The sequence below is a fragment of the Akebia trifoliata genome, chromosome 12, assembly GCF_017979445.1.
Source record: "Akebia trifoliata isolate Shusen 1 chromosome 12, ASM1797944v1, whole genome shotgun sequence".
Lineage (NCBI taxonomy): Eukaryota > Viridiplantae > Streptophyta > Magnoliopsida > Ranunculales > Lardizabalaceae > Akebia > Akebia trifoliata.
Genome location: NC_141386.1, coordinates 4,970,360 through 5,114,538, shown reverse-complemented (window position 1 = coordinate 5,114,538; position 144,179 = coordinate 4,970,360). Strand labels below are relative to the sequence as shown.

The window sequence follows — 144,179 nt, the reverse complement described above, 5'->3', positions numbered from 1 at the left end:
AACGCCGACGAAGCAATACTGGTGGATTAATTAGATAATTCTTGATCTTATTGAACATTTTTTTAACTATCCCTGTTCCATTTCTTTAATATATCTTTTCTGAGTAGCTTGAAAATCGACTTACAAATAGGTGTGAGTTGAGTAATGAATCGATTGATATATTGTATTCGGCCTAAAAATGTTCTGAAGTCTTTCTTCGATATAGGTACCTTCATTTCGATAGTGTACTTGGTTTTTATTGGATTTATGCCGAATTGAGTCTTAAACAATATTTCCTCAGTCCATAAAACTACTTCTTCAAATTTACCAAGTGGTTTTCTTTTAGATTAGACTTAGCAATTATGTTGTCTACGTAGACTTTTCCATCTTCTTGTGAATCATTTTGTGAAATAAAATTGTCATTGTATGCTGATAGGTTGCCCCGACATTCTTTAATCCGAACAGCATAACTTTGTAGTGGAAAGTGCCACAGGGTGTGATGAATGTGGTTTTCTTTTGCCATTTTATCTAGTTATAACTTGAAAAACCATTCATGAAAGAAAATATGTCATGTCTTGTTGTGTTGTCAACTAAAGTGTCGATGTGCAACAATAGAAAATGGTCCTTAGGATTGGCTCTATTCAAATCTCAATAGTTACACACATACATATTTTTCCATCTTTCTTAGGTATTGGGACGACATTAGCAAGCTAATCAAGGGATGTAGAAACTGCGAGAAGCCCTACTTGGAACTGCTTCATGACTTCGTCCTTAACCTTGAGAGTCCATTTTGATTTTGATCTTCTCAACTTTTATTTTATCGACTTGCTCCTAAGAACAATTGGTAGTTTGTGAATGATGAGATCTCTATCTAAGCCTGACATATCTTTATAGGACCATGTGAATATGTCTTGGTAATTGTGCAATAGTTCGATGATTTTTTTTTTCTGTTGAGGTGTTAATAAGACTTCGATCTTGACGATTTATGAGTCCTTTTTGGTACTGAGATTAATTGAATCTATATCCTTACTGTTTGGTTGAACACCTTTCTCGTGATCTTTTATAAATTCTTTGATTTCCTTACGAGAGTACTTCACTTCGTCTTCTAACTCTTCTTCGATCCTCATGAAATCAAAGTCCAGTTAAAGATCGAAATCATACTCATTTCTTTCAAACTCAATTCTGTCCAAGTCCTTTGTGGAAAATTTTTAATTTTTAATTTTTTGTGTGGAAAATATCTGTTATTTTGATATTTTGAAAGGTTTTTTTATTTTTTATTTTTGAGGAGTTCTTGATTTTTTATGTGGAAGATATTTAATTTTTTGTTGTTTTGCAAGATTTTTGATATTTTTAGACATTTAAACTAAGAAGAACAATCATGTAAATTCATTAGTAACAATAAGGAGCCCTCAAAATAGTCTTTCCTTGAGGACGAGGGATCATTATGATCCTCAGACAAACTAGATTCATCTAATGACATTTTTTTAGGCCTTTGCAGCCTCAAGGTGATAAGGAATTCATCCCAGTTTTTCACGATTCCCCCTCCCCCATGTGGTAAATGAAATGGGAAGGTGGTTCCTTTGATGGTTCAGAAATGACCATCACATTCGGCTAACCGTCATCAAGGCCGGGCAAAATACTTTCGAAATTTGGAAGGGTGACAATTGAATCCCAATCGAAGCTAATGGGGAAAGGTGATGCTTCTTCTTTGCTCATGACAACTTCCGCTTTCATGGCATCTCCCTCTTCTTTTTATAGACTCTCGTTACAATCCCCATTGAATAAGGTATCAACACTATCTACAAAATTGGATTGGGATTCAACAACTGAGTCTTTTTTGACACATCTTGGCTTAAAACTTACAATCCTTGTTTTTCTTGCTATCTTTGGTGGTGGTTGCTCAGATAGGTTGTCAAGTCTGACTTGTGATCTCGGGAAGTTGACGTTGATGAGGGGTACATTATCCAAATTCTAGATATTAGGTTCACGATTTTGTCTTATTGCTAATTGAGTCATTTGTCACCTGTACACTAGAATGAATATCACGTGTAACAAAATGATTTATTAAAAGAAATGTATCACTATGGAGCTGGATGAAGAGGTGTGCCTCAAAATTTTCAAAGAATCTATTTGTAAAAAGGTCATCAGTTAAGAGCTGGCATCAGCGCGGAGCTAGAAATGTTTGAAAATGAGAGGATTTGATAAAATATTCATCAACATGGAGTTGGAAAAGTCTATAAAAAGTTCATCAACACGAAGCTGGAAAGGTTTTTGAAAATTTAATCAACATAGAACTAGAAAAGTTTTGAAAAAATGGTTTTGTAAAACAAGTTTATCAGCGCGGGATTGACATCAACATGGAGTTGGAATTTTTTTTTGTTGAAAAAGAGATGGTTTGTGAAAGATTTATCAATACGGAGTTGGGAAGTTTTTTAAAAAACTTCATCAACATGAAGATGAAAAAGTTTTGTAAAACAATTTAATTAGCACAGAATGGACATCAATATGGAGTTGGAATTTTTTTTCAAAAAGATATAGTTTGTGAAAGATTCATCAGCACAGAACTGAGAAATTTTTGAAAAATTTCATCAACACAAAGTTAAAAAAGTTTTGTAAAACAAGATTCATCAGTGCAGAGTTGGCATCAACACGGAATTGGAAAAGCTAAAATGAACGGTTTTATAAAAGAAATTCATCAGTAAGAAATTGGCATTTTTTTTATTATTTTGTAAAATGTTCGTTAGCATAGAACTGACATTAACACAGAGTTGGCATCAACACGAAGCTGGAAGTAGTGAACCCGATTAGGGTTGATTATGGATGATGAATACAATTAAGGTTGATCGTGGATAGTCGATCCAATTTGGATTGATTATTGAATTGTGGACTTAGATCAGGTTAATTATTGGATTGTGGACCCCCCCCTCCCGATTCAGGTCGATATCCAATTTATTGAACACATAAGCACAAAAAATGGGAAAGATGCACCTTCCCAACTCGAACTTTTAGAAAATATCTACATTCTTGTCCTAAGAAAATCTAACTTGGGGATATCTAATGCATAACTTGACTTTTGTTTATTTAGGCTTAGGGTTTCCATGTCTTCAAATATCGTTGATTTATTAGTGGCTTGAGTATTTGGTTGGTGGCTTGGGTAGAGACTTTCTATCTATTTCTTAGATGATAAAACATCCCAAACTTCAGTTTTGTACCCCTCTTATAGATTTCTGGATAAATCTAGTTAGGACATGAGATATACGTGAATGATATGAGCGCACAGTGTTTATGACTTTAACTTTTAGACTCATTTGATACTTCTACTCAAATAAAATGTTTATGCTTAACAGTTCAACGTTCAATCAAATTATGAGTTTCTATAGAAAATAGTTAGGTATACAAGAAAGCTTATATGTATTTGAAAAGAAAAAAAGTAATAAATTAATGGAGTTGAATGATCAAAATTGACTCCTTTTTATGTACTCAAAACCAAAAGCAATGTTTCAATTTATTCTTCATATTCTGAAATTGTTTTGTAATATAGAGATAATCATCTAAACCAAACCTTTGTAATGTTTGAAGGGTGTGTTTTCATCTTTAATTGGGGTGTGATAAATATTGGGTGTAATAAGTAAAAGATGGGGTGCCAATAGCAACGCTCTTTTAAAGAGTTGAAAATGAGGGTATTTAGGATTTTTTTTTTTTTTGTTAGTCTCAAAAAGGATAACACTATCAATAGGAACATGTGACCCAAAAACTTGAAAATTGAATGGGTGGAGGGGGATCCGTCATTCATTCACTTGATGAGAATAACATTACAAGTATTTATAATTTATATTTCAGATTTTTTGTTTGATCCATCAAATCTCCAATTTATTCGAATCCAAAATTAACAGAAGAGATGGTAAAAATAAATTAATGCCTTCCAAGCCAGGCATTCAAAAACACTACAAATGTCTATTTGATCCTTGATGTGTAAACTCTCTCTCTGACATTTAAATAACTCTAAATTCTTTTGTTCAAACCACAGCAATGATTCTAAAAACTTTATAATCTATTAACCTGAAAAAAAAAAAAAAAAAAAAACATGTACAATGATGTTCAAGCTTCACAGGATAGATGAATTGGAAATGCAGGAAACCTCAGTAAACCACCAGATTCCATGCACTGGGAGGCTGAACAAAACATCTTCCATCTATTCCCAATTGATTGATTTAAGAGTGTGAGTCAGATATTTGAAGATAAACCATCTGGGTGTATCCATTGAATACAGAAGTCTCAAGTCTACTCAAACCAAGTCTTTGAAACAAACCAAACCTACCATCTTCAACGATTGGGGTTGGTGCACGGGCAGGGTCATACCTTGTTTGATGAGTAAGAGAAGGGCCAGCGACCGGTGGGAGTTCCCAATAGACGTCAAGAATCGATTCGACAAACCTGCTGTTCTTAAAATGTTGGGCAAAGGAAATTGGTTTATTGCTGTGGTTGAAATCATCCCGCACATGCCCTCGAACACCCCACCATGCTTCCCCTTCTCCACATAGTTCTTCTATGTCTACTGCTTTTTCCCAGAATTTCTTTCTTTTCTTCCTTATCCTAGCTTCATCACTGTCACTAAAGCAGCTATGTCCACCACCTGACAACCGGAAAAAAAAAAAAAAACACAAAATGCCACTTTAAAAGATGAAGTGGAGCAGCCCATTGCCCAAGCTTTGATATCATGTGCAAACTGATGTCTGACATCACATGTATATCCCTTTTTTTTTTTTTTTGATAAGTATATGTATATCCCTCCTTAATTAGACAATCATGGATTCTTTGTTTCAGACAATCTAAATAACAACTAAAGCTAGGATACATTACTCCAAAGCATTTGAAATTGAATTAGAAGATCATCGAGGAGCATAGTGAGCACGTACATATGGTTTAAACATGTCTATAAAAAAAAATCATATTCTAGAAATATGTTTTAAATCATGGTGGGTTCAAACATCGCGCAAAAATGTGAAATGTTCAACAATCCTGATGATTTGAACAAAAATTATCTGAACAACTCCATTAATATAATTTTGCTAAAAACTAGTGAATAAAAATTCTGCTTTTAAAAATTGAAGGATTCTTCTTTTTTTCGAGACCTTGGGAAGTGAGAGAAATGTTACGAAAACCCCAAATATAGCTTACATTAACTAGACTAGAGAAAGAATGAGATGAGCAGTATTACACTTATAAGTACTATATTATCACGGTTGCATGCAGTGTAGTTAAGGGTGAAAGGCGCACTTAAGGCATAAAGGCCTCCTAGGGCCTGAGGCGCACGCTTGACTAAAGTAAGGTACAATAAAATTAAAAAAATTAAAAAAATTAAAAAAATTAAAAAATTAAATAGTGAAAGTGGATCCTAAATATTTTACAATTATAACATTTATAAATGTGAACTTTTACAAACAAATTAAAGTATTCAACACTTCAAGAAGAAGAATGATCAAATAGTAAAAGAAAAAGAAGAGAGGAATAAGGGAAATAAAATAAGTAAAAGTAGGCCAACAACATGGCTATCAATGGGTGGGTTCTAGTCAAGCTTGGTTGAGCACTATCCAGACCTTAAAAAGGCGGGCTCAACCGTAGACTAGTCCAATACCCTTATCGGGTCAAAGTAAAAGTAAGTCCTAATAGGCTAGGGCTGAGTAAAAATCACCAAATGTAAAATTCAATATTTCTAATGGTAAAAAATTGAACTTTCCAAATAAATGTCATTTTATACCTAAAAAGTATACAATCAAATAAGAAATTAAAGTCTTAATTAAATAAATTAATTCATTTTTAATGAGGTGCACCGGATTAAGGCACCTTCGGTCCACCCAGCCTTGAGGCACACCTAAGGCGCACTAAGGAACTTGCCTTGACTACACTGGTTGTATGACATAATGTAAGCATTTTTTATTTCATATTTTTGTACTAAAATTGAGAACCTGAATTTCTCACTCGTCAATCAATTAATGTTTTAATTTATATTTTAACACTGTTTTTTCCTTTCACTCTGAACCTTTAAACTAGGATCACAATCTTGCCCTTTTTAGTGGCAAAGTTTGGTCATCCAAAGTATTGTTAACTATGAATAAGAGCTTGAATCCTAAGTTTCACACCTTCAAAAGATATCTCTATCACTGGTCTTTGGTGTCAGCATTAAGGTTCTAAACGCCTAAAATTAAAAACTTCAATGAAGGGTAAGGGTACTATTGTCAAATGCGATTAGGTCATTATGCCATTGCATAATTTTTTCTTAATGATCAAAATTCATTTCCTGATAATGCAGGGTATCCCAGTGTTGGACACTCGATTAGAGGGAGCAAACCCCTCTCGCTAGTTTTACCACTGTGACCAAAGGGGTCAAAATTTTAACTTTTAGGCAGAACTTTGTTTCTTTTTTAATTATTTATAAATATCCCTATTATCACTTCCCAATTCCTATAACATTCTAACTTATTTGCATTCTCATTTTAACTCAATTCTACTCTAATTTTAGTACTTGTTTAAGTACGAAGCTTTTAATTTTATTTCTTTTTAATAATCTAGCTACATTTTCTACGTCTTCACTCCTTAAATCATCTGCATCAAAGGTCAAGAAAACAAGAATGAAAATTCAAATGGCAAGATTAAAGTATTTCTACAACATTCAAGAAGCAAGATTTCATGTTTTTTACAATTTCTTTTTTTTTTTTCTTTCCTTCTTTCTTTTTTAATTTGAATTTACATATTCTTACAAACAAATTATACATGCAAATATAATAAATAATAATAATAATAAAAATAAAAAGATAACAAATTTTTACCCTAAAATTATTATAATATTTTCAGTTTTCCTTTTTTTTTCATTTTAATTTATAATATATATAAAAAAAAAAGAACAAAACCAAAATATTTTTGGGTGATATGCGACCAAATATGCTAATGTGTGATTGCATATGCCCACTACATATGCCGATTGCATATAACATTAGTTAAGAGCAGTGAAATTTTAAATGCTAAGCATAAGGCGAGGAGTTTCACTTGCCAAAGCCTTGAGAAATAAAACTCAAGGCATGAGACTCCTGAACTTTGACATTTTGCATAGATAAATTATTAAATTTTAAACAAATAGCAGAATTCCAACAAATGAGAAAAACATGGAAAATTCTATAATAATAATAATAAAAAATAAAAAAAGAAGAAATTTTCTATGACAAATCATAATTTCACATAACAAAGCTATGTTGATAAGATGTGTGGAGTGTTGTTCCCACGTCTTGGGTTCAAACCCACCTTCACTGGCTAACCACTAACCCTTACCTATAAAAATTAAAAATAAAAAAGTTTAATATTCAATTCTGGATTCCAACATCAAAATTAAATTAAATTATTTCTACATCCATATTTTTATAAGTCTAACTTCCCAAGTTTTAGTCTCCAAATAAAAATAAAACACCTAAAGTCTTACGATCATTATATCTAAAAAAAGCATAACACCACTCTAGACTATAGGAAAAAAGCGTAGAAACAAATTTTGTGTAGAGAGAAATAGAAATAGGGAAGAAAAAAAAAATGGAAGAAGAGTAAGAGATCGCTAAAGTTGCAAACTGACTAGGGACACATGGTGATTATGGCCAAAAGAAATGATATAATACAGATAGTTAAGGACCTTTTAACAAATTAAATGTTATCATAATATAAGGCAACTTTATAATTATAAGGATTATTATGTAATGAAACTACACCCACACCCACACCCACACCCACACCCACACCCATCCACACACACGCACACACACACACACACGCACACACACAGAGTCCCAATAAGAAGTACACTTTGGTTAGAAAATGGGTGACAGGCGTGATCCTCCCCTAAGGAGTAATGTTTTTTGTTTTGTAAGTATCAATTTTATTAAGAAAAGCAAAGAATGTACATCAGGTAGTCGAGGTGACCAACCCGGGAAACAAGGAAAAGAAAAAATAAGAAACTACTTGAGCAAGCAGACTCCCACCTAAACATGAACTCCTCAAAATGAACACCTCTGAACTCAAAAAACAATTTACACAACAAAAAAATAATAATAATAACAGCCCGAGAATATTCAATTTAAAATCCTAAAGAGGATTCCACTCCTTGGAACACTCTCTTGTTCCTCTCCAACGAGATCTCCTAGCACAGAGCGAATGGAAGGAATCTCCAAAGAATTCTTTTCCTAGCACGAAAACAGGTTTGATCCCAACTTTGCAATAGCAACAAAACTGAATTTGGCATGACCCAAATGATTTCAAAGAGTGCTAGAAAGTGAAACCAAAGTGCTGAAGAAATAGGGCACTGTAGTAACATATGGTCCACAGACTCCCCACAAGATTTGCAAGAAAAACAAAAGTTTAACATTATTGGAAATATTCTAGTTATTTTAGCTCTAGTTGTTATTTAGATATAGCTTTTATTTATTTCTGATTTGTAAGAGCAGTTTTGTCTTTTGATTATTTTATTATTATAAATTCCTGTCAAGCTTTCAGATTGAGACTTGATAATTACTTTTCCATAATTCTTGGTATCAAAGCTCTAGAGGACCCATTGACTCCTCCTTGGGTTTTCCTCTTCGAATTTTGAGGCCTTGTACTCTCTCTCTCTCTCTCTCTCTCTCTCTCTCTCTCTCTCTCTCTCTCTCTCTCTCTCTCTTACATTAACCTTCCAGATCTTGAAGACCCAATAACCTAGCGAGAGCTTCGTTAGGAGGTCTCCCATTCGGGTGTCTTTTTTCCTGTTTCGGTTCATGATCTTTTAATCACACGTTGCGATAAGGATTGTGCAAGGTATCACATGCTGCGATAGAGTTTCTGCACTATGTTTCTACCCCTTGATAGGGTTTTTTTGCCTGGCAATAGGCTTGTTTAAAGTTACCCCAGCCTGCGATAAGGATTGTTAGGGTTGTCTACCCTTGCTGTACTGCATGGTGATTTGCGACAACAAGAAGGGGTGGAGTTTTGTGCCTGCAATAGTACAAGACAGCAGTTTGGTGATCCACAACAGCAACTAGTGTGCTGTTTGGTGTCTGCAACAGTAGCTGGGAAGATTTTCTGGTTCTATGACAGCAATAAGGGCTGTTTTGGTGGTCTGCGACAGCAATAGGTGCTGTTTTTTGGCTGCCTACAACTGGGCTGGTGGCTGTTTGGTGGTCTGCACAACACCATAGCCCTGCTGGGTGGTCTGTGACCCCAGTTTGGGGGATTGTGACAGCAACAAATTGCTGCTAGGTACGACTCTATTTTGGTGGCCTCTTGGTGGTTGTTTGGTGGTCTGCACAGCACCACAGCCTTGTTTGGTGATCTGCGAATCCAATTTGGGGGCTTCATGGGGGCCTACAACAGTGGTTTGCTTTGTTTTGCTATGTGTTTGTGGACTAGGAGCTATATTGTTTGAGTTGTGTAAAAGTTTGCAACAACAACAACAATGTTGTGTGGGTTATTGATCTTCCTGTTTTTATCCATTTATCGTTGAGAGTTGTAATTGCGACAATCTTAGTCTTGGTTCGTGAGACTCTATTTGGGTAGTAGAGGCAAATTTGGATTACTTTTGGGTACTGTTACTACTCATTGTGGCTGAGGGAGTCGTTTTATTTGTAGTCTTTGTGAAAGGACTGTCCATGAGAAGATCCGATGCTTTCCGCTTTATCCTCATTTGAAGAATTGGACTGCCACTCCTTCTTTGGGGCATTTTGCTCCCCATACTGCCACTATGGATTCCTCACTAATTCCCACCATTGCTTCTCCTGGAACCATTTATTTACAGCAGCTTCAGACACAGATTGCCACTTTTGTTCGTGATTAGATTCGTACTCGCTCATCTTTGATTGTGGCCTAAGGTATATCTTCTGCATTGCATGTCACTCAGTCTGGTCTAGCTCCCCTGACATGAGTTATTAATTCTGGTGCCTCTAATCACATGACTAGTGAGTCTAACCATTTCACTTCATCTATTTTTCTTAATACTCATAGGGAGGCTCGCCTTGCTGATGGGTCCCTTACACCTATTCACAGCAAGGGTACCATCCCCTTATCATCCGGTATTTCTCTTGACTCTGTGCTCCATGTTCCTCACCTATCTCTTAATCTTTTGTTTGTGAATAGTCTTAACAAATGCAATTTTGACCATAACGCTTTTTTAAAAGCAATTCTAGTAGCTACAGCTATCAGTAACCGTAAAAGCAGACAATGTTATCAAAGAGCACCTACTAAGTATTTTAAGGTTTGCCACTGTTAGTAACCCGATTAGTAAATGAGGAAGGTTAGTGGCTCACAAGCAAGTGTCGCTAGTATTCATCTGCTTAAATACGCAACCAAATTACCTTGTGCACTAACTCATAAAATCAAGTATAAAAAAAAAAAACTTTTTCTTTTACTTATTGAAGGTCTTTAATTATATAGCTAGACAACTTTTAAAAGAAAATGCTCATTTTAAAATTTCTAATAACGGAAAAGAGCCCCTTCTTTGAGTTCAAGCGAGCGATGAATTTTATGTATAGTTATTGGAGAATGTGTATCCTACAACAACAAAATTTGTATTATTCATTTGGGATACTTGTGCAACCTAGCTTCCAAAAAGCAGGGGAAATACGTTTTCCAATTATTTTCCACTCTCTCTCTTCCCCCACCATTTCCCTAGATGAAAATGTGTACTTTGTCTTAGGGGTGCAACTTGATTCGATTTGGTTCGGTTTGGAGCCAAATTAGAACTGAACCAACTTAAGTCGGTTTTATTATATGAGAACCGAACTGAATTGCAATAGAGCTGAACCAAACCAACCTTAATTCGGTTTGGTTCAATTCTATGGGTTGCTAGAAGCTTGACATAAATTCAGTTTGGTTCAGTTCTATGAGTTGCCGTAAACCATGAGAGAGAACTTGAATGTGTTGTCGTGCTAAAGTGGCTTGTAGAAATCTGATTTATTGATAATTCTTGGATGAATATTACATGAACCTTGGTAGGATATTTATAGGGATTACATCAATCAAGATAAGGAAACTAGCCTAGCATAACTATTCTAATTTATTAAAACTTCCTAATGTAGAATATCCTAATTGATATTACTACATATATTATTCTCCAACACTACCTTCCTTTTGAGATAGGGTATCTCATGTATCATAATATGATGCATCATGATATTTTGAAGAAAGAGTATGCAATTGGTTCAATTGAATAACTGCTCTTGATCTCACAAAAAAATTAATGATAGAATGCCGCAAACAATTGCTCAAGCTTTAGAGTGGTCACCGCCTGTCTGTGATGTCCATCACTATCGCATCCCGCTCATTTTGAGTCTGTCGGAGCTGGTGGCACACTAAATCAGGTTTGCCGTAATCTCTCCCGAAAGCATACAAATTAATATTGCATGGTTTAAATAAAAAATGTCTCATTGAGGAAATTTTAAATAAAATGATAATTGAGATCGTGAAACTTGAGTTTTTAGACTAGGGAGGTTGGTAAAAACACAAATAAAGGTAGGATTTTTCTTGAAAGAAACAATAATAGTAGTGAAGAAGGGGAAAAAAAAAGAATTTATGTTTGGCGATGGCATCACTGAAGAAACGGTGCACCAAGATCAATGTACTCAGTGAAACTTGAGCTTTGATACCATATAGAAATCTGATTTATTGATAATTCTTGGATGAATATTACATGAACCTTGGTAAGATATTTATAGGGATTACATCAACCAAGATAAGGAAACTAGCCTAACATAAATATTCTAATTTATTAAAACTTCCTAATGTAGAATATCCTAATTGATATTACTACATATACTATTCTCCAACACTACCTTCCTTTTGAGATGAGATACATTGATATGATACAATGTATCTCATGTATCATAACATGATGCATTATGTTCTCTTACATGCTGACTCACTAGAGTTGAAAGGCAGCCACAACAAGTTTTGCAATGCAAAAATATTCTAGGGTTTTCACCTAAACACCAAACAGCCTTGCACAAGGACATATATATATATATATATATATATATATATATATATATATATAGAGAGAGAGAGAGAGAGAGAGAGAGAGAAGAGGTGGGGGAGAGAGAGAAGAGGAGACAAGAGAGAGCGATCTGACTTTGAGTTGTTCTTTTTGTTAAAGTCAGCAAAGAAGTAATATAATAGAATAATGAGTTGAGAGAGAGAGAGAGTGATTTGACCTTTGTATTTAAGTTTATAAAATTACGAGACATGAAAAAGAGAGATTTGACTTTGAATTTCCTTTTTCATTTATGTTTCCAATGAAGTGATATAATATTATATAATTTATATTTATAACATTTGCATATTTTCGATTCTCGGTTTGGTTCGATTTTTTACAATGTCTAAACTGAGAACCGAACTGAATCTATTGATTCCTCAATTTTTTAACTTGGAACTAAACCGATAGTCGGTCCAAACCGAACCAAGACCAGCCCAAAACTCACGGTTTGGTTTTGTTTGGTTCGGTTCTATTTAACAAATCAAAAGTACAATCCCAGTTTAAATGACTCTTCTTACGCTTTCTATGCATACTTCTATTACCTATAGAAATATTTCGTGACTAAAAGCAAATGACTGTATAACCCTCTACATTTAATAACTCGCAATAAACCCTACCTACATTATATTGCATATAAATAGGGAGGATATTTCACTCCTTGCTATTCAGACTATTTAAAAAGTCAAAAAAAAAAAAATAATAATGCATAAAATGTATGATTGGGTAGGTAGATTTGTAGCTAGAAAACAAAAGAAGAAAAGAAAGAGTATCATTCAACCAATCTTAAACCTGTATCCCACTCTAGCAAAAATGATTTTGTGCAATGGACATATCATGGAATACAAGGCATCCATGCATCATATATGACCTAGATTAACAAAAATGTAAAATAGAAGAGTGTGCACCTCTTATGTAAAACTGGTCACATATTTGCCTCAAGGAATAGTGATCACCGGTTCCAGTATCATAGTTATCCTCAAAAACAAGATGCCGGAAGCCAGCTTTTAGTGCTTGTTTCACTCTAATCATTCCAAGGACAAAGAAAGTAACTCACCAATCAGGAAAGACAAGATTGGTGAGAGTGTAGATTATAATCATTACAAGTTCTAACAAGTCAATTATAAATGTGTGTAAGTAATCTTCTAGTAATTTAGACATAGAATGTACCTTTTGAGCTCATTTTGATGGTCATCAAAGAAGATAAGAACCCGATTGAAATCAGAAACCCCATGTTTCTTCATCACATTCCTCCAATCCATGCTTCCGAAATCCACGAAGTCCTTTCCCGCGAAATAAGTGCAATTACCATCTACATAAGCAGGCCCCTTCCTCAAATACTTCTCGGGGTGTCGGGGTGAAAGTGAAACAATGGGAGTCTCTAGCATTGCTTGTCGAAGAACCCATGTGGAGTGACCCTTGAAAGCACCACTTTCGATCATCAAATCTGGTTTGAGCCACCGAGCAATGAACCAAAGTCCAAAACTGTGGTCGAAACCCATCCCATACATGTTGTTTTTTATTGGACGGGTTTCGTAGATAGGCACAAACTCTTCCAAGCCCTTTAGCAAATCCTTCGATGTCCATTCGACCGATTTTCCGTGTTTCGATCTGCCTTTTGCCAAGGAGAAGAATTAAATGAAACGTTCAGCTTAAGAAATCAATGATTTGGCACTCAAATTCACTCATGTATATTAATTAACTCAAATCCATGGTTTTAAAAATCGTATGAGATTCAATGTGAATCATCCTCCACATTGACTCATCAAAGATCTAATGACTCGGCCAATATTTTTAAAATATTATCTGAGTCAACCAAATTTTAAAAATTTTTTGACAAAAATAATTTAAATATTTATTATCTTAGTGAAATATGATAATGAGACAAAAGATCTTCCAATCCACCTCATATTTAATATATAAAAAAATTACAAGTATTTCAATATAAATATTGGTTAATGAATAATTACAAATTGAAGTGCTAACTTAGCTAAGTGTTAAGACTTGTGGAGTGTTGTTCCCACGTCCAAGGTTCAAACCCCCTCGAACCCAACTTCATTTGCTAACTACTAACCTTATACCTATAAAAAAAATTTAATAATAATAATAATTACGAATTGAATTGAAGGGTTTATCTCATCCTAGACCAGAAGACTTGGGTGAATCAACTCGGTGTTGGTGGAGGCATCAAAATTGAAAAATCAATGATACAGCACTCAACTCACTCCTTTGAGATGAGTCAACTCAAACCTATAAGTTTTCTAAGACCATAGTTTCACTCTCGTCCGAGTTTGAGATGACTTGCTAAATGAGTGGGATATTCAATGTGAATCATCTCGCACAATTGACAACCACTATAAATAGTCGATATTTTGAAAATCATGGTCGAATCAGTAGAACTAGGCCGAAGAGTCAATTGTGTTTTTTTGTATTTTTTATAATTTCAAAAATATGAACTTGTGACTAATTGTCTTTTAGTCCACCTTATTTTATATATATATAAATAAAAATAAAAACTTTATAATTATTTGTATATAAAGATATACTGACTGATAAATAAATGTAAACCTACACAGTGACCAAATCACTTAAAAAATATAGAGCTTCTACAAAAACAGCAACTTTTACTCATTAAAATTTCAAAAGGATTGGTGCGCTGTTAGTAAAATTCGGTGTGCCTGTGGAATCTCAACAAAAATGAAAAACTACAAAACCTAGTAAAACTCAAATTAATTGAAACATGATCTATTCAGATCTAATAAAAACCCTAGAATTACAAAATTAAAACTAAAAAATTCAAAGATCAGAGAGAAAAATACTTACACCAGGGCACGCCAAGGGTTCCGAAATCAGAATCAAGACCTTCGATGCCGAAGAAGTTCATATGAGAGTAATACGGTTCGTTCGAAGAGAAGCAAATGAGATTTCGAGAGAACAAGACGATGACGATGATGAGAAGGAACAGAAAGATAAGGATACAAGGCCAAAACCCCCATATTTTGCTGATTTGCTTCGATGCTCTAATGGAGAAAGACACATTCTTTCTGGTTTTCGGTTCTTCGTCTTCGTCTCCTTCTTCGCTAAATTGCGCAGTTCTACTGCGCAGAGAGAGTACTCTCTCAAGCATCTTTGCAACCAAAGTTTATTGGTTCGGTAAAACAGAACTTCTCTTTAAGAACTTGAGGGTATAATGGGAATGATGAAAAATAAGTTACTTGGAAAACTAGGGCATAAAATGGGTCGGATCTAAATGTATCCATATTCTGTTCCCGGATTTTTATATGATGTGGATTTGGATCCAGATTCAAGTCGGATCCTTCCCCAACTAAGACCATATTTGGATCTAACTCAAGTCAGGTCGGATAATTCTAGAATGTTCCGCTTTTTTTTCCTTATTTTATTTTTTTTTTTTTTCAAGTTTATAATTAGAATAGGTTTTTTATTGTATCATTATCCTATTTCATTTTATATGAATCCATGTTGCAAAAAAGAAGTCGAAAATGATATTTTGAAAATTTAAAAAATAAAATTTTCTAAGTAATATACATTCAAATCTGGGTGGATCTTGGGAAAGATTTGTATCCAACTTGAATCTGAGTCTGGTCAAGGGATATTAAATCATATTCAACCCATTTTTTAATTTGGATATTCCAAGGATCCAAACCCACTAAAATTAATTTTCAGATCATTCGGATTTTGGGGTCAAGTTCGACCTATTTTAGATTTTGGCAAATTGGTTAATGAACCAAATTGTCAATCCCATCCGCTACAACCCAACTGAAAACAAGGGTTAGTCTTAATCTTGAGTTCATATAGTTAGGGGTGTCAATGGGTTGGTTTCGATTCAATCTTAAAGGAATTTGTAACTCAAACCATTATAAATTTTTTTTTTATTCTTGTTCTTGCTGTTTTTTATGTCACATTGTGATTAAAATTTTTGGAAAAGAATATTGGAGAGCACCAACTAAAGCAATCATTGCTAGATTGCTTGTCATAAGGGACGAGCGTGGATTTCCTGAGACATTGGGAAGTTTGGATTGCATGCATTGGAGTTGGAAGAACTGTTCAACAGCATGGCATGACACATATTAATTTTCACTAAAATAAATGATCAAACATTCCATTGAGGTAGGATCTCCGACTAACATCTCATATAGTATTGTCGTTGATAATCGTTCATCATTGATAAGTCATTTGACATAATTTTGTCTTCCTTCCTTTGCTTTCTTTCTTCATTTCTTTGTTCTAATTCCAATTTCTCATATTCCATTTCAAATTTTTTTTGCTCATTTGATCTCATTCATTATAGCCAGCATACTAAGATGTGCTTGTCTCTTGGAAGGCTTCAATTGTTTATCATCTTTAGAATAACCAGTATTTCATTCATTTTGACATTTTGGGAGACTACATTCTCTGTGATTTTATTGAACTCATTTTTTTTCTTACCTTTTGCTTTCTCAACCTTTCTTCCCCTTGACTTTTTGTTGGAGTTTCCGTTGATAACATGTTCTGGATCTGTAGGTGAGTTAAAAGAAATTGGGGTAGAAGGGAGAGAGCTGGAGGGACTAGTGCCATCAAACAAATTCCTTGTAATATTTCGATTTTTGGGAACATTCATTGTCATTGCCACCCATTGACTAGTATTCTTAAGTATCTTCCAACAATTTTCAAACTTGAATTATTTCCCTTCAGTCGATTAATACAATTATTTCACCTCGGAGATTTAAAAATATTTCAAATTTAAGAAAATTAAAAATTAATATAAATGTAAATTACTTATTCTGTCTCTTTTCACAAAGTTGATTTGAGTCCTAGTTTCGTGCTAAGCAAGGTACCTACAAAACTTGGACGTCACTTTATTTATCATCGACTAACGATTCATCAATAACACCTCGGTTCTTAAAATTTGAAATCCGAATAAAATTATTATAATGCTAAAAAATTTGTAGTCAAAATGATTCTTTTGATTGACAATTGTTGTAGACAAGATCTTGTGATATCGCTAACCATATGTTGTACAAGACAATGTCTTCTTCAACTGGAAATGACGGACCACGTGCTGCTCAAGCATTTTGCGAGTGAGCCCTTTTTTAGAAGAGAAAAAGTTTAGAAAGAAGATAAATTAGATTAAAAAAAACTCGATGTAAATGTAGAAATAAAATTAAATGAATATGTGCAAATATATGAATGTGTTTTAAATGGTAGAATGTGGCTGGAATAGCAACTCTGTCAACTTGACCCTACATTACAAATCTGATCAGATGGTCACTATGCTTGGAGAGATCAAAGAGGGGCCCCAGGTTTTGCTGACAGTAGTGTATGGGCATAATAAGAAGCAAGAAAGGAAAAAGGGGTTGGCAAGAGCTTGAATGCATTGCAGCCCATGTTGACTTGCCTTGGTTGGTGATGGAAAAGACCTTGTCGATTGTATGCGGAGGACTGGCCTTATGGATTTAAAGTGAGAGGATGTCACCTCCCATGGTGCAACAAATAGGATAACAGAAGGATCTTTTTGAAAATTGATAGGGTGCTTACCAACATCAATTGGGTAAAGGCCTTCAATTGTTCTGAAGCTGAATTTCATCCTTCTGGGATCTCAGATCATAACCCAATGAGGTGTGGCTTGGGTCCTAATAGCCACAACAAGATGAAGCGTTTCAGGTTCTTTAATTTTTGGGACGAAAACAAGAGTTTTCTTGATTTGGTGAGAGCTAGTTGGGGAGTTCCATTGAGAGGGAACCTAATGTATAAAGTTGTTTTAAAGCTTAAAAAAGCCGAAGTCTGTTCTAAAAGCTTGGATCTCCCAAAACTTTGGAGAAGACAAAACCTTCAAACAACTTGAGGAGAATCCAAAGGGCCATTCAAGACCAGCCTTTAACCAGACCTTGGCTTAAAAAGAAAAGAGAGTAGCTAATTTTGACTATGAAGTAGCTAGAAGAGAGGAAACTGCCACTAGATAGCAATCCAAAATTAATTGGTTGAACTTGGGGGAACACTCCTTTTTCCACAAATCCCTTTTGGCTAGAAGAACAAGAAATAAAATCTCTTCCTTAAGAGATAGGGGGAATTGGCTTGAAGAGGAGAAAGATATGGAGGAAGAGCTTCTCGACTTCTATAAGAATCTATTTGGGACCACCTCTTGTCATCAGCATATTGGTTATGAAGTTCAAATGAAGAGATTTGACGAAGATTCTGCTGTCGAGTTAGTTAAGCCTGTGAGTGACGATGAAATCAGTGGAGTCAGTTTTTCATTGGACGAAGACAAAACCCCTGGGTCTGATGGCTATACTGCTTATGTCTTCCAAAAAACCTAGAGCATCATCAGGACTGATGTGGTAGTTGTTGTCCTTTACTACTTCTAGAGAGGAAAACTTGTCAAACAAATGAATGCAACAACGATTACCCTTGTCCTCAAAATTGAAAGACCTGTCTCTCCGGATGAATTCAGATCTATTACATCTTGCAATGTGCTCTATAAGTGTGTGTTGAAGATCTTAGCCAACAGATTCAAAGGCATCCTCAACCTTTATTAAAGGTAGGTCCATTAGAGACAACATTATGTTGTCCCATGATCTGGTAAGGAATTTCCAATGGGATAAGGGAGACCCATAGTGTGTTTCCAAAGTAGACTTCAAAAAAGCTTATGACTCAGTTGCATGGGAAGCGATTATTTTCTACCATGAAAATATGAACTTCACAAAAAACTTCATAGCATGAATCTGGAGTTGCATGTCTTCTCCCATGTACCTTGTCTGCATTAATAAGAGCCTCAAAGGATACTTCCCAGGCAAGAGGGGGATTCGTCAAGGTGAACCCATTTCCCCTACCTATTCGTACTTGTGATGAAGTTGCTCTCGGCCCAGCTGATGGACCTTTCCCAATTAGGCAAGCAGGAGCACATGTCCAAGTACAAAGACCCAAAGATAAACCACCTAATTTTTGTCGACAATCTACTAGTCTTCTTCAAAGGCACCCATAAGTCAGCCAAAACCCTCAAGGATGCTCTTTCTTGGTTTGGCAAGTTCACTGGCCTTGAGATGAACCTTGACAAGAGCAACATATTCTGCTATGGTATTGGAACAGTTGAAAAAGAAAAGATCAGTCAAATTCTGCAACTCAAGGAAGGCTCCCTTCCTATTAAATACCTAGGGGTCCCCCCTCATTTCGTCAAGGCTTAAGTTCGATGATTACTAACCCCTCATCTCTAAGATCACCAACAGAATCAAATCTTGGTAGGTGAGGTTCCTCTCCCTAGTTGGGCATATGGAACTGATCAAGTCTGTCCTTGGTAGCATGCAAGTGTATTGGATGAGTGAGCTAATGCTTTTGAAGAAGGTCTTAAAAGGCATAGAAAGCATCTGTTCTAACTTTTTTTGGTCTTGGGCCGAATATGGTAAACAAAATGCATTGTCTTAGCTAGAACAGGGTAATAAAGGATAAAATGGAAGGAGGGTTGAGATTTCGAGACTTGGAGCTTCAAAATAAAGTAGGCATTACGATACAAATATGGGACATTGCTGCCCACAGGGACAACATTTGGGTTACTTGGGTCTACAATAACCTCATAAAAGGTGATCATTTCTACATTATGCCGATTGCGACAGATGCTTCTTGGATGTGGAGGAAGAACCTCCAAAACAAGGAAACTGTTAATCACTTAGTGTTGCATAGAATAAGGGATGGGGGGATACTTTCATATGACTCGACCCTTGGTCTACAGAAGGAATCTTACTGCACAACCCCCAGATTGAAGCTTCATACGACTCCATGTTGCATACAGAAGCTAAAGTGAGTAGCATTATTAACCAAGACAACTGGATTCTTCCCATGCACTTTGCTGCTAGCGTTGGAGACAGGTGGGGGCAAATCCAACTGTTAGAAATGGATGGCTCAGAGAAAGACAAAGTCATATGGCAACTTGATTCAGAAGTACTTTCACAATGAAGTCTACTTACAAGGACATTACGATATCTAGACCTTTGGTGAGATGACACAACATTGTATGGTTCCCTAACAATATCAAGACACATAGTGCCATGACCTAGCTACTACTCAGCAAAGGTTTCAAAACCCAAGACAGATTGGTGGAAAGATGTATCATCTAAGAATCTTGATGTTGTTTATGTAGGAATGCTTTCGAAAATGAAGACCACATTTTCCTAGGGTGCAACTTCTCATATGAGTTATGGCAAAGAATCCTAAGGAGGTCTAACATCAACCATTCCAACATAAGTTGGAACACTGGAGTTACTTGGCTATGCAACTACCTTGAAGGTAAATCCCTAAGCACCTTGATTAAAAAGCTTGCTCTTAATGTTTTTGTCCACCATATTTGACTTGAGAGATGTTGAAGATTATTTCAGAATAGTTTTAACCCTCATAATCTCCTCGAGGCCTTTATCATTAGAGAAGTTCAGCTCAGAATCAAAACCCAAGATATGGCCTTAGAGGACAATGCTTCAACTAGAGATCTAATGGCCTCCTGACAAATCTTCTTGAGGTTCGAAATAAAAGTGCCCATAAGGTGTACATGAATATAACCCCCAGAAGGCTTTCACGTGCTGAATTTTGATGCCCCCTAAAGGAGATAAAGGGAGGGGAAGGGGAGATTTTGAGAAATAGTAGAGCCAACACCATTAAGGCTTTTGCTAAGAACACTCAAGCCAAAACTATTCTCTTCCATGAACTGCAAGCTATACTTAAAAGGTATGATTATGATAGGCATCCTCTCGGTGCAAGTCAGGGCAGATTGGAATGTGGTTAGATTGCATCAATGAGATTAGTAAAGTTTCGTGGAGGGTGGTAGGCCTCGTCAAAGCCATAAGATTGAAAGTTATCTTCTTCCAAAGAACTATCTTCAGTTTTTGTTATAGAAAATGTAATCAAGTAGCTGTTTTTCTTATTTCTTGGCTAAATTCGATAGGTAGAGTGTTGCTTAAGCCGTTGGACTTGCTAAGTGAACTTAGGAACATCACATGTAAGGATGCAAGAGGTTTTGCCTATGACAGGTTATAATTCCTTTTTTTTTTTGGTTGGGGGTCTGCCTAACCCCCATTTAATCTTTAAAAAAAAATAATTGTTGATTATAACGTTAATTTCCAGCTCTTCAGAAAATTAGATTATTTTTGTCATTTAGCGACGGATGTGATGTTTGAAGAGTGAAGACAAACTCTTCAAATTTGAAGTGTTTGAAACTTAAAGTTATTTTGAATTTAACGTTTAACTATGCATTGGAGACACCACGCTTCCAATTTGACTTTATGGCGTAGTGTTGAAGATTCTCTAACTAAGACTTATGTTATATGTACATAACTATAAAATTTATAAATTATAATTGAAATATAATAAATACTCTCATACAAGAAATATTATATCTAGAATCTTTCTTCACGAACTAAGTAATTGGGGATTATATAATATAATATTTTCATTAACATTAAATAATGCATCGACAAATGATATAATAATTAAGTATATTAGAAATACAATTCATTTGTCATGTGATGGTCAATTTTTTTTGTAAGATGTTGTCATATAATTAATTTAATTGTACAAGATAGATTAAAAATAATTAATCTTCAATAAAATCTTTAATTTATATATGTACATCTACATCACAAGTTCTAGATTTTTGACAACTATACAAATTTATAGTATAAAAAGTAAAAAAATTTAATGAACGTAAAAAATCAATTGAATTCTACATATTTGATATTCGATACTATAATTTCATACCAATTTTTTTAATAAAATATAAATCAATAATATCGAGAAACAATTGAAATTTGGCCAAAATATTTAGAGTTCTTTTGAAAGTTTTTAATAATCTTGCATTAGCTTTTTTTTATTTATTTATTTTATAACGTCATCATTAGTTATGCATAATTTAGTTGATATAATAATAGTTTTTCAACAATATTGAAAAAATTAATCATATAGATTGATTATTGAACCAGTGGAAATTAAATTTAAAAAAATATTGAAAAAATCCTTTTAGAATTTATGGAATAGCTTATATATTAGATCTTAAGTTTAAATTAGATGAATTAGATATTGTGACGCCCCGCCAAACGCTAACACAAATCCCAAGACCACCTCGAGACACTAGATGGCGCCTCGAAATTTCGGCATGATCTCCTTTGTTTATGTTAGTGTTCCACGGAACTCAAACCTGATAAAATAATAAACAAACCAATCCTGTATATAACTTGTGACAAAAACATACAAGGTATGGAAGAGAATGAGTGACAAATGGCGTAAGGTGAGATCAGAGTGGCGCAAAATGGCAAAATATACAGGATTACAAAAATTTATCCTCCCTCTAACATAGCCCTATCACTCGGCCCAAAACACTAAGTACAACTCCTAAGATGAACTAACTCGTAGGAGAAATAATCCCAATGCTCACTGGGTAATGGGCACTGGTCGTCGATTTGACCAACCAGATGCTCCTCGACGGATGGCTCAACACTCGCCTCCCCAAGCACAGGATCTGCAACTAAAAAAATGGAGGGAAAGGGTGAGTAGCAATGATTACCCAGTAGGTCTACAAACAATTCCTACTAATAACCTCACCTAACGTGATCGAATAATCATACTGCATTATTTCAAAATATGCAAGTTTTTCAATCAAAACTACGAATAACTGGTACATATAGCCAGGGATGAGCAACTAAATAGTTTAAAAGTCACGCATATCATCAATCATCCATACTCATTATACATTTTCCATTTATGCAAATACAGTTGGCAACGTTGAAATAGTAGACATGCTTTTCAGTTTATAATTCGAAATATAGCAACAGATACATAATACAAGTGGTGGAGTAATGGAATTTGAGCATTGGGATTCACGACTGGATCACTCACAGCCGGGACATGATGTTACAACATAAATCTGGCTTTTAGTTCCTGATTTTGTGGCCGGTCGCTGCGTTTACCACACTAGTGACCATTTATCCAGCTCAGGCAGGCCGTTTGACGTGACTGTAAGCAATGGGTCTCTTTTCGATGTATTAGAACGTTCGACTACTACTAGATTGTTAGTGATCACTGATCAATCATCTTCGTCTATGCCTATCAGGCGTGCATGTGATTCCCAAATGACACTCCACTCGTATACGACCACCTTTACAATACACGTTCACTGGTAAAGATAAGAAAGGAATGAACCCGGATTCCAGTTGTGACTCCACTCTCATACGTGTCCCATACCACGTATGAGCTTGGTGGTCCCTACCGTACATCCCAGGATGATGCACCCCTCCGGATGATGTGACGTACTATCCCTTCAAGCATTCACAAACCCTTTAACAACTTACAAAATAGCTATGTATATATATAATTTTTCATTTAAAATAAAAAAGAAATTAACAGAACAGGGTTGAGAATGGATATCCAGTTCCTACCATTCAACTGTGGTCACCCGGCCTAAAAATAAATAACAGTACTCAGCGCACGCGCTAACATAATCGTAAATAAACATGCAACCCTTTCATTAATAATCTGGATATCCTTTCACCAACCTACATACAACATACAATGTAAAATGCAGACATCACCCTCGGGTGTGACTCTGACATTTTACCGTTCATCCCCTCTTTCATTCTCTCGACATTCTCACTTCTCGTCTATTCAAGTCAACCATTCATTTCCAATCTTTCAAAGTCATTTTTGGTCTTTCCATTGAAAACCATCAAGGTTTATTCAAAACAAGGTCCCGGCGATGCACGGGACCAAAACTGTTAAAAACAAGGGAAGCTGGTGAAAATTTTGCTAAGTGTCAGAAACTCAATTTTTCAAAGTTCTCGAAATTGAAAACAGATTTTTTGAAATGAAAGTCTCGATCACGAGATTCGTCACCATATAATTTTGGTAATCTAATTCAAAGTAATGCGAAAGTTATTACATTTTGAAAACTTGCCGAAAACGTTGAAATTTACGTTTTGTTCTTGAAATCAAAATTCGGATTTTGATCCTTTGAGATTTGGATCTTGAAACCATTCCCATTGTTCCGAAATGGGGGGTAAAACCATAATTTCATTAAAGAACTTAAAGTAAATGGAAAGTAAAAATTAAAGAGGACATTTAATGAAATGAAGGGTGGGAAATCAAGTATAGGCAATGGGGAGGTCAAGGCAAGAGTCAGAACTCAGTTCTGAAGAGAACTGTTTCTGTCGGTGGATGGTCGGTGGCAGAACCATAGTTCTGTCGATGGGACAGAAAGAATGCCTTCGACAGATGTCGGTGGGACTGAAGCCTCCTGCCGACAGCATAAAATTTCACTCGAGCTTTGGGTTCATCGGTGGCAGAACCCTGATTCTGTCGGTGGGACCGACAGAATGCCTTCGGTAGGTGCCGGTGGCACCGACCCTTCCTGTCGACCGTACTGAATCCTCATTCGAACTTTCGAGTTTTCGATCCCTTTTCCGGATTCTTCTTCCGTTCTTCGAATCATTCAATCCACCCATGAGTTTATGGTTAAAACTTGATAAAACATAATCAAAACATCTACTTTTACCATGAATTTGAAATCAAACAACAACTTTCTACGATTTAAATGCAAACAATAAGTTTTGTTTCAAAACCTAAATGTACATTTCGAAATCTAAAATTACCAATAGGAATCGAAAGTCCCCTACTTGGTTTGTTGACGTCGAACGTGATAAACTCGCACAATGATCAAGGTTGGTGGTGAAAGAGTTGATGTTGAGCTGAGTTTGATGCAAAGAGGACGATGGTTTGCAACTCCTTCGACAATGGCACTCTTTTCCACTTTTACCCTAGAAGTCGAGCCTCTACTAACAAGGTGAAGCTTTGAGTTTGATGATACCTTAACTTACTTGCTGATTTTTTATGGAGGGTGAGGAAACGGACGTGAATGGGTTAACAAAGAAGGTAAGGTTGTAGCTATTGTCATAGCCGACAACTTTGTCTTCTTCGTCAGGGTTCAACGATCTTTCGTTCTCAACGAATCTTGAGGAGAAGATAGGAGAGAACCCTAGGTGGAGAAAGTCTAAGTTTTGGGTGCTTTGGAGAAGAAAAAGAATGACTTAAAAGAAAGTCAGCTTTCTTTTATAACAAGGGCGAGGTCATACTTGTAATGTCTTTATTCTTTCTAGTTTCAACCGTAACTTAACTATTCGGGCTCGAAAAATGATAAACGAGTATACCATTTCGAATAATTTTTCATTGCGGTCCTAATGGTGTGGTGAATCTTCCTGATTCTCCCTCTAACGAAAATTCTCTATTTTGGGTCCCGTTCAACACGAAATTCGAGGATTTGTTAACTTTTTCACCCGAACTCGAATTCAAACTTGCTTACAGGCTAAACTATATATTTCGATCATTTTGAAACTTGGCGAAGTCGGTTTTCAACAAAAATGAATATAGCATAATCCGGGTACTTGACTCTAAGTTTTCTTTTTAGGATATTCTTCGAATAAATACTATCTGATCTCCTCGAGACACGAGTAAAAAACACGGGGTGTTACAGATATATTCTTAGATTTTTTTTTTAGTTATAATAATAATGATTTTTGTTTAAAAATATCAAATAAAATAAAATCTTATTTGAAATCATTTTTTAAACATTATATTATTGAAATTGGTAGTAATATAAGAGAAAGTATAATAACACATTAATGTTATTAAATAATGAAACTCAGTATTAGTAATGTATGGTGGTTATTTCTCCCAACCTTAACTGCTCTTTATTTTTGAAAATCAATAACCACATTAACAACTTAACAACTTTTTGTTAGCATTTATTTAGAAAGACAGTCTTATAAATAGAGATTGTTATTTGTATTTTGAATGGGATTGTATTATGAGAGATTATGATTCAAGAAAGAGATAACTAGCTTTGTGAGAGAGTTTTCAAGACTATTAGGAAAGTTGAGAGCTCAGGTGTTATGGGGTACAGGGTATGAGAGCTTGAGTGCTTGTGTGAGAATTTAAACTCTGAGTGTGCTAGTTCTGCTCAACTGTGAGGAGTGTGTAATCTCAGATTGTTGATGCGTAATGAAGGCTTATGGTGGTGTTCAAAACGGGATGTAAGACACATTGTCTGAACCAGTATAAAATTCCTGTGTTGATATTTTACTTTACTGCTTTTACATTTTATTATTTTTTTGTTTTTAGTTCCTATCTTTTTTCATGTTCTTTGTTATGTTATTTGATTTTTAGTTGAATCTTGTTGTTGAAATTTACAACAATATGCTTAAGGGTAAACGATACCTGTTAGTAAGACTAAATAGTTCATTTGAATTTGATCGTTATTTAGAGCAAATGACCATGGATGGAGTTGGAGATTTTAATATTTTACTCTAATGGGAAATAAAAATCAAGATTTCTTTTACTTTCTACTATAGCCTGTGATATATTAATGATTTTAGTGTTTTCTATAACTTTTGAATTAGTTTTTAGTAGAAGTAAGTGTGTATTGGATTACTATCGAAATCGATTGACACAATAAATGATGAAATATTGCATCTACTTGTGAGATTTGTAATGAATAGAGGCTAAGACACAAGATTTAATCATTAAAGATGAAATGAATTAAATTGAAATAAGTTGATTATTAATGTAATTTTTTATTTTAATGATTTTGAACTTTATAGAAATAATAAGAAGTTTATAAGTCAGAAAAAATATCAAAAAGATTTATAAACATTGTTTGAGTAATTAAAATATTTTTTCAAAATAAAATGTATAAAAATAAATTTATGAGGTGTTGTTTAATAGTTCGCACGATAAAATATGTAATAAATATTTCTGTTATTCAAATGTCATTAGACCAAAATAAGAGTGAGTTAATTTGTAATACATCAACTTATTAAAAAAAATTAGAATATCAGATTAAGTCTAGCTTTGATTAAACGACACTACTAGATCAATTATTTATTTTTATAATTCTAGTCGTCTATTAATATTAGCATATGAAACATTCTACTATAAATCTAGAATAATTTTGAGAAATATTTAAAAAAATATAATGAAATAAAGAACTAATCCAATTAGTTTCATGTCATTTTGATGAAAGATAAGTATTTTGTAAATGTTTAACGTAGAGTATCTGATAAATACAACATTTGAAATATATATTATTGTATAAATGACAATTAAGGTTGATATACACATACCAATAATGTTTATATTTTTCAAATCACATTAAATCTATACAATAAATATGAAATAAAAATTGAACATTCTATTAAAATTCCTTAACACAAATCGTAAAGATATAATTAAATAAAAGATAATTCATTAGACTTCTATAATCTTCAATTCATTCAACTCTAACAATCTATTGCATTAAACACAAGTATTTATAAAAATATGAAGATTGACTAATAAGCTAGTAAGATATCTTCAAAAATACTAGTCTAACTATCCAAATGGCATGATATACATAACAAAACAAAAATCATAGATATGTTTAAGCAATTAATAATTTTTCAATAATCATAACAATAACATATAGTCTTGGTCAAATTCTTATTCAATTCGATGTGCAAACAATCCCGTCCCCACATAAAGGACTTTCCTCAATGGATGATTTTACACCAAAGACCCATTATCTTTCTTGCATATTCCGGGTTCATCTTAATCGTTTGTTTCTTAATTTTAATCATGACATATAATTGATTATATTATTTCGTTCAACATTTGATCATGTAATTCATATTATATACATATAACACATCATTATTTCCATTCATATATGTTTAACATACTTTTTAAAAGTTTAAAAAAAAATCCTACTTATGTTTGTTAGATGATCAAATTGCCTAAATAATTTCTTGAATTTCGATTTTTTTCTATAGAAAATTTCTATTGTAATGGTTAGTGAGACAAAAATGAAAAGGAAAATAATAGGTGAAAATATAAATGTTTATACTATGAAAAAAATGAATAGTCCTTGAAAAATTCTTTAGAGAGGATGACAAGTATGGAGAATTTACTCAATATTATCAAGATGATGTTTATGCTTCCTTAAATAGATTTTTTGATCAAAAACACAGGGGCCATAAGTCCCCATTAGTTATTTATTTTAATAATTTAGCTCAATCACTATTTTGACCACTAATAATTATTAACTATTTTAAATAATATTTTCTTTAGCTGTTACTATCAATAATATTAATTATAATATAATAAAGTTTATTATTTATTTATTTTAAAAAATAAATATATCTCAATTACGATATAATTCATTAACTAAATACCACTAAGAATATCACATTATTGTTCTCCAACAAATTATCATTTATTTATATAATTTAAATAATGGAGAAATCCATTAATTAATATTATAATCTTCTCAAATAATTTTTCTTAAGCCCATTAGAACAACTTAATAAATTCCATGGATTTAGCCCCTATGATAAATAAATAAAAAAATTCAAAAATGACTTTAGTCTAAAAAAAAGAATCCAAAAATTGAATTATTTAACTTAAGCCACAGAGACAATCTCATTAGGCCCATACTAAAATATATTAAATCATGGGTTTATCCAAAAATCAAAGAAGAAAAATTTGGGTTTTTACATATTATGTAATTAACATATTTTATTATGAATTATTTAATCATATAAAGATATTTTTTTATTTCTTTTAGTTAAAAGCCTGAAACAAACTCAAGTTCAAATTCAGTCTCAGGCCCCAAACCCAAGCTTGAATTCGAGCCCAAACTCGAAACCTAAAATTCAATGGATATTTGAATGGGCTTGGGCTTGAGATTATGTTTTTAGCTTGACGCAACACTATTTAAGCCTGAAACTACCTAACCCGAAAAAGTCAGTTTCGAAACGAATCGGCCCAATTTACACCCATACTCAAACCCTAGAAGAAAGAAAATCCTTTAGTTTTTATAGTCTTAGAGATCTTTAGAAAATTTTAAAAAAATATATAACATAATTTCTTTTTTAATAACCCTAAAAAAGAAATAGAATACAAGACAATTACAGGACCAAATCAACATTTTATCAATGCTTGAATTTCATCATTATCTAGAAAGCAAACATGATCAATTCTAGAAAGATGTTGATAAATAAAGAAACATTGAGCACATGAGTTTCATTATTAAGTCTAGTTTCTTTCTTGATTTATAAATTAATATAGTGATTAATCAACTAGGCCTAATGGAATTACAAGTAATCTAATATTTAAAACCTTACATTCATAAATAATATAATTGAATAAAAGAATTTAATTCATTTAGTAGATCACAAATCTTTGGGATAATATTTCAATGAAGTGATGATGTTTGTAATCTTATTATCTCAATATTTGATGTTGTCAAGGAATCTCTAGAGAATCTTTTCCTAATATAGCATATATATATGTTAACATATGTTTGGTAGGAGTTTGAGACATCTCCTTGGATGTTGTGTAGTGTATGAAAATACAGATGTCCCTATGCATGTTATGTGTGTGGCATGACTTTTTTTTAACAATAATCATTATCAATATTGCACTTATATCCCAAAATTTAGGGGTTTTTTAAAGAGATTTTGTGTAAAAATGAAATAGTAAAGGCAACCAAAATTACTTACGAAAACACACAAGGATTTATGTGGTTTGGCAGTATACTTACGTCCACGTCCACAGATTAATACCAATATTCTTCACTAATAAATCAAATAAGAATAGAATAAGAAAAAACACTCAAGGTTTGAATCCAAAAAACCCTTGTACACCCCTACAGTTTTATCCAAATTCTTGAAGAAGAAAATCCCTTGTAATTTTTAGAGCTTTAAAGATTTTTATTTATAAACAAGGAGTTACTAAATTCATCAATCTCTCATACAGGTCTTGGAAATACCACACATAAACATTTTACGTACCAGATGATACAACTCACCACATTTTTTTCCTTTATTAGGATCATGGAACCATGTATGATTTTTATAACTCTACCTCCAACTGAATACCTACAACCCATGGAGTCCAACTTGTCAAGTGATATTAGATTCTTTCGTATCATTAAGACAAAGACCATATCACCCAAAATACATACCACTCCATCAAACATTTTGATCTTTATCGTTGATCTCGTAATATCACAAATAGATCCATCATCAAAGGAAATCACACATGTCTTCCTTTCCTAGAACATATCAAAATATTCCATTTTAAAGCGTATATGAACATAACAACCTAAGTCTAATATCCATTCATCATAAGAAAATGTGTGCATACCTTTCAAGACTGTTAAAACATCTCTGTAGTCATCATCACTTTCAATTAATCATAATTGTGTTATTAGAAATATTCCCAATTTTTTTAATTTATTTTTCACATGAGTCCCTTTTAATGTGATCATATTTGTTTAATAAGAACGATGCTTTGACATCTTTCAGCTTCATAATATCTTTTTTCGTATAGAAGCATAATTACCAAATTATCATAAGAATCTGAAAGTATGGTAAGAAACATAAGGGCTTTATATTTTTCCTCCAACTTAATATCAATTTTGTGCAACTGATCCAAGATTTAATTTAACGCAGTCATGTGCTTCAAGAGATTCACACGCTTTGTCATCTTCAAGACATACAATTATCTTTTTAGAAATGATTTGTTAGTCAAAATCTTACTCATGTAGAGATTTTTCAACTTCTCCCATAGTCTTGGTGCTAATTTATCCACCATAACATTAAATCAAACATTATCTACAAGTCAAAGTCGAATAATGTTAACTGTTCTCGTCATGATGTCTTCCTAATCTGCATATGTCATATTTTTTAGTTTATTAGACTTTACTTTCAACATCCTAACTAGGCATTGTTGAACCATGATGTCCTTTACACTTCTTTACTGTAGATTGAAATTGTCATTCTCATTGAATCTCTTGACATCAAACTTATCATTGTCATCTGTATAAACTTTTTGGCTTTGATACCAATTTGTAAAATATGAAATAGTAAAGACAATCAAAATCACGCATGAAACCACATAAGGATTTAGTGGTTCGATAGTGTGCCTACGTCCATAGATCAAAACCAATCTTATTCATTAAGAAATTAAAGGAGAACATTACAAGAAAAAATACATAAGATTTTAATCCCAAATTCAATCCCAAAAAACCCTTGTATATATATTTCCCTTTTTCTCTAAATCCTAAAAGAATAAATCCTTTGTAGTTTTTAGAGCCATAAGGATCTCTATTTATAAACATGGAGTTAATAAAATGCATTAATCTCCATAAATATAAAAAAACATTTAGGAAAATATTTCATAATTCATTTTTAATAGTGTTAGATATCAATCCATATATATATATAAGAAACAATACACACATTTAAGACCACGTTTTTTTCTAATTTTTATCTTTACATGAAACTAAACAATTGTAACATCTTCAACTATCACGAATGAAAGTTGCAATACAAAAAATTGATCATTCTGACCTGATAAATAAAAGTTTGTGGATCCAACTATTACTATTAATGAAACTTGGAAAACAAAAAATTGATCATTAAAATATATTTAACAAAAGGTTGTTTCTCAAGTTGTTACTAGTAATGAAACTTGCAAAACAAAAAACTGATCACCGATCATTGTCAAAAAAACTTGTAGATCAAACTATTACTGTTCAACAGAGGTTTGTGGATCGTTGCCATTGGAAGCCTACAAACAATATTATTTTAACTATCAGTACAAGAAAATATAATTAAAATTTTTTTGTTTAAGAAGGCGAAATAACAAATTATTACCTGTGTACCCCGAAGTACTTCAGCCATATTTATAGTACGGCCAAGTTGCTGACTCATAAATGATATCAGTGTTTCAAATTGCATTAACATGTTTGTCTGAAATTCATTCATCTCTCAACGTGTTGCAGCGACTTCTCAGCATGCCTCATTAGCACGACGATTTGTCTCAACGGCCTGTGAGATACACTCTTGACGGGTCGGTTGGGGTCCAACAAACATTGAAGGTCTCACTCCCAACCCCATCTGCCTGACACGACCATGACCATCTTCTCCCATGACTTGAGAGAAGATGTCGTTCCTACCTGTGTTACTTTGGGAACTATCTGACAATTGGGACTCATTCTCTTTTTGTCTCATCTCATCCTAAAATAAATTAAATACAATCAATATGTACATGATTTAAAAAAAAAAGACATAAAAAAATTATTGTAACTTAAAAATATTTTTATAAGATAGATAATTTTGATACATAAATTTTTCCAATAGAATAGGTTGGAAATATATACTTACAATAACTTTCATTGTCTCTGTATCTATAAAGGTCTGGTCCTTTTTTGTGTGGATTACTATGAACATTTGCATCCGGGATGGCTCTACCCCAATATTCTTTTTTGTCTATTAACAAGTAAAGCATAATAAGTCAATAAATATTTTTGCAATCTTGTAATAAATAGGCTCAATGCGTATTTGATTTTACCTCATCGAATTGTCTTGCGAAGTTCTTTGTGCCAGATGTGTGGTGCATTTTTTGATTCTTACAATTGGCTTTGTTTTTCATTTCACGCATCTACAAAGTAAACCATAAAAAATTAGATAATATTCAAATCTTATCAATATTTAATTAAATGAATTTATATGTAACTATGGTTGTTACTCATACCTTACAAACTTTGCTTTTATAAAATTGAACAAGCCAATCCCACTCCACTTGATCCATAAAAGGTGGGAGGTTCTTTTTTGCCTCATCTGGAGCACCCACAAAGTCTAAATAGTATTTTGTTTTCAAAAGGGATTTGCGGTCTTTTCATTTTTTATTGAAGGATTCAAGAACCCAACTCTTCAAGTCGGCAACGGTATCAAAAACCCCCTACATCACATTTAAAAAAGCATATGAGTAAAGTTTATGGATAAATATAAACAGTCGATGTAGTTTAATCGATTTATTTTTCAGATTACCTGAATAATTTGCCAAATGTTCTCTTTAGCTTCAATTGGCACTCGCCTCCAATCTGAATACATAAAAGATATGAACCGTGACTTCTGTATCGCGGTACCTAAGAATTGTCCAAGTAATTTGGTCCCATTGCCAATAGGCTGCTTGTAGTTATTTTTTCGAACACGTGTTTTTAAATCCTGTGGGCCAATGTTCCAAAGTGATTCAAGACGTGTATTGCCTCGTACACGTTTTTTATACGTCTTGGTAGACCTTGTAGAAAATCATGAACAAAAAATTGATTATCTTACATATACATACATGAATGTAAAATCTTAAAAATAATTACTCCATCTTACTAAATGTTGAATCAGATGCCTGATCAGAAGGGACAGTCATGTAGATCTGTGTGGGCCCCAAATTTATCGTCTCATCCTCATGTTGGGGAGGTTGTGAATCATGACGATGCATCCTATAATAAAGATCAAGAAAATGATTAGTTATTTTAAAAACTTATAAGAAATGTTATTAAGTTAATGATAATGGTTAATTCAAAAATTTACCAATGAATTTTTTGAATTATCTATGTCAAATGATATATTGAACTTGGAATTGCATCATTGTACATGAATAATTTCAAACAGCATCACTGGACTCCAACTCATCCCCATCAATACTATTAAAATCTGACTCGTCAATGTTATCCTCCCTAATTTCATCTGTGGCAGTTAAAGGTGTTGTGATAATTAGAGGAGCATTGATCGTTATTCCTGGCATATCTGACCTATCACATGTTATGTTATCATCAGAGGTGATCAAAGTCATCATACTTTGATCATTGCAAGGCAAGCTTTGCAAGTAATCATTGATATCCTCTACTGTACCATTTCCTCCCATTTCAAACAAGTCTCTTGGTTTTGATTGTATAGCAGTATACCAGTTTGAATCCATGAAGTCCTTGACGTAGAATACTTGTGTGGCTTGAGATGCTAGTAAAAATGGTTCATCGTAAACATTTGCTCCAGTATTGGATAAGTATGTGAAATTCACGAGCATAAGTCCCAAGTCATCTTTTTTTATTCCTCTTCTAACATCAACCCACTCACACTTAAACAATACAACACGCTTCCATCCATAATAATTGAGCTCTATGATATCGGTCAATACACCATAATAGGTAATGTCTTCTTGAATTGGGCTTCTATCACTAAGACTTACGAAACTTGATTTATTAGCAACTACGATAACTCCACTGTTTTGAGTTTTTCTCTTACTTTCACTACCTTTCATGCGAAATCTGAACCCATTAATGATGTACGTATTGAATCTTTTTGCAACACGATCAGGACCCTTTGCTAATTTTTTAACTTCATCTGAAAGTGCAAAATTCTCCGAATGGGAGGACTTGTTAAAAAGTCAATCATCAAATTATTTGGCATGAAGCCTATCAATTTCAAAACGATTGACCTGACGATGCTTCTGCTTAAGTTCATTCTTGTGTTTTCTGTATATGTTTGAGTTCAAGAGATATGATTAATTATGGATATATTACATTCAACATGCATGGTAAAACTTAAAATAAATATGCATTCTTATTAGAAGTATGGGACAAATGTCTCAAAGTTGAAGAGCATGTATCGATTTGCTTGCCTCCATGATATTTCATTGAGAGTAAATACTTGTTCTTTCCCCAACGGTCGACCTGAGATAGTGTTACCAAAGTCATCATTTCTTATTGGTGGATTAAACCTTGTCTCCACACTATCAAAGTACCTCAAACAAAATGTTAAGCATTCTTCTGTGAGGTACCCTTCTGGTCGACTTCGATTACACACATATGATTTAAGTGTGAGAATGTACCTATGACCATGCATTGAGATAATTTGACTATGAGATTGAATAGTGTGGTGTGACACGCGTTCACCAACAAATGTTGTAGGAGAACCCATATTTTTATTTGACCTGCGGAATTTATTGATGAGAAACGGAAATGGATAGAGTCCATTTCTACTCGGGTCGTGCATCAAAAATTTTCCTGTTGCCTGATCCTTCACATTGAAAAAGTTGGGGTGAAGTTCAACAAAAGTATGAGTATCAGCAGTAAATTTCTGAATAGATAACAAATTTTGAGAAATTTGGGGAACGTGCAAAACATCATGTAATTGAAAAGAAGAAGTTGAGTTGTCCCAACATGATTAATAGGAATGCCTTTACCATTGCCCACACGGATTTGTTCCTGGCCGTGATACTCATTAGCACGAACATTCAGGTTCACAAAATCAGTTGTGAGGTGATGAGTGGCACTAGAATCAACAAACCAGTTTTCATCAACAGGAGGTTGAGGCATTGCAAGAAGAGCCTGCATGTTGGAATCACTGGAATACGAGTTATCAAATCGATGATAACAAGTTAAGGCTATGTGGCCAAGCTTACCACATACTTGGCAGGTAGGACGAGAGCCATTGTTGGAGGAGCCACGACTTCGACTACGACCACGATTGGTTCGTTGGCCAGAAGAGGTAGAAGTGTGGTTAGTTTGAGAGGGATTAGAGAACCTCCCACCATGATTTCCATGAGAAAAAGTGTCACCACGATTGGCAAAATGTGCCCCAGCAAGAGATAAATCCACCTTGGGTTGTGTTTGAGCCATACGAAGTTCATGGGAAAGGAGATGCCCATAGAGAGCTTCAATAGAGAGAAGTTCGACTCTCATTTGAACAGTGCTGACAAAAAACTCAAATTCGGAGCCAAGACCAATGAGAAGGAAGGAGACTTGTTCCTCTTCAGTGAGAGGTTTATCAATGGCAGCTAGTGTGGCAGTAAGGCCAGTAAACTTGTGAAAATAATCAGTTATAGAAGAATCTCCCTTCTTCGAAGTGGAAAGTTGATAGTGAATGCTTATAACATGAGCCCGTGAATAAGTGGTGAACATTCGTTCGGGAGTGAGCCAAACTTCTCGAGATGTTGTTCATTTGACAACATAAGCTAGAACATTTTCAAATAAAGAGGAGATCAAGGTGCTAAGGATCATCTGATCCTAAATAAGCCATGTATGAAACTCGGGATTGGGTTGAAGCTTGAAAATTCCATCGGTGGTGACAGTGATTGTTTGAGGAGGGGCTAGCCAGGAAGCATCGAGGAAACCAAAAAGGTGTTGGCCACGGAGGTAAGGAACAATCTGAACTTTCCAAAGCAAGTAGTTGTCATGAGTTAATTTGATGGTGACCATGTGATGAACAACAAGAAGATGAGTAGGGGTAGGCAGCAAGGAAAGAGTAGAGGAAGGGGTGAAAGTGGTCATTGTAGTTAAGGTGTTTGATAGAATGTAGGTAGGAAAATACTGTGAAAAAAAAAAGACGTTAGTCTTGTAAGGCTCTTGATACCATGTTTAGACTTGAGAATATAGAGAGTATATTGTATGTTCTGCCTTACTAATTGGTTAAGGTTGATGTCTTTATTTATATTGATGTACAAAGAAGATATATACAAGAGATTAAAGTGGATGTTTATCATAACAACCACAGCGGAGATAAAGGTTTATCATAACAACCACAACATGATAAGATCCCTACTTTATATGGAGATGATCTCTATCTATATACTCTATGCCGTGATCTTCATTATCTGCAGAGTTTGAATTTAATTGAGTATTATCCTTAACAAAAACAAATACAAGAAAAATAAAGAGAGTACAGAAATGAATACAACCACAATACAAGATATATGTGATTAACCCACAATGAGGTTACATCCACGGACAAACAAGCAAGTAAAACTCTACTACTCAAGGAAGAAATTACAAGTATAGAGGTTTATACTTGCTTCTAACTCTCTGGTGAAACCCACCATATCTCTATACCCAACTCTAGTAAGAACCAAAAAAAAAAAAAAAAAATTGATCTCACTCCCGTAATCACAAACCTGCAACAATAATGTGTAGATCACTCTTAAGTACCAAGTTTCTAAATTTTACAAGAGAAGAAAAATACATGTATAGAGACTTAATTAGGCCTGTCAACGGATATGTATCCGATTGGATACTACTATATCCGAATTTGAATCCGAAAAAAAATAATACTATCCGAATTCGAATTCGAATCCGAAAAATATATCGGATATTCGATTCGAAAAAAATCCTGCAAAATACCATCGTCTTCGATCTGTCGGACTTCGCACAGTCGAAACCCCCGAAAAGTCACTCCGACTGGTTCGGAGAGAGAGAGAGTGTGTGTGTGTATGAGTGAATATGTACCTGTAATCTCGTCTACCGGAGAAGATGTGTCGGAGTTCGCACAGTCGAAACTCCAAACCCTCAGATTTCCTCCTAAAAAATCACGATTGGTTCGAATCAGATCGGGGAGAGAGAGCGAGAGAGAGAGAGAGATAGAGAGAGGTACCTGATGCTCGCCGGTCGGAGAAGAGAGTGTTGCGAAGTTCGATCGAAATTCATCGCTCCGAATCCGTCACTGGTTTGTCTCGTATTCTTTGGTTAGAGAAGATAAAGTTCAAAAAATAACATTTCGTTGTATAACACGAATACGCATCACCATATATACATATGTAAAACTTTTGTTGTAAAACATAAATACATGATATATATATTATATTGGAGCGGATATTATCGAATCGGATATCGCGATATCCGAATTCGTATCCGAAACGCATTCAAATTTTCAAATGACATCCGAATCCGAAATCCGAAAATTTCGGATAATATCCGATTTTTCGATTTCGGATTTCGGCTATCCATTGACACCCCTAGACTCAATGCTTTCTTACACTTTCAACAAAAGAGAAAATCTCTCTAGAAAAACCCCTTTTATGGACAAGAACGATCATATAGGAACCCCTTTAATTTCTCATAAACTAATGAAAGGATCATACCCAAAATATCCCATATAAGTGAAAAAATCTATGGTTCAAAAAACAAAAGAATATGGTGATTTTATATCACCAAACCCAACACAAAACGTTAATGGTCATGTTTTTGTTAAAAAAATTCAAAACAATAACAAATTCGATGATTTTAAAGGTATTATTTCGCAGGTTTAAAGTGACTAATTCCAATTAGTGACTTTAAACCTGTGAAATAAGCACTTTAAAAAACCTTTGAATTTGTTATCGTCCACATTTTTGTAATTAAAATGAACATTGAATCGAAATCGTAAATTCGTCAAAAGTTGATCACTTTTTTGTAAATATCCCTTCTTTCTTAAGGTAGGTCCAAAAGACTTGACTTGGTAAGAGTGGGAGTGTGACTAAGTTAGGCTAGCTTAACTCGTAAACTAATATAAGCATGGGGAGAACTATAAACAATGATCATAAAAATAAAAGAAAAGCAATGTTACATCATCACTCCTTTGGATTTCATTGTAGTCCAAGAAAACAGTTCATATTTTATTAAATAAACAAAAGGAAGCCCATAGATAACTAGATATATATGCTTCAATTCCCAATGATAGAAAATTGCAATTTCTTGAGCCCTTCCCTGACATGGAATGATAAGCTTTGAACTGTTGTGAAAGCAATGTTAAGTGGAAGCCATAACACGCAAGCTATTGCATCACCATTTTTTCCAATGGTGATTGCCCCTACACTTTTTGGTAAATATTTGTGATAGCCCAGCCTGTCCTTTAAAACTGATGACATACTCCCTTTGACCTTGGTCTTCTTTAAGAGAGAAATGGAAAATGATCTAAATGTCTTTTCTTCAATATGTAGCCAAAATCTTGATTTTTCTTATCAAAACCAGACATTGGTCTCTTGCATAATTCTTTTTTTTTTTTTTTAAACCTTCAACCTAAACCTCAAGAACAAGATATGGTTTTTGAGAAAAAAGAACATGTTCATTTTGAATAGAAAACTCAAGGATTTTCTATAAGGGTTTAAATGATATTGAAAACAATGGATTGAAGATTAACTCTAATAAATTAAATATATTGTAAGTTAGGACTCCTCTACCGTATCTGATTACCTTTCCTATTTTAGTTATTATTAGTTTTCCTGATTCTTACAATTTCCTAATTTTAGGTCGTTTCTATTAGTAAAGTCGTTTCCCATTTAGAATTGTTTCCTATTAGGAGTTTATTTCCTTTTAAGGGATTTGTTTCCCATTAGGATTGTTTCTTTAATATGATATAAAGGAGCATAACGTGAAAAAAGCTTATTTTTGATGGCCCAAGACTTCAAATTTTTCATTGTCAATTTTTGTTTTTTTTTTCTTTTTTAACGGACTGAAATCATCAAATTAAGGGAGGATGAGAGAAATTTGATGGCTCTAAATCGTCTAATTGGGGAACATAAAAAATTTCATCGGCCATGGACCATCAAAATTCAATTTCTAAAATTTGTGGGCTTTGGCCCGTTGAATTTTCTTGTCAAAATTTTCAGTTTTCACATAGTGATAGTTAGTTCTACAAAGCTTAAGCAATAATAACAAAGTTATTTTTATCTTTTCAGAAATTATTCTTCTTCTCAATCTCTCATTATCTTCTCATTTTTCTTCTTCTTGATCTAAGAATCCTAACAATGAACCATAGATCAGGTTGAAGAGCTTGAAGATGATATGTTTTTGGGAGAGAACACAAAGTTTCTTTGACAAGAAGTTGAAGAGTAAGGCATTGAGATCATTTTCCATTAGCTTATAATTGAAGACCAAGGTTAAGGGTTATATCATCAGTTTGAAAACATAGGGATGTATCTCATCGATCAAATATTCACCATATGTCGAGGGTATGTCTCAAGCACTTTTATAAAACAAAAAAAAATATTATTATCGAATTCATTAACTACACATAGGAATCTTCTTCAATCCGTATTTTAGCAAAACCAAATCTCCATGCCAACAAGAAATCCTCTTGAAGATTTAGATCATTCTCTCTCTCTCTCTCTCATTTACACACATGCAAGACTTACTATTAATATTTACTTGATACTTCGAAATGGAATCTCTTTGATCATAAGTTTCAAGAATGATTTTAGAAAAGTAAATTTCTATTGGTTGTTGGATGAGATTACACAGGTACTAATAAAATTTATATAAAAAAATCAAAATTTAGAAAGATAACACATAAAACAAACATAACCTAATTTTCATTCTCTCCTTGGATATAAAATATTATCCTAATTTTAACCTTCATAAGATGATATGTTGTACCATTATGTCTCCTTACAGTGCATCCTCCTCCTCAGCATCATCGTCATTGAAGCCTTATCCGACTAAATGATTTATGCTCCTTCAATTCATTAGCTCATTTCTCTAGATCCACGTTGTTTGCTATTATATATGGGCATCCTCTTTGAGGGTAAGGAAAGGCAATAAAATTGGAGGAATATTATTGAAAAAGGGTAGTAGATGAGAAAGATAATAATGTTGGAGGGGCATTCTTGGAAAAGGAGGTAGAAGAGGAAGAGAACAAAGTTGGAAGGCTATTAATTCTTGAAAAGGAATATAAGAGGAAACAAAATAAAGTCAAGAGTTTTCCTCGAGATTCGTAGGAATATTAAATCCCAACCCATCTTTATGTTGGGGATAAATGAGTGGGGACCTATAGTTGTGTTTTATTATATAGATATATGTGTGTGTGTGTGTTCGCTTCCTATATTAATATTCATAAGAGAGACGGATGGAAACCTGATCTCATTGAACATCAATTTCTAGGATGATGGTTTTCATATTTTATGAGCTTTTAAGGGTTTAACGCTGCTCTTTGTAATTTATATATCTTTACCTGTTTTGTCATCTAATCTTTCCAATTGGTTTGAATTTTGATTCAAAATATAATATAAAATGATCATGTGCTACACACTAGTTATATAAAAATGAAAATTTACCTAAGAATAACCGGATTTGTCAATCAACACCATAGCAAATCATATCTAAGGTAGATCATGAGGGCATTGGGGATGTTGGTTCCGTGAGTAGGAGGAGACAAAGGCACAAATCCATTAATATGGCCTCTTTGATTAGGGTTTATTAAATTCTAGCTCCATATCCTAAGGAACAAAGGTTGAACTCAGTAGCATCTGCACATGTTCTTTGTAGTTTCCAAGGTACAACCTGCCAGTTGTATCAACACCCATAACCCTAATAATAGAATCCATTTGGAATTCTTTTTTTTTTTTTTCTTGTTATACTATTTTTTTTCCACACTCACATTGGCTTTGCTAAGGTTAGGTCAGAAATCAAATCAATTGGTTTATTTTAACCATCTGATCTAAGAATTTGATCAGATGGTAAATATTTTAGAAAATGATCATCAAAACTGTAAGTATTATGGTGTATGGGTAAATTAACAGAACTGAACATAGTCATTAATGGTATGGTTTTGGAGGATTTGGGCAGAAACCATCAAACACCATTTATTATATGGAACAGACCTTATGGAAAACTAGAACCATTACATAGAAATATGCTTGAACAATTATATAACTGGTGTCTGCCAAGCCATGGAGTGGTACAAAGCAAACCTGTTATGTTTAGGATGCATACCTATCATGTGCAACAGAATAATCCAATAAGAGTCATGCCACATTGTCATCAGTCACCGGAGATTAGAGAGGTCAAATTAACCGTCCACATTAGTGCTCCTAGAACAATCACAATGTACGATGTTTTCATGCCTTAAGACCCCTAAGATACTTAGATGGAGACCCAAAGAATGCCTTAGTAAACTTAAAGAAAAGATTGGAGAAAAGGAGGAACAAAGATTATTTTTATCTTTTTTATGGAAAATGCATTACTGTCCACGTTGGACATTGGGTTCAACACTGAGTTGACCTGACAGTGCATAGATAAATCTATGGTTATTTGTGCATGGGCAAGTTAACTCAGTGTTAGACCCAGTGTCCAATGCAGGTAATGTAGCACAACTATTTTTTTAGTTCTAAATCTTCAACCTTTTTTTATAGAGGTTGAATTGATTGTTGCGCATTCCCAATGCAACAACTCTTGATATCTCAAGGAATCATAACTTTCAATTAAATGGGTCTTAATCAATGTGTACTATACGTATGGAACCCACATGGACAACCCTATTAAATCAACAAATCCAATTTGCAATATGGTTGATTTTAGTTTTGTAGAAACAACTAAAAATTCCTCCTCAAAGACATTTAAATCTCCCCTGAAACATTAGCTTCTCCAATGCAATAGTCGTAAACAATGAAGTGTCTACTTGATTTTGATCATCACGTACTGCCATATTAAGTTGACATGTACTTTTATTTTTATACCTTTGGATTATGATTATATTACTAGTTGCACTTATAACTTACTCACATGCATGCATGAATTATATGTATAAGAGCGTTGGGAGATGAAAAGGGGGAATTGGAGTAAGAGGGTCGCAGCATGATGCTTGTTATGTGGATTTGGTTGAAAAGGAAGCCTATCAATGCAGCAGTGAGCAAGTTCGTAAGATTTCTTGTCAAATACTTCATCCAGAAATTGCACAAATTCCATTAGTGATGAAGTTAGTGTTTGGTGTGTCTATAGGTGCCAAAAACTATTGTTGAATCCTAATAAGTGGAATATATGTATTTTTTCAATTATTTATTTATTTATTTTTGTAATGCTTTTCTAATTCAACTATGATACAATAACTCAGAAAGTCAACAACGTGGCATGTGCAAGAACCGTGGATTTTTCTCCTCGGGATACACAATTGCACATCCCCATAAACATGTGCAGTTGTGTATCCCAAGGGAAAAATCTATGATTTTTGCACATGCCATGTGAGTGAGTTTTTGAGTTATTCTATCAAATTGAGTTAGAAAATCGACACTCTTTTTTTTCTGGCTTTGGTGAGCCGCATGTACCAACCACCCTAGCAGGTGTTCACTAGTTAAATATAACCACTTTTATGTAGAGGAGCATATAGATATTTGAAAGTGTGACGTGGGGAGCAAACCAATCGCCCTTACCATCTCAACTAACCCCTAGTAAGTGGAGTATGGAGGTACTCATGGAAGAATGTATTGATCTGGTCTTCAACAATAAAGCAATAGATGGCTTAGGCCATTCACAAGAACTTGATTTTTCCCACACAAACACACACACATATGGGAAAATACTCACGTCCAAGATCTCATGGGAACGTTGCATCCTTTACAACTTCTATTTTTTTAATTTTTTTTAAAGTGTCTTTGAAATACATTTATTATTTTATTTTTTTTAATGCAAAAAAGTATCAAGTGTTTTACTCATTATAAAATGATATTTTTGTAAAAATATTTATTGCATTTATTGTAATGGCCTTTTTTTATTTATAAAAAAAAAGTGTTTTTGTCCGAGAACCAAAATACCTTTACTTTTTTTTTTTTTCTACATAAAATAATAAAAATTAAGTGCATTTTGATTAAATCAAAGTTGTGAATAATGCTAACATCCCCATGAACCATTAACCAGATTACCGAAACTAAGTAAATCAAGCGATGAAGTATCTCCTACTTGAGGAAGAACCGAAAACCCATATTCAAACCACACAAACCAAAGGACCAAGCTACATAATTACAAATAGAATTGTTCTAAATTGACTTCTTTCTACACTGTAGATTTTTTCCTTGAGATACAAGGGAAGAATCTATGGTTTGCTGCACACTAATTCAGTTTAGCATTTCCCTTGCAAATAATATATATTATCTACGAAAGTGGCATGATTTTTTATTTTTGCTAGGACGTCTAGGACTATGAGACCTAGATGTATATTCATGGAGTTTGCTGCACATAAAATAAACAAAAGGCATAGGGATTGAAAGATATATATTTAGAAACTGAAACAAGTGATTGAAATGGACTTTTCACATTAATTGCAAGACCATAATTACTTCTCCAAGAGATGCCATTAGGATCTAATCTTTTTAAGAATCTTAGAAGATTCTTCTTGGATCTCATTGTGTTTTTTAACTCCAAAAGCTGAGGCACGTAAGAGTCTCGCACACCTTATGGTGGTTGTGGTGCAAGTCCCTGTGAATGTAGTATTGCAAGTATATGTAATTTTATATAGACAGATATCGAAGTTGATTTGATTCTTAGTTGGATAGATCTCTCACCACATGATATGGGTGTTTAGTAGCTTTGTTTATTAGGTTTATAAAAAGGATTAGAAATCATAGCGTTTTTTAAGGGATTGCTTTGCAAATCGTGTGGAGTAATGCACGAATTGCTTGCATGCATGTGGACAACAGTAGATATTCTCTACATCTTTCTCCACTTGTTCGTCTTAATTTTATATCAATTCTCTTTCCCGTTTTTTATCTCCTTCAATCATTCTTTAAATGTTTCACAGGTTTCATGAGGTACATCAAATCAAACCAAACAAACAAAATCTTTAATTCTTTTTCTTTTCCCTCTTTTTTTAAATTTTATTTCTTTATTTTATGTTTTTCTCTACTTTAATTAGATTGGGCCTGGGTCATCATCCTCAAAACCTTAACACAAAGATTAATCATTTTCCTCTATTCCATTCTATCCAAAGTCACATCTCTTGTTATTGAAAGAGTGCTCAGGTTGGGACAACGTAAGCCCATAGTACTTCAATCAAAATTTGGGATCAAACTTGTATATATCTATGAGACGAGTAACTTTTGTAATCTTTGTGGTTCCTATCCAAAGCCACATCTCTTGTTATCCAAAGAGTGTTCAGGTTGGGACACCGTAAGCCCATCATACCTCAATCAAAATTTGGGCTCAAACTGAGTCAATAACTAGTATATATCTATGACATTGAGTGACTTTTGAAATCTTTGGGGGTTCACCTCTTGTTTGTTTGCATTTTTTTTAGTATCTCAATGAATTGCTTGATTAGCTAAAAAAGTACAAATCGTGATAAACTGACTAATAAAAAACATACTCAACTGACATGCCATGTGCATAGAACCATAGATTTTTTTTTCCTTAAAATACACAAGAAAAAATCTATGGTTTTGTGCACATTCCCCATTAATTGAGTATCTTTTTTTAGTCAGTTTATAATTATTCAAAAAGTATATATATGGATCTCGGTCCTATATGGGTTAGAACTTTTAGAATGGACATAGGAGATCATCCTCACAAAAAATCAGCCCAATTTGAAACTTCTAACCCCATAAAAAGTGGTTTAGAATTGTGGACCGTCGATGTTTTACTATTAATTTGTAAACTACTTTTGATGGGGTTAGAAGTTTCACATAGGGCTGATTTTTTGTGAGGATGATCTTCCCACCATAGAGGTCATCTTAAAAAAACAAAAATCACCTCAATCCGAACCTTTAAGTCATATAAGACAATTTTTTTCTCTCAACATTGTCTCCCTAATATTGTTTTCCGAACGCTACAAAATATATACATATAGAGGGGGGCGTTCAAGGACCATATCCAAAACCAAACATAGTGCTAAACAGTTTTCAATATATGGGTTAGAAATTTCAAAATTTATTGATTTTTTGTGAGAATGATCTTTACCACTAAAAATCAGTCCATTCTAAAACTTCTAATCCTAGTTTACAAGTTGACAAATTGTGGACTGTCCTATTTTTGTAAACCACTTTTGATGGGGTTAGAAGTTTCAGAGTAGGTTAATTTTTAGTGAGAATCATCACCTCACCATAGAGATCATCCTCACAAAAAAAAAAAAAAAAAAAAAATCAGCCCAATTCGAAATTTCTAACCCATATTTTGAAATATGTTTGTCACAATGTTTGGTTTTGTATATGGCCCTTGAATCTGACCTTATATATGTTTTATAAGTTTTGGAATGGGCTAGAGATCATCCTCACCAAAAATTAGCTCATTCCGAAACTTCTAACCCTACTTTACAACTTGAAGAATTGTGGGATCTCCAATTTTTGTAAACCACTTTTGATGGTATTAGGAGTTTCAGAATAGGATGATTTTTTGTAAGAATAATCTCCTCACCATAGAAATCACCCTAGACAAATATCAGCTCATTTTGAAACTTATAACTCATATATTAACAAATGTTTGGCACAATGTTTGCTTTTGTATATTGCCCTTGAACGTGGAGTCAGATTATCATGATTCTCTCTCTCTCTCTCTCTCTCTCTCTCTCTCTCTCTCTCTCTCTCTCTTTATATATATAGGGAGCGGTTTAGCGGTTCTAAAGTTTGCCAAACATTTTTCAAAACATGGGTTAGAAGTTTTGGAATGGGTTGATTTTTTATGAGGATGATCTCTGTGGTTAAGAGATTATTCTCTCCAAAAATCAGCTCATTTTGAAATTTATAACCCTAGTTTACAAATTGAAAAATCGCGGACCGTCCAATTTTTGTAACTCACTTTTGATGGGGTTAGAAGTTTTGGAATAGGTTGATTTTTGGTGAGGACGATCTCCTCATCATAGAGATCATCCTTACAAAAAAATTTAGCCCATTCCAAAACTTCTAACCCATGTTTTGAAAAATGTTTGGCATGATGTTTGGCAAACTTTAGGGCCGCTGAACTGCTCCCATATATATATATATATATATATATATAGGTCTAGGTTCAGCAACCAACGTTAGAGAGCTAACACATTTGTCCTATATAGCTTAAAAGTTTTGGATTGAATTAATTTTTTGTGAGGATGATCTCTACAGTGAAAAGATCATCCTCACAAAAAACAGTCCAATCTGAAACTTCTAACCCAATAAAAAATGGTTTAGAAATTATGGACCATTGATTTTTTTTTTTTCGAAAATTTGTAAATCACTTTTGATGGACTTAGAAGTTTTAGATTGGGCTATTTTTTGTGAGGATGATCTCCTCACCATAGATAGCATCCTAAAAAAAAATTAGCTCAATCCAAAACTTTTAAATTATATAGGACAACGTTGACTACCAAACGCCACCATATATATAGGGTCATGTTCGACACCCTATGTTTTGCCATATGTGTTTTGTCCTACATGGTAAAAGTTTTGGAATGGGTCGATTTTTGGTGATGACGATCTCCTTACCATAGATATCATTATCACCAAAAATCAGTCCATTCCAAAACTTCTAAGCCCATCAAAAGTGGTTTACAAAAAAAATGGAAGGTCCACGATTATTCAACTTGTAAACATGGGGCTAAAAGTTTAAGAATGGGTTGATTTTTTGTGAGAATGATATATATATAGGGTCCCGTTCAGCAACAAACATTTTGACAAACATTTTGGCAAAACATTTTTCAAAACATGGGTTAGAGGTTTTCGAATGGGCTGATTTTTGGTGAGGATGATCTCTACGGTGAGGAGATCATCCTCACCAAAAATCAGCCCATTCCAAACCCTCTAACCCATGTTTTGAAAAATGTTTTGTCAAAATGTTTGTTGCTGAACATTTCCCATATATATATATATGGGTCGGGTTCAAGAGTCAAATTCTTAGCCAAAGTTTTGTCTTATATGGGCTGAAAGTTTTAGAATGAACTGATTTTTTATGAGAATGATCTACTCACCATTCTGAAACTTCTAACCCATCAAAACTAATTTATAAACCAACAGTGACGATCCACGATTCTTCAACTTATAAATTGGGGTTAGAAGTTTTAGAATTGGCTGATTTTTTGTGAGGAAAAGAGCATTCCGAAACTTTTATTCCACATAAGGCAAAACACTTTGTCTAGGACTTTGGCAACCGAACACTGCCCTAGAGAGAGAAAGAGTGACCGCATGTCCATGTGATACCCAAAACTATGATTAGGTGTCAGGTGGTTGTAGAGCACAAATTTTAAGAATTTTGAAAGTTTATTTCACTGTTAAATTAATGTATTTTAAATTTGAGAGTTCAATGACCATTCATTTTCGAAGCCTTTTGATTAGGTAAAAAATAATATTTTTATATATTTTAATGTTGTTTTAAGTCTAATCTAAACCATGAATCCCAAAGGTTGAGCAGTCATTAGAGCCAATATGGTAGTCTGTATAACCTTCTCGTTGGAAACCAATAGCTCACAAGAGAGCCTAGTGGTCTTGTTCATGCCCACTAGGAAGCACAATAATGTACATTTGGAAATTTTGATGGGCTACCTTCTCATCAAGCTGTATGAATTCTGTTAAAAATTATCACCATCTTCAAGATCAACTCGCTCTGGTATAAATTGCCAAGCTATGGATTGAGGAATATGTATTGTTTTTCTAACTTGTAATTGACCCAACATTTTTGAAAAATCATGACCTTTCGATTTCATGATCATGCTTTCTTCGAAAATTAAATTAAAATAATAAATATCCACATAATTGAATTTGAATGGTCACAATATGTTTCTATATTGAATCTTTATATTATGAGTTTTGTAAAAATATAAAAAATAATCCTAACCTTCATGACTTATGAGATAATGATAGGGTGCATTAATATATTACCTACAATAATACATCTTAAAGATCAAGGTATGATATATTTATATATACCTTCCTACAGTAGATCTTATCTCTAAAAATAATTGTTGAACCATTATGAAGTATTATTGTTATTGTTTTCAAATATATCAAATTATAAATTAAGTTATCAATTTTATACATTCACATATTATGAAAAATAGTGACAAAAAACACTATATTTTATGGTCGGAAGCCCATTCTTGTTTGACGTCAGCTCATAACACACACACACACAGCCTTTATTTAGATCATTTAAATGGCCATTTAGGTTTTATATATTAAGAGAATTAGATATCATTTTAAACATTGTAAACAATTGAAAGGGTCAATCTGCTACAATGCATTTAATGATAGTTTGACAATATAAAAATCCAATTGACAATAACATTTTTATTTTATTTTATTTTATTGACCTTCCTTTGAAAATCCGTGATACTCTACTTGGAGTAGGGCTTAAATGGGTCAGGTTTGGGCCGGATCTGAGTATTTCCATATCGAGCTCCGAATTTTCATTTAGATTCTAATGGACCAAATTACTTGATTTGGGTTGGATCATTTTGGGCCATTCAACATTTTTTTGCTATTTTTCTTTTTTTACACTATGTGAAAATAGGGGTAAATTCAAGGTGACTCTTTTAAACATTACTACATGAAGAAAGAAAAAAAAAAATAGGGCTAAGTTCCACAGACCTTAACACCGAATTTGCCTCTTTTTCATGTAGTGTAATTGCTATACTATTCTATTTACTATTGTAATTCTTTTATTTTATAAGAATTCATGTTATATTAGAGTAGTAGTAGAATTTTTTTCTTTCTTTTGAAAAGCATAAAAATATAATTTTCAAAGTAATATATCATTTGAATTTAGGTGGATATAGGGATGAATCCGTATCTAACTCGGATTAAGGAACATCAACTCATATTCCACCAATTTTTTATTCAGGATCTACCCTAAGAGTCCAAACTTGCTAAATTCAAATTTTGGTCACTCAAAGTTTGGATAAAATTTGACCCATTTTATGCCCTGATTTGAAGTCATGATTTTAAAACTAGTCCAAGACCAAGATAATTACTTAGGCAATTTATCCTAATTTCAGAGGCTATCGGGCAAGATAGTCACTGTGAATCCTCCATCACATCGACTCATCTGATATTTTGAAAATATTGGCCGACTGCATGAAAATTCAGCCAAATAAACTAGTTTAGGGTTTTTGATGTAAATCAATTAATATTTTTTAGTGATTTAAATATTCCAAGACTGAAATAATCACTCGGGAGAGTTATCATGGTTTTAGAGGCTATCAGGCGAGGTTCTCAATGTGAATCTTGCATCACATCGGATATTTCAAAAATATTGGCCGAATGCATGAAAATTCAGCTGAATAAGCTAGTTTAGGTTTTTGATGTAAAAGAATTAATATTTTTTAGTGATTTTAAAATATTCATTATCAATAAAAAAAAAGATTTTGTAACTTAATTAGCTTCTGCTATAATCTACCCTATAATAAGCAAACATTATGTTTATTTAAATATAAATACTGATAAATAATTTTAAATCGATTCAAACTCTTTAACTCATCTTAGATGGATGAATTGGAAAAGTAGACTTGGCATTGGTGTTTGGAGTCCCACACCAAAGAATATTTGAGCCTAAACAAAGAAAACTCAAATATTAATAGAACATATTTCTGTCTTACCTAATTGATCAGAGGGATCTCGTTTTAGATTTAATCTATTTAATATATTCTAAACTATATTTTTAATCATAATTATTGGTCTGGCCATGTGTTAGTAACTAGGGCCAAAGGTGCAATATCAAAATACATTGGGCCTTAAAGCCAATTAAGCTACCAACCATAATATATATAAAAATAAGTTCAAAAGCTAACCATTTTCAATCCCTTTAGGGCTACTGTTGCTTTCTTTTGGCTTCTCTTCCTTTTGTAACTTATTATATTTTGATTGTTGGTGTCACTTGTCCTATAAGAAATGGTACCTATGGCTTTTCACCCTCTAAACGCCCGCATATGATAGGACTCAAATCATACCTGAAACAGCTCAATTTGATTTGGTGCATGGCAACCATAATATCTTGAAAGAAATCCACTATTAATTATTAAAGATCTCTTAATAGTATTTTCTTTAATTGAAATTTAGATTTGAAATTTTTATTGAAATTTAAAATCTTCAAAAAGTTTACAATTTTAATGGTAGTTATTTAAAAACTATGGAAATATATATATATATATATATATATATATATATATATATATATATATATATTGGTAAGAGGCATTATGATGGACAATAATTTCAAAACAAAATTACATTGGAAATATTTTAACCCTTATTAAAACTACTCAATCTTTCTTTTACTCAAAAATTTAATATCCCTAATAAAAATTTGCTATGAATATATAAACCGTACAATGAAAAATTAAAATTTTCTTTAGATAAATAATTAAAAAAAATTAAATAAAAATGTCACCGCAAAAAATTGGTTCAGGGGCCGATATCTCCTGCAACACCCTAGCCAATCGACATAGAGTTGGACTCGTGATGCACAATCCTTTCTGCCAATATAATACTACGCTCCAATAAAATACATGGGACAAATGTAAGAATCTCCCTAATTAGAGTGCCTAGTATTGTCGTTTGCCTTCAAATACATTTGTGTTATTCTGTTTAATATGGATTAATCTTTTAATTTCTTTGTCGTGCACCATGTATAACCCCGATGCATGCCATGTGTACACAAAGTCTTGGGAGAATTTTAGGTATGAAAATATTTCAGAATTTATTTAGATTGATATAATTTTAAATTTCAAAATTTAAGTTTCTTGACCCTATAATCAACTATGTGTTATACATTGTGGTCTACCGTTATAAATGCTTTCATGTAATTTACTATTCAATATAAGTTATAAAGATTTGAAAAATAGGAAAATCTAAGATATATGTCTAATAGGGAAGCGGATCCTCTATAACCCAGAAATAATGTAGCTATTCTTCTACAAAAATAACAACATAATTAATCCTCCTTCTACTTGTGGTGATTTGGAAAAAAAAAAAAAAAAACACTTTTTTATTCTAATCAAGTGTTTGAAATTTGACGATCGATGAAATCTTAAATTTAAACGGTTAGATGTAATTGCCTTGATGATGTGATGCATTTTCAATCGTTGAAAATCGTTACGAGGAGCTACAGGAGAAATGCGCTACAGAGGATCTGCTCCCGTCTAATAGGCACTAAGAACCACCACCATTAAGTGGATCCCATTACTTGGCTGATAAACATGGGTCCTATTTCCCTGCATGTGTGCCACGTGTATTTTCAGCAAAAGGTAGACCAACTTATGGTCCAACCTAGTGGTACCTTAATTATTCTATACTTAGGCAGGTCACAGGTGACTCTTTAATTTGTTTTCTTTGAAAAATCGATAATTAATTCATTTTTTTAATACATAAAATCAAATGACAATCGCTTTCAATTGTGGTCATTAACTCCCAAGTCACACAAAGAGAAATAAAAAAGAAGAAAAAAATAATATATAATTTATAGAACTTCTCAAAGTGAAGAAAAAAATGAGGGAGAGAGAGAGAAGTAAGAGAGAGAAAATCTAACTATATATCACTGAATCTACAGAATCTGATACAGCTATGCAATAATTACTTTAAACAAACAGCTTAAAAGGGGTATTGGATTGGAGATCTTCATTCACACTTTTGCAATAATTTTGTAGAAGTTGGTTTTGGTGCAAATTTGATTAGAGAGAAGAAGGGATGGGTAGCAATTATTTTGGAGAACCAAACATGGGAGATGGAAGATCTGGATCTTCGAAGAAGGGAAAGAAGAGCAATTCAGACAAGCCCAAACAACCTCAAAGAGGCCTAGGAGTAGCTCAGTTAGAGAAGATCAGATTACATAACCAAATGAATAGTAGCTATCTTCCTTCCCTTCACACACCTTACCACACTAATCTCAATCAGGTCTCTCTCTCTCTTCATGGTGTGAGCATTATGATAATTATTTGAGATTTATTGGGTTTACAGTAATTTTCATGGTTGTTTGTTATGGTTACAATATATGCAGGAGGATATGAGAGTGGAAACAACATATTCATCAGTTCCATCATCACCATCATTTGGTTTTCACCCCAACATCATGGTATGTATCTCTTGGTTTACTTAGAAAGAAATCAACAAAAGGGTTTTGACATGAAACCTCATAGTTCCTTTTTTAAGTGAATTATACTTATATGATATGCTTCAAGATATGTCTCAAAATTTATTGGTGACATTATTTTGTTGTTATATATGTGCTATATGAAATCCTCATCACCTCATGTTCATTATCACCACTATGACCACCATCTATAAGTTCAATTAAGAAGAAGAAAATACTAGGAGTTTGGATGAAATTTTCTATAATGGTTTGTACAAATTTGTATTTAGGTCAGAAACTAGCTAATACAACTACATGGTGACATCAGATGGGCCATCGTATGTCAGGCTTGATTTGGGGTGTGCCGGGGGGGGGGGGGGGGGGGGGGATTTAGAAATCAACAAAAGGGTTTTTTACATGAAATCTTATAATTACTTTGTTTTTCCTACATGAATCATGATGATATGATTTGCTTCATGTGTCTCAAATTTTTGGGTATAGTTTTTGTACTTATATGACATGGTTACCATGTTCATCATCATAACCAGAACCATCTATAAGTTTCCTAAATGAAAGAGAGATTGGAAGTTTGAAAGAACTTTACTATAACTATTTTATACAAATTTGTATTTAGGTCACCAACTAATACTATACTCTACATGTAATCAGATGGGTATGGGAGAGATGGAAGCCACAGGAATCAGATATGGTGACTCCCAATCTAGTACTACTGCTAGGTACTTATATTTGATAGTATTAATTTTTCAGCATCTTCAAAGCTTATATATATCTTTTATTATAGAAAGAAACTGATCTATCCATGGTATTTCATTATAATCAGATGGAGTCACAACAATGGGATCATAGAGACCCAATACTCGACACAGCCGACCGTGACTAGACAGCTCTTGAGCTCAAACATGGAGGTTTGTTTCAAGAATTTTTCGCATTTCATTAGAGTTCTTTAATCAAGACTAATACTAGTAACTGTTTGATATAATTTTATTCACTCATGATAATGAATTTTATTTTTTTTCCATATTTCATATTATAGAAATCCGTGCAAAAGAAGAGAGGGAAAGAACTGTGGGATTCAATGGGATCGAGCAGTCAGAACTCCGATTCAAGTGAAACACAAGAATTAGACTTAGATCTCAAGCTGTCTCTTTAGTCTGAGATATTGTGCAATTGGGAACAATGGGTTTAAATTTTTATTTATAGTAGAGAGTTCAACATAAATAGTTGGACTTACAAATTGGGCAAATTGTTAGATTGGGTTAGTTTTCATGTGGAATGATTCATCTTCTGTAATGAAAGATAGATTGATTTTCTGCATAATATACATGAAACTCTTATTGTTACATTTTATGAACTGTGGAAGAAATGAAAATTGCCACAAAGAAGTTCTAGTCTTCTTCTTCTCGAGCTTTTTAATTAGGGTGAATTACCATTTCATGAGCTGAAAATGAGTTATTTACTATTCTGGCTAATTGTTCATTTTAATTACCAAAACCTTAATGATCATGTTTTCGTTAAAAAACAAAAAAAATTAGAATGGTAATGAATTCGGCAGTTTTAAAGTGACTATTTCCTTCCAGATTCGTTATCGTTCACGTTTTGGTAATTAAAATGAACAATGAGCCAAAATCGTCAATTCGTCAAAAGTTGATTACTTTTTCGTAAATATCCCTTTTAATTATGTTAATTATAAGGTTTAACAGGAATCATCAAGCTAGCATAGTAGCTCCCCTCATTAAGGTTTCTATTCAGGCTTACTTTTTATATATTCTTGAGTTCATATTTTCACTCTACTTGTTTCCAAGTAATGTACCTACTCACTTTCAAATCCTCAATAGTATTAGATTTACTAAAGAGGAAAAAAAAGGAACAATAGCTAGAACAAAATGAGCATTACCTTGACACGTGACATGGGCGTAGTTGTCTATGTGCCATGGCCATGAGTACTAGGTGTTAATGTGCCAAGAAGTATTCGGCATGGTATCGTCCAAACTTCCATTACAGCAGTACAATTGTACAAATATTGATTTGTAGTAATTGACACACGACATGGAGGTGTCAATTTGTCATGGACATGGGTGCTTGGTGTCAATGTGCCTATAGGTATTCAGCATGGTAATTAATCATCAAAATTTCCAATGCCGCATACAATCATACAAATATTGATTTTAAGTACAACAAATCATACAGATGATACTCTAGTAATTTATGATATATGGAGGAAGCTTTGAGGTGGACGGCTACTCAAGTTACTAGGATATATGATTTAATGTCAATTCATTTTAGAAAAAATTTAGGAAAAATGGAATTCTATCATATGTATGTAAAATTGCGTCGATTCTTTTTTACTAAATAGTAAAAAAGAATCTAACTGGTTAATTGGGGAATTTTTTGAGAATTAAGAGTCGTCACCTAATTTAGGTTTAGAAATAAAAAATAACTCCAAAATAGATCCGGATCGATCCATGGGTAAGAGAAATGGCTAAGGGGTCATATTACGGATTTCGAAAGGTATTAGGCATCGAACCCGTCCGATCGAGATAATCGGTCTCTACTACGATCCAAAACTATCATATGGTCAACGAAGCAAAGACTACAGTCAAACTAGGGTCCAATCATTATCAATTTATGTTGAATTTTCTAAATAGATCTTACGGCTAAATTTTTTTCAAACATTAGATGATTCCTTGAATTTCATATAAAAAGAAAAAAAAATGAAAAAACCATAATCATATCACATTTTAAAGTTCACAGCTAAAGAAAAAAAAAAGTTTGAATCCCGAACTACCGAATTGGTGAAACATGAATCAAATAAAAATATTGTCAAATCGGTAGAATATTTAAACACTCTAAGTCAAGAAAATTACTAAGTCAAGAATATATAAATATACTTTCCAAATTGAAAATCATTAATATTAGTAAAATTATCAAATCAATAAAAGTCTGATTTTATATGAATTTTTCAAATTGAAAAATATTGATTTTGGCAAAATTTCTGAATTAGAAAATTATGAATGAAATTTCAAATTAGAAAGTTTTGAATATAAAATTTTCGAATTAGAAATTTATGGATATGAACTTTCAAATTAGAAACTTATGAATATGAAATTTCCAAATTAGAAAATTATAAACATGAAGTTTCCAAATTAGAAATATACTAATATAAACATTCTAAATTAAAAATTATGATTATGAACTTCCAAATAAAGAAATTATGAATATGAAATTTTCAAATTAAAAATTATGAATATGAACTTTCCAAATTAGAAATTATGAATATGAATTTTTTGCATTAGAAAATTATAAATATAAACTTTCAAAATTAGAAATTATGAATATGAAATTTCCAAATTAGAAGGTTGTGATTATGAATTTATAAAATTAAAAATTTATGAATATAAACTTCAAATTAAAAATTATGAATATGAACTTTCAATTTTAAAAATTATGAATAGGAAATTTTCAAATTAGAAATTTACGATTAAAACTTTCAAATTAAAAAAATACGAATATGAATTTTCCAAATTAGAAGATTATGAATATGAATTTTTAAAATTAGAAATTATGAATATGAAATTTCAAAATTATAAATTTATGAATATGAAAATTTCAAATTAAAAGGTTATGAATATGAACTTTTCAAATTAGAAATTTATGAATATAAACTTTTTAAAATTAGAAGTTTATAAATATACATTACAAAATTGATGAAAATCAATATCATACAAAAATTATCAAATCTGAAAATTATGAATATTCATAAATCACAAAATTGATGAAAATCAATATCATATAAAAATTATCAAATCTAAAAATTATGAACATTCATAAATCATAAAATTGATGAAAACATCAACATCATATAAAAATTACCAAATCTGAAAATTAGAAACATTTATGAATTACAAAATTGGTAAAAAATCAATATTACGTAAAAATTATCAAATCTAGAAACTATGAACGTTCATAAATCACAAAAATTGATGAAAGTCAATATCATATAAAAATTATCAAATCTGAAAATTATAAACATCACGAATTTGATGAAAATCAATATCATGTAAAATTCTCAAATCATTATTAAATTGAAAGATTTTGACATCTCACAAAATTAACAAATCAGAAAAAATATGAATACATATAAATTTTCTAGATTTAAAAATATTTTATAATAAGAATAAAATAATAAAATATAAAAGAAAAAAGAATTTCAATTTAAGAAAGCATAAGGGGAAGGAAGGGAAGAAGAATTAAAAGTATAAAAAAAATTTAAAAATAATAAACTAGACTTACCTCTAAAATTAAAAAACATGGTCTGTAGGATTCCTTCAAGCTCAATCCAAGATAATTGCAAAAGGCATGATAGGAGAAGATAAAGAATGCGAGTCATTGGAACTTCTTCCTCTTCTTCTTTTTTTTCTTCCCCTTCAATATTACTATTATTTTTGTTATTCTATTTTTTCTTTTTCTTTTTTTATTTTTCTCTTTTGAAAGAACAAGAAAGAAAGATGTAAAGGAAGAGAAAGTATAAAGGAGAGTGTGAGAGAGAGAAGAGGAGAGAGATTTTTTTTCTAATTTTTTGATTTCCTTTTTTTCTCATTTTTTTATTATTGCACTTTTTTTTATCACGTTTCTTTATTATTTTAAGATTTTTCTTTTTTTTGTTTCACATTTTTTTTTATTATTTCATGCTTCTTATTATCTTTTTCTAAAGATTTTTTTTGCTATTAACAAATTGATAACAATCTCACGTTTGTCGTAATTCGATAGTCTTTTGTTTTAATTTTAATTCGATTGGTCGATTGAAATTTAATTTTAATTCAATTGGTCTATTTAATTTAATTTTAATTTTGATAGGTTGATTGAACTTTTATTTTGATTCAATTGGTCGATTTAATTTTGATTTTGATTCGATTGGTTGATTGAATTTTAATTTTAATTGGTTGATTTAATTTTAATTTTGAATTTGATTGGTTAAGTAAATTTTAATTTTGAATTTGATCAACTGATTAAATTTGAATTTAATTAGTTGATTGAATTTTAATTTTAAATTTGATTAGTTGATTTAGGTCATTTTTGTGATTTCTCATAAATTATATTATTTTTTACTTTCATCGATTTGGGTTCTATTAGACTTGAAATCATATCCCAAAGACAATAAAAGTACTTTCGAAATTTTTTGAAGGTACAAGATTCATGAAAGTATTTTCGTTATTTTGTTAATTTTTGCAAATTTATGAATTTTGGCATGAGATTTATTTTAGTCCCAAAATAATTATTTCCAAGTCTCGAGGTCACATTTTTTTAGTGTCCTGATGTCTCTAGATTATCGAAATGTATAGCGAACTTAAGCGTACGTACTTGCTAAATCGGGTGTAAGGTGTAACGATCCTAAACGTGCGTAATTTTTTATATCGAGTCATGACAAGTGAAAGAAATGAAATGACTAGAAATAGGAAAATTTGAAAAAGGCACTCTCTAACTTTTGAGTTCTTTATGCTTATTATTAGGAATTCACCACAATTGAGTGACTAATTGTCGAATTAGGCATATACAAAAATGGATTGTCTACAGATGCCCATATTTGACAAAGGGTGGAAGCAAACTAGATAGTAAATTTACTTTGATTGATAATGTGACATCTGAATGTCAAAATCAATAACATATCATTTTACTGTCTAATTCGACAATTTGTCGAAGCGTCCAAATCCTTGAGAATAAGCTCTCCTTAGACTAAAAAATGTCAAACTCTTAAATTTTGAAAATTTCTCATTGACTTATGCAAAAGTGCACGTATGTGCAATGGTGTGATGCTTATGAAATACTTTATCGAATCATTAAAAATAAACTCTCATCGATTAAAAAAGTGTCAAGTCTTAGAGATTTTCTCTCATTGACAATAATGATTCTAATTGAAGTATACATACGCAATGAAACTAATCATACTATGTGAAATTATGGTAAGGTTGAACCATGAGGTAATTAGAGTCATAGCATTATCGGAATTAGGTAATGTAAGAAACTCATTAAATCATATTTGAAATTCTTTTTTAGAATTCGAGCTTATATGAACCATATTTCTTGGGCAGGGATTTGAAGAAACTTATTAAAATCATACTTAAACTCATATTCTATAATTTACAAAGTTGGAGTCTCGTTTCTTAGACTCGAATTTACTAGAACCACGCTTCTCAGGCTGAGGTTTGTAAGAACTTATTAAAATCCTATTCGAACTTATATTCTATGGTTCAAAAGGTTGGAGTCTCATTTCTCGAACTCGAATTTACTAAAGTCATGTTTCTTAGGCTGGGATTTTGTAAGAACTTGTTAAAATCCTACTAGAACTCATATTTCATGGTTCGAAAAATTGATGTTTCGTTTCTCGAACTCGAACTTACTAAAACCATACTTCTCGGGCTGGGATTTTGTAGTGATTTATTAAAATCCTACTTAAACTCGTATTCTATTATTCGAAAAGTCGAAGTCTCATTTTTACTATTCAAACTTATTGAAGTCACATTTCTTGGGCTGAGATTTTGCATTAACTTATTAAAATCCTACTTTAACTCATATTCTATGGTTCATAAAGTTGGAATCTCGTTTCACAAACTTGAACTTGTTAGAGCCACACTTCTTGGGCTTGGTTTTGCAAGAACTTATTAAAATTATATTTTAACTCACATTTAATGATTAACAAAGTTGGAGTCTCGTTTTTCATACTCGAACTTATTACAACCGCTTTTCTCAGACTTGAATTTGTAAGAACTTATTAAAATCCTACTTTAACTCACATTTTATGGTTCATAAAGTTGGAGTTTCATTTCTCGAATTCAAACTTACTAGAGCCACGCTTCTTAGACTAAGGTTAGTTAGAGCCTCGGTATTGTTGAGCACAAAAGTTAAGAGATTAGGTCTTTATTGGCTTATCATGCATCTGGATTCATAATTATCATTGGACTTTACCAAATTTTTAGAGTTTTGAGTAAGATTTTTCTTTTTGATCATATGATTAAAAATAAAATTTTTGAATCATAGTGAATCTCAAAAATATGCATAATTTTAGGTTGACTTCTAACCAAAATTTGACTATGAAATTGATGGAATGAATTGTACTTGAAAAAAAAAATGAAAAACTATGAAGTCTGATAAATAATAGAAAGAAGAATCAACATTTTTTCTATTTTCAGGACTCTTAAGATATCATACATGATATAAGCAATTGGTCATTTTTTTTAATTTCTTTTGAGAAATGCTTGAGCTGGACTTAAAATCTTGATAATTATTGGAATAAAATATTTCTTTTCAAAATGATCGATAGTTCTACATTTTACTTTAGAAAACACTGGAACAAATAAACATACTCTTAAAGATCCAACATGTTTAAGATGGCTTATAAGTTTCGTCGACTTCAACAATATCTCCGTTGGATGTAAGCTCTTAACTGAAAAATGAATGTTGTGATTTGAATAACTTTTGTTAAAACTTTCTTTTGAATTTTTCTTTTCCGTGGGATCTTTTCATTTTCTTATTTGGTGTCCTAATTTTTGCGTAGGTTGCATTTTCAAGTTTTCAATATAATGGGCTTCGTTTTTTTATAGGGATGCATTGACTTTTGCCTAGGTCATCTTTTCAGGTTTTCAACCTAACATGTTCTTTTTTTTTATTTGTGCTTATGCCCTAACTTCTGCCTAAGTCGCATTTTCAAATTTTCAACTTAGCAGACTTCTCTTTCTTTTGAGAATCTCGAATATTCAACTCGACAAATTTTTGGTTCCCTACACTTTAATCGAGTTAATTAACATTCAAGAAAACTTAATAGTTGGACTTTGAACATGGTTTAGAAAGAAAAGGTATATGGCTCAACTTTCCAAAATGCCCCTAGTCCGATATTTTCTTTTTCCTGTCAATTCTTTTGATTTTTTTTCTAATGCCCTTAGTTTTGCATTATTTTTTTTTGAACCTTTCAATAAGAGATTTTCTTTTGGATGATACTTTTCTTAAGAGAATATATATAGTTTTTTTTTTTTGCGTGACCGAGCTTAAAGTAACTTCTCAAGTTGTTTACGTAACTCAAATATTTCTTTTATCTTTTGGGATTAGGTCAAAATGTAGTTTATAAATACTACCCTACCAAGGTTCATTGGCATAACTCAGAAAAAAAAAAAGTTATTGATTTTTTAAAGGTTGGGAGGGGCTAAAAAATGTTTATCTTTTTCTTAGTAAGATAAAAAAATTATTCAATCAAAGAAGACCTCTTTAGGTGAAATGCTACTTAATTTGGTCAAGGTTTTGAAGACTTGATGTCTTAATTGCTCTGTCGAGTAAAGTCTTCTTTTGAGAATGAATGACCTTCAATCGTCTTTTGTGAAATTAAGTATAATTGAGTTCTTTGTATTTGACTGTTCAACTTTTCCAAAATTTCAAGAAAATCTTTTATTCTTTTATGAATGAAAACTCTCCTTTTTCGAGTAAAAAATATAGTGGATCCTTTTTGTAGGTCTTAACACCTTTGTCGATGGTTTCAACTACATCATATTTGATCAATAATCTTTGATTTTGAAATTTACCATTGACTTTTATGTCTTGATCTATTTTGTTGTAATCTATTTTGATGAAAGGCAACATGGTGCTTATAACTGACATATTCTCATAAGACCATGTGAGAATACTACTGAATTTCTTGAGTGAATTTATCATTTTTTCATATTTCCCTAAGGATAATGTAGTACCAATTTATACTTCTTGAGTATCCTCTTTAATTTCAATATTTATCAAGTTTGATTAGTAAATTCTAAATTATTCTTCATATTAGATATTATGCTTAAATCATTATTAAGCGCACAATAATAAAAAAAAAACTTATTTATTTTATTAGAAGTAAAAAAATATAAACTAACAAATTTGACTAAAGCTCAAAAATTAAAAATGCCCAACATAATCGAAATGATTAACTGAATTCAAAGGCTGACTAAACTTCATTGAAACTAAAAAGAAACTCAGGGGCACTTAACTACAAAGCGAGGAGGTCGGACAAAATCCTAAAGTTATGCCACTTTGGGTATCTTCAAAATGGATGACTTGAGCTCGTCTACTTTCATTGTCTCTTCATGTTTTGATTCAAGCATGTCTGATGCTAAATAACTCATTGCTTCAATAATCTTTTTATTTTGCAATTCTATTACTATCTTAGGGTAGGTATATTTATTCTAGTATAGTGAGGATAAACTGTTAGGATCAATCGAGTAAATGAATGAAATTTGGTCAACTGATTTGAGTTTGAATATGGATATTAGGTTCAAAGTAAGAGGAGGTTGATTTTGAAATGTAGGAAAATGATTAGTTTTAACATTGGGTGTAGTAAGAACGGATATGGTGACTTTTTCTTGCTCAATAAGGTCTTAAATAGCATAGTACAGAGTAATACACTTATCAAGAACATGACCAAACATCTGATAGAATTCACAAAATTGCCCATTATCCAAGTTTTGAGGGAGAAGATTAGGCAAAGACTTAGGTTGCAATGGTGTCTGCAATCACATTTTCATCTATTTTTTAAAGGAGATACTAAGGAATATTCCAAGATTTGAGAATTGTCTCTTAAGCTTGATTTGTGAGGATTGGATGGCTTGAGGAGGTAGTGCGAAATAAGTATTGACCACTTATAAGGAATTCACAAAATTGCCCATTATCCAAGTTTTGAGGGAGAAGATTAGACAAAGACTTAGGTTGCAATAGTGTCTGCAATCACATTTTCATCTATTTTTTAAAGGTGATACTAAAGAATATTCCAAGATTTGATAATTATCTCTTAGACTTGATTTGTGAGGATTGAATGGCTTGAGGAGGTAATGCGAAAGAAGTATTGGCCACTTATAAGGAATTGGCACTAGATTTGAAATTTTTGTATTTTGACTTAGATGAGTTACCAAAGAGTAGGTATCCTCAACTTGATTTACAACCTCAATAAAAGATTGAAAAGTGGGAAGGTACTGAGGCATCAAGTATTTGGCATAATTTGGAAGAAGATTCTTAAAAATGATTTTAACTTGTTCCTTTTCTTGAGGTCGATCCCACAATTAAACGACTTTAGCTCTCCATCAAACAATGAACTTAGTGAAGGTTTCCCCTGACTTCTATTTAATTATTTTTAAATTTCTTCTTATGAATTCAATATCCATGTTGAATAAATCATAACCAATAAACTCATTCATCAATAAATGCCATGTTATTACATGAAATGAGTCCGGTCACATGAGCCAATGTAAGGCAAGTCATATGAGAGTTCTTTAAAAAAGTTGAGCCATATGTTCTTTACTCAGTCCTTGAGATTGCATAATATTAACATATACTTTCAAATAAGTCCTAAGGTATCCAATCCCGTCAAACTTATCCATGTCTAACATTGTGAATTTTCTCGCAGACGGATAATATCATTGCCCTTAATCCAAAGGCAAAATCAGCTGGGTCCTTGATATTCTTCAAGGTAGTTTCAACCTGAGTTATTGATAGATTAAGATAAGGTCAAAGAGTAATTAATCATTTTCTTGTTCTTCGACAAGATCAAACATAGCTTGAGGTTTTATAGTTTAATCTTTTTTATTTTCATTTTTGAGGCTCTCAATTTGTGTTTGAACAAAAGTAATAATCTGTACTTGAAAGGATTTCAAAATTTGACAGAGTACTGTTTCATCCATGGTAATTATTTCTTCTTGTGGTAAGGGTTGACTATTTGGACTTGACGATGGTACTCTAGCAAGACAACTCTTTTGACAGACCCAAGGTGGCACAGACGATGGTTTAGAACATGTAGGAGCAATTATTACCCGATCGAAGTAAACCAAGATTAACCATTGATTTTGAAAGCTTGACTCTTAATCACATATTAAAATTTTGATATAAATTAGCCCAAGTTCAATAGGAAACATCGAATTAGTCACAAATCTACCCCTAATTGGGGTTGAACCTTTGGTCAGACAAATTAGTTTGACCATATGGTCAAATCTTCTTAGTGCGAATTAAGTCAAATCTTTAAACCTAAAATCAATTGGTCCAACTAGTTTAGTATTGGCCGATTAGATCCATTTTTCAATTGGGCCAACTGGTTTAATTGGTACACAATGATCAGTATTTTTTATCACTTGTATTACAAGATTCATTTGAACAGTCTGGATCGGTCTGCTCACTTACCTATCGGTTGGATTAAAGAATTGTAACCCGAAAGCATTCATGATCGATTCGAGTCATAGCCTAATAGAACCGCACTTAAGTTCAAGTTTATAAACTCACTATATGATTAAGGTTAGATTAAGACAAAGCTTAGGTTACTTCAACATAAATATCAATATACCTTACAGTTTCACTTGGTTAAGCAGTACGTGGTGTTTTTAGTTTGATGTACCTGAGGTATTATATTGAAATTGTAGCATTCACATGCGTCTCTCGTGTCCCAAAGGACCAAGTTAGCTAGATCTGACTACAGTGTTTATAGGGAATGTCGTGATGCAAACATGGATATGCATGCTCGTGAGTGTGTGCAAAGGGACAGGGTGCGGTCGAAGCAATTTCGTGAATCAACAAACCATACAAGCTATATACATTCATCAACCAATTACAAGAAATAATCAATCAATCACATCCAAACACATATCAATGAGAGAAATAACAAAAACTAGCATAATATAATAATAGTCTCTTTGAGTCAATTGGGTTTACTCGAGTGAAAGTCATCCTATGGATAGTCTTGTATCAGCTCAAGTTTGACCCTAAAATCTCAAGTGGAGTTGTCACTAAAATCACCTTGACCCTTTTTCACCAAATAGTGAAAAAAAATCTGACTGGTTAATTGGGAAATTTTCTAAGAAATAGGAGTCGTCACTTAGTTTAGATCTAGGAACCAAAAATAACTCTAAAATGGATCTAAATTAGTCCACGAGTAAGATAAATGGGTAAGGGGTCGGATTACAGGTTTCGAAAGGTGTTAGGCACTGAACTCGTCCGATCAAGATGATCAGTCTCTATTACAATCCAAAACTATCACATGGTCAAGCTAAGATCTAATCATTATCAATTTATGCCAAATTTGCTAAATAGATCCTACGACTAAATATTTTCAAGCATTACATGATTCCTTGAATTTCGCATATAATGAAAAAATCCTAACCATATCATGTTCTAAAGTTCAGATGTAAAGAAAAACACTTGAATCTCGAATTACCAAATTGGTGAAATATCAAATAAAAATATTGCCAAATAGGTAGAATATTTAAACACTCCGAGTCAATAAAATTGCTAAGTCAAGAATATATAAATATATTTTCCAAATTGAAAATCATTGATATTAACAAAATTATCAAATCAATAAAAATATGATTTTATATAAATCTTCCAAATTGAAAAACAATGATTTTGACAAATTCCTAAATTAGAAAATTATAAATGAAATTTCAAAATAGAAAGTTATGAATATAAATTTTCCAAATTAAAATTTTATGAATATGAACTTCCAAATTAGAAAATTACGAATATGAATTTTCCAAATTCAGAAATTATGAATATGAATTTTCAAATAAAGAAATTATGAATATAGAATTTTCAAATTAAAAGTTTTGAATATGAACTTTCCAAATTAGAAATTATGAATATAGATTTTCGAATTAGAAACTTACGAATATGAACTTTCAAAATTAGAAATTATGAATATGGAATTTCCAAATTTGAAGGTTATGAATATGAATGTGTAAAATTAAAATTTTATGAAATATAAACTTTCCAAATTAAAAATGATGAATATGAAATTTCAAAATTACAATTTATTAATATAAAATTTTCAAATTAGAAATTTACAAATATAAACTTCCAAATTAAAAAAATATGAATATAGAGTTTTAAAATTAGAATGTTATAAATATGAACTTTCCAAATTAAGATTTTATTAATATAAACTTTACAAAATTAGAAGTTTATAAATATAAATCATAAAATTGATGAAAATCAATATCATACAAAAATTATTAAATCTGAAAATTATGAACATTCATAAATCACAAAATTAATAATAATAAAAAAATCAATATCATATAAAAATCTGAAAATCTGAAAATTATAAATATTCATAAATCACAAAATTGATGAAATCAACATCATATAAAAATTACCAAATCTGAAAATTAGGAACATTCATGAATTACAAAATTAATGAAAATAAACATCATGTAAAAATTATCAAATCTAAAAACTATGAATATTCATAAATCACAAAGTTGATGAAAATCAATATCATATAAAAATTATCAAATCTGAAAACTATAAACATGTATGAATCACGAATTTGGTGAAAATCAATGTCATGTAAAATTCTCAAATCTAAAAAATATAAACACGTATAAATCACAAATTTGGTGAAAATCAATGTCATGTAAACTTTCCAAGTCTGAAAATAAGAACATATGTAAAATTTCTTGATTGAAAATTTTAACATCATGTAAAATTACCAAATCAAAAAAAAAATAGTAAAAAAATATAAAATTCTTTAATTGAAAGATTTTGATATCCCATAAAATTAACAAATCAAAAAAAAAATATGAACACGTGTAAAATTTCTAGATTTGAAATTTTTTTATAATAAGAACAAAACAATAAATAAAATAAAAATAAAAATAATCTCAATTTGAGAAAGTATAGTGGGAATGAAGGGAAAAAAATTAAAAGTACAAAAAAATAAAAATAAAAACCTAGACTTACCTCTAGAATATAAAAAACGTGGTTGTATAAAATTCATTTAGGCACGATCCAAGATAACTACAAGAGACACGATGGGAGAGGATGAAGAATGCGAGTCCTTAGAACTTCTTCTTCTTCTTTTTCTTCTCCTTCTATATTAATATTAATTTTGTTATTCTATTTTTCCTTCTTTTTTTTTTCCTTTGTTTTTATTTTCTTTGAAGGAAAAAGAAAGAAAGATCTAAAAGAAGAGAAAGTATAGAGGAGAGGGAGAAAGAGAAGAAAAAAGATTGTAGAGGAGAGAGGGTATTTTTTATAGATTTTTCTTTCTAATTTTTTTTTTTTTTTTTTTGTTTCACATTTTTTATTATTGCACATTGTTTTTCTTTTTTTTAATCACATTTTTTTTTATTATATTTAAAAAAATTTCTTTCCTTTTTTTTTGTTTCATATTTTTTTATTATTGCACATTCCTTATTTTATTTTTTTCACATTTTTTTATTATTTATTTTTATTAACAAGTAGGTAATGATCCCACATTTGTCGCAACTTGATAGTCCTTTGTTTTAATTTTAATTCGATTGATCGATTAAATTTGATTTTAATTTGATTGGTCGATTTAATTTTAATTTTGATTGGTTGACTGAACTTTTATTTTGGTTCGATTGGTCAATTTAATTTTGATTTTGATTTAATTGATCGATTGAATTTTAATTTTAATTTTGATTACTTAATTTAATTTTAATTTTGAATTTGATTGGTTAAGTAAATTTTAATTTTTGTTTGATTGGTTGATTGAATTTTTATTTTGAATTTGATTGGTTGATTAAATTTTAATTTGAATTTAATTAGTTGATTGAAGTTTAATTTTGAATTTGATTGGCTGTTTTAATTTTAATTTTAATTTTGAATTTGATTGGTTGATTTAGGTCAATTTTGTGATTTCTCATAAAAAAAATTTATATTCGTTGATTTGGGCTCTATTAGACTCTAAATCATATCCTAAAGGCAATGAAGGTATTTTCGAGACTTTCCGGAGGTACAAGATTCATGAGGGGTATGTTCATCATTTTGTTAGTTTTTACAAATTTTATTAATTTTGACTTGAGATTTCTTTCAATCCCAACGTAATTATTTCTAAGTCTCAAGGTCACATTTTCTTAAAGTCGTGATGTCTCTAGATTATCGAAATGTGTAGCGAACCTAAACATACGTACTTGCTAAATCGGATGTAAGGTATAGCGATCTTATACGTGCGTAATATCTATGTCGAATCTTAACGAGTAAAAGAGATTAAATGACTAGAAGTGGGAAAATTTGGGAAATGTATTATTTGGATTTCTAGTTCTTTACGCTCATTATTAAGAATCCACCACAACCAGATGACAAATTGTCGAATTAAACATATGCAAAAATGGGTTGTCTACAATATAGAAATTACTTTGTGTTATTCTTGGTATTACCATCATGATAAAGCTTGAAAATTGAAAGTCCCAAAGTAGCATTTAATAAGAAAAAAGAAAGTGGCATTCATGAGTGGGAGGTTTAAAGTTTTCTCAATAGAATCGGGATCGAGAAATGTGTCCTAGTTGGTATTTAAAATACAATGGGCTCCTAAACAAGCCATGCACTCACCACTATGCATTTTAAATTCAACCAAAACTTGACACTTAGGTACCATATGTTGTTATATGAATGGGACATCGTTCTGGATAGCAACGCTTCTCAATAGGGATAATGGCATAATACCCTCCTAATCATTCTAGTATATCTAGAAGTGGTAAATTATTCTTTTAAAATTGGTTAAATTTGTAAAAATGATTATGTGAAAACTATTGATGTAAAAATAGTTCTTCAAAAATAGTATCAAGCAAGTGATTGCAACTCTAGTCACCAAATTCTCCGACTTATTGAAAAAGTCACGATTAATCGTGACTTTTTTCCTTTACCCATCTCTTTAATCACGACTTTTTTTTTATTATAAATCATGACTTTTATGAAAATTACAATTAAATCATGAATCTTATGATTAAATCGAGAACTTTGCAATTAAATTGAAAGATACAAATTTAATTACTAGAACTCGTAAGAGAATATGACCTTGATGAAGATAATTGTGATCATTTTATTGATATTAGATAATGATCAAGATTCAAATGAGGATGACATTGAATATTTTTATATTTTGAATAATATAAACCTTGAATATGTTGTGAATTTGTGGTTAGTTGTTTTGGATATAAGGATGATATCCATATGGAGATTTGGTGATTTATTATTGTGGTTTAATATGAAGTTTGTTGATCATATAATATAAGACCACCTAGTATGAACAATTACATAGGCTTAAGCTTAGCTTGATTTCTTTTCGAATTTTTTGAAATTAATTTTTCCTTATCGACTTATTCCTTAATCCCAACTTAGTAATTATGATTGCAAGGACAATGATACACTACAGGAACAAGGAGTTATAGCAACAACTTTTAGTGACAGTCAAATTTTGACCGTCGTTACACAGTCATTTAGTTGTGAAATGGAATCTCCTAACTCTGACTCACTCTCTATGTCTCTTGTCTCAAACTCGAAAACAGTCTCTCTCTTTCTCTCTCTCTCATCTTAAACTCGAAAACAAGTTCTCTCTCTCTCTCTCTCTCTCTCTCTCATCTCAAGCTTGAAAATGAAGTCTCTATGTCTCTCTCATCTCATACTCGAACTTAAGATCTCATTTGAAACAGATCATCAAATTAAGGTCTATTTCTATCGATCTCTTTATCTCTCTTGATCTCTCAAACGTGTGAGGGTTCAATCTAAACAGATCCGATCTGATCTCGGCCTCCCGAAAGTTTGAAAAATAGATTTCTTTTGATAGAAAAGGTATGTTTTCTTGTATATTTTGTTGATTTTTCTCTCCAATCGATCCCTATACCCTAGATTTTTCTATTATAAGGTATGAACTCTCGGTCTCACTTAGTGATTTTTTTATTTATTTCTTTTGATCGGTGAAGTTGAGCTCTCGATTTTTCTCACTGTATAATCATAATTTCTATAATGTTGATTCAAATTTTGGTTCAATTTCAAACTAAAGTTCTAATTTCTATAATTTTAATTCAATTTTTGGTTCAGTTTCAAATCAAAACCCTAATTTCTTCTTTTTATAGCTAACTAATATTCAATTGTACAATATCGCAATCGAACCCTAAACCCTAGATTTCATTTTCTAGGTTTTTAATATTGATAGGAGATCAACTCAGTTGAGCTTCAACACCGAAAGATAGGTTTTCAAAGATTTTATTGGTTGTACTTCAGCTCTGAACTCAATCACTTTTTGGACGAAATCAGATTTTAGGTGAGTTTATGGTTCATTTTTTTTTTTTTTTTGTTTACCTTCCGAAAATGCAATATGCCATTGTTTTTTATTTTATTTTTTTATGGTAAATTTATTTACTTGAATTTGATAGTTCATTGTCATTTCTCAAAATAGTAGATTCACCTTTCTAGCTTGTAGACCAATTTAAAGCATTAGATAGTTCTAATATATGTTATTTTTTATGCTTGTAATTTCAACTCTGTTATTAAAACATGTACAATTGGGCACCCATTTATATCCTTATCTAAAATAACAAATTATTCTAAAAAGGATTAAAGGAGAAATAAAGGAGTTTTAACATGTATGTATAATTGTAATTCTCCATATATATATATATTTTTTTTGTATCATATGAACCTACAACAACAGAAAGGCTACTAAACCTTATTTCCTTAAAGAGCTTGAATTCTAAACAATTGAATTCATACATTTTTGAAGCTCACCCTTCTATGTATTCTTAAACAATTTTAGCAATAGAACTCACTTGATGTATGACTCCTATATCCTCAGGACTTTTTCAAACTTTGGCTACTAGCTTCTCAGGGAATCGACACCATCCCATGTACTTTGAAGACCCGAAATAATATCTTCCATCTATATCATCTTCAATAATAATTCTTGAAATTGTTGCTTTGTTATGATCACTTTTATCCTTTTAAGACCACCCACACGATCATCATCGAACGTTTTAGTAGAATCAACATAACCCGGGCAACTAACAAGATAATACATATGGCCAATCTTCAACTCATAATTTGGTGGGAGATGATGTAACACCCCAGATTTTCAACTCATATCTCGAGGAAAGTAAATGGTGAGATTTAGAGGGAAATATCGAATGAAAGACTTAGTAAAATACTCGAATATTGCTATGATTGATTTTGAGGAAAATCGACTTCGCCATTAGATTCAAAAGGATCGAAATATATACATTAGCTTGTAAGCAAGTTTGAATTCGAGTTCGAAGGAAAAAATTATAAAATCCTCGAATTTCGCGTTAAGTGGGACCCAAAATAGAAAATTTTCGTTAGAGGGAGAATTAAGAAAATTCGACTACACCATTAGAACCACAACGAAAAATTATTTGAAATGGTATATTCGTTTGTCAATTTTCGAGCCCGAATAGTTAAGTTATGATCGAAACTAGAAATGATGGAAAAATTACAAGTATACCCTCAGCCCTTTTATAAAAGAAAACTCACTTTCTTTTATTTCATTTCACTTCTTCATTCTTCTCCAAAGAACTCAACTCAGCCATTTTCTAGACCTAGGGTTTCAACCCATTCTCACCATGTTCTAGAGCGAACGAGTCCGAGTTGAACCTCGACGAAGAAGGCAAAGTCGTCGGCGTTGTCGAGCTCTACGTCCTCACCCCATCCAACCTCCATTTCCTCTTCTTTTCTCTTGGTCTCCCACAAGAATCAGCAAGTGGGTTTTTATATAATCACTTGGAACCTCATCCAAATCATAGGAGAGTCGTTGTTGGTCATTAGGAAGCGGGAAGAACACCTTCAAAGAGGGTTTCACAACCAACCACTTCGTTGGCACCCGAGTTCAACCACTTTCGGAACTTCGAGCCGCCTAACATTGATCCTTAGTGTTGATTCATCACCATTGGCGTCCACAAACAAGTAAGGGACTTCCAATTCTTATTGGTAGCTTTAGATTTCCGAAATGTGCATTTAGGGTTTTGAAACAAAACTTATTGTTTGCATTTAAATCGTAGAAATTGGTGGTTGATTTCAAATTCATGGTAGAAGTAGGTGTTTTGTTTATGCTTTATAGAATTTTGATAACAAAATCGTGGGTGGGTCGAATGGTTCGAAGAATGGAAGAAGAAATCGAAAAAGGGATCGAAAAATCCAAAAATTGCGAGTGAGGTTCAGGCTGTAGGTGGGAAGGGTCGGTGCCACCGGCACCCACCGAAGGCATTCTGTCGGTCCCACCGACAGAATGTTGCTTCTGCCACCGATGAAATTAAGAAGCCGCCGAAAACTTTGTTCTGTCGGCAGGACCGTCGGTCCCACCGACACCTGTCGATGTGTATTCTGTTGGTTCCACCGACAGCATATTGATTCTGCCACCGACAGACACAGTTTTGACCAGAACAGTGTTCTGACTCTTGGCTTGACCTCCTCAATCCTTATACATTATTTCTCACCCTTTATTTCATTAAAAACATTTAAGTAAATGTCCTCTTTAATTTTTACTTTCCATTTAAGATCCAAATCTCAAAGGATCAAAATCCGAATTTTGGTTTCAAGAACAAAACATAATTTTCGACATTTTCGGCAAGTTTTCAAAATGAAATAACTTTCGCGTTCCTTTGAATTAGATTACAAAAACTATATGGTGTCGAATCTCATGATCAAGACTTTCATTTCGAAAAACCCGTTTTTAATTTTGAGAACTTTGAAAAATTGAGTTTCTGACACTTAGCCAAATTTTCACCAGCTTTCTCTATTTTTAACAGCTTTGGTCCCGAGCATCGCTGGGACCTTGTTTTCGAATAAACTTCGGTGGTTTTCAATGGAAAGACCAAAAGAATGACTTTGAAAGATTGAAAATGAATGGTTGATTTGAAAGGATGAAAAGTGAGAATGTCGAGAGAATGGGAAAAGGGTATGAACGGTAAAATGTCAGAATCACACCCGAGGGGTGATGTCTACATTTTACATTGTATGTTGTGTGTAGGTTGGTGAAAGGATATCCAGGTTATTAATGAAAGGGTTGCATGTTTATTTCCGATTATGTTAGCGCGTGCGCTGAGTACTGTTGTTTATTTTAGGTCGGGTGGCCACGGTTGCATGGTAGGAACTGGATATCCGTTCTCAACCTTGTTCTATTAATTTCTCTTTTGTTTTAAATGAAAAATCATATATGTACGTAGCTATTTTGTGAGCTGTTAAAGGGTTTGTGAATGCCTGAAGGGATAGTGTGTCACATCATCCGGAGGGGTATACTATCCTAGGATGTACGGTAGGGACCACCAAACTCATACGTGGTATGGGACGCGTATGAGAGTGGAGTCACAACTGGAATCCAGGTCCATTCCTTTCTTATCTTTACCAGTGAACATGTATTGTAAAGGTGGTCGTATACGAGTGGAGTGTCATTTGGGAATCACATGCACGCCTGATAGGCATAGACGAAGATGATTAGTCAGTGATCACTAACAATCTAGTAGTAGTCGAACGTTCTGACACATCGAAAAGAGACCCATTGCTTACGGTCACGTCAAACGGCCAGCCTGAGCTGGATAAATGGTCCCGCAAGCGTGGTAGACACGACCAACCACAAAATCAGGAACTACGATGTTATTGGGGAATATCATGTCCTGACTGGGAGCGATCCAGTCGTGAATCCCAACTCTTTAATTCCAATACTCCACCATTTGTATTATGTATATGTCGTTATATTTCGAATTACAAACTGAGAAACATGTCTATTATTTTAATGTTGCCAACGGTATTTGCATAAAATGGAAAAATGTATAATGAGTATGGATGATTGATGTTATGTGAAATTTTTAGAACTATTTAGTTGCTCATCCCTGGCTATATGTACCAGTTGATCGTATTTTATCTTGTAAAACCTTGCATGTATTAAAATGTTCAGTATGCTTTATTCGATCATGCTTAGGAAGGGTTATTAGTAGGAATTGGCTGTGGACTTACTGGGTAACCATTGTTACTCACCCTTTCCTTCCTATTTTTTTTTAGTTTCAGCACTTGCAGCTACCGAGACAGGCGTCGAGTCAGTAATTGAGGAGTATCTGGTCGGTCAGATCGACGATCAGAGTTTATTGCCTGGTGAGCACTAGGGCTACATCCGTTAGTGTTGTCAGTTTCATCCAGGATGTATGTAGTTTTTGGATTGAGAGTTTAGACCTATGTTAGAGTGAGAGTGTTTTGGTAAACCTGTATATTGATAAATCTTCCGCACTCTGATCTACTTACATGTTAGATGTATTTAGTCTTCCGCTGTTCATTTCCTGTATTTACATCTTTATATACAGGTTCTGTTATAGATTGGTTTATCAGGTTTGAGTTCCGTGAAACGCTAACATAAACAGAGGAGACCATGCCGAAATTTCAAGGTGCCACCTAGTACCTTGAGGTTTGGCATTGGGATTTGTGTTAGCGTTTGGCGGGGCGCCACAGATGATGTTATGAATATTCTTGTGAAATACATACGACGAAACCGATAAAATTTACCAAAAGATCCTTCACGAGGATCGACGTTCTATATTCGAGGATCTTACCATTGCTTTTCGATATAAGTTAGATCTTTTCGTGCTCCATCGATTTGAATGGATAATTTCTATTGGGTCTACGAAGTGGTATGCAATTTCCCATGGTTCTAAGGAGGTATAACATGGTAAACAAGAAATCCATTAAGTAACTTAGAGGGATAATGTCTTTGATAATAGAAGGAATTGTTTGATTTTCACATGTAAGCATGCCGCCATGATGAATTACTACATGAGAGTAGGGGGCTTGATCCCATTTTCAGGCTTGCTTTATGGGAGTCCCACGCATTCCTTTAAAATGTTTGGGTTGGGTTTGAAAAATGTGTCCATCTTGTTAAATAAATGATATTGAGTCAACAAAAAGCTCAATAAAATTGTTTGAATACCCACCCATTAAAAATATATTTAACACATTATTAAAATATTTATAAAAATTTAACAAGTTTTTGTTCTCGGATCAAATATTTTGTCAATAGTTGACTAGTTGTTTCCTTAGTTTTCGTTATCTGTGATCATGTGTTTTTGGTTTAAAGGTGACATTGTCGTGAAGTGGATATGCTGATAGATAAAAGTTGGATTCAGCTGCCTAGAGATACCCCTGAGTATGAAGCATGAATTAATAAGTTCTTAGATTTTTCAGTTTCTCGTTTAAGGTTCGATGATGCGATCTAATGTTCTTGCGTCAGATGTCTCAACATGTTGGTAAAGAATAGAGAAATCGTACATGGTGACTTATTATTGTATGGGATAGATAAGAGATATATACATTGGACATGTCATGATGAGACATTCTAAAATCAATATAGAATTGATGAGTTCGAAGAGAGTGATGAAATGTAAGGAATATTACAAGATGCATTTAAAATCCCAAACTCTGATTGTGAAGAGATTACTAAGTTGAATGATGACAGTCTAGATGAGCCAAATGCGGATGCAAATAAGTTTTCTGAAATGTTGAAAGTTGTCGAAATTGAGTTATATCTAGGTTGCACTAAATTTTCAAAATTATCTTTCATTGTAAAGTTGTTTCATCTAAAATGTCTTAATGGATGGAATAATAAATCATTCGATATGTTACTCAAATTGTTAAAAGATGTATTTTCTATTGGTGAAAAGTTGTCAAAGAATTATTACGAATCGAAAAAGATCCTATAAAAACTTAGCTTACATTACAGGAAGATACATTAGTGTCCGAATTACTGCATGCTATATTGGAAAGAGCATGAGAAAGCAAATGAATACGTAGTATGTGATGAGTCTAGATGGAGATCAATTGGATGTCAGTCAACTGAGGAACCTTCCTTTTCGTCTACAAAATACAAGAAAATAGCTGCAAAGATTTTGCATCATTTTTCATTAAAATCGAGGCTTAAGTGGTTGTTTATATCTTCAAAAACAGTTGAGAACATGAGATGGTATTACGATAGTCGTATAAAAGACGACGTGTTGAAGCATCCAGCTGATTCTATAGCATGGGAAGCTTTAAACAAAGAATATCCGTCATTTGGTTTTGAACCTCGGAATGTTAGACTTGGATTGGCAAGCGATGACTTTACGCATTTCAGTTACATGAGTACTCCTAGCACATAGCCTGTTGTTTTAATTCCGTATAACTTGCCTCTATGGATATGTATAAAACCAACTTCTTTTATGTTGTCGTTACTCATTCCAGATCTTAAGGCTCTTGAAAACGACATTGATGTGTACTTGCAATCATTGATACACAAATTGAATGAATTGTGGACAGATGGAGTTGAGACATACGATGCTTCAAGAAAACAAAATTTTAAAATGCATGCAACCATTTTATGAACTATCAACAACTTTCCTGCTTATACAAATTTATCAGGATGGAGTACTAAAAGAAAACTTTTTTGTCCCTCTTGCCACAAAGACACTTGTTTAGTCAGATTGTAGAAAGGAAACAAAAAATTTTACTTGAGACATCGTCAATTCTTACCACTTGATCATAGACTCTGACAAAATAAAAAAATCATTTAATGGAAAAAAAGAGTTGGAACTTACACCAAAATTGTTGAGTGGATAGAATGAACTTGATCAATTATGAGAATACAAGCAAATTATTTTTAGTAAGGCAAATAAAGATAAAACTGGGAAGAAGAGAAAAAAGGATGATTGTAAATTACCAAAAAATTGGAAGAAAAAAACATATTTTTCAATTTACTGTATTGGAAAGATCTTTTATTGCGTCACAACTTGGATGTTATACACATCGGAAAAAAAAATGGTGGGCGCATGAAAGAGCTCTCTATGAGTGTATGGATCCCTAGATCTCTCAATGTATGCAATGAATGGTAATAAACTAGAAGATTTATATGATTCAGTTAGACCTACGTCCACGGATGGGAAAAGAGAAAGTTTTAATATATTTGAGAGTGATTGCAGCCATGACTTATAACCCCAAGTTGAGTATTTGATGAACACTACCAACTAGAATCAACATGCTCTTTTATTCATTAAAGATCCACCTACCAGTAAGTTTAATTTTCGACAAGAAAAGGACCACAATGAGAGAATAGATCCATCCTCAGCGTTATTTCAATGGTGAAGGAAAAAACTCCAGACATTAATGATGAACTTGTGGTTTCAATGTTGGGTTTAATTACTATGAAAGTTGCAAGAATAGATTGAGGGAGTTGATCATAGAGAAAAATTGAAAGAGTCATGCTGGTGTAACCTCAAGATTAGGCCTCATCATGTTGGTGTGTACAATGTTAGGTCCAATCTTGAGATCACTTCAGCATTATTCAAATTGAAATCTAGACATTTTTCTTTTGAGCCATGCAGATTGACTTCAATTCACACTTTGCTGACGTGCAGGTGCACAAAGTATGAATTAAGGTCACTTCAGCATTATTCTTTTCTTTATCTTTGTGAAAATAGATTTTTTTTAATCTTTAAAGAGAAATTCTATTGGCACACCAACTTTTACTTACAACACAACCATCGACTGTGATTGTCTATAGAATTTTTTTTTTTTAATGGGAACAAAAAATCTATAGACATCCTCATAGATTGGTCATTGGTGAGGTTATAACTTATAAGTATAAGTTGGTGTGTTAATGGAAGCTCTCTTTTTTTTTAACTAATTATTATTATTATTTTGTATTGAATATGCATATGAATGCCAAATGCCCTAAAAAGCGATCATAATCAAGTCAGAAATGTAAAAATCGCAGTAAATCCAATGTCACTCCAGCATTAGTGTATAATCAATTATGAGGCCCATAAATTTGATTGTTTGACTTTATAATATATGATTATCAAGTGGCCTTCCGAGGATGAAATAATTAAGCATTTACTTACGTTGCAAAGTAAAATTTCCGTTTTAACTTGTATCAATCTCAAAATTCCATTAATAACCTCTTTATTCTTCTTCTTCTTTTTTTATGGGGTAAGCTGGACTTGAACCCAAGACCTCAAAGTTGTTTTGCAATGTGCAAACCAGCTGATCTATGCATCTAAGCCACCATTAATGCCCTCTTACAAACTTCATGAAATGCAAAGAATTTTCCATTGATGTGAAATGGCTTCATAAGTCCCTTCATCACATCAAAGCCACGTCCCAAGGATACAGGATCGTTCCTCCTTCCCACATGTTCTAGAACCATGTATTTTGTTATTGAAAATGTGTTTCCTCCTTGTTTATCTCAAGAGTCATATTTTCTGACGCCCCCTCTGACACACGCCCCCATACGCTCCTTGACATGGCATGGGCCATAATCATAGATCTTTTTCCCCAAGATACACAACTTCACATCCCCATAAATATGTTTGTCCCAAGAAAAAAAGATCTATGGTTCTAGCACATGCCATGTCAGAGTGGGGCATCAAAAAATCATTATTCTTTTCTCAATCCATCTTATTTTGTATCTTCTTCTCGTCCTTTTAGAACCTTTTAACAATATATTATGTTTTTCAAAATTATTGAATAAGGAAGAGAGAGAGAGAGAGAGAGAGAGATTGTTTCTATGGAAGCTACTATGTAGCAAATCTTACTCCAAAATCCCAATTATCATCTTGGGATTTGAGGACTTAAATATTGTAACATAAGAGAGGATGACTTAAGCTACCATTGGTGAGTTTACATTGGCTAAAAAACATATCATATACATCATATATCTAACTAAAATACTAATATGAATCATTGATACATTACAAAGCCAATTTTTATGGAACCCAAATAATTGATCCAAACCTATAGTTATTCCATTTGAATGGGTTGAGTTTTTGGTTTGATCCATCCATTGAAAGCTGTTGAAACTTTCAAATATATCAACCATAGTTTTTAAGGAGCTTTTCTATTTTCAAATCTGATCTAAACCATGAGTACAAGAGGACTAAGTTATTATTTTTCTTCATGAGAGAGGTTCTATGAATTGTAGAACAAGAGCCACGCTCCCATAACTTTGATGTTATATATCTATAACTCTTTAGAAACTGAGTAGGACTGTTAAATTGGCCTATTAACCCATTAATCTAGTCCGGCCTGCCCATTAATCTAGTCCGATGCCTAGTTACTTCGAAAGGAAAGCCCGAAAATCAACCTGAGTTCAATCCAAGGGCGAGCTTTGGTTTAACCGATTTAGAACCGATGGGGTTTAGGACTGATCTAAGGTACAGCTCGACTCTTTAAGGTAGGGTTAGGGGCTCCAACCCGCCCCATTGATAATCCTAAAACAAGGATTTATGGGCAATTTTAAACTAGCAAATTAAAAAAAAAAAAGGTGATTTAGACATATCCCCCAAGTTTTGGTGAATATTATTAGTGATATCCCTGTGTTTTGAAACTGTCGTCATACCTCCCTTGACCTCAGTGTTCTTAATAGAATTATATAAAAATACCCAAATGCCCTAATCTTCAATCTTTAACAAAAAAAACAAAAACAAAAAAGAAAAAAACATTTTTTTCCTTCAAAACTAGTCATCTTCGTTCTCTATGAATAAAATTTTTAAAAGTTAAGGACCTGTGTGGATTGACTTTTCTAAGTACTTCTGACTTTTGCAGGGAGTCAGAAGTACTTTAAAGGTGTTTGGATAAATAACTCTTGGAAAGAACTACTTTACTGTGGAGTCATTTTAGTGCTTTTTCACGAAGTACCAATGGTGCTACTTCTCTAAACTACTCTTGGGCGGAGTCACAAAACATTGTCAAAATGACGGGATTGGGATAAGTATGCCCTTCATAAATTTGGAAAATTACAAACTTACTCTCAAAAAAATAATTGGAATAATATTATATTACTATCCATTGATATGGTGGTAACCATTTGGTGTAATATTTGGGACAAGTATACCCCTCATAAATTTTGAAAATTACAAGCATACCCTCAAAAATGTAATTGCAGTAATACTATATTACTATCCATTGACGTGGTGGTAGCTTTTTGGTGCAGCATTTAGGACAAATATACCCCTCATAAATTTTGAAAATTACCCTAAAAAATGTAATTAAATAATATTTATTATTATCCATTGATGTAGTGGTAACCTTTTAGTGTAGCATTTAAATTTGGATTTCTAGCTCCCCCAATTGCGCACTCAATGATTTATCCATGAACATTCCAACCATGGTTGAAATTTTCTTATTGTAAGATTGATGTGAATAATTACACACAAATTTACTATATATTGATGTGGTGAAAGCTTCATATTTTTAGTGATTGTATATATTTGCTCACAATATCTTCTATTTGTTTATAATTGTTAGATGTTTATATTAGTTTTTATTGATAAAAATAATAACTTTTATTTCTTTTGAAGAATAATTTGTTGAGTTATAATGTTAAAAATAGTAACTGATACTTATAAGGGTATTTTGATCATTTTAATAGAATCCAAAATATTTTCCAAACACAAAACTCTATCAAAAGTACTTCTGATAGTACTTTTCAGAACCTGCATCCAAACACACAATAGTTATCCACCTACTCCAAAAAGTACTTTAAAAAGTACTTACGAAAGTACTTATGTTCTAAGTACTTCTGGCTCCTGTATCCACACAGGCCCATTCTTACTACTTCAAGTCTTCCACGATTTTCTTCAAAAGGGTCAAGGCAATGTAGACAATGATGGACTGAAGATAAGGTTAGAGCTTGAGGCAATGTAGAAAATGATGAACTGAAGATAAGGTTAGAGCTATAAATAGGACTTACAGGAAAATAGAAAAAGATGGGATATTGGGCAAAAAAAATTAGGTTTTTTGTTTGTTTTGTGCAAAGGGTTAATGTTAAGTTGGAAATGATGAATTAAAGATAGGTTAAGTAATTTTTTTTTTTTTTTTTTAACAAAAAAAACAAATATACCATAAGGGTTGAAGACAAGGGCATTTCGATCTTTTTAAATCGGTCTATTAAGAAGACTGAGGTCAAGGGAGGCATGTGGTCTACCATTCACCGAGACGTTGGGGTTTGTCAAAATCAAATCACGCAAAACTAGGGGTGCAACTTGGTCCGGTTCAAACTGAGAACCGAACCGATAACTTTGAGGTAGTTTGGTTCAATTTGAAACAAGTTGTCGTTCAATTCCGGATTACAAAAATAGAGAACTGATCAATTTGATTCGATTCTCGAATCAAATTTGTATAGAACCGAACCAAATCGAGAATAGAACCCCTATGCACTAAATAAATATATATGTATATACTAATTATTATGAATTATTTTAAGAATTAGTACATAGGTTAATGATTTTTTATGAATAAACTAATGATTTTTTAAGCATAGATTCGTTATTAATTATATGAAATTTTATGTTTATTTTTTCATTACAAAAATATTACTTATAATTTATAAAATAATTGCAATCCATGGAACAAAACACCGACTTTAATTCAATTTGAATTGGTTTGATTCTAGTGGAATTTGATTCGGCTCTAGTTCTTATTTAGTGAAATTGACCTATGTCGATTCAATTCCAATTTGACCTCAAACCGAATCCAACCAAGTTGCACCCATACCTAAAACTCATGATTTAGAGTGTTTAGGTTTAAAATAATGATTTTCTTATTGAAAAGTCTTCGTTATACTTGGCAGACATGGCACGGATAGGGATACAGAATCATAGATCTATTTCCTCGGGATACACAACTATAAATCCTCCTCATAAAAGATATGAAGTGGTGTCTCCCTATCTGATATTTGATGGCTGAAACCTTTATAGTTAGAATATCGGCACTCGTTTAGGTTTATTGAAGTGTTCATTTTTTAATGAACACGTGGCAGTTAATTATAGATTAACAGTTTAACATCTTCATTGGAAAACAGCAAATCCCTACACCGAAACTATCTACACAGCTGAACTGCTGAAGGCGTTAACACGTTTTGATGGAAAAACCTCTCAAACAGCTCAGCTCAGCTCAGCTGGCCCTTTCTTCACGCATCGTTTCTCGCACGATTTTCTCCTACTACCACCGCGTGCCAGCTTGGGTACACCACTATTCTTTTTCAACATTGCCACCACCATTCCCAAAAACTACAGAAATACCCTCCTTCAAGATTTTCTTCCTCTTGAAACAGTACTGTTGTATACAAGGTTCATCTGCTCATCAATCTTGATATCAAGACCGTTGGATTTGCCATAGTTCCAACTTCATTGATTGAACAATCATAGCCACCCAACACATGGACTTTTTCCCACCATCTTTCCCCTAAGGTTTAGCTTCATTTTATCAAATATAAACATCATAGCCCTACATCATCATATTTCATTGAAATCAAATCTCTGAATACATGTAAGATGTATTTGCGTCCAACTATAATTCTCCATATAAAATGACCAAACTACCCTTGAAAGGACGAATACTGACCTTGTCCGGCACAACAACTATACTTTTCATGCCAGTGCAAGAAGGTTTCATTAGAACGTATCTGAGAATGTCAAACACATGAAGTCAAATATTAATAAAATCATTAAAACAAGTCTACCTTATTAGTTCTAGAGCAAAATAATTATTTTTTTAAAAGGTATATTTTATGGTTAGAAAACTATATAAAGGTCATTCCACAACTATTCAAAGCATTCCAACTTCAATTCCTTGTGAGTCTCTTGGGTTGGGATGGGGAAATTGCAAGTATTGTTCTTAGCTCTAACTCTCTCTCTAATTTCATTTGATCAAAATGTGGTCGATGCTAAGTTTTCCAAAAGCGTGTACTTCACTTGGGGTGCACATCATTCATCGATTCTAGGGAATGGCGATGATCTTCAACTTGTGTTGGATAGAACTTCAGGTATAATGTCTACTTCTTGTGCTTTATCCAAAGTTTTATCCCAATGAGTTGGGGTCAGATGAAGGAATCTTGTTCCTTCATTCCACTCTATCCAAAGCTAAATCTTTTGTTATTCTAACTATTATGATGTAAACACTTGATCGAAATCTCACTTGTCAGATTCTATAAATAGAAGAACCGATCACAATTCTTCTTTCTGTGAATCGACAATGATATATCTGATTGTGCATAATATCATGAAAACGAATACAAATATATTTGACTACTACTTAATGTTGGCAATAGGTCTGAAAAATTATCTAAAAGGATGAAACTTCGAAATCATGGCATACATCTTTGGAACAGAATCCATTTTGAGAAATTTGAACAGTCTTCTAGCAAGTTTATTTCTGATTTTGTATCAAAACCATCTCTGAAAATTGGGTACCTAGAGTTTTGGTTTTAAGATCTCTAATGTTATGTTGATCATCTTCAACTTGTTGCTTCATTTATGTTAAAGAAAGAGTATTTCTCTAACCATCTTATCTCACCAACCCAATGTTTACCCTTATTACTGTTTTCAGGATCTGGAATTCAGTCAAAGAGAGGATTTCTCTTTGGAAGCATTGAAATGCTAATCAAATTAGTACCCGGGAATTCTGCTGGGACTGTCACTGCCTATTATGTAAGTATCAATTTAGACATAGGTGTCACAAGTTCATGATCTCCATACCATCACCTTAGCGTTACTGATTTAACATCTCTCCCCATACCCAGATCCTTCAAAGTCCCTCAAGAACATTTGTTGATGAGAGTACAATGCCATACCTGAATGTTTTATATAAAAGAAATTCAAAAGAACTAAGACGCATAAGCATGTCCATGAATGTTGAGTGTATATTTTCCTCTACTATCGGGTGTGTCATACCTCAGTTATATTCATAGTTCTCCCCCTCTCCAACAGATCAGCCTTTTGTAGTAGTTAGTTGGTTAACATGGTATCAGAGCGCTAGGTTTGCATAGGTCACAGGTTCGATTCTTTCCACCCTTATAGGGGAGGTGTAGTGTAGTGTATATTTTTCTCCACTCTCAGGTGTGTCATAGTCATACCTTAATTAAGCCTCGTGAACCTCTTATATTCATAGTTCTCCCCCTCTCCAACAGATAGGTCTTTTGGAGTAGTTGGTTGGCTGACAATGAACCCAGAGATTTGTGGGTTGGGAAGTCCAATTCCTAAGAGTAATACTAAACAATTGGCTAAAAAACCATTTTCAATTTTCTGCAGCTATCATCAACAGGTAGCAAGCACGACGAGATAGACTTTGAGTTCTTGGGGAACGTATCAGGACAACCTTATATCATCCACACAAATATCTATACTTCGGGAAATGGAAGCAGAGAGCAGCAATTCTACCCATGGTTTGACCCAACCGCAGATTTCCATAACTATACCATACATTGGAACCCGAGCGAGATTGTGTAAGTTCACTTCTAATGCTATTCTCTCACCTTTTTTTACACCTTCAACGTCATCGTTACTATAACCATGTTTTGCTATTGTTTTAGGTGGTTCATTGATGGGTTAGCAATCCGTGTTTTCCGTAACTACGAGAGCGTTGGGATTCCTTTCCCCAACAAACAAGGGATGAGGGTTTATTCAAGTTTATGGAATGCTGATAACTGGGCAACAAGAGGTGGACTTGAAAAGATAGATTGGAACAATTCACCCTTCACAGCTAGATTCCAAAAGTTTAGGGCAAGAGCTTGCAAGTGGGATGGGCCCATCAGCATAAGTCAATGTGCCTCTAATAACCCCGCTAATTGGTGGACATCACCCATTTATAGTAAGCTAAGCTATGCTCAGATAGGTCAGATGAATTGGGTCAGAGACAATTTCATGATCTACGATTACTGCAAAGATACTAGAAGGTTCAATGGACAAATGCCCCTCGAGTGTTATAAACAACAATATTAATAGGACGGAACAATGTCGGTGTGGTCGTTCAAAAGATGAATAAGCCCATAGAGGCCTCATTGTTTTTTTATTCTTTCAGTTTGCTACTAAGAAATAAATTCTTAATTTCTTTTTGTGTGTGTTTCGAGAATTTAGCTATCATTCTCGGATTTAATGTCTTAGACCAAATAAGATTTGTATCTTGCATTGTAATCTCTCCACAGAAGGAGGATTGAATAGACAGTATTTTAAGAAAATGATGACATGTTAAGATATACTGATAGCTTTGCATCATGGAATAAATTTCTCAATTTCTATTCAGTGTGGGCAAAGGTTTCATGATTTGAACAGAGCTGAATTTAGAATAAATGAAAATCAAATTTTTTAGATAAGAATAACATGTTGACAACCTACAAGAATTCAAAAAACCACACTACATAGTCTACAATCATAAAAGAATGCCTAGATAATAGAAAAGTTGCTGAAAATCACACCACACATTATCCTAGTTATAACCATGTAAGAGTAGGCCCACATAAATACCTTCTTGTTAGTGAGCTTCAGGAGACATTGTCAAACCCCCATTCAAGTGGAGGACATTCTTAATATAAATCTGACACATAGTTACTGTAGGTGCATAATTACACCTGCTGATGTGGACCAACAAGAAACCTCTGCGTTGTTGCGACTGCATGTATAAGTTTAATCAAGACAAACACATGTTGCACTATCCATATCAAAGAATTAACTCGGTTGGCAAGTAGTTTAATCCGAGATCTCTAGGTGTCAACTCTTCTTAGTCTTAAAAAGACTCGGCCAGGGTGTCGGCTAGAAGGGAGCACTCGATTGAATACGGCCAAGTGAACGATTTTGCGAAGAAAGAATTATGGTAACATCTAGGAGGACCCATGTGAATCACAACAGAAAATCTCCTAAGATCTTCAGGATTCCAAGTACTGAACAATATGACAGAGAAGGAAATCAAGTTAGAAAGAGTCTTGAATTAATATGGAAGGGAAAAAAGGATAATATTAGAAGATTCCTTAAAGGACACAAAAATTAAGGTAAGATTTGCAAGATCTTCACAGGGAAGGCTGCCAAAGGAAGAAAAACACTATCTATCTATAAATAGGGAGATCAACACACGGGTAAAAGACTTTTCACTCATTCTCGACCTAAACCCTTTTTGATTCTTTGATAACTTATCTTGATCTGGGAACACTTCCTAGATTTGGGACTTTCTGTAGGAAATAGGAGGAAAATCTTCATCGAGATTCGAGGGGTTGAAGTGATCTTGTTTACCTACAGTTAGCAATTCGATGCACGGAAAAAAATCGTCACAAGATTAATTCGAGTACAATTCGGAATTTAAAGATTCAGCAAAAAGACAAAAGACAGGAAAATACAATACGGGAATGGTTCAAGTATAATTCAAGTTCAACACTCTAAAAAACTTTTACAAATTCTCTCTCTCTCTCTCTCTCTCTCTCTCTCTCTCTCTCTCTCTCTCTCTCTCTATATATATATATATATATATATATATATATATATGAGTTAGAAGTTTCAGAATGGGCTGATTTTTTGTGAGGATAGTCTCTATGGTGAGGAGATCATTCTCACTAAAAATCAGCTCATGCTGAAACCTCTAGCCCCAGCAAAAGTGGTTTACAAATTAACAGTCCATGATTCTTCAACTTGTAAACCACTTTTGATGGGGTTAAAAGTTTCAGAAGGGCTGATATTTTGTGAGGATGATCTCTATGGTAAGGAGATCATCCTCACAAAAAATCAACCCACCATTCCAAAACTAATAACCCATATAGGACAAAACATTGGCTATCAATGTTGGTTTTGTTCGTTGGCTGTTGAACCTGACCCCAGCCCATTCCAAAACTTCTAATCCATATAGACGTTCTCCTTCAAAATGTTCTATTTGATTCGGGACATTTCGAGGCAACAAATCGATTTGGGCATTTAGGGACTTATGAAGGGAGACATTTAGCATGAGTTCATCCTCTTGTTCTTACCATGAAGATAATGGATCAAGGATCCAATCTCAACATAATGAAGTGATTAGATCAAGTTTTAGATCTAGAACTTCTATCCATTATAACTTGGAGAGCAAGAAAATAGGAAAGACAAGAAGAAATTACTAAAAAACCTAAGGAAATAGAAAACTTGGAGAACAAGAAACAAGAACAAATGCAAGTAAATCAGAAATTTCATTAGGAAAATTGAAAATAAAAAAGAAAGGTTTACATTTTTGAAGCTTCGTCAACCGGAGGTCTCTCTCATTGTGAAAGAGAACTCCTCTCTCTAGTTCATCTTCTTCTTCCCCAAGCTTTCTTCTCTCTTTTCTATTTTTTAGGAATAAAGCCCTCTAGCAAAACTAAAGCTCTCTCTTCCTTTCTCTCTCTTTTGAAAAAAACCAAAAAAATCATCTCTAAAATCTTACAAGACTCCCCTATTTATAGAATTATAGAGGAGTCTGTTACAAAAAACTACATGCAAATACAAAACTACTCCTGTATGAAGTTCTATCAAGATAGCGAATGATCATTCGCTATTTGTAAGCACATGTCTTTTGATCATCTTTTTCTTTTGATTCTTGTTGATAATCCTTTATTCTCCAATTCCCTTGTACTGGTCTTGCTTGTACTCTACTTCCTGGCCAATTTTGTCTCCATTTCAGAACTCGTCCGAGACTGAGACGTATCGCCTCAGTTAACTCAGTATCAGGCATAAACGAGACAGACGGACAATCTCTTTTTAGTTGGCAGAATCTCGTGAGACAAACGAGACATCTTGGACTAGATATAGAAAATCTCGTCCTAGATAATCAAGACCTGTGAGTTTTACCAGTTTTCATGATTGAAACCCTATCATTTTCACCCACAAATCAAGTTTTGCTCCTTTTCTCAATCAAGTGAATCAGATAATAAAGGGTTTGGGTTCAAATGAGGTGAAAAACTTCATCTTCTTCATTAGATTTTTAAATGGTTAAAAATCATTATCTCAATGTTGAAACGAGACGACTCAAACGAGACAAGACGTATCATTCGAGTAAACTCAGTATCAGGCATGGACGAGACGAGACGAGACGCGAAACCGAGTTTTGAAACCATGTTTCAAACATCAAATAGGGTGAGATCATGGCACCATACAACAATAGAACAAAACATTGGCAATTTTTTGTACGGCAACACCTATTTATATTAAATTCAACCAATAAGTATTTGGGGCCCACATACATAACATCCATACCATAAAAGCTCATCACAAGTAAGTAAATCCCTATGGGTTGTCGCACAACACACATAGAATAGCCCTAGAGTTGTTCTATACGACCAAAATTCTAACACTCCCCCTCAAGTTGGAGCATACATATCAAAGATGCTTAGCTTGGCTCAAAAAAAAGAAAAAGGTACATGAGATAAGGGCTTAGTGAGAAAATCAGTCAACTTGTCACTTTACTTCACATAGGATGTGACAATCTGTTTACGCATGACTAAATCTTGAACAAAGTGACAATCAACTTTGATATGCTTGGTGTGCTCGTGAAAGATAGGGTTGCTGGCAATAAAAACGGCAGCCTGATTATCACAAAACATCTGCATAAGTAATGAAGCATCAATACCCATGTCGCGAAGAAGAAAATAAACCCATAACATCTCAAAAGCAATATGGGCCATTGCACGATATTCAGCTTCAACACTAAAGCGAGACAAAATGTTTTATTTCTTACTACACCAAGTAACAAGATTTTCACCAACAAATGTGCAATAACCAAAGGTAAATTAGCAATCAAAACGACTCCCAGCCCAATTAGCACCAGAGTATCCAGAAATAGTTAAGGAAGATGAAGGGCAGTACAAGAGACTCTTTCCAAGAGTACCCTTCAGATAGCATAGAATACGACAGATAGCTTCCCAATAAGGTTGTCAAGGGGCATACATAAACTAACTAACCACTCCCACAACATAAGCAATGTTAGGACGAGTAACTGTGAGATCTATGAGCTTACCAACCACCAGTGCCTCCCAGTGTCCTCAAAAACTTCCCCATGTTTAGCATCAAGCTTGACAAAAGAATCCATCGGAGAATCAACTGGACAAGATCCCCCAGTGCCCATCTTAGATAATAAGTCCAACACATACTTGCGTTGGCATAAAGTGAGTCCATCCTTGGAACGTGTCACCTCAATCTCAAGGAAATAACGCGAAGAAGGCCCAAGTCTTTTGTATGAAACTAAGTACCCAAATAAACCTTCAACTGGGCAAGACCAATAGAATCACTACCAGTAATAATAATGCCATCCACATACACAATAAGAACAATAATACTTGAGGGGGAATGACGAGTAAATACAGAATGATCAGAGGTCGAACGCTAAAACGTATAACGAAACACCACAAAGTTAAATTTGTTAAACCAAGCACGTGGAGACTGTTTCAATCCATACAACGCCTTCTTCAACCTACGCACAAGATGTTCTTGCCCCTCAACTACATAACCTGGGTGTTGATCCATATACACTTCCTCTTGTAAATATCCATGAAGAAATGCATTTTTTATGTATAGTTGGTAAAGTGGCCAGTTAGAACTTACTGCGACAAATAACATAATTCGAACAAAGTTAAGGCGAGCAATAGGTGAAAAAGTTCCACAATAATCCACATCATAAGTGTAAGTATACCCTTTAGCCACCAATCGAGCCTTAAGGCGATCAATTGAGCCATCAGATTGATGTTTTACCGTGTACAGCCAACAATGGTTTTTCCAGAAGAAAGAGTGGTGAGGTCCCAAGTCTAATTCTGACAAAAGGCATGCATCTCGTCATCTATAGCATGTTTCCATCTAGAAGAAGTCAGAGCCTGACGATAAGTATTAAGAACAAAAACTATAGACAATGAAAATGCAAAGGAGTGAAAAGTAGAGGAAAGGCAATGAAAAGATACAAAATTAGAAATAAGATGATTAGTACAGGAATGAATACCTTTCCGCAAAGCAATAGATAATGTGGAGGATGAGGGTGCTATGAGAAGAGTTGGAAGGTCCTTAGAAGAGGCAAGAGGTGGAAGGTCCTCAAGAGAGTCAGGTGATGGTTCGGCTGCGGTTGGACCGTAGGATACAACTGGGCGATTCTTAGAGAGCTAATAAGCCTGCAAACGAGGAGGAGAAGATACTGGAAGAGGAATAGTAGGCAAAACTAACCCCCCTGATGAGAATGAACCAGATCAAAATCAAATTGACGGCCCAAAGTGGAGAAAAAATGGGTCAACTCAAAAAAGGAGACATCAACGCTAATATAATACAGACGCCCTATAAGATCATAACAACGATAACCCTTTTGAGTCCTAGAATAACCCAAGAAGACACACTTAACAGAACGAGGAGATAACTTATTACGGCCAATCCCAAGAATGTGGACGAAGGACACACACCCAAAGACATGCAAAACTAAAGGAAATGGCTTGGTCATAGGATAAAACAAAGAGAAAGGTGTTTGGTTACCCAAAACAAGCGAAGGAACTCAATTAATGAGGTAACAAGCAGTAAGAACATCATCGGCCCAATAAGGTTTAGGAATGGGCATGTTAAACAATAATGTGCGAGTCAAATCTAAAATATAACGAAGTTTACGTTCGGCGATGCCATTCTATTGAAAGGTATGTGGACAAGTAGTCTGATGGATAATACAATAGTCTCTATAGAAATCAGACATACAGTTTTGGGTATACTCAAGAGCATTGTCAGAACGAAAAATTTTAACACGGCATTCAAACTGAACAAATATCTCATTATAAAAAACTAAGAAAATTTGGATAATTCAAAACGATCTTTCATTAAAAAAAGCCAAGTCATTTTAGAATAATCATCCATAAAAATGACTAAATAAGAAAAATCAAAAGTACTTTTTATTCTTGCAGGACCCCAAATGTCTGTATGGACTACATCAAAAGGACTCAATTGACGACTCTGTAGAATAGGAGGAAAACTACAACGGTGATGCTTGCCTAACTGACAAGTCTCACATGCTAATACTGAAATAGAACTCCATGTGGGAACAACTTGACGCAACTTTTGCAATGACGGATAACCCAAGCGATAATGCCACTATAGAGGAGAGACGACAGCACTCAAAGCAAGAATTTGCTCATCACAGTCCAGAAAATACAGCCCATTCAATTCATACCCCAAACTAATCACCTTCTTCGTTCTGAGGTCCTGAAAAACACAAGATCTAGGAAAAAATGTTACAAAACAATTTAGTGATTTTGTTAGTTTACTTATAGATAAAAAATTAAAAAGAAATTCAGGAACAAATAAGCCAGAAAGTGTTATGGAATTGGTAGGGTGAAGATCACTAGTGCCATAGACAATGCGAGAAGAACCATCAACTAAAACAATACGAGATCTAGATGAGTGAAAATTAGAAAAAATGGAAGAGATACCAAACATGTGAGCTCTAGCACCAGAGTCAATAATACAAGAAGAGGAAGGGAATCAAATAACTTCACAAGTAGAATTACCTGTATTGACCATAGTGTTTGTGGGAGCAAATGAATGTGAGTAGACCTGACAACTTCTGAAGGATCTGACTAAGTTGAGCAATAAGATTATCATGAGACTCAGAATTAGTAATTAGGGCTCTAAAAGTAAATGGTTGAGTGACAAATGTGAATGACGTATCAGCAGATGCATTGTAAGTATAGTCAAAACGTCCCCATTTGTCCCAACAATAATCTTCAATATGCCCTGTCTTACCACAATAGTTGCATTTCCAATTTGAGTTATTAGTACCACAACCAGAAATAATACCACCACCACGACGCCCAGGGGTTCCATCACGACCACTACGATTACCACTATAACCGCCACCGTGAGTACCGTCGTGTCCACTACGAGGAGTCCCACGAGTACCATTACTAGTGATTAAGGCAAATGACTCCTTAAAATGAGCTGAGTACGTAAGGGAGGCTCTCTAAAGGCAAGAATATGCATTCATTGCAGTAGGAAGCTGTTCACCAGCCAAAATCTGATCCTTGAATACACTATACTCTGAGTTAAGACTAGACGGCAATAATGCAACTTGAAACTCTTCCCATTGGCGTTCGCTGAACTTCCAAATCAGTGCTCAGAGGTTGATAGAATAGTAGTTCTTCTCATATACTTTTCAGATTGTTGTAATGTTCATTCAGGGGTTTATCACCCTATTTGGTAGTGAACATACATTCAAACAAATCAAACACCCTAGTCACATTATTCTCTTGAGAGTACTACAAGAGAGCTCCAGATCTTCTTTACAAATGGTCCCTTGCTTAACCAAAGCGAGGTCATAACCAATGAATTCTCACTTCATCAATCTTCATAGGTCTTTGAATCCTCAGGAGGAGGATCTTCAACAAGTTATTTTCCTTACTTTTTTGCTCATAGGAACACCTTTATAGCATGAGACCAAGAATGGCAGTTATTTTCATTCAATCTTACCGAAATAATTTTCTTAGTTGAATCCTCACTTGAAGAGCTACATTCATCCATTAGAACAACCGCTACATTCATCCATTAGAACAACCACAAAGAGGAGTTAACACACAACGAGGGAGGCAACAATCGTTGTAAAGGACACCCCACACCGCAATTAATCCTTCTAAAACATCTTTAAAAAGCACCACGCAACCTCAAAACTCAGTCACAACCAACCACAAACAAACAACTAAACCCTAGATACACATCTTGGGTTTATCTTGCAACACCACAATGAATCAAAATTCCTTTTACCACAAAACTGCAGATATAAGAGTTCAACTGCAGAAATAAGGGTTTAAAACCCAAAAAAAAAAAGGAAGAGAAGAAAACAAAGGTTTGCTCAGATACCAAGTGAGAAACCAAGAAACCTAGAGCAAGTACTAAAGGAGGAGAAAGAGAGGAGAAGAAGATTAGAGAGAGAGAGAGAGCCAAAAACACAGCAGCTTCTGTGTTGTACAGCAGCACTCCTCTTTATATTAAATTCAACCAATAAAGTATGTAGGGCCTATATACATAACATAAGGTGGGCCCTATAACCTAAAAAACCCACCATAAGTAAGTAAATCCCTATGGGTTGTCACACAACACACACAGAACAGCCCTAGGGCTGTTCTATACAAACAAAATTCTAACAATGATAATGATAATAATATATGAGGCTGAAATAAGTAGGTTGACTAGTCAACGATGCTAGGTGCCATGTGGTGGCCTATCGAAGGCACAAAAAGTTGACTATTCAAAAGGGGAACAGACGCCACTTGGTGCCTAATCATTGGAGCAACGACGAATGAAGGAATGAAGACATGACACAAGAAGGTGGCGGGCAAGTAGGAATTCCACCTACGTCACGATCAAGATTGTTATAAAAGTAATCTTAGGCGATGTCAAACTAAAATGTTCCCAAATCCAAACCTAGAGAAAGCTTGCGTGAAGTAAAGAGTGAACCAAAAAGTTGTCGCATGACTTCTTTAAGTCATTCTCTAGAGTGTCGAGATATCGGTACAGATTGCCACAAAAAATGATGCCTAAAGGGAAATGCAAACTTGCCGCAAGTTTGATGGCCAGTGGAAAAAAGAAAGGGTTGTACTTTCTCATCCGGTTCATACTCTATTACATGGCAAGATAGCCAATATACTGTGAATGCTTCCAATTTGTAAGGAAACTTGTATCCTTCGACCTTGATGAATTGACCACCAGCCCTCTAACCCCAGAAGTGCCTCACCCATCCCACAAAGTTAGCCCCTTTTCGAATGAATTGACTTAGTACGAGGATTGAAAGAGGGGTCAAGGTTAATCTTCGAAGCAGACTGCGCTTCTGTAAGAAAATCCTTGATGGAGCTCTTGAGGATTGAGAACGAGGTTCCGCCTTCCCTATCTCCCCAGTAATAGGAAGTCCCATCAACAAAAAAACATCCTCAAGGGTAATGATCAACTCACCCCAGGCAAAAATGAAGGTGTGAGTATCACTGCACCAGCGACTAGTAATTCCTTCAAAGCTGACAACATCCTTCGCTATCTTCAGCCTTGTGGAGATGCACATGTGTCGTATATCCCTGTAGCCTTTAGCTTGTTAACTGCGGACTCATCTAGCATCATCTCTCTAACCCATTCAACCCAGGCATCAGAGGGAGAAGCATGACTTTCAAACTTGATATCTGTCACGCCCCAAAAACTCAACCCGAATCCCCATGATTCCCAAGTTGAATCCCGAGGCATGATATAAAACCATATTATGATAATCAATACACAAACGTAAACGACAAATAATATAACTATATGTCATACCTAATCATTGCTAAACAGAACAGATACGTATCCTCAAACATCATAACACTTGACATATATACATAAAACAGTAATGACATAATATGGTGTTCATAATTACATAACAAAAACGATAGCTAAAGACTTAAACCTGACTCTAGTTTAAGACTCATTACTAGTAATACCCATGCTCCACTCCTGGAAGCTTGGACTGATCATCTATAAGGCCCTGACACTGAGCCTCCTCGGAAGGATCACCTAAACCAGCTGCGCCTGAAATTTGTGATGTCGTAGGGGTGAGTAACAGGAAAGTTACCCAATAGGGGAATCTTACAATTCTAAATAACAGCATCCTATATGCAGTTTAAACATTCTAAGAATTCATAAATCATGCATATTTGATATTCAACACATAGTTGAAAATAATTGAACACCGATATCATAAAATTTAGTAGGAAATTGAAACACTTAAAAATCTGAAGAAACAATTGTTCATAATATAACATCAAATAATAGAGTACTATAATAGAGAGTTGAGGGTCACGACTGATGTGAACATCTCAGTCAAAATACGATTATTCCAATACTTCATCAGTGTGGAACCCCACCGTTAGTTCCTGATTCTATGGCCAGCTTCTGCCACAATTTGGGTAACTGTTTTTCGGCTCAGGTTGGCCGTTGACTAAGGCCTTAAGAAACGGGTCAAATCAAGTAGGTCATTCTTTTTTGACTACTCTAGACTATTAATGATCATTAACTAGCCATCTTCATCTATGCCAATCTGGCGTGCATGTGATCCTCGATATTCTCTATCAATCATACAACTATCTACATCTTGTTCTCTATTAAAGATAGAAAAGAAATTCCCGAATTCCTGTTGTGATGTTGTGTTCTTATGCATCCCATAATACATAAGAACTCAAACAACGCAACTGTTATCCTAGAATAACACATCATTCCGGAAATGTCACAACATGTTATTCATTATAGGTTTTCACAATCTCTTTAATAAATCACTAAAATACTACATATAAGTATTTATTTTCTTTTCAAAACGTAATGAAAGTAAAACATACACGTGTTTTAAATACCCAGTCCACTCTTAAATGTACAGTCTCATCTCTCTTTTCTTTTTCTTTCTTTCGTGTCTTATACGACCCTTAGTCGAAGCATTTCACTCATTCGTGTCTTACACAGTCTATGACTGAAGCATCACTTCATCTTTTCTCTCTTTTTCGTGTCTTATACGGCATACGCCGAAGCATCTCACTAACTGGGTATTTTAAAAACACAACAATCAATTGAGAACTCGTTCTCATATTTATTTTAATAAATTACTTTTCTACCCAACTTTTTAATTAGAAACATTTCTTGGAAATCCATTACTAAAATGATTAAAGTAAACTGTCCACCAGTTTAACTTATTCAAAAATCATGTATGTTTATAAAAAATGTGAACAAAATATACGTATTGTGTGTAAAAACAGCAACTTATATAGTTGCTGTATTTTCTTTTTGACAAGTACAAATACGTATAAAATACGTATAAAGTACTTATAAAATACGTATAAAACAACAAATATTTTGAGCATTCAATTAAAGTATATATAGTAAAATATTATATAAAAACAGCAACTTTCATAGTTGCTGTATTTTATATTTAACACGTATAAATACGTATAACGTACGTATAAAACACGTATAACGTACGTATAAAGCAACCATTTTTTTTTAATCCTATCTAGCATACATGTTGTCAATTTTATACAAAAATAGCAACTTTCATAGTTGCTGTATTTTGTTTTTGGCATATATAATTACGTATAAAACATGTATAAATCAATTACAAACATGTTATAATTCTTTTTAAACAAAATAACAAATACTAGCATGCTTTAAAATCATAAAAACAATAATATAAATATGTATAAAGAATATGCATGTTGTTAAAAATTTACAAAACAATTTTAACTTTAAAATTACTAAATCAAAATTGTTTTAAAAACAAAACAAATTCAATTTTTACAACTATAAAATCAACAATATATATATATATATATATATATATATTTTAAATTACTAAAACTATTATAAATAGTTGTAAGGGCCTACCTTTTTCTTTATTTCTCATTATTTTCCTTTCCTTCTTTTATTTCTCTTCCTTCTTTTCTTTCTCTTCCTTCTTTCTTCTTACTTTTCTCTTCTTTCTTTATGTAAAAATGAAACAATCAAACAAAAATTCAGCTAATATCTTATTTGATATTTTCAAAAAAAAATATCTAGATATTACAAAAATTCTAATTCTTTTAGAATTTCTTAAAAAGATCTTAGTCAATTTGACTTAGTCAAAGTTGTTTGACTAGTCAACAATAATTGACTTGACTTGAGTCAACAATGGTTGACTTGGTCATTTTTTTTTTTTTTTTTTTTTTTTTTTAAACATTACAATCACAACACCCTTTTCCAAGGGAAACCTGAAGTTACCATTAGGATCCACATACTCGTCGCCCTCCCCCTTGGGCCATAAGAAAGTCCATCATAATCCTGGGGAGCCAAAAGGTAGTCGATGTCAATAGTTTCATGAATGAAGTTGTCTTCAATCTAAGGTAGATCCTACGATATTTTCGAAAACGCTTTCATAGTGGCAATCTTACTTTGGCGCTATCGGTGGTTGTCCTTTAATAGTCATAAGGTTTTCCCTCTTCCCGCCACCACAAAGTCTTACAAAGGGTCAAAAAGATCCTAGAGGGGAGAAGCGAAGAGTCATTGGAAGTTTTGAACAGAGCAATAGTTGAGGTAGACCTCTCCCCTTCTTTTATATATGGAGGCACCAAGAACAAAGGCAATAAATAGCCCTCAATAAATCGTCTGCAACTCATGATGTGCACGAGAACCAAGGACTGTCGTTGTAATTGGACATGATGACATCATAAAAACTTTTGGCAACTGGAAATAACGGGCATAGACAAAGTTGGGAAATCAAGGTTATCGAGACAATAATTAACCGTCTCTTTGACAAAACACATTAATGACCCTACGTTGGTGTCCGCCAACAACCTCAGACTTTAGAGGACACTAATGCACATACTGATGATGTCACCTCAAACATGTATGGCGGACTAAATGTATGAGGCTGAAATAAGGTTGTCTTGTCAACAATGACTAGGCGCCATGTGGTGGCCTATCTAAGGCACCGAAAGTTGACTATTCAAAAGGGGAACAGACACCACTTGACGTATGGCGACATGACACAAGAAGGTGGTGGACACGTAGGAATTCCACCTACGCCCTGATAGGCTAAGAACGGCAAGATTGAGGTTGCTATAAAAGTAATCCTAAGTTGTTAGGGATAAGAAAAATGGGGCATCTGGCATGTACGAATGCAACAAAAGGTGTTTAAGAAGACCCAATGAGCTAATGACACGTGGATATAGATTGAGGCGACTAACAAGAATTCGTTAAGGCCAATAGAGTGATGCCAGCTGCAGCTGCATTGCTTGCTAAATGGCGCTGATGTGGATCGAAATTCACCTCTCTATTCCATTGCCAACTGGCAATGGATAATTGGCAGAACGACTTTATAAATAGGGAAGAATCAGGAAGTTAAAGGGATCCTAATCCATTTCCTTAGAGTCACCACAACAAATAATAATAAGTGTTTTAGTGACCTTCTAGTTATTGGACTCTCTCCTTCGCTATCAACCTATTTGATACTGATTCCGTAATGTTTAAAAAAAAAATGTTGACTAAGTCAACTAAGGTTGACTCAAGTCAAGTCAATTATTGTTGACTAGTCAAACAACTTTGACTAAGTCAAATTGACTAAGATCTTTTTAAGAAATTCTAAAAGAATTAGAATTTTTGTAATATCTAGATATTTTTTTTGAAAATATCAAATAAGATATTAGCTGAATTTTTGTTTGATTGTTTCATTTTTACACAAAGAAAGAAGAGAAAAGTAAGAAAAAAGAAGGAAGAGAAAGAAAAGAAGGAAAGGAAAAGAAAGAGAAATAAAGAAAAAGGTAGGCCCTTACAACTATTTATAATAGTTTTAGTAATTTAAAATATATATATATATATTGCTGATTTTATAATTGTAAAAAATATAATTTGTTTTGTTTTTAAAACAATTCTGATTTAGTAATTTTAAAACTAAAATTATTTTGTAAATTTTTAACAATATGCATATACTTTATACATACTTATATTATTGTTTTTTTATGAATTTAAAACATGCTAGTAGTTGTTGGTTTGTTTAAAAAGAATTATTACATGCTTGTAGATTGATTTATACACGTTTTATACGTAATTATATATGCTAAAAACAAAATACAGCAACTATGAAAGTTGTTGTTTTTGTATAAAATTGACAACATGTATGTTAGATAGAAGAATAAAAATAAATTGTTGCTTTATACGTACGTTATACGTATTTTATACGTACGTTATACGTGTTTTATACGTGTTTATACGTGTTAAATATAAAATACAGCAACTATGAAAGTTGCTGTTTTTATATAATATTTTACTATATATACTTTAATTGAATGCTCAAAATATTTGTTACTTTATATGTATTTTATAAGTACTTTATACGTATTTTGTACTTGTCAAAAAGAAAAATACAGTAACTATATGAGTTGCTGTTTTTACACACAATACGTATATTTTGTTCACATTTTTTATAAACATACATGATTTTTGAATAAGTTAAACTGGTGGACAGTTTACTTTAATCATTTTAGTAATGGATTTCCAAGAAATGTTTCTAATTAAAAAGTTGGGTAGAAAAGTAATTTATTAAAATAAATATGAGAACGAGTTCTCAATTGAATGTCGTGCTTTTAAAATACCCAGTTAGTGAGATGCTTCAGCGTATGCCGTATAACACACGAAAAGGAGAAAATAGATGAAGTGATGCTTCAGTAATAGACTGTGTAAGACAAGAATGAGTGAAATGCTTCGACTAAGAGTCGTGTAAGACACGAAAGAAAGAAAAAGAAAAGAGAGATGAGACTGTACATTTAAGAGTGGACTGGGTATTTAAAACACGTGTATGCTTTACTTTCATTGCGTTTTGAAAAGAAAATAAATACTTATATGTAGTATTTTAGTGATTTATTAAAGAGATTGTGAAAACCTATAAAGAATAACATGTTGTGACATTTCCGGAATGATGTATTATTCTAGGATAACAGTTGCGTTGTTTGAGTTCTTATGTATTATGGGATGCATAAGAACACAACATCACAACAGGAATCCAGGAATTTCTTTTCTATCTTTAATAAATGACAAGATGTAGATAGTTGTATGATTGATAGAGAATATCAAGGATCACAAGCACGCCAGATTGGCATAGATGAAGATGGCTAGTTAATGATCATTAATAGTCTAGAGTAGTCAAGAAATAATAACCTACTTGATTTGGCCCGTTTCTTAAGGTCTTGGTCAACGGCCAACCTGAGCCGGAAAACAATTACCCAAATTATGGCAGAGGCTGGCCATAGAATCAGGAACTAACGGTAGGGTTCCACATTGGTGAAGTATTGGAATAATCGTATTTTGACTAAGATGTTCACATCAGTCGTGACCCTCAACTCTCTATTATAGTACTCTATTATTTGATATTATATTAGGAACAATTATTTCTTCAAATTTTTAAGTGTTTCAATTTCCTACTAAGTTTTATGACATCGGTGTTCAATTATTTTCAATTGTGTTGAATATCAAATATGCATGATTTATAAATTTTTAGAATGTTTAATCTGCATATAGGATGCTGTTATTTAGAATTGTAAGATTCCCCTATTGGGTAACTCCCCTGTTACTCACCTCTACGACATCACAAATTTCAGGCACACCTGGTTTAGGTGATCCTTCCGAGGAGGCTAAGTGACAGGGCCTTATAGATGATCAGTCCAAGCTTCCAGGAGTGGAGCATGGGTATTACTAGTAATAAATCTTAAACTAGAGTTAGGTTTAAGTCTTTAGTTGTTGTTTTTGTTATGTAATTATGAAAACCATATTATGTCATTACTGTTTTATGTATATATGTCAAGTGTTCTGATGTTTGAGGATACGTATCTGTTCTGTTAAGCAATGATCAGGTATGACATATAGTTATATTATTTGCCGTTTACGTTTATGAATTGATTATCATGATATGGGTTTTATATCATGCCTCGGGATTCAACTTGGGAATCATGGGGATTTGGGTTGAGTTTTTGGGGCGTGACAGATTCATTTGAAAGGTATCACTAGGGTGGTTTTGATGAACAAATGAATTATGGGAAGAGGGTCTAAATTAAAACTCATCTGTAAAATTACAAAATGTGAAATGTTTTACTAAATTCAATTCAACATCAAAGGACCAAAACAAATATAACTAAGAACAGAACAAATCAAATAAACAACAACAAACATGAATATTCAATCAAAATGAGAAATGAGTCCATCAGATTTCTCAGTTTACCTGACTTAAAAGACCAAAAAATCAAATTTCTACAACCTAAAAATAAAAAATCAGAAGTAGAACTAAGGATTCTTGATGAGATATGGCTCTAATTAAAATTTTCAATCGAGGAGCAATTATATAATTAAGAATGCAACAAATCAGATAAATAACAACAAACTTGAATATTTAATAGAAATAAGAAATGGATCTATCAGATTTCCCAGTTTAACTAACAAGAAAGACCAAACAAAATCAAACATCTACAAAACAAGATACAATTATTAGGGGGGGGGGGGGGGGGGGGGGGGAGGAATCAAAATTAGAACTAAGGATTGGTGATAACATATGGGTCCAATCAAAACATCAATTAAACATTGAAAAAGAAAAACAATCAAATAAACACCAATTTCTAATCACATAATACAGACCCAGACACCAAGAACAATAAGAAATGTACCCAACAAAGCGAACCCAACACGAGTTTCTTCGCCAAGGGCCATCGCAGACACTGCAGTGGCCGCAAATGTGGTTGCGTTGGTCACAGGAACTGCTACAGATATGGGGCTTTCGCTTAAAATAGCGAAGAAAGCAGCAGAGGCCGATAAATTTAACAAGAAAGGAACTGAATATTGCCAAATTAAGAGGAGATTTAGCCAATTTTTCAAATACCCAATTAGACGTTGATGAATTTGAGAATGTTGTTGAGGTTTTCTTGCAAAAGATTGGAGCTTTTTGTCCCAAAGCAGTGCACCCCGGCGCATTATAGCGTTTGTTACGCCCCATACGAGGCCGATTGCGATCATCTTCTGTACATCGCTCATATCTGTTTTTTTTTCTTCTTTCAGTCTTCAGTTTTCTCACAGTTTTGTTAAAAAGAGTGTCGTTTTTATTAGGTAATCAAGTTATACCCCCATACATTGCTGATACAAACAATGCGTTTTTTTTTCCCTTAGCTCACCTTGTGGTGCACATGATTTGGATTGGCTCGGATCTGTGATAAAATAGAAATCAAATCAAACATTATCAGTTCTACAAATTTGGAACTAAACCAATCCAATTATCCTATAGAATCGAATCAACCTAAACCTACCTTGATTCGGATTGGTTCTCGATTCTCGATTCTCATACTTACTATTATTCAATAATAAAATTAAAATAATTAAAACTTAAAACTAAGTAAAATAAATATTAAATAAAATATCACGTATAACACATTAAAAATAAAGGGATTTGAGATTTTGAGTATTGTTTGAATGTTTTTAACCTTTTGTCTTTTAAGATTATACTTTATTTTTAAATAAATAAATAAAATATATATATATATATATATATATATATATATTCGATTTTTGGATTGGTTCAATTCTATTACACCCCTACTCCAAAATTGAATCAAATCAATCGATATCTTTTTGTACAATCTGTACCCGAAGGAAAGCATGCTTAATCCAAATCAATCCAATCCAAAAGACTTCGGATTAGTTCGGTTCTCAAATTTATCCGATCCAATGTGCTCCCCTACCTTGTATTTGTTTGTAGTACAGGTGTGCAACGTGCTCCGATTCAAACCGAGAACTAAACCAATCCAAAGTTTTTGGATTGGTTTAGTTCTGTTTGGATTAAGGTTTGATTCTCAGTTCAAGGCTTTATAGAATCTAACCAAAACTAGAACCGGACCCTCATGTAATAAATAAATATTATTGATTGATTATGAATTATTTTAGGAGTTAGTGACATGAATTAATGATTTTTATTATAGATAAATTAATGACTTATTTTATGGATAGGTTAATGATTTAGTATATCAAATTTTATGTTTATTATATATTTGATTTTTTTTTACAATTAAAATTTTGTATCTTCCAAGCAAATTTATAAAATATTGGCAACTAATAGAATCAAACCGACTTAATTCGGTTTGGTTCTATTAGCTTTTCAATTTGGTTATGGTTCTTATTTAGTAAAATCAACCTATGCCGGTTGGGTTCCAATTTGGTCTCAACCCAAATCAAATTTCACTCCTAGTTTGTAGGGAGGTAAACCTAATATAACTAATTTTACAGGGGTGTCACAAAATTACACTTTTTTTATTATTATTTATCAGCAAGAGGATGATACATTGACAAGGCCAAATTTGATGGATCGGGAAGTAGGTCTTCAAATGGATTCGGTCGATGTGGGACCAATTTGATAATGATCAAATTTAATTCTGAACACTCCCTAATTTTCTTATGTTTGGGAATGTTTTTCCTCAAGTTTGTTACATTTTCGGTCAATCGTTTGAGGATGAGTAACATTTTTATTGCCCAGCCCTCTTTTTGATCAGTGATTTTCGATCATCATGTTATGTAAAATGTCTTGCATTATGTTGCGTTACATAGAGCTATGGGGGTGCATGGGGAACGCCCCCACTAACCCGAATTTTTTAAAAGGTACGAAAAGGGCAAATCGTATACTTTTTTCTTAAAGATTTTTTATTTTTTAAGAGTTTCTATTTTGGAGAGTTTTACATGTTTTGGTAACCCTCAATTATATAAATAGAGATCTCTAAGACTGTAAAACTTAAGAGAAAAATAGTTATTGTTCTTATTTTATTGTGGACTTAAGCACATTGTCGAACACGTAAATCCTTGTGTTTTGTACGATTATATTATCTTTGTTATTTCATTTTTTCAAACATCCAAACGACTGAAGGTGTGGGGGAATAATATTTGGCTTTCACTCAAATCTTGACTTGTCACTTAGAATAATCCACCAAGATCCAAAGTTTATAAGGTCGAACAAGTTGTTTCTAAAACAGATTTCGAGAAAAGAGTCATAAAGACCCTAAATATATAACAAAGGAATCAAGCAAAGAGTAATTTAATAATTATCACATGAAGAAGCTAAAATGAGAACAAAAAAATAAAAAACCTAACCTCGAAAATCAAGGGTTTCAAGAAATAAACAAAAACAAAGAGAGAGAAACACTCACATACAACACTCTAAAAATATAGGGTGATTTAGACATGATTCTCTATGTTTTTGTTGAATATTAGAGATACCCCGCTATATTTTGAAAGTGATGACATGCATCCCTTGACCTCAGTCTTCTACATAGACTTAGAGATCAATAGAGCACCCCTAGGAATATCCTTCCATCTCATCCATCCATTTGATGGAAAGCCTCAAACATCGATTGAGTGCGACAGTTTCCTTGTAAAAACCTATGATGTGCTCCAAAAAAACTTCCATGATGCCATGTGGAACATTCTTTGGGCCCATGTGGTTTTAAATCTCGTCCGATAAGTTTTGACTTGGCTATCCATCACGTTGGTGGTCACAACACTGATACGTTTCGGCTTCAGATGGGATTTAAAACCACGGTGAGTATAGCATTATATCAAAACATAAAAATAAAAATCTGTAATGGGTCGACCCTCATCGAAATCTTTCCTATTTAATTAATCTTAAACCAGGAAAAAGAAAAAAAAACTAACTCAATAATATGAGACTTCCAAATGGTTGACAAGAAATACATAAATCTCATTCTCAATGCAAATATTTTTTGGGAATTTTTGTTTTTATATACAGTATTCAACCATCCCAGATCATAAACATAATCACCAAGCTCCAACAGTAACATGTCAATCAATCTCAGTTTTTTTTTTTTTTTTTTTTTTTTTTTTTACTTTCCCTGTGGTCAGTAAAATTACATGCAAAATGCTCCATGGAAGCACACCACATTGCCAACCCAAGATAAACAGTCAAATTAGTCGCTTGAGCACACAGCACCAGATGTTTCAATTTCCTCGCCACCCATTTCTTTCCATACTCATCTTTCATCTATGATGAAGACAACACGTGTTCATCGATACTGAATATGAGAGCAGAAAAACTCTTAGCCCACAACTCAGCCTAACAAAGTTTCTTTCTGGGTCCAACAAGAAAGGTATTAGTTGTAAATGTTAAGATAATGAAACTTATTTTGCCTTCAATGGATGATGAATCACTTCTGGAAGGCGAAGATTGGTCTGTCAAATCCAGTAACGCTACCTGGTAAGCTGTCGGCTATGTTCTCTACCGTCCTGAAACCAATCTGCAAGCATTTTTAATATCAGATGCCTAAATCAACCTAAGAAAAAGAATATATATATATATATATAAGGTAAGCTTTTTCATTTTGGGTATTTTCGAATGTCAACCTTCAACCGAACAAATAGTCTACCTTGTCCAGAAGTATATCCTGAAAAAGGCATGGATGGATCAAAATATTTTGGTAATTTAACGTCGCAGTCTGCAAATAGTCAGAAACAGTGAGTTCAACCTCTTGAAATTGGTGTTTGAGATGACTGAAGATGGCATATAATTTGATATTATCAAACAACTAAAAAAAAAGACAAAAGAAAGATAGTTCAAACATGCTGACAAGTTGTAAACTCGATTATTTATATATATATAAAGAGAGAGAGATGAGACATGCAGGGTATTAAAACTAAACAAATGTTTTGCTAATTTAGTCAAAATTTGATGATTTGTAACTTGGTACAGCAAAGTTTACCGGTAGTATTTGCCAAATTTTGTTGTTCACAGCCAAAACATTAAACCAAATGAGAAGTATTTAAAATCATTTTTATCTCCATTTTTGAGAGACTTAAGGACTCTTGAGTAAAAAGTATTGTAGGACTTGAAATCAAGAACAAGCGCTCGTCAGGTTGTTTGTTTATTTCAAAGTTTTATTTTATTTTTTTTATGGGTAAGCTCGACTTGAACCCGTTACCTCAAAGTTGTTCTTCAAAAATAATATATATACGTTCTTCATAATTTCATAGTTCTCTCTCTTTTTTTGTATGGGTAAGATGGACTTGAATCCACGACCTAAAAGTTGCATTGAGGTATGAGTCTAATACACAAGATTCATTCATTATATTTCTTTAACATACCTAAGCTATAATCTACATGATTCATTGCTATATTTAGAATTTTCAGGTTAAGAAAATCAAAAAAATTGGGTGAGAATCAATTTTGTTTGTTTCCACCCAAATATGCTTGTCCTTAAATTACTTACATGCATGGGTGCAGAGCAGTGTCACTCTAAAATGGTTGAGTATATATTGTGATACAATGAACTGTAAGTGCTCTCATCATGAGCGTGTGTTGTGTCAATGCTTTTACAATCATTATGCAGATCTCTCCACAATGGCAAACTTCTAAACGATTTCTTCATGAAAAATTGATTTTCTTTTCCTAATACTGAGGACAGGAAAATATGGAAACTCAACTACTTTTTTTTTATGAAAATTGAATTTCTTCATGAAATTCATTTAGCTAATATTTCATACTACTTTTTTTTTTAATTGATTGTACATTTTTGTTCTTACTGACAAGCATAAATTTATTCAATCAGAAAACAGAACAAAGAAGGCTGAGGAGACCTTTAGATGAAAAGGGAAACCATATCTACAAGCACACAATCGAGAGAAATCTCGAAAATGATACCTAAAATGGTCACAATGACGCTCTGACAAGAATGCACCTTCCCTTAAAAAATGCGACTATTATGCTCTTTCCAAACACCCCCAACAAATGACAAATGGAACGAACAACCAAAGAATCCCTTCTCCAAAAATAGATATTTAGGATTGCCAACTTTGAAAAGGATGTAATAACAGAAAATACCCAACTAAAATCCAGTAAAAGTGGAAGAAAGATGAAATGAGACCAAATGTCTCAAATGAAGGAACTATGAATCAAAAAGTTTTCCATTAGCTTTGTATAGAGAACAAAAATAACAATCCTAAGTTATATTATAATCGATAGTCAAAATTCTAAGGCGACCAAATTAAAAAAGGCTACGTTGGATGGAACTAGAGGACCCCCAATAACTGAAGGTAACAAAATAAAGGTTGGTGCCTAAGCCAAGGACTAGTAAAATGATTTGATAGAGAAAACACAATCCTAACCCCTCAACCAGAACCCACAATCTTCCTCCAGGAGAGAGATGGACACGTCAAAATTTTCCTGGATAACTTTCTTCCGAAGACTATTATGATCAATACGACAACCGTTGGCCAAGTGATGTCATGTTCATGACCATGGTCTCCTTTGCTCATACATGATAATATAAAATCACGTCAAAATGTGGCACACAACATTTCAACGGCCTAGAACATTAAAGCATAAGCCTCATGGGTCATGAGCATGCCTTCCAAAAAAATATTGAATAATTTAGTAATAAAGAAATTGAAAAAAAAAAAAAAAAAGATGATCCATTTCATGTTAGAAACAGATATGCTTTTGTTGATGCTATTTAATATATAGCTTACTGTATAATGTTTTATTGGCATCATTTAATTTAGAATAGCTTATTATCATTAAACTAGGGTTAGGACAGGGTCAAAACAGAAAATAAAGTGAAAACATTGTACGCTACTACAACCTTCTACCAACAACACATGCTCGCAAGGTACACACATTTATGACAAAAAACTTAAAAAGATACGTGGAAGGGAGGCAGTAATATTTTTCAAAGCCTCAGTAGATAAGCCATAGGCCAGCTTTTATGCTTTTCAAATAGGGTATGGGGTTTTTTGGAGAAGCTCCACCCCAAGGTGAACCTCAAGTATAAACCACAAACATCTTTTAAAACATTGCTTCCCATTCGTAATGCTAGGCCATTAATGAGATACAAGGATACAGCTACTTCAACATAGTATTGTTCTATGCACGAATGAGAATGTTTCACTTCTATTTACATGAATCAATTAGATATAGAATGAATAAAGAATTGCCCAGGTTGCTTGTTAGCTCGTTGTAGGGGTGAAACTCCTCAATTATTTTTGTGTGGTTCAGACTCCATCAAGCCCTTCGTGTACATACGTTAAAATTAAGTGGTGAAACTCTTCTTAAAGTTCTACAACCCTTCTTTATTTTCTCTACAAACCCCCAACCCTCAAACACTAGAAAATTAAATTCGTCCATCACTTTCAGCCCACAGATATCAAATTTTATCATACCTACCTTCCTAGCCTGACATGTTAAAAAGTATCCCATCTTCAACCCTAACCCTAGCCCCTATGTTTAAGTTCCATTAAATCCTATTCCAGCACCTTTCAACCATTTTTCAAACCTAATAAAAGCCTATCCTGCAGTCCTCCTGTTATCAAAGCTATTATACATCATTTTGGCATCAGAGATCTTGTCCTACATCATATGGAGTCAATGAAAGCTTGGCTACATAGTTTGGCTGTCTAATATATGCTATCCACACAATGATTCCATAAAACTGCCCTTTAAGATATAACCAGGACGTGCGTAGCTAGAGAATCAAAAAATAGAAATATGGAGATATTAAATACCTCAGACACCAAATAATTCTTTTGATATGACTTCCAAGGTTGAGGTTCCAACACAAGAATGCCACCCTGGTCATAATAATTATAAAAGATATTAGTAAATTGTAACAAAATTAGGAAACAGGAATCCAACTTTTTTTTTGATAGACCAAGAACAAGAAGACTATGCCTTAGAACCAAGATTCAAGACTACAAACCCAGTCCCATCTCCCCAAGAAATCCTCGAGCAAGACACCCCTAAAATGTAATAAAGCTTTTACACCATCAATACACAAAGCCCAAAACAGAAATCCAACTTTGATGCAGGTAGGCCCACACCAAATGGTTGATACCACGACTCCCCTTCAACATGCAACATGTGTCCAAACAAGCCCATACTATGGTTACTTTTTTAGTAGTAGTGATAAAAACCTCAAGAGTTGGTGAGACGGCCAAGACCACAACTCAGGAAGCAAAGGTCTTGAGTTTGAATCCCCCCTTAGGGGCCATACTGGTTAACACCCTCAGGGATTTATCCCAGAAATTACCTGGTGCATGTGGGGGGAGGGGACTGAGCATGCCCCGAGGATTAGTTGGGTCTTCTAAGAGGCCCGATACCTCGGTTCCAACAAGAAAAAAAAAAGGTAATGATAAGGGATGGGACAATTAGAAAACAAAAATTAATTCATTAGGAAAACCAACTTTGTGCCACCCTATCATTGATCAGACACCACCAAAAACATCATCCGCATGAACCATTTTTATAACCAAACAAAATGACAACATTCTTAGAAAACAAACATATACCGGTCGAAGAAGTCTCCAGATATTCGCAAATAAAGTAATCAATCCATCATCGCCCCAATTCAGATGGATCCATTTTGTCACACTCAAACTGCAAAATATGAACGAAGCCCATTTCAGCACAATACCAATACACCACAAATACAGCCAGAATATACTAATTTGTGCAAGAACAAGAAAACTAATGATAGAACCAAGAATCAAAGAAGTACAGAAATTATACAATGCAAGCTAATGAATTAATAACAGTAGATGTAGATCAATATAAACACAATTTCATTCTCAAATTTTTTTCGGCAGGAAAATCCTCAGGAGTTTTTTTTTTTTTTTTTTGTTTCCTCTAAGGTTCTCGGGAAAATCAAATACATAAAGTTTTGAAATTAACCATTGAATTGTAAAAAACCAATATTCATGAAGATCTTATGATAAGTGCACACCATAGTTACTGAAATTACAATTGATCAGTTCATAGTGAGATATCTACTGTCTTGCAAAAACTATCAAACCACAACTGTCCATCAAGTATGATCACTAGATCTCGGGCAGAACCAGGATTTTCTTGTGGGGGGCAAAGTTTAGGTTAGTATGGTAAGGTTGAAGAACTTGAAGAGGATTGATTTTGGACATACCTTCTTGATCTCGCTCTTTTCTAATAGAATAATGCAAAAACGAGCTTATTACCCTCATCTTCAACCTGAAACCAAAACCCTTTTGGTTCTCTTGTTAAAACCTCCAACCTCTTGGGAAAAATTTATTACCCTAGTTTTCAACCTTAAGACTATCTACTTTAACCTTCAAATCTAAAAGATAAGATAGGATTTTTAAAGTAATAATATTTTTTTTATGGAAAATTCTAGCTCTTATTTTTTATTTTATTTTTAAAGAAAGAAAGTATCAGGATTTTTTACAAGGGTTTAAGCCAATGTTCAAAATGATGGATTAGAGATGAAGTTATATAGATTAAAATTAACTACTCTAGAGGTCAAAGGGCTCGAAGATGACTAGTTTTAGGAAGAAAAAATTAAGGTGTTTTTTTTTTTTTTACAAGTTGAAAATGAGTGTATTTTAGTTACATTTTGTTAGTCTAGAAAACAAGAATAAGGTCAAAGTAGCATGTCATTAGTAATAAAATATAGGGATATCTCACATATTCACCAATTTGATGGAGGGGGAAAAGATCAAAGGGGGCATGGCGTCAATTTGAAAACACAAGTGGGGATCCCACAAATATATACCAAACTTAGGAGGGGACGATAAAATTGAAGGGGTGGAATGGGGACAACAGGGTGAAAGGAGCATTTCATCAACTTTAAAACATAGTGGTATCTCACTTTATAATCTAAATTTACCGGGGGGAGGGCTTCTAATATCAAAAAATTGAGGGGGCCTGGGCCCTTACTGGCTCCGCCCTTACTTGACAGAGTTGACACAGAATGAGTGAAGAATTTACCAAAGAATAGTATCATATTTCTCTGAGTGTCGACCCAATCTCTCAACAAAATTTTCTTTTCGAAAAGAGACTCTGTCAAACAGATTTTTTGGTTTAACCACAGCTTCCTCATTCAAAGACACAGCACTATTCCCCACCAAACCATTTGCTCCCTCTGAAAGTTCTGATTCAGAAGCATTTGAAGATTGACTTTTCGTGCTCTCCATTTTGGATATTCTTTTGAGGTTCCAATATGCACTCTCTACTAGATCTGCAAAAGCAAGAGCAGTTAAGTTTAAACATAACCTCGGCCACAGGAACCATGTCACTTTACTTCAAATCAAAAACATAATTTTTTTTTTTATAGGCAAATCAATAACATAATATTAGTACACAAATACTTTACTTATATACTTGCCTGCTTCATAAGAAACTTCAGGGTAAAAAAAACTTCCAAAATTAAATAGAAATACTAATGGAGGGTGCGAGATGTGTGTGGTTGCTGAAGTACACTAGAAACATTTTTGACAAAAGTATTAGAGAAATAAGTTATATGGTTAGTGGGTAAGTAAATTTAATGCATTATCTTTGTGTACTTTATTGCTAGTTGTAAAAAAAAAAATTAAGTTTGTAATTGTAACAGCACTATGGCAATTGGCATAAAAAACTATTTCACATTTAATAAAAAGAACTAATAATGGGTACTACTGTAAAGATCTCTGTGAGAGCTTTCTAGCAGTACTACGTTACTTATAGCTTTGGATGTTATGCCGTTTTGAAAAAACCAAACAGGAAACTAATTTTTGAGGGGGTGTGGTTTGATATGATTCGGTAGGAGTATGGTGGTTGGACAGTTTTGTAAATTTTGGCAACTTAGAGGATAATTTTGGTTTTCTGAAGAATGAAGAGGCCAAAATACCCTCAATTGTATTATAATTCTAACATGTTTGCAAAGACATTGTAGGAACAGTTTTGGAAAAGGAGCTGTAATGGCTTCGAATGGAACATCATCGTTGTATGGTAGTGTACATGGCCTTGTTAGCCATCCACAATGTTCCACAGGCTTGAAAACTTTAGATCATTTTCATGGTCAACAACTGTTTAAATAAATCATAAAAAGTTGGAAACAATAAAGTCCACAGAACATAACCCCAGAATATTGAACAATAATAGAGGTGAAATTCAACAAAACCAAACTAGAAAAATATAGCAGCAGAAAGTCTAGCTAAAGACTCATCATAAAGATTCAGACTTTGATTACTAGCACTATTAATTGAGTGCCCATTGTCTGCAAGTAATGAATATATTTCAACTAAGGGAATATCAACTAATTAACAAATGAGTAGACCATTCAACATAGGAATTTTGATTTCAATGTTGGAATATGTAAGGAAACCACTTTCAAGTCCAACTATGAAATAACTGCCTCACGAAATTAGACATAATAAAACGGAGCTTTGGGGTTAATTATGGAATTTATAAGCAATAGTGGTGGAAAACTTCCCACTTTTTTAGATCTTCTTTTTCTTACACAAACAAAGGTGAACTGATTTGGCCTCTTGATCCCAATTTAGGATTAAAGTAGGGCTAAGTAATTAAGATCAAACAAAACGTGTTGGGCTGATTTACCTTGTGAATTGTGGATGTGAGATGCATTGAAACATAACTCATTTTTCTCAACTCCCACCTATGATCAACTAAATTTCGGTGAAAATGATATTCTCACCAAGAAGATCATCCTCTCAAAAAATCAGTCCTTTTTGAAACTTCTAACTACATCAACACTAGAGTTCAAATTAACACTAAAATTAGATGGGCCAAAAAAATTTCATGTTGTTTTCCTCATTTAATAAGGTTAAAAGGATTTGAATGAACTTACTTTTGGGTCCACTGACCCATAAACTTTTATCCCACACTAATATTGACCTTAACACCAAAAAAAATTGGCTTGATCGACGATTTCTAAATGTTGAATTTCGGCATTTTCATCAAAGGATTGAAATACTAAATTATTTTTTTACTTACCTAAATGTAAGGAAAGAAACCAAGTTCTGTGACATCATGAAGCACAAAGAAAATATAATTGATATCCCACATACAGATTGTGAAGATCAGAGCGTTTTCCTTACAAGTGATTTTTTTTCTGTTAGACTAGTGAAGGAGTCCGTACCAAGAGACTTTGCCAACTTACCAAATTGGCAACTTCTCTTACAAGTGATATGATAATTAATATGCCACGACTTGAGAGAAACCATATTCGAAGCCACCAAGGAAAGTGGAAATCAGAGATGCATTTAACAAATTTCCCTTGACAAGAGAAAGATGAAGGTGTAAATCCCGGATGCAATACATTGCAAAATCAAACCTTAAAGTTTAGACTAGTGATGGAAAGAAATCAAATATCAACTAGCACTTGAAAACAAGCATCAGACCATATTGGGCATTTATGAGAGGAATATTTCTTCAGAGAAGTGAATCTTGTTAAATATAAAGACATGATACAACTGACCACAAACACCCAGTTCATCATCATCATAGCCCGTGCTGTATCCCAATTATTAGGGGTTGGCAATATGAATCTGACTTTGACACTATCTCATTTTAGAGCTATATATCCTCTACAGTCCAATTCACTCTTGGCCTGTCTCACACTTTTACAGAACCCCAACTTGCACAAAAGCATTCCCCACTGGTCTCATTGGTGTTGTCATTGGTCTTCCTTGTTTATACTCAATCTTTCAAAATGTTAATATTGTTTGAGCCTTTGGGATATGCTAACTACAAACCATCTCAATTTGTAACCAAAAGAGGTGGTATCCCAATTTGTAAAGAAAATGGTAACCCTTAGACTATTTCTAAAGCTTTACAAATGAATTCAGGATCATGTTTAATATTCTTAGTATTCAAAGACATGAAGAAAAACCCCATTTTAACAGTTCGCTAATCTAAAAAGATGGATTAAACCACGAAAAGGAGGATGAAATGAAATGTTCCTACCATACACTTGTCAACAACAAAATAAGGTGGTATCTGAGAAACTTACGAGCATCGATGTCTATACCGAGGATGCTTTGGCAACAAAAATTCTTCGCTGTAGATGAAAAAAATAATTGCATATTAGCTCAGGGTTTAAGAAAAAGGTGCCAAATAGAGACTGATATTTGCAACATAAATATTAGTCAACTCAAAGTAAATATTAGACAACATTCAGTAACCTGATAGAAATTATGAGCAAGACCGAAATACCTGAATAAAAGTAAACTGTGCTATATGAACATAAAATAACTAGTTCTAACAGTATCTGGCCCAGAATCCAGCAGCTGAGAACCTACTGTTCTAATAGGAACTAAAGAAACTTTAAGATGATAAAAAAAAAAAATCGAGTTATGCTAGGATGAGGATTCGGAAACCCAACCCAATTCTATTTTGTATTATGTATATGTATTTTAAGCGAAGGGTGCATTTTGAAATTTCCAAAAGATTTACAAGGATGAAGGGCCAAGATTAGAAATAATCAAAATTATATCAAGGGCTGATATTTGCCCTCATTATGTTGCGCCAAGTATGATGAGTTAAAAAGGGCTTCGAGTTTCAAACTCCCTTTAGCCTCTCTTCCCTCTTCTACCAAAAATTGCATCTACATCATTACCGCTGATAAAACAAAGATATCTTTCTTCTCCACCCTCCCACCTCCCTACATTTGTCCATTTCAATCTCTGTCAGAGCTTAATTGGCGAGAGTGGCAAGGGCTGAGGTCACAACAGAAGTCACGAAGGACAATGGGGACGATGAGGAAAAATATGGTGGGGAATCAGAAAATTTTAGGCTTAATAGTCACAGGCCTACTAATACGATTAAGGGTGCCACTCCCTTTCTGAGACCTCAATCAATGCTCCAAGAGTTGTTCCTTCTCCAAACTTTGTTCCCAAAATGTTTTTTTTTTTTTTTTTTATTAGTGTAAATTTACTAATGAAGGAACGAAATACAAAAGAGACATACAAGGTGACCAACCCAAAAAGCTCCCAACAATCTACTAAAGTCTCCCACCAAAAGACAAAGTCTTCATAGAAAACACCCTTGAAATCAGGGTATAGCTTACACCAAAAAAAATAAAAGCCCCAAAATGTTTAGAGTAATGTCATGAAAGTTTGAGATCATCCCTCTAAAAAATTTCTAATTCCTTTCCGACCAAATTCTCCAACAAATGGCAAAAGGAAGAAACCACTAAAAAATGTTCAATCTCCTAGAGAAACAGGACAAATCCCAACTCTAAAAGAGAGAAAAAGCAGTGATCGAAAGAATAAAAGAATCACAAATAGGCCAAAGAAGTGCCTCCATAAGGTAGAGGAAGACTCATAGTGTAATAAAATATGATCAACGGCTCGGCATTGGCTAGACAAAGAGCACAACAATTAGGCATCACAAAACCTCAAGAGATAAGCAGATCAAGTGTGGGTACTTTGTTCCCAAAATTTGAAACCTAGCTCTATCCATTTTGTTGATCACTCTTTCTTCTCTTGATAGGTGGCAAGAAGAACTTGTTCCCATGTGTTGAATAACAATAGTTGAACAACTCAGGATCTTTTTGAATTTTGGCTCTTTTGGGGGTTTTCTTTTCGTCATTCAAAATGAACATTGTGGAGCCTATTGCCTTTTGCCTTTTGCCTTTTGCCATTTGTTGGGGTCTATGGAAGGAAAGGAATAAGCGAATTTTTTAAGGAAAAGAGTCACCTTTTAAAGAGCTTAAGTTTAACATGTTGGGGTTACTTATCCATTGGGGAAAGGTTTCTCAAGAGTTTAAGGGCATCTTCTTTGAAGATTTTGTTGTTTGATGGGATCTCGTTTGTAACTTGGGAGATTAGTGGTAGCTTTAGTAATTTTTTGTGATTTTCTTTATTTTACCCTCTTTTTGATAAGCTTTGTAATTTTGGGACTTCTCGTCCCTTTTCTAATGAAATGTTAACCTATCAAAAAAACAATAGTTGTGACAATATTGACAATAATTACAGCAATGTGGCAACAATAATGTAATAATAGAAAATTTTAAAATGCTACAAATATTTCAGAATTATTGACCAACAAAAAACCCTCCACCTAAAAATATATAGCTTTTGTCAATAACTCATTAGATATGTATTGCTAATGAGTCATATCATTCAAGGATTGCATGGTGGTGGCTAGTTGGAAATGCAAAAAAGCTATTAACATGGATGAGTGGAAAGACAGCTTAAGCTATTGCATGAGAGAGAGAAAGAAGACAGGTTTCTAAGTTGACATAGAAGAAGGCAAATGGCAACAGCCAAATTACTAGAGATGGCATAAGTTAAACCTGATCAAAGATTGATAATGCAGGAGAGAATGATGTCTACTAAGAGAAATAGAGAAGTTTTCATACAATCATAAAAACCTACAAAAATACTGAAAATAATCTTCCAATGCGGTTGAAATAAGAAACAACCTACTAATTCCCTCTACAAGTGAACCGTAACGCAATACTATGGGTAACTAATGTTAGCAAAGCTTCAAAAGTTATCATAATATTTTTTATGGATAAAGATATTATTAATCAATCAACGTCTATTTACATGATCTAATAACAACTTTTTGTAATAAAACAAAACCCTAAAACTTAATTACCTAACTTAAATTAAGACCTACGTAACAAATCCTAACCATCCATCTAAAGGATCATGGATATTTTTTTTGCATGAAGCCTTAAGATGATTCCAACCCGATTTTCTGTCAAGTTTTTGGAATCCCAGCTTGAGACCAACCCAGTGTAGGAAAAGACCCTTCCAAGAACAACTGAAGGTTAAGATGGGCTCCCCGAGTTGGTTTTTAGAGTACAGCTTAAGGGGTTCTATGTGAGGATTAGGATTACAATGCAACTGATTAAACCCATACTCCACGTGGTTAACTTACACTACAACACCCCAGCTACACATTCTAGTTTTGGTTAGCAATGGAGACAAATACCAAGACAGAAATCAAAACAAAGGTGGATGTAAATGATGATCGGTCTATTAGATCAATTTTGAGGAGTGTGTGATCTAAATATCATCACAATTCTCTCTTTTAGTCTATTAATAGCATAAATGGTTAGGATAAGGCTTCAAGATGAAGCATTAGGAATAGGTTTAGAGTTAAGATTTCAGGATTTTGAAAGGGCACTACTTGAAACTTTGGGGATCGTTTTCTCCATGACCTTCAAATGGATAATACTGATCCTAATGCAGAAATACACAAAAAACACTCTTTGAAGCTAAGTAAGCAACATCCATCAATAGGGATAGTTTATTCATCATAATCTGATATGAACCTAAGTAACTAACAAATACACCAAAAGAATATGGGTGTTAATTGTCCAAAAAGTTAAGCCCTTATCTCTTTGGGGTCCTAACACACCACCACACTCCGCAATCAAATGTCCATCATGGCCCATTCTAGGGCAACTTGCACTTAGGTGGGACCCTTGTCGAGCCCTCAAGTAGCCCTTTCCCAGGTCACCCATCCACCGACATCTTCGATGACCCTCTGTAATGGCTTTCACTCTAATACCCTTCTCATCCCCCCCCCCCCCCCCCAACCCACCCACACCCATGTGGTGTTTCCTAAGGTCACCCTTTCCAAGGTTTGAACCCTAAAGGAGATCGTGGCTCTAAATCCAACTAAGGGTGCATAAATTTAAGCCCTTGTCGCTTTGGGAAGTAACACAATCCTTCTTATAAATAACAATAACATATAATTCTGCAACCTAATTAAGAAGAATTTTATCTAATTTTCTAAACAAACCTATAATGCTGTTCCTACCAATAAGGTACAACTAAGGTAACAAAATTAAAACTACCCCAACAACTTATAAGACTAAATGAAGAATCCTTAGAACACAACAAGAACAACCCAAAACATAAATAAACTTAATAATCCGATAAAAAGTAAAACCTCTGCCAATAATCAACATGAATAAAAATTACCGATTTCAATAGTTATTAGACCCTGATTGCACCCAATGTCAAGGCAGTCCTTCCCTTCAAACCATTCCTTCTTCAACACCATTAACCGTGGATCTTCCTTCATGTTTCGACAAATCTGAAACATAAAAATTAAACAAATATTTCAAAACTAAACATGCTCTCTTTTGTTTTTAGAGAGATAGAGATAGAGAGAGAGAGATTACACGATAACCGTAGTAGTTCCTGTAATTTCCGAAGATGGCCACCTCTTTACGTTTTCTCTTCTTCGTCGCGGACTTTTCTTCGTTCGCCATTGTTTTTTTGCTTCTTTTTTCTTCTCTGAGGCTGAGTTACAAAAACGCAGAGCTCTTTCTCTCTCTCTCTCTCTCTCTCTCTCTGATTATTTGGTGGGAAGGGTTTTGTAGGGTTTACTGTAAGAAACTAAGCGTAGCTTAACAGCCAAGATTCAAATAACAGCAAAAGATGAAGTTTAAAATCTAAATCCGAAATTCGAGGGATCCAATCCAATTAACTTATCGGATATCCGATTCAGTTTCGAATAGGTTACCCGTAAAAAAGTGTTTTTTCTTTTTTGCGAAAAACACCATTAATCTTCAATTGTGGTTTAAAAGCAAAAAAGGCCAAAAACCCTCATCTTCCATCTGAGTAGTCCAAAAACCTTTGTTTTCCCATTCATCTTCAATTGTATAAAAAAACCTTGAATTTTTTTTCTCAAACCCTAGCCATCCATGATAAGTGCCTCACTATCATTAGCGAAGTGGATGGAAGTCTGTAGTAAAGGAATGAAGAGAGATAAAGGAATGAAGATAATGTTCTCTGTTTTTTTATTTTCTTTTTGATATGTGTACAAGTGTTGCTATATATAATAACATTGGAGAATCAATTAAGGATATAACGGATATATTCAAATTTTGAAATATAAAAACTGAATCCCAGATTTTATGCATCCTATTATTGAATCCCAGATTTTACGCATCCTATTATTGAATCCCAGATTTTACGCATCCTATTATCTTGTGCTTGATTTGTGGTGGCTGATGACAGCTTTGTGATTCGGCATCAGGTGCACCAATATCCCCCCGCAATCGAAATGGCAGATCTTGCAATTGAAGATTGGCACGTAACAAAGTGAATCGAGGAGCATTCAAGGCTTTGGTGAGCAAGTCAGCCAACTGGTCTTTTGAAGAGACAAACGAAACTTGAAGCTTTTTTTGTAAGACTTGATCTCGCACATAATGAAAATCAATTTCAATATGTTTGGTTCGGGCATGAAACACTGGATTGGATGAGAGATATGTGGCCCCAATATTGTCACACCATAACGTTGGGCAGTGAGGAAGAGAAATGTGTAAATCATGTAGAACCGATTGAATCCATTGAAGTTCCGCAGCGGCGTTGGAAAGAGATTTATATTCGGACTCAGTGCTACTTCTTGCCACTGTTTGTTGTTGTTTACAACTCCATGAGATTAAGTTCTTGCCATGGAAAATACAGTAAGCACCCACACTTCTTCTGTCGTCAATATCCCCCGCCCAATCAGCATCACTAAAGCTATGAAGAGCTTGATTAATTTGTCTGGTAAAGTGAAGGCCGAATGAAATGGTATGCTTAAGATATCGAAGGATTCGCTTCACCGCCTGCCAATGGGGTTCTTTTGATTAATGCATGAACTTGCTTACTCGATGAACACTGTAAGCGATATCTGGACGTGTAAAACCAAGGTAATGCAAAGCTCCAACTGTACTCCGATAAAGTTGAGGATCACTGAAGTCGGCACCTTCAAATTTGGAGAGATTGCAGGTGGTTGCCATGGGAGTTGCACATGGTTTCACGTTGTCCATGTTTACTTTCCGTAATAGATCACCAATGTATTTTCGTTGGGTTAAGAACAAATCATCACCCATACGTAAAGTTTCAACACCAAGGAAAAAAGATAATTGTCCAAGGTCTTTAACTGAAAAGATTGAAGATAAAGTGCCAATTAATTGGTCAATAGCCTTAGTATCCGAACCTGTAACAATTATGTCATCCACATAGATGAGGATGATTATTTGTATTTTTCCTTGCTGAAAAGTGTAGAGAGAGGTGTCAGCCTTGGAGCCTTTAAAGCCGATTGTTTGCAATTGATCCGTGAGGCAAGAGAACCATGCTCTTGGTGCTTGCCGAAGGCCATAGAGACTTTTTTTTAATTTGCAAACATGATGAGGATAATCCGGATGAATAAATCCTTGTGGTTGTTGCATATAAACATCCTCTTGTAGAAATCCATGAAGAAATGCATTTTGAATATCCAATTGGCGTAGTGGCCAATTATTAGAGACTGCAAGAGAGATGACGAGCCGAATTGTAGTTGGTTTAACCACCGGGCTAGAAGTCTCAGTAAAATCAACACCTTCTTGTTGGTGGAAGCCTTTAGCAACAACGCGGGCTTTGAATCGTTCAATACTACCGTCCGCCTTTTTTTTGACACGGTACACCCATTTATTCCCAACAAGATTATATTCTTGTCGGGGTGGAACTAGATCCCAAGTTCCATTTTGAATTAAGGCATTGAATTCTGAAAGCATTGCATTCCTCCATTGTGAGTGTTTATTTGCTTCGGTGAAACAACTTGGCTCAATGTAAGAATTATTTACTTCGGCAAGAAGTGCTTTTGGAAGTGGATATTTGATGTATCCAACGTACGGCCGTTTCGGCTTGAGGTTATTTGTTTGTGACCGTGTGACCATGCGTTGTGTTGTAGCAGATGTAGACACTTGGGTAGGCAAGGTACTGGGTTGTGAAATTTCAGCAGGCGTCAAACTTGATGCAGCATGCAGGTCTGGAGCGATGGCATCATCTGGATGGTGCAATGCCATTGTAGTGGCATTTGGCATTAAATCAAATTCAAGTGGTGTTGGATGAGGTTGAGATATTTGAGCACCTGTATTTAAAATTTGTGTGTGCGGACATGTGGAATGCAAATTAAAAGGAAGGGATGCCGTGTCAGATGGAGAGTGGCCGAGAGAAAGAGGATCTGATTTTTTATATGGAAAGAGAGATTCATCAAAGACCACGTGCCGAGAGACATAGATTTTTCCTGTTGATAAGTCTAAGCATTTGTACCCCTGATGTGAGAGACTATAGCCTACAAAAATGCAAGTTTTGGAGCGAAAATCAATTTTGTGACGATTATAGGGTCGTAGGTTGGGCCAGCAAGCACAACCAAAGACACGCATAAAGTCGTAGTTTGGTTTTTTGTGATATGCTTTTTCAAACGGAGAGTGGTTATTCAAGATTTTAGTTGGCAAACGATTAATAATATAGGTTGCCGTTTGAAAAGCATCTTCCCAATAGGAGTGAGGAAGGTTTGAATGAGCTAATAAAGCAAGTCCCATTTCAACAATTTGACGATGACGTCTTTCAACTGAACCCATTTGTTCATGAGTATAAGGACATGAAATACGATGTTCAATGCCAAAAATTTTTGAAATGAGTATTGAGTCGGTGAAATTCTCCGCCCCAATCGCTTTGAATAGCTTTAATTTTTGTATCAAAGTGCCGTTCAACAAATGTTTGAAATTGGAAAAAAATATTTTCAACTTCAGATTTATTTTTGAGGGGGAAAAACCAAATAAATTTTATACAATCATCTAAGAAACAAACATAATAACGAGAGTTATAGCTCGAGGTAACAGCACTTGGTCCCCATACATCCGAATAAATTAGTTCTAAAGGTCGAGTTGCATGGTTAACAGATTTTGAAAAGGGCAAATTGTGGCTCTTGGCCATCTCACAATCAGGGCAAACAGATTGCCTTTTATTAACTTGAACATAAATTTTATTGGAATTTAACACATGATTAACAGTTCGAAAATTAGTATGTCCTAGTCGACGATGCCAATCAGAGATGGAAATACGAACACCGACAAAGACAGAAGAGGCAACGCGTGGAAGTGGTGTAGAAAAGCAATACAACCCATCTTTGCTATGGCCTTGATGAAGGATGTTCCCCGAGTAGTCCTTGATGAGAAAAAAATCATTGTGAAACTCAAAGTAAACATTGTTATCTCGAGTAAATTTTTGAACAGAAATTAGATTTTTTGTGATTTGAGGAACAACAAGAATTTTATCAAGAATAAAAGATTTTGAAGGTGTGGATAAGGATGTGGTGCCAGTGTGGGTTATAGACAAACCTGTACCATCACCGACTTGGATTTGATCTGTGCCAACATAGTCTTCTCCACGTACATTGAGATTATTGAAATTGTTGGTCAGATGGTGCGTTGCTCTAGAGTCAACATGCCACTCTTGGTCAGACGACTGCCGAGTTTGGTTGGTGGAGAGGTTGGCTTGTCCAGTCCGACGTGGTGGTGGGGGTAGAAAGTGAGGATCATAACGCTTATAACATCGAGAGGCAGTATGGCGTGATTTTTCACATAGTTGGCACCACAAGTCAGAATTACGAGGTGAGAAATTACCTCTACCAGTGCCACGATTTGAGCCTCCAAAGGCATGCCCTCTAGTGGAGCTGCTACGGCCACGATAGTCGAAAAAATTCTGCTGACGTGCAGCTACATTGGCTGACACGTTCGTTGTTGGAGTAGACTGGGAATGGTGTGTAATTCGGGCTTCACAAGTAAGAAGCATAGAGTAGACCTCCTCCATTGTCAGTGACTCATCGCGAGCAGAGATGGTAGTGACAAGGGAGTCATATTCTGATCCCAAACCAGCAAGCAAATAAGTGATGATGTCATCAGTGTTCAATAGTTGCCCAGCAATTGCAAGGTTGTCTGCAAGACGTTTAATATGCATGAAATATTCACTTGTCGTCTGATTGTTTTTGCGAGCTGTTGAGAGTTGAGTCTGTACTTGGATGATTTGAGCCCTGGACTGAGAAGCAAAAGAGGATGTGAGAGCAAGCCACACTTCACGAGAAGTTGTGCAGTGAGCAACCTGTGCAAGAACTTCATCAGTGAGAGAAGCATTGAGACAACTAAGAATTAAATTGTCTTGAGTTTCCCAAATGTCAAAAAGAGGATTCGGAGTCGTGGTGCCATTGTCGGCAACAATTTCCTTAGACGGTGGCTGGAGAGAACCATCGAGGTAGCCAAAAACCTTTTGGCCTTTCAAATATGGAAGCATGGTGGCCTTCCAGGTGGGGTAGTTGGTACGGTTGAGTTTAGTAATATTGAGAGAGGAGGTGGGATTGAAGAGGGGAAGTTGAGTGGGCTGAGTAGTAGTCATGATGAAGAAAGAAAGAAAAATTGCAGAGAGATGACGTTGGTCTATTGCTCTGATACCATAAAGGAATGAAGAGAGATAAAGGAATGAAGAGAATGTTCTCTGTTTTTTTATTTTCTTTTTGATATGTGTACAAGTGTTGCTATATATAATAACATTGGAGAATCAATTAAGGATATAACGGATATATTCAAATTTTGAAATATAAAAACTGAATCCCAGATTTTATGCATCCTATTATTGAATCCCAGATTTTACGCATCCTATTATTGAATCCCAGATTTTACGCATCCTATTATCTTGTGCTTGATTTGTGGTGGCTGATGACAGCTTTGTGATTCGGCATCAGGTGCACCAATATGTAGAACTTAGGTGTATGGGATAAGTCCTTAGAGAGTCTTTAGATAATACATAAATAAGAGTTCTTCATCGAATAAAAATCATCTTAAAAAATTTGTTACAACTCCTATAGAGTTTTGGAGGATCGATTCACCTCAAAAATTTGTTTTAACTAGTTGTTTCATTTGTGGCCTAAGAGACAACATATGTCTTGATGTCCAAATGATGCTTACTTCGACAATTGGGTTAGTACAATTACAAGTAGAAAATCGAGAATCGAACCAAATCGATAACTTTGGGTGGTTTGGTTTAATTTAGAACAAGCTCAGTTCTGGATTATGAAAATGGAGAACCGATCAATTTAGTTTGGTTCTCGGATCAAGCTTATATAGAACCAAATCCTTATGCAATAAATAAATAAATATATACAAATATATAATAATTATTATGAATTATTTTAGCCATTAGGACATAGATTAATGATCTTTCATGGATAAACTAATGACTTTATATGGATAGAATTTTATTTTTATTATATGTTTGTTTTTTCATTAAAAAATGTTACAATTTATACAATATTGGCAACCATTGAACCAAACCGACTTTAGTTCGGTTTGAGTTGGTTTGGTTCCAATGGAATTAGGTTCGGTTCTAATTCTCATTTAGTAGAACCGACCTATGCTAGTTCAGTTCCAATTTAACCTCAAACAGAACCAAGTTGCATCCCTAGTTACAAGAGGAGAAAATCACTACTCAATGCAAATTTAACCATATAGATAACATCAAAATGGCTCCAGTCATCACTAAAACTTCAACGAAGACAAAAGTCACCCTTTCTCCAATCAAACACACCTTACTCCAGTTGAAGCACAATAGAGGCATGAGCGTGGTTTATGCTATAATTGTGATGACAAGTTCTTTTTGGTCACAAGTGCAAAATCCAAAAATTATTTCTTATTGAAGGGCTAGATGAGGACCAACACACTAATGTAGTAGTGGTAAAGAACCTGGAATATGTTGTTGACCAACCTAAGATCTCCTTGCAAGCCATTGGTGGGTTAGAACACCACAAACTATGAGGGTTCGAGGAATCCTACAAAAAAGACCAATCATTATTGTTGTAGATTCTAGTAGTACCCACAATTTTGTGGATCCTAATACTATCAAACGCGTAGGAGTCAAGCCTACTTGAGGAGCTCAATTCGAGGTGATGGTGGCAAACAGAGAAAAATTGACTAGTGAAGGATGGTGTTTGGCCTTAACTATACAAGTCAAAGATTTATCTATTACTAATGATTTTTACGCACTTCCTCTTAGAAGTTATGATGTTGTTCTTGGGGCATTATAACTTCAAACATAGGGGCCAATCTTATGGGATTTTAAGAACCTTAAGATGCAATTCATGATCAAAGAAAAATCCCATTTGTTAGGAGTTTAACAAAAAGTACTAAAGATGGTCGATGGGCCCACTTGAGAGAAAGGCATCTTCAAAAAGGCTAAAAGGCTATTTTTACAGTTATACAACATTTCAAAACCCACACTTCCATCACAACAGTCGAGTGATCTCAACTTTTTCTAAAGGAATTCAGTGATGTATTTGATGAACCTCAAGGATTGCCACCACCACGAACACATGACCATCGAATTCTATTGCAGCCTGACAATCACCCAGTTAGTGTTCGTCCTTACCGTTATCTTCATTATCAGAAATATGAAATTGAAAAGATAGTGAGGGAATGCTTATGTCTCGAATAATTAGGCCTAGTGTGATAAACAGCCACGTCGGTCCTACCGTCTTCCTAAGCCAAACCCAAAGTACGTGGCATAAGAGTGGAGCTTATTCAATTTTGTTACTAGTATGTTGCGGCTATGTGGGAGAACTGGTTTAGTCCAACATTCATATGCTTAGGAGTAGGACAAAGTTTTTTTGCATTTGTTAACTATTATTCACAGTTATGGTCGTAAGTTTAAGAGAAGTTGTTAAACTCTGTTTATTTAAATTCCATTGTAGTGCATTAATAAAGCAGGAAAATTTTCATTCAACAATTGTGGTTTATTTCTCACCCAAAGAGAATATTTATTTTGCTATTATCAACCTTGATTGGGACCTTAACATTGGTATCAGAGCTGTATTTACAATGGAATCTAACAAAGAAAGGATCGAGAGTTTAGAAACGGGACTTGGCAGACTTTAAGATGGCATGACCCGAATGGAACTTGGTGTTGCTGACAAGTTACACCAACTAGAAGGAACTATCAACAGGTTGTCCAAAGCCTTATTCACAAATAAAGAAGGATCTAGCAACAACAATAACAGCCGAGATAGTTACTCTTGCGCCAACAAAGAGAAAACTAGAGAGGACACGAAGAGGAATCAACAAAATTTTTCATCTAAAATAGCTAAGCTTGAGTTTCCAAAATATTCCGATGACGATCCAACCAAGTGGTTCAACCGCGTTGATTAATTCTTTGAGTTTCAAGGCACTAATAAAACAAAAAAGTAAATATCTCTAACATCATTCCATCTTGAGGGTGAAGCCAATCAATAGTGGCAGTGGCTACGACAAGCTTACAAGGAAGAAGGTAGAACGGTAACATGGTCGATTTTTTAGGAAGAACTGTAGGATCAATTTGGACCTACGGAATGCAAAGATTTCGATGAAGCACTATCACGGGTTAGATAGAGGAGCTTCCTGCGAGATTACCAGCAAGAATTGGGCAATCGAGTACATGGATGGACGCAAAAGGTGTTGGTGGGGACCTTCATGGGAAGTCTCAAGCCTGAGATTGTAGAAGGCATCAGGATGTTCAAACCAAAATCACTGAAAGAAGCTATTAGTCTTGTACGCATAAGAGAAGATCAACTTCTTCGACGACGAAAATTCACCAGACCACCTCAATTCAATCGACTACAACTAGACTCTCCTATCCTAGCTAGATCCAACAAAGCACCTACGATGAAATGTCTATCTTGGGAAGAAATACAGAAAAGATGTGCTCAAGGTTTGTGTTTCAATTACAATGATAAATTCACTATGGGCCATAAATGCCGAGGACCACAATTATTGCTACTCGAATGATGTTCTGACGAAAATAGTATTACACTCGAGGATATCACAGGCTATACAACAGGGGATACCGTATTAAACTTCCAATTCGAACCAGAAATATCACTACATGCTCTGATTGGGTGGTCGACCTCCAAGACCATGCAAGTCACGGCCAAATAAGACACCAAAAAGAAGTTGTACTAATTGACAGCAGGTCTACCCATAACTTCATAAGTGAGAAGCTGGCTAGTTTGCTCCATTTACCAGTAATTCCCACTAAATCATTTACTATCCGAGTGGCTAATGGAAATCGACTACAATGACAAGGAAGATATGAACAAGTACATGTCCGAATGCAAGGCATTCCCTTTTCCCTTACTCTATATTCCTTGCCTCTAACCGGATTGGACTTGGTATTGGGTATACAATGGGTGGAGCAATTGGAACCAGTTGTCTGCAATTGAAAACAGATGACAATAGAGTTCCAATGGGAGAATCAAGCTCAAAAATTACAAGGCACCGACACGCAAACCATTCAATCTGCATCTTTGAAGACAGTTACAAAAGAAGTGAGACAAAGAAATTCAACTTTTGCAATTTGCTTACAATCATTGGTAGAAGTGTCACAACCCCATGTTCACATCGAAATGTAACAAATATTGGAGGATTATGCTGATATTTTCCAAGAACTGACACAGCTACCTCCGATAAGAGAAGTCAACCACTACATTCTCTTTAAAAAATGCACCGAACCAGTCAATGTATAACCCTATAGGTATGCCTCTTTCCAAAAAGCTGAAATAGAAAAACAAGTTCTTGACATGTTAAAATTGGGGCTTATCAGACCTAGTACCAGTCCATTTTCATATCCTATTTTACTAGTTAAAAAGAAAGATGGTACCTGGCATTTTTACACTAATTATAGAGCTCTTAATGTTGTTATCATTAAAAACCGATTTCCCATTCGCATGGTTGATGACATGCTAGATGAACTTCATGGGGCAACTTACTTCACAAAATTGGATCTACGGGCCGGCTACCATCAGGTTCGAGTCCATGCCTCAGAAATTCTTGAAACTACTTTTCATACTCATAATGGTCATTATGAATATTTAGTTATGCCATTTGGCCTTTGTAATGCACCATCTACTTTTCAGGCTATTATGAATTCCATATTTCGTCCTTACCTCCGTAAATTTATCCTAGTCTTTTTTTATGACATTTTGATTTATAGTCCCAATTGGATCATGCATCTTGAACATGTTCAACAAGCTTTGGAATTTCTAACGCATAATTAATTTTTCATAAAAGTTAGCAAATGTGCATCTGGCCAACATGAACTAGAGTATTTAGGCCATATTGTTACTCATCAATGAGTAAAGGTAGATCAAGCCAAAATTAAGGCAATGCTCAACTGGCCTAGACCTACTAATATTTCGGAATTACATGGTTTCTTAGGTCTTACAGGTTATTACAGGAAATTTGTCTATCATTATGGCATCTTGGCTCGACCCCTCATCAACCTTTTGAAGAAAGGACATTTTGGAGGGATAGATGAAGCAAAAGCTGTTTTCCAGTCCCTTAAAAATGCCATGACATCCACTCCTATTCTTGCTATGCCTAACTTTAATGAAACCTTTGTTATTGAATATAATGCTTCAAGTGATGGGATTGGCGCAGTTCTAACTTAACAACAAAAATCAATTGTCTTTATGAGTCAAGCCAAAACGCTCATAGTCTACATACTCTAGGGAGATTTTAGCAATTATTAAAGCAATCTGAGTTTGGCGACCATACTTGTTAGGCAGGAAGTTCTACATACAAACAGACCAACATAGCCTTAAATATTTGTTAGAACAACGTGTGGGTACACCAGAAGAGCAAAAATGGGTGGCCAAACTTCTTTGATATGACTATGAGATAAACTACAAACCAAGCTGAGAAAATTCAGCAGTAAATGCCCTCTCCCGGGTTCTTGGAAGCCCACTTCTTAATGCCTTGTATGTTTTACAGGTCCATTTGTGGGATGAAATTAAAGCTGCAGTTGTTGGACATTCCTATATGGATAAACTTGGCAAATTAGCTACCGAAAAACCAAGAACTCCTTATGCCTGGCGTAATGGATTGGTTTTCCACAAAAATCGGGTAGTGGTGCCTCCCAACTCCCACATAGTTGACCAACTATTGAAAGAATTCTATGATTCGCCACTTGAAAGCCATTCCGGCGTGCTACGAACATTCAGGTGACTTTTCCAACAATTTTATTGGCCCTCTATGTTTCGGGTGATGCATAACTACATTTCATCATGCGATGTTTGTCAATAAGCCAAGGCTTCAACATTAGCGCCAGCGGGTCTCCTCCAACCACTACTTATCCCGTGCCAAGTATAGGATGATATCACCATGGATTTCATCAAAAGACTTCTCTCATCCAACGACAAAAATACCATCTTAGTTGTTGTGGATTGACTCAGCAAGTCTACCCATTTCCTGGCTTTGGCTCATCCGTTTACAGTAAAAATAGTGGCGGAAAAGTTTGTCGACGGTGTGGTTAAGCTTCACAGAATGCCTAAATCAATTATTAATGGCCGTGATCCAATTTTTATATGCCATTTTTGGAAAGAATTCTTCAAGTTATCTAGAACTCAATTGAAGATGAGTTCAACCTATCACCCTCAAACGGATGGACAATTCGAAGTTGTTAATAGGTGTGTGGAGCAGTATCTACGTTGCCTAGTCCATCAACAACCGCAAACATGGAGTTCTCTTCTTCTGTGGGCAGAATTTTGGTATAACACAACTTATCACACCTCCATAGGGATGACATATTTTCAAGCATTGTATGGGCAGCTACCTCCAACTATTCTTCCCTACCAAGTTGGCCAATATCTAGCCTATGAGGTAGATCAACAACTCCTGTCACAAGATGTTTTGCAGCACCAATTAAATGACAATTTTGCATACTGCTAGTAATCACATGAAGCAGGTGGCTGACTCTAAACGAGGCAACATTGAGTTTCAAGAAGGGGATTTAGTTTTCCTAAAACTACATCCTTACTGACAACAAATAGTTTTTAAACGCTTATCTCATAAATTAGCAAGCCAATTCTAGGGCCTGTATCTCATTGAGAAACGTATTGGCAAAGTGGCTTATCAACTTAAGCTGCCAGAAGGGTCCCGTATCCATTCTATCTTCCATGTCTCGTTACTTAAGAAGAAAGTGGGTAAGTCATGTATGACAAGTACCAATTTACCACCTATTACTGATGCAAGGCAGGTTGTTATGACTCTAGAAGCTATTTTGGAAACTCGTTGGATTAAAAGAGGCTCTCACTTTGTTGAAGAGAGTCTAGTTAAATGGCATGGATTTCCTGCAAAAGACACTACTTAGGAAAACACAACTGAGCTGCAGGAGAGGTTCCAAGACATGGACCTTGAGGAAAAGGTTCCAGTGAAAGAGGGATATTAATAAACAACCACGTCGTTCCCACCATCTTCCTAAGCCAAAACCAAAGTATGTAACATAAGAGTGGAGCTGATTCAATTATGTTACTAGTCTATTGCGGCTATGTGAGAGAGCTGGTTTAGTCCAACGTTCATATGCTTAGGAATATGACAAAGTTTGTTTGCATTTGTTAGCTATTATTCATAGTTATGGTCGTAAGTTTAGGAGAAGTTGTTAAACTCTGTTTATTTAAATTCCATTGTAATACATTAATAAAGTAGGCAATTTTTCATTCAACAATTGTGGTTTATTTCTCACCTGAAAAGATTATTTATTTTGTTATTATGAGCCTTGATTCGAACCTTAACACAATGTTAGTCCTCAAGGTATTTTGGACCATATAGAATTGTTGATAGAGTTGGACAATTGCCTACAAGCTCCAACTCTCTTAAAAAAAAGATCGTGGTAGACGTTCCATGTCAAATTCAACCGCTAAATGCTATGGGAGATAAACGGTCAAGGGGAGTACTAGAAAAGATCATAAGCCGCTAGATTGAGGTGTTAGTGAGCCACATGGATGAATATGCCACATGGGACATACAAATCCTTGACCTTGAGGACAAGGTCAATCCACGTGGGAGGATTGATACAAAGTTTTGGAGAATCGGTTCACCTCGAATAGAATTAACTTTACTTCTTTCTTACTCATTTCTTCTCTGTTTTTTGATATTTCTCTTAGTAAATATGGGCAAGAGAAGAAGAGTGTACGTCTTAGATTCTATCTACTTCGACTTCATAACCTAAAGGCAAGTTAAGAAAACAATGGAGAGAGAGGGGGGGGAGAAAGAGAAAATTACCTTAACTGGTCCTCGAGAAGATCACCATCACCAAAGATTGGAAAATGTTGGAATGACACAAACGGAGACACAAGGGTGACAAAAATGATATGGTGATGCGCACATAACCGTAGATGTTTTTTATTTGTATCTCGCGGAAAAACATCTACGGTAATGTGCATGACACCATGAGTTTTTGTCACCTTTGTGTCTCTTTTTGTGTCACCCCAACATGACTCCCAAAGATTACATGGTTTCAAAACTCAATTTGATCTCATCTCGTTCATTATCAAGATCGAGTTGTCTCGATCGAGATAAATCATTTTTAAAAGTTGATGACATGTTCGGTTCATCTTCATCTTATATATGTACCACTTGAAAATGCCTTTATTTTTCTCAAATTTCATTCACATCATTGTTTTGTTGTAATTTTTTTATTTTATTTTATAGCCATGCTAAACTGACTCTAAAAAAAAGAGTCGTGATAAACTGACTTAGAGAAAGACTCAAAACTCACTCAACTGACATGCCAAGCGTAGAGAGTCATAAGAAAATGACTAGTGATTTTTTTACTCGAAAAGACTAACTTAGTCTATACGCAGCTGACGTGGCAAGGGAATAGAACCATTGTGGTGCCCCACCAAATGCTAATACAAAGCCTCATGTCAAATCTCGAGGCACTAAGTGGCGCTTCGAAATTTTGGCATGGTCTCCTCTGTTTATGTTAGCATTCCAAGGCGTTCAACCTACACCTGATAAACGACATACAATCATGCATATATACATACAAAATATAATACTAGTGGAAGCCTATATACATCTAATAACGTACTATAGATTAGAGTGCAAAAGAAAAAAATTTATATGCAGGATTATACAGAAATTCCTCACTCTAACAAAATTCCTAACACTCAATACAGAATCCAAAATACCTCTAGACGAACTAACACCACTAGGGGATATAGCCCCAGTACTCACTAGATAATGGACTCTGGTCGTCTATCTGACCTACCATCTGGTCCCTACTTGCTGGTTCTACTCCCATCTCGCCAACTACAGACTCTAAAGGTAAAAAAGAATAAGGAATGAACGGATGAATAACAATGGTTACTTAGTAAGGAAACAAATAATTTCTGCCAATATCCCCTCTTAACATGAACTAATAAGTATACTGAATCATTTTAACAATACAAAATTTTACAGAATAAACTACGATAAACTAGTACATATAGTCAGGGATGAGCAACTAAACATTTTAAAACTCATATTACAATAATCAATAGTACCTACTATAGTATTTTTTTTTACAAATCTAATTGATCAAATGAAAATATTAAACATGCATTTCATTTTATATATCAAAATAAGGCAACATATACATAATACACAATAGTGGAGTAGTGGAATTAAAGAGTTGGGATTCATGACTGGATTGCTCCCAGTTGGGATATGATGTTACAATTCCTTACTGACTTTTAATTATTGATTTTGTGGTCGGTCGCTGCACTTACCACGCTTGGTTGACCATTTATCTGGTTTAGGCTGACCATTTGACGTGACCGTAAGTCATGGGTCTCTTTTCGATGTGTCAGAACATTCGACTATTATAGATTGTTAGTGATTACTGACTAATCATCTTCGTCTATGCCTATCAGGTGTGCATGTGATTCTCAAATATACAAACCATTCGTATACGACCACCTTTACATAACAAGTTCACTAGTAAAAATAGAAATAAATGAACCCGAATTCCAATTGTGACTCCACTCTCATACGCGTCCCATACCACGTATGAGTTTAGTGGTTCCTACCGTACATCCCAGGATAATACACTACTCCGGATAATATGACGCACTATCCCTTCAAGCATTCACAGACTCTTTAACAACTCACAAAATAGTTATATATATATAATTTTCATTTGAAAATAAAAGAGAAATTACAATACAAGATTGAGAATGGATATCTAATTTCTTAGCATGCAACTATGACCATCTGTCTTAAAATAAATAACTGAACGAAAAAGTAAATAGTGCATCGTACTAACAGAAAGTAAATAAACACGCAACCAGTAATATTATCCATGGATATCCATTCACCAACATACACACAAAACAACAATGTAAAATGCAAACATCACCCATCGGGTATGATTCTAACATTTTACCGTTTTCATACCATTTTTCTCTTTTTTCGATTTTTATAGTTTTCAATCTCTGAAACAAAATATCCAATTTCTGATATTCATCAACTCAATATGAGTTAATTGAATCTTAAATCATTTTTTTAATTATGAAATTCATTTTTATCAATAATATTGAAAAAATACAAAACTTAGATCAAAACGGGGTCCGAGCGATACATAGGACCCAACTGACGAAAATAAATTAGTGAAATATCTTACCCACGTATAATTTATTATAAAATATAATTAAACATATCAAATATGCAAGTTCTAGCATGAATTTGAAATAACCAATTGAATTCTATATTTTTGGAAACACATCACAAATTTTTAATAAAATTCTAAATGGAATTTTCACAATCTACGATTACTAATAGAAATTGAGAGTTCCTTATTATCTCTGTGTGAAAGGATCGAAACGCGTGTGCGAAAATCGAGACAATCTATACTAAAATCGAGGTGGATCAAACTTCGAGACAGCTGATTTTTGAGTTTGACTTGGTGGTTTCAAAGATCTCAACACCGTCGTCCTTTCTCCCTTCTGCTACAGATGACGGTTTAACCCCGAAACAAATGAAATTCGAGGTCGAAGTTGTGAAACCCCCGTATATATATGCGGCTATTTTTTTACGATACGGGGTGAAAAAAAAAACATAAGGAAATTGGTGGGTTTTGTAGAAAACGACGTTGAGGACGTTTCTCCCTTCTGTGTTGGCGGTCGAAGACGGATAATTTGCGACGATCGAAGTTTGAAAATTGGGAAGAAAACCAATTTAAAAAAAAAAAAAAAAACTCGTTGGCTGATTTTTTGGACGACTTTGGAAGATGAATAGTATTTTTATAAAAGAAAAATTATTTATATAAATACGAGACAAAATCGATATTTTTTCGATTGTTTCGTTCGACGATAATTTGACCGTCTAGACTCCAAAATTGACAAATGAATACTTTATTTTGTCTAATTTTTCATTTCGGATCTAATGGTGTGATCAATTTCTACAAATTCTATCTTTAACAAAAATTTACATTTCTAGTCCGAAGTGACCTTAAAATTGACGTCGTTGTCATTTTTAACGATAATTCTACTTTTTAATCTCCAAAAATGACAAATAAATAGTTCATTTTCTATAATTTTTCGTTATGAATCCAATGGTATGATTGAACCTTAACAATTCTTTCTCTAGTAAAAAGTTATTATTTTAGCTTGGTCCGACTTGATAATCGAGGATTTTGCAATTTTTCTGTTCGGACTTGCATTTGAACATGTTTATGTTTTTCGATCATTTTGAATCCAATGGTGAAGTCAGATTTTATTAAAAATGACCATAACAAAATCTTACAATTTTACCCTAAGTTCCACTTTCAGAATTTTTTTTTAAATTCAACTATTTATTTTTCTCGAGATACGAGTAAAAAACTCAAGGTTTTACAACCATTGATCTTTTTTTTTGGGATACACAAGGAAAAAAGATCTCCACGTCAGCTGCGTATAGACCGAGTGAGTCTTTTTGAGTTAGAATATTGTGATAAGAAAATATTTATGATTTTGTCCAATTGAGTGAATTTTGAATATATTAGTTTTTAAGTGAGTTTATCATTATTCAAAAATAAAATATTCAATCGTACTCAACTGACATGGAATGTGCACAAAACTATATATCTTTTTCTTCTAGATGCGCAAGGAAAAAAAATCTATGATTATGTGCACATTCAACGTCAATTGAGTATCTTTTTTGGATCAAGTTTAGTATATATATATAGGGGGCGTTCCATGACCAACTTTTTGGCAAAACATTTTTCAAGACATGAGTTAGAGGTTTTGGAATGGGCTGATTTTTGGTGAGGATGATCTCTACGGTGAGGAGATCATCCTCACCAAAAATCAGCCCATTCCAAAACTTCTAACCCCATAAAAAACAGTTTACAAAAAATGGACGGTCCACGATTTTTCAGCTTGTAAACATGGGTTAGAAGTTTTGAAATTGGCTGATTTTTGATGAGGATGATCTCCTCACCATAGAGATCATTCTCACCAAAAATCAGCCCATTCCAAAACCTCTAACCCATGTTTTGAAAAATGTTTTGCCAAAAAGTTTGCTAAAAAGTTTGCCCTTGAACGCTACCCTCTATATATATATATATATATATATATGGGAAATGTTCAGCACCCTAAGTTTTACCACACACTTTAACAAACGTTTTTTGTCCTACATGGGTTAGAAGTTTTGGAATGAGCTGATTTTTGGTGAGGATGATCTCTATGATTAGAAGATCCTCCTCCTCAAAAATCAGCCCATTCCGAAATGTTTAGCCCCATGTTTACACGTTGAAAAATCGTGGACCGTCCATTTTTTGTAAATCAATTTTGATGGGGTTAGAAGTTTTGGAATGAGCTGATTTTTGGTGAGGATGATCTCCTCACCATAGAGATCATCCTCACCAAAAATCAGCCCATTCCGAAACTTCTAACCCATGTAAGACAAAACGCGTTTGTTAAAGTGTGTGGTAAAACTAAGGGTGGCGAACGGGACCCTATATATATATATATATATATATATGGGGGCGTTCAAGGGCCAACTTTTTAGCAAACTTTTTGGCAAAACATTTTTCAAAACATGGGTTAGAGGTTTTGGAATGGGCTGATTTTTGGTGAGGATGATCTTTACGGTGAGGAGATCATCATCACCAAAAATCAGCCCATTCCAAAACTTCTAACCCCATCAAAAACAGTTTATAAAAAATGGACGGTTCACGATTTTTCAACTTGTAAACATGGGTTAGAAGTTTTGGAATGGGCTGATTTTTGGTGAGGATGATCTTCACACCGTAGAGATCATCCTCACCAAAAATCAGCCCATTCCAAAACCTCTAACCCATGTTTTGAAAAATGTTTTGCCAAAAAGTTTGCTAAAAAGTTTGCCCTTGAACGCTACCCTATATATATATATATATAGGGTAGGGTTCAAGGGCAAACTTTTTAGCAAACTTTTTGGCAAAACATTTTTCAAAACATGGGTTAGAGGTTTTGGAATGGGCTGATTTTTGGTGAGGATGATCTCTACGGTGAGTAGATCATCCTCACCAAAAATCAGCCCATTCCAAAACTTCTAACCCATGTTTACCAGTTGAAAAATCGTGAACCGTCCATTTTTTGTAAACTATTTTTTATGGTGTTAGAAGTTTTGGAATGAGCTGATTTTTGGTGAGGATGATCTCCTCACCATAGAGATCATCCTCACCAAAAATCAGCCCATTCCAAAACTTCTAACTCATGTTTTGAAAAATGTTTTACCAAAAAGTTTGTTGCTGAACGGGACCTCATATATATATATATATATATTTTGAATAATGATTTTTTGACACTCTCATTAACATACACCCCCATCAAAGAATCGTAGATCATTTGCCTCGAGATACATAGAATTATGAATCTTTTCCTTGTGTATCCCAAGGCAAATGATCAACAGTTCTGTGATGGGGCGTACGTCGAAGGGGGTGACTATTTTTTTTTTCATTAATGTTATTTACTTTTTCAAACTCAATTTCCCCTTTACGTTTTTTCTAAACATTTGATAATTTATGACATGCCCTCTTGACCTTGGTGTTCTCTCACAGATTATTGGAAAATGTCATCAACGCCCTTCTCCTCTTCATAAAGTATGTAAAAGAGGAAAAAGAAAATACATTGTAATAAAATAAGATATGAATTGAATATAAAAAGGATAGAAAAAAAAATTACTACATCATAAGTTCTTCATATCTTCTTTTTAAATAATAAAGAGAATAAATGTTGAGGATCACCACTCCCTCTGGCAACATCCACTAATTCGCAACTTTGAAATTCATATTTTGACACCGATGTTTTTATGATACCCCTAATAACCAATCGAATGAGAAGTGCTTTTCCTTGTATAGATCCTATTTCAATAGGAAGTTGATGGGTCGATTTGCCTACACGATCTTGCTTTTATTGCCATATCAAGACCTCGGAAGGCATCATTCTTATAGAGAGAAACGTGGTTTCACATCTTCTTAACCCAAAATGGAAATGATTAATTATAGGGATCAATCTATATTCGTATAGTTTCATAATAATTCTTTAAAATTTCTGTATAATTTCCTTTGGATTGAGCCGACATCTGTTACGATCGTTCATCCGGCTCACCAATGGGCCTAGCTCCTGAGTCCAAATCCTAATCAAATCTGACCTAATCCAGACCCAGTCTAGGACAGGCTGGGCCAAACTTTGACAACCTAGGTATATGAGGACATTAGGGCATACTTTAACCCCAAGACTTCCCTTAAAGAGATGGCCACATTTATTTAAGAGAGCTGTTATTGGCACACCAGCTTTTACTTGTAAACCACCAATCCATATGTAAACAAATACTTAATTTCAAAAGGATTGGCGTGTGGTAAGTAAAAAAATTGGTGGCAATAGAATTTTTCTTATTTAAATGCTCCAAAATATAAACTTTGGCTCCTGATCCCACTTACCAACCCAAATCCATTTTGAACACTCGTGTGTATCCTTTATAAAAACTTAGAATCTATTTAAGTGGATAGGAGTAAAATGTGACTAAAGGTATGTGAAGTGGGACCTAAAAAAAAAAAGTTACACCCAAAGCTCTACTTTTAGACAATATCAAACAAATACAATGATGATGACTTTGGTTTAGTGGATTTTGTCTTGGAATTACAAAACTCCATTCTCAGAAAAAAGAGAATTTGGGCTGTTTGGTTGTGATGTTTGTGTTGTGCAGCTCTATAGTTTAACCGAGCCACCATTGCATTGCAGTACCATTTATTCCAGACAAGAAGATGTTTGTTTTAATAGATATTACTACGAGCATAAAACCCCAGATCGAACTACGAAGAAGGAAAAAAAATTAGAATACAACAAGATTTACATGGTAGGAAATGCCAACATCCATGGATGAGTTGAGAGCGATTTACAAACTTTTTGAAAGAAAAGATGGCCTTGAATTTCTCCCATAACAAGTAAAGCACGTGTCAAGTCCGACTTTAAAGTGGCCAAGCCGCTTCAAAATTTTGGACGGAGCCTCCTCGTAGTCTGACACGTGGCTTTTTATATTTATTTCACAACCCCACTCTTTGATTAATATTTGAGATACCTCCTGGGAGACACCACGTGTAATCCAAAAGAGAGGTTATACCCAAATTTTGAAGTGGGATGGGCGCTTCAAAGTTAGATTTGCTTAAAACTACCTAGATTTGCTTTTCACAGTTAATATACGCTACAAAAGTTAATCTTGTGATCTATGGATAATAGGCATCATATCCCAACTCTCTTGCACAAGGAAAATGCTGGAATGACACAAACGGAGACACAGGGGTGACACCACGCACATAACCATAGATGCTTTTTACTCGTATCTCTCGGAAAAGCATCTATGGTAATGTGCATGACACCACGTCATTGTGTTACTCCTGTGTCTCCCTTTGTGTCACCCCAGCACGACTCCTTGTACAGTGGTGGCGAGAAATTTTACTTTCAAATAATAGATAGATAAGCGGGTAAAGAGGGCTCACTAGTCTCTCTACCCATCATGGAAATCCTAATAGGGTGACCATAACCTATTTTGCTAGGATTCCATTTTAGATTACAAATACAAAAGTTTGAATAATGATTTTCTAACCCCGCCCCGCCCCTTCTTACATACACCCATTCACAAAGTCATAGATCATTTGCCTTGGGAAACATAGAACCATAAATCTTTTTCTTGTGTATCCCGAGGAAAATGATCTATGGTTCTGTGATGGGGTGTACATCAGAGGGGGGGTGTCAGATTATCACGACTCTTTCAGTTTTATCTTATGTATTTGGAGAATTAACAATCCAGTCTTGAATAAAATTGGTACATATGTTGGGTCAAAACGTTTTAGTATGAACCTAACTCTATCAGTAAATAATAAATAATAATCTATCAGTAATTTATTAATTTTAATAAATAATAATCTATTAGTAAAAACCTAACTCTAGACCACTTTATCTTCATTGTTTCATCATTACCTTAGATCATTTTTGTACATTTTACTTTGATCTAAAATACCGATAAAGGCAGACCCATTTTCGTATATACTACACTGTGATAATTGGTACAAAGGGGCCAACTTATGATGAAATCAGCCGCTCAAGAAATTGTGTTTTTAAGTCCTTTACAAGAAAAGCACAAGAGTGGAACAAAAAAGAAACACAGAAGTTGGGGGACAAACATGGTCCAGCTTTAATCAGTCACTCTCCTTTAAGCAGAACAAATACAGTCTCAACTTTCTTTATTTTTTATTTATTTTCACTTACAAAAAGAAACAATTGCACCATTTTAAATACCCATTATTCTTCTTGATTTGAAACTAACAACTTGAAGAGTTACACCATCGTTCATGTTTGGTTCTTTATGGATCCATTTATTTGTCGGCCCAAATGCTCGTCGAGTCGATTGGAAGACATAGAAGAAGATGGTCCTGTAACTTGGCTCACAATGACATGTGGCCCTCCTGAAACTCCTACAGAGTCTATGGAGTTTCTTGCTAGATCATGGAGCCTTTCTTCTCTAGAGTTGTGCAAAGCTCTTACTAACACTAGTCTTCATTCTAATGTTCTTGGCATTGGCATGGACATGGAGTCTACTTCTTCATTCTCCTCCACTGATAACGTTGCAATGGAATCTGTAAGGTCTCTATCTTGATTATTTGATTCGATTTTGAGTATGGAGCGATTCTCAAGTTTGTATAGATCGACATATTTGATAACGAAAATTATTAGCCTTACCCCGTTGGATACGCTAAAACTAACATTAAAAATGTCATTCTTGACCCAAATGAGACTTGCATTATGTTTTCATGAGTAATATTATTAAAGAAAAACGACAAATAGATTGAATATTACTTATAGCTGCAAATTATCATGAGATAGGAGTGTCTAGATTCGATGAAAATATAAGAGCATTACTATTTATCATTTATGTGAGAGGTTGAGGTTTGAAAATATAGTACACCATTTACTCTTTTTTTTTTTACTTGGAGAACCACTTTGGTTCACAAGTGAGCTTATATTGCCACACCAAGTATTTTTTTGATACACCAATTAATGAGTACAAAATAAGGATATAGACACACCAAAAAAGAGTAATGACATGGAAGGTGGTGTTATGGTATTTGAACAGCATTCAATATTCGATTTCTTTCTCGATCACTTCCTCTCTCATAATCAATTCCTTTACAATGTGTTTGGATGAGAGAAACGGAGATAAGAGAAGAAAACAAAACAAAACAACGCAACTTCTTTCCATCCTGTTTGGATAGATAGGAGAGAAAAGAAAACAATAGAATAGGAAGTTATTTGTTCTATTTTCTCATTTTCTCTCCGAATCTCTCAGATTAGGGGGAGAAAAAAATTAAACAATTTTCTCTCTCAATTAACTTTCTTCTCTCTCCTCACTTAACTTCCCAAACAAAAGAAATGGAGAGAAAACTAATTCCTTTCTCTTCTCTTTTCTCCACAAAGAGAGCTCAAAAATATTTTCACTCGAGTAAAAAACTAAAATCGAATAGCTTATCAAAGAAGAAGATGACACTGAAAGGAGGGGGTCATTAGAAAAATGGAATAATTATCAGCAAGCCTAACATAATAATTTCATCATTTGGTTTGGTGTGTGATAAGTAGAAGTTAGGGTGGAAATATAAACTCTCAAATATAAGTTTTAAATAAAAGTGATCTATATCAAAGACAAACTAGTAAACCACATGTTGAGTACTCCATCCCATGTTGAGTTTGTCTGTACTCTATGTGCAGCAAAGCCTGCAGTTGGCCCAACAACTATCTGTTCCTCAGCCATGTGATGTTAGCAGCCCTCCAGCCTCTCCTAAGGAGAATGAAGATACAAAGGTATCTTACTAGATTCTTTCTTCTTTTGGTGGGCCATCTCCAATCAAGTCTATCTGAGTCGTCCGATCTTAATTTTGGCCTATGCCAGTACAACATCCAAGAGGTGGCCCACCAATTGATCTGATGGTGATTGATTGGATTTACTAATGGTTGAGTTTGTGCAGGAGATGCTCTTACTTCACCAAGCTCTGAATCCTGAATTCCTCCTAACTAACCACCAATTGCTCAAGAATGGGGTACACTTGTTTCTTATTTTCATTCTAAAATTAGACAGTTTTTTTAGAAAATGGTTTCTATTTTGGCAAAATCTCAGTTTTTGTATTCAGGCTCTCTAAGGGCCTGTTTGGAAATTGTAGTTGCTGGGATTGGAGTATTGACTATTGAGAGTTGTCAGCAATTCCTACGAAACACACCCTTAAATGATCGTCCTTAAGCCGAATTTGTTAAAAGAGAACCAAGACCAACATTGATGATGTTCCTCCCTTGACCTCGGTCCTCTCTATATAGACCAATGAAAATAACATAAATAATCTTTAAAAATTTATTTTTTCTCGCAAGGTCTATATTTTCAAACTCTTCAACCGCTATGGATTTGATAAAATGTTTTTTTTGTTTCCAGCTCTATAAGAGTGTGCTGAGAGGGAAAACAATGGGAAGAAGGATGAAAGATCAAAAGGAGAAGAAAAGGCAAGAGATTCGAACACATAAGGCACAACTACACGCTGCTATATCAGTAGCTGGTGTTGCTGCAGCCGTAGCTGCCATTGCAGCTGCTACTGCTGCATCATCGTCTAACATTTCAACTGCCCAGCATGAGGAGTCCTCGAAAATATCGTCTGCCGTTGCATCTGCAGCAGCATTGGTGGCATCCCATTGTGTAGAGTTAGCTGAAGAAATGGGTGTGGATCGCGATCAGATCACAACAGTCATCGACTCTGCTGTTAATGTTAGAACTACTGGAGATATCCTGACTCTAACTGCAGGAGCAGCAACTGGTATCTCCAATCCAATATAACTTTTTTATTTGTATTGGAAACACGATAGGTTTCATCTGTTACAGCTTCTACATCAATAACACTTTTAGATATACTCAGCTTCTGGGTTTCCATAGTAACCAGAAGCCGGAGCTTTCCAGACCAGCTTTCCACTTCAGCGAGAATCCAGAAATTACAACCCCAAAATGTTTCTATAGTTGTCACTGTCTCTTGTTTAAGAAGCACTCTAATCAATCAAACACAATCTAGATTAAAGTAGCAGTTTTTCCCAAGCACCTCAACCTTCAGAAGCACTTTAGATACAAAAAGCACTTCTATTAAGGCACAATCATGATTAGTACAGAAGTGATTCCATAAAAGCACTTCTATTAAGGCAGCCCTTACACTTTTATTAATCTTTTGAAAAGTCAAATTGAAGCTCTTGTTCCTACACAATGATCCTTTGATAATATAGGGGAGAATGGAGTCCAACATTGAATCAGTCGATCAGGCCGCTTCAAAATTTTGGAGGAACCCTCCTCATGACATGACAAGTGGATTTTTATGTTTATTTCACGCCCCTAATTTTTTGTTAATATTTGGGATACCTCCTTGAAGCGGGATGTCCGCTTCAAAGTTTTTTCAAGGAGAATGAACAAGTGAATGAGACTCCACGAGCCTCCTAAGATTCTTGAAAAAAGGATTAAACATGAAAAAGCTCCGTCCACCTTTAGAATCAAACTCAATTTGACATGTTTCTTGTTGCAGCCTTACGAGGAGCCGCAACACTCAAGGTAAGACTGCAGAAGGGATACCGAACTGCAGCCCTTGCTCCAACTGAAGAACAGGTCGAGGAGGGAAAAGAACTTGAAATATCATCAGTGTTAACTTTTGTTTCCAATGGAGGCGAACTACTCAAACGAACAAGGAAAGGTATTGTTCTAGTAAGACAAAAATCTTAATGCTAAAGCCCATTTTACTAAGATGATACCCATAGCATCAACTAATTGTTGTTCACAGGTGCTCTTCATTGGAAGCACGTTTCTTTCTATATCAATTCAAATTGGCAGGTATAACAAAGAAAAGAAAGATTTATTTATTTTTTTGTTTTTTTTTTTTAAATCTAAACACCTGGGATGATATATGCAGGTGGTTGCAAAAATGAAAAGCAGACATATTGTAGGAGCTTTTACAAAGAAGAAAAAGTGTAAGCAAAGAACCCCACAATAGCTCATACTAACCTTATGATCTCTGACTGCACCTGTCAGCAGTAATCAAGTCATGCCATGTTTCCAGGTTTGGTGTCCGATGTCTATTGCGATATTCCATCCTGGCCCGGACGAGATAGTGAGGACAGCAGTGAGGGAAGAGCTTACTTTGGAATCAAAACAGCTGATAGGCTAATTGAATTTGAATGTAGAAGCAAATGTGACAAACAGATGTGGGTTGATGGTATTAGGCAGATGTTACATCGTCATGCCAACATGACATGATTTTGAGGAAGATGTCAAGTTTCAAGGGACGAAGACAAGATTTTAATTTCATATAATAAAAATAACAGATGAAATAAAAGCCTGGAACTTTCTACACTGTTGTTGAAGGAAGATGTTTATTACAATGTTTCTACAGTACGCAAAGAGACTATCTACAAATCGAGATTTGGTGGCATTCTCTTATGGGGTGATGCTTTTGGAAGAATCAAATCTAGTAGAAGGCAAGATTTTAAACAAAACCGTCATGAATCTCTGCATGGATTCAGTTGTGGGAAGCCTGTGGAGGGCATTATTGTGTTCAGAGTCCCTCCAATTCCTTGAGAAAATCAATATTGTCCACAAAAACCTGAGGAGAGAAAAGGGGAAAATCAAACTCAGTTGAATCATAATCAAGTTTAAAAAAAGGATCTTTATCCATCCACTTAACATATTACAAACTACTTATGAAAAAAAACATATTACAAGATAAAAGAAGGGTTTTCTTAATGTGTGCCCTTAGGGCAAACGGTAAAGAGCATTAAAAAATAATTTTTTTTATCAAAAATATCCCTAGATTCTAATTCCCAAGGTATACTTATTGCACTTTAACACGTGCCTTTATGTGAAACAATTTATTGATGTGGAGGCTGTTCTTTAAGGGAAAAAGTACATAATAGCTAAATCCCTGTGCATAATAGAACTGAATGGGATTTGTAGACTAAATGTGACAGAGATAATTTATCCTTTCAAATCATCATAGCTGCTTTTAAATAGTTGGGGTAGGAAATTTATCCTTTCAATAGTCTCAGAAAAAAGTATAGAGCCTAAAATGGTCTCCAAATGTTTTGTGGGCTCATGCCATTAGGACTTCATACGTACACCAACACCACCAGTTGCAAAAGCTCATGCTTTGCAGGTCAGGATCAATGACCACTCAGTATACAGAATAGTGTTCAAAAAACACCAATCAACTCATGAAAAATGTTAATCAATAAGGTTTGGATGGGTATGAGTACCAAGATCATAACTCAAACTGCCATATAGAAAATACATATTCCGGTTGACAGTCAGTCTAGCAAATGCATAATCATCTCTGCCTTATCCCAAATATTGGATAGGGAACATAAATCCTACCTCACCATGCCAACTCTAACCAGATATATATATATAGCAGATGCAAATTAAGATGTAATATAATATAAATTCAGAACGGATTCGTAATGGTAGATGGTAATTTACAGTTTATCGACAACAGATTTTTTAGTACGAAGGGTTCAAGTGTGGGCATGGATTTTTCTATAACTGCTATTTGAATTATGATGTTGACTATTATACACAAGTAATTTCAGAGGAAATTTCAACCAGGAAGTCATTTGAGTGGGCATGGCTACAAATTCATTCTGCTTTACGAATTCTCACATGACTGCATTCTGTCACATAATCAGTTTGCGGTTTCTTTTCACAATAACAGATTTTATCTTGCCTAGTCGTTGCTCATATGTAATTGGGCCATATTGCAAACTCCCTGAAACTCTACAAATTCTTCTTTTTACCAATGTGGTTTCTCACATTGGTGGAAGTCTCACAAGAATTGCCATGAGATGATAATGTGAATTCCGAATGCAATTCTACAACCCAAATTCAGTTATGGTTTTAAATTGCAAGTAGAAGTTATGATCTATAATGGCAGGAAACGGATACAGGTACTGATATGGACAAATTGGGATAAGAGTTTAAATGTTCCACAACCAACGATATGGATATAGATACAGGTATCCTTCCCATTTCCTAAAACTATGACAGGAATACCTTTTTTTTTTTTTGATTGCTAAAGAATAATTTTATTGGAAGATTATGACAGGAATACCTTTAACATATCATCAACATCATCAATGCCTTAACCAGTTTATTTTTGGGTCATTGTATATGAGGGAAGGGGGGGGGGGGGGGGGGGGGATGGGAGTTGGTACAACTGTTTTCAATGGGATCAGTAACTTGATGATGGCAGGAATTGAACCCAGGTCTATGGTATCATTACTCATAAACCTTATTCCCTCATTCAATTCTGTCTAGAGAGATGTCTTTTGTATTCTGGTGTGTTCATATCCACTCTGACTGCTTTAACATGTAACGTTACAAAAATGATAATCAAATAACTGCTATCAAATATTTTATGTTATATTACGTAACTTGAAAATTAGTAATGCTGCAATAGTAATTTAACTAGTATTTTTGTGACTCTGTTATCCATTGTATATAAATAAATATTAAGGTATTCTCCCATATCCAAATCCATATCGTGTCAATACTAGTACTCTAGTCATATACAGGTATCCGGGGTATTGTAGGTTATGATTTATAAAGAAGTTCACGAAGTCATTGAAGTGGCGATCAAGATAAGCAAAGATACAATATAGCAAATTAAAATAAGAGGTGTCAACAGAACAATGTCATAGATCATCAAAGTTGCCTGCAAGCATTCATTTGCTGACAGGTCAATTGCAAAATGATGTGACAAATATAGATGTCCAGATTCATCAAATAAAAACATC

At 34.1% G+C, this 144,179-nt stretch overlaps 8 protein-coding genes across 11 annotated transcripts in view; 3 read left to right on the top strand and 5 right to left on the bottom strand.

The window, feature by feature from the left end:
* Nucleotides 1-4,152: 4,152 nt before the first annotated feature.
* LOC147388751 (uncharacterized) lies at nucleotides 4,153-15,168 on the bottom strand. Its single transcript, XM_086418467.1, has 4 exons — nucleotides 14,834-15,168; nucleotides 13,181-13,625; nucleotides 12,919-13,034; nucleotides 4,153-4,612 (listed from the first exon to the last, which is right to left on the bottom strand). The coding sequence occupies exons 1-4, from the start codon at nucleotides 15,135-15,137 to the stop codon at nucleotides 4,191-4,193; spliced, it is 1,287 nt and encodes a 428-aa protein (XP_086274593.1). The 5' UTR covers nucleotides 15,138-15,168; the 3' UTR covers nucleotides 4,153-4,190.
* A 16,432-nt stretch (nucleotides 15,169-31,600) lies between these two features.
* Nucleotides 31,601-33,352, bottom strand: LOC147388750 (uncharacterized). The gene is made up of 8 exons (XM_086418378.1): nucleotides 33,231-33,352; nucleotides 32,905-33,154; nucleotides 32,780-32,815; nucleotides 32,426-32,515; nucleotides 32,239-32,343; nucleotides 31,873-32,091; nucleotides 31,729-31,776; nucleotides 31,601-31,642 (listed from the first exon to the last, which is right to left on the bottom strand). Exons 1-8 carry the CDS (start codon nucleotides 33,350-33,352, stop codon nucleotides 31,601-31,603), a joined length of 912 nt encoding a protein of 303 aa, XP_086274504.1.
* Nucleotides 33,353-51,945: 18,593 nt separating this feature from the next.
* LOC147388749 (protein SPEAR3) lies at nucleotides 51,946-53,559 on the top strand. Its single transcript, XM_086418376.1, has 5 exons — nucleotides 51,946-52,213; nucleotides 52,317-52,391; nucleotides 53,058-53,125; nucleotides 53,230-53,314; nucleotides 53,443-53,559. Exons 1-5 carry the CDS (start codon nucleotides 52,007-52,009, stop codon nucleotides 53,557-53,559), a joined length of 552 nt encoding a protein of 183 aa, XP_086274502.1. The 5' UTR covers nucleotides 51,946-52,006.
* A 26,331-nt stretch (nucleotides 53,560-79,890) lies between these two features.
* LOC147388747 (uncharacterized) lies at nucleotides 79,891-100,571 on the bottom strand. 4 transcript variants are annotated; one of them, XR_015170434.1, is made up of 4 exons: nucleotides 100,132-100,566; nucleotides 84,470-84,882; nucleotides 81,573-81,633; nucleotides 79,913-81,455 (listed from the first exon to the last, which is right to left on the bottom strand). XR_015170434.1 is itself a non-coding variant. In XM_086417668.1 (2 exons), exons 1-2 carry the CDS (start codon nucleotides 100,493-100,495, stop codon nucleotides 90,129-90,131), a joined length of 390 nt encoding a protein of 129 aa, XP_086273794.1. In that variant the 5' UTR covers nucleotides 100,496-100,565; the 3' UTR covers nucleotides 89,870-90,128. The 4 variants fall into 4 exon arrangements, 2 of the variants coding, with proteins under 2 accessions (XP_086273794.1, XP_086273793.1); XR_015170433.1 differs by having other exon boundaries at nucleotides 79,891-81,633; XM_086417668.1 differs by lacking the exons at nucleotides 79,913-81,455; nucleotides 81,573-81,633; nucleotides 84,470-84,882 and adding an exon at nucleotides 89,870-90,154 and having other exon boundaries at nucleotides 100,132-100,565.
* On the top strand, nucleotides 81,740-84,105 carry XTH26 (xyloglucan endotransglucosylase/hydrolase 26). Its single transcript, XM_086417666.1, has 4 exons — nucleotides 81,740-81,993; nucleotides 82,557-82,657; nucleotides 83,258-83,451; nucleotides 83,539-84,105. Exons 1-4 carry the CDS (start codon nucleotides 81,822-81,824, stop codon nucleotides 83,945-83,947), a joined length of 876 nt encoding a protein of 291 aa, XP_086273792.1. The 5' UTR covers nucleotides 81,740-81,821; the 3' UTR covers nucleotides 83,948-84,105.
* Nucleotides 100,572-103,189: 2,618 nt separating the features above from the next.
* On the bottom strand, nucleotides 103,190-116,636 carry LOC147388746 (S-adenosyl-L-methionine-dependent methyltransferases superfamily protein). The gene is made up of 8 exons (XM_086418454.1): nucleotides 116,398-116,636; nucleotides 116,195-116,309; nucleotides 112,264-112,311; nucleotides 109,242-109,491; nucleotides 107,795-107,882; nucleotides 107,012-107,077; nucleotides 103,882-103,950; nucleotides 103,190-103,752 (listed from the first exon to the last, which is right to left on the bottom strand). The coding sequence occupies exons 1-8, from the start codon at nucleotides 116,485-116,487 to the stop codon at nucleotides 103,663-103,665; spliced, it is 816 nt and encodes a 271-aa protein (XP_086274580.1). The 5' UTR covers nucleotides 116,488-116,636; the 3' UTR covers nucleotides 103,190-103,662.
* Nucleotides 116,637-137,691: 21,055 nt separating this feature from the next.
* Nucleotides 137,692-141,648, top strand: LOC147388745 (phosphoinositide binding protein). The gene is made up of 8 exons (XM_086418375.1): nucleotides 137,692-137,964; nucleotides 139,089-139,181; nucleotides 139,346-139,417; nucleotides 139,801-140,176; nucleotides 140,924-141,088; nucleotides 141,176-141,225; nucleotides 141,305-141,362; nucleotides 141,452-141,648. Exons 1-8 carry the CDS (start codon nucleotides 137,692-137,694, stop codon nucleotides 141,646-141,648), a joined length of 1,284 nt encoding a protein of 427 aa, XP_086274501.1.
* Nucleotides 141,649-141,717: 69 nt separating this feature from the next.
* The window catches only part of LOC147388744 (putative lactoylglutathione lyase, chloroplastic), an 8,018-nt gene continuing 5,556 nt past the window's right edge, over nucleotides 141,718-144,179 (bottom strand). Inside the window, exon 9 of the mRNA XM_086417786.1 lies at nucleotides 141,718-141,994. Within this exon, the coding sequence (XP_086273912.1) occupies nucleotides 141,947-141,994 (48 nt within the window). The 3' untranslated portion in view covers nucleotides 141,718-141,946. The remainder of the gene's footprint in view (nucleotides 141,995-144,179) is intronic.

What these genes read in the sequence shown, in the direction of transcription:
- LOC147388746 (XM_086418454.1), bottom strand. Translation starts at nt 116,487, where the DNA reads ATGGCGAACGAAGAAAAGTCCGCGACGAAGAAGAGAAAACGTAAAGAG. An exon ending in GGAACTACTACGGTTATCGT is followed by an intron (nt 116,310 to 116,397) that starts GTAATCTCTCTC and finishes TTTATGTTTCAG; the next exon opens with ATTTGTCGAAACATGAAGGA. An exon ending in AAATATGATACTATTCTTTG is followed by an intron (nt 107,883 to 109,241) that starts GTAAATTCTTCA and finishes CATATTTTGCAG; the next exon opens with TTTGAGTGTGACAAAATGGA.
- XTH26 (XM_086417666.1), top strand. Translation starts at nt 81,822, where the DNA reads ATGGGGAAATTGCAAGTATTGTTCTTAGCTCTAACTCTCTCTCTAATT. An exon ending in GGACTGTCACTGCCTATTAT is followed by an intron (nt 82,658 to 83,257) that starts GTAAGTATCAAT and finishes AATTTTCTGCAG; the next exon opens with CTATCATCAACAGGTAGCAA. An exon ending in TGGAACCCGAGCGAGATTGT is followed by an intron (nt 83,452 to 83,538) that starts GTAAGTTCACTT and finishes CTATTGTTTTAG; the next exon opens with GTGGTTCATTGATGGGTTAG.
- LOC147388747 (XM_086417667.1), bottom strand. Translation starts at nt 100,495, where the DNA reads ATGAGCGATGTACAGAAGATGATCGCAATCGGCCTCGTATGGGGCGTA. An exon ending in TGTTGGGTTCGCTTTGTTGG is followed by an intron (nt 93,494 to 100,131) that starts GTACATTTCTTA and finishes CACAAATTTCAG; the next exon opens with GCGCAGCTGGTTTAGGTGAT.
- LOC147388749 (XM_086418376.1), top strand. Translation starts at nt 52,007, where the DNA reads ATGGGTAGCAATTATTTTGGAGAACCAAACATGGGAGATGGAAGATCT. An exon ending in ACCACACTAATCTCAATCAG is followed by an intron (nt 52,214 to 52,316) that starts GTCTCTCTCTCT and finishes CAATATATGCAG; the next exon opens with GAGGATATGAGAGTGGAAAC. An exon ending in GTTTTCACCCCAACATCATG is followed by an intron (nt 52,392 to 53,057) that starts GTATGTATCTCT and finishes ACATGTAATCAG; the next exon opens with ATGGGTATGGGAGAGATGGA.
- LOC147388751 (XM_086418467.1), bottom strand. Translation starts at nt 15,137, where the DNA reads ATGCTTGAGAGAGTACTCTCTCTGCGCAGTAGAACTGCGCAATTTAGC. An exon ending in CATCAAAATGAGCTCAAAAG is followed by an intron (nt 13,035 to 13,180) that starts GTACATTCTATG and finishes TGGAATGATTAG; the next exon opens with AGTGAAACAAGCACTAAAAG. An exon ending in TGACCAGTTTTACATAAGAG is followed by an intron (nt 4,613 to 12,918) that starts GTGCACACTCTT and finishes TCCGGTTGTCAG; the next exon opens with GTGGTGGACATAGCTGCTTT.
- LOC147388750 (XM_086418378.1), bottom strand. Translation starts at nt 33,352, where the DNA reads ATGCATCGTCATGATTCACAACCTCCCCAACATGAGGATGAGACGATA. An exon ending in TCAACATTTAGTAAGATGGA is followed by an intron (nt 33,155 to 33,230) that starts GTAATTATTTTT and finishes ATTTTCTACAAG; the next exon opens with GTCTACCAAGACGTATAAAA. An exon ending in TTGCCGACTTGAAGAGTTGG is followed by an intron (nt 32,516 to 32,779) that starts GTTCTTGAATCC and finishes TTTACTTTGTAG; the next exon opens with ATGCGTGAAATGAAAAACAA.
- LOC147388745 (XM_086418375.1), top strand. Translation starts at nt 137,692, where the DNA reads ATGGATCCATTTATTTGTCGGCCCAAATGCTCGTCGAGTCGATTGGAA. An exon ending in ACTCAAACGAACAAGGAAAG is followed by an intron (nt 141,089 to 141,175) that starts GTATTGTTCTAG and finishes TGTTGTTCACAG; the next exon opens with GTGCTCTTCATTGGAAGCAC. An exon ending in TTTTACAAAGAAGAAAAAGT is followed by an intron (nt 141,363 to 141,451) that starts GTAAGCAAAGAA and finishes CCATGTTTCCAG; the next exon opens with GTTTGGTGTCCGATGTCTAT.